This window comes from Gobio gobio, assembly GCF_949357685.1.
Source record: "Gobio gobio genome assembly, chromosome: 1".
Taxonomy (NCBI): domain Eukaryota; kingdom Metazoa; phylum Chordata; class Actinopteri; order Cypriniformes; family Gobionidae; genus Gobio; species Gobio gobio.
Window position 1 is genome coordinate 34628373 of NC_137097.1, and position 114369 is coordinate 34742741.

General features: G+C 40.8%; 3 protein-coding genes across 6 annotated transcripts in view; 2 read left to right on the forward strand and 1 right to left on the reverse strand.

Moving 5' to 3' along the window:
- The window catches only part of LOC307121109 (uncharacterized protein), a gene marked incomplete at its 3' end in the record, with an annotated part of 16594 nt that extends 4394 nt beyond the window's left edge, over window positions 1–12200 (reverse strand). The window contains exons 1-4 of the mRNA XM_079808541.1: window positions 12084–12200; window positions 10971–11080; window positions 1084–1185; window positions 654–824 (exon numbers count right to left, since the gene is read on the reverse strand). Coding sequence (XP_079664667.1) covers window positions 654–824; window positions 1084–1185; window positions 10971–11080; window positions 12084–12159 — 459 coding nt within the window. The 5' untranslated portion in view covers window positions 12160–12200. The remainder of the gene's footprint in view (window positions 1–653; window positions 825–1083; window positions 1186–10970; window positions 11081–12083) is intronic.
- A 2305-nt stretch (window positions 12201–14505) lies between these two features.
- On the forward strand, window positions 14506–47413 carry xylt2 (xylosyltransferase II). 2 transcript variants are annotated; one of them, XM_079832954.1, is made up of 11 exons: window positions 14506–14691; window positions 32121–32643; window positions 32735–32910; window positions 34995–35197; window positions 36220–36300; window positions 39016–39232; window positions 39938–40114; window positions 41650–41906; window positions 42110–42305; window positions 42745–43078; window positions 43374–47413. In XM_079832954.1, the coding sequence occupies exons 1-11, from the start codon at window positions 14560–14562 to the stop codon at window positions 43691–43693; spliced, it is 2616 nt and encodes an 871-aa protein (XP_079689080.1). In that variant the 5' UTR covers window positions 14506–14559; the 3' UTR covers window positions 43694–47413. The 2 variants fall into 2 exon arrangements, with proteins under 2 accessions (XP_079689080.1, XP_079689079.1); XM_079832953.1 differs by having other exon boundaries at window positions 14538–14691; window positions 43371–47413.
- A 488-nt stretch (window positions 47414–47901) lies between these two features.
- Window positions 47902–108594, forward strand: LOC307136416 (ras-related protein Rab-37). Of its 3 annotated transcripts, none has more exons than XM_079833411.1 (9): window positions 47902–47925; window positions 69294–69404; window positions 88737–88778; window positions 89032–89098; window positions 92260–92312; window positions 92477–92542; window positions 103695–103751; window positions 103839–103915; window positions 107545–108594. In XM_079833411.1, exons 1-9 carry the CDS (start codon window positions 47917–47919, stop codon window positions 107651–107653), a joined length of 591 nt encoding a protein of 196 aa, XP_079689537.1. In that variant the 5' UTR covers window positions 47902–47916; the 3' UTR covers window positions 107654–108594. The 3 variants fall into 3 exon arrangements, with proteins under 3 accessions (XP_079689537.1, XP_079689535.1, XP_079689536.1); XM_079833409.1 differs by lacking the exon at window positions 47902–47925 and adding an exon at window positions 65292–65920; XM_079833410.1 differs by lacking the exons at window positions 47902–47925; window positions 69294–69404 and adding an exon at window positions 65465–65920.
- The last annotated feature ends 5775 nt before the right edge of the window (window positions 108595–114369 follow it).

Consider the following 114369-nt stretch of genomic DNA (forward strand, 5'->3'; position numbering starts at 1 on the left):
CGCTTTAACTCTTTTTCAAAAGACACCTCAAGCAAGCATAAAAACTTTTTTGCGAATTAAGGGATTTCCCCCCCAAAAACGTTTCCATCACTCGTTTCTGATACGATACTTCAAAATGCGCATAAAAACAGGGTGATGGAAATTCAAATTCACGCCTCTACAGTAGATACAATACATGGGAAAGTTAAAGCCGCAGTCTTTAACTTTTTGCACTCTAGCGGTTAATAAACAGAGCTGCATGCGTCTTGAGGAAGAACATTGCAGCCGGAGCTACTTCTCTCTGTTTATGTCTATAGCGAGTCACGCAGGGACTGTGCTCCTCCGCAGCAGTGCCGGTCTAAAATAGTCCCAATATAAACACTTATTATAAGTGTACCATAATGATTCAGGGTAAGACAAAAACACGGTTTGGAAAATGGATTCATGTTGTACATTCTCATTATATATTTTTGTAAATCTTCAACACAAAAAAAGTTACAGACAGCAGCTTTAAGTAACTTGCATTACTTTTTTGAAAAAGTAACTCAGGTATTTATTGTAAATTTAAAAGCAATGCGCTACTTTACTAGTTACTTGAAAAAAGTAATCCGATTACGTAGCTCAGGTTACTTTTACCCAACACTGAATGTGATTACTATGGCTAAAAGAGTCACCTCAGTCACAATAGGTCCGCTGAGGCCGAAGCGGTCGGCTATCATCATGTGGATCTGCCGTTGTCTGTCTTTCTTGCGCACGCTCTCGTACGAGGGCAGACGAGGAAGAGGAGGCTCCAGTGAGGACAGGTAATAGCTGCTGGGCACACCGATGAGGAACAAAGAGCCCGACTGACAGACACAAGCACAAACAAAATATAAACTGATGATATGGGGCGTATCAAATTAATCTCTTTCACCCTAATGTTGTTCCAAACCTGTATTAATTTCTTTCTTCTGCACAAGACAATACGTACAAACAAAAGTGAGTATCTTTCCATTCAGGAAAAGTATTTTGGTGCCTATTGGTCATACAGGTTTGTAAAGACATGACGGTGAGTAAATGACGAACTACTGTGCGGAAGGATGCGGGTTCTTTCATAGCGCTTACCTGTGCACTGACGTTATCATGACCCGTGTCGTGTGTTTGCTCAACGTCAGATGAAGCAACTAGAGTCTGTCTGCTGTTGTAGTACTGAGGAGGAGGAGCTTCCTGTTCAACAAGAAATCACAAGCCTCTGTTAATACACTGTAAAAAAAATTAACAAAATACTTTTAAATTTGAAGTGTCACACAGGGAATTCTGGGCATTTTACAGTTTTTCACTGTAAATTATAATTTGCTTAACTGTTTTAACTTCTAAAAACTGTGTATTTAATTGTGTTTTACTGTAAAAAAAATTACATGAAATGTCTGGCTAGATCCTTTACTGTTTTCCCTGTATATAATATACTTATTTAATCTATTACCAGTTGTTTTTAGCATTTTACAATATTATACAGTAAAAATTACACACATTTTTACAGTGTATGACATTTCTGAAATCTACCGTTCAAAAGTTTGGGTATGATTTTTTAAATGTTTTTAGAAATAACTCTCTTCTGCTCACCAAGACTGCATTTGATATTTGATCAAAAATACAGTAAAAATAGTAATGCTGTGAAATACTCGTACAATTTATACAATTTCTGTTTTTACGTGAATATACAGTAAAATGTTATGTATTCCTGTGATCAAAGCTGAACTTTCAGCATCATTACTCCAGTCTTCAGTGTCACATGATCCTTCAGAAACCATTCTGACATGATGTTTATTATCAATGCTGAAAACAGTTGTGCTGCTTCATAGTTTTAGCTTCATCTCCATTTCCGGAGCTCAGCCACCAGCATAGCGGTTACAATGTTTTCAATGTTGAGTCAAACCATCACCAATCTTGATTTAAAGTCTCACACCCCCGTCTTTGTCTTCCGCAATGTCTCTCCTCCTCTTCCTACTTCTGCAATGTAAAATCAGGCCTCTGGATGGTCGTAAATTACGCCGCTAAAGAGAAGACCACCAAGCAACTTCCTCCATGGCTCCCTCCCCTCCCATCCACCACTAGATTAGGCAGGCGGGCCCTGCGTGAGGCAGAGGAATTCCTCCAGCCCAGCCGGACACTCAGTGATTACCCCACACCTAAATAGAAGCCTTTGTGTCCCGGGACAATACAGTGTCTTACTGCGTCATCAGGGTGCTGAGTAACAATCCCCACAGTGGCGTTTTAAAGGTCTGCCTCTGTTTTGCACCCTTGTTTCTGTGGCAGGTACTATTAAACGAGCGCACTCCGTTTTACAGGCCCATATGTCACCCGGACAAGTCAGTCATTAGTGCACTAGTTGGCCCAAATGTGCAGAGAAGGGTCAGAAATTAACCAGGCCTTGAGGTAAAATACAATGAAAATTAGTATCAGTTATTTATATTTCATTTCTGGGAGAATTTCACGTCAAAAATTTTAAGAAAAAATAAGAAATTATATTTTGGACGAAGAGAATGAAACCTTTTTAAGACATTATTTTCTTTATTTAAAAAAAAAAAAAAACACTTTGGGTGACATTTCTACCATAACTGTGTGTGGACAGTTTCATATTGTCAATATATTATTATTATTTCATTAAATTCTGTAATTACATTTTAAAATACATTTTTAAAGGCAGTACAACATATTCTACCATAAATACTTTACCAATCAAATAATGTCACAATGGCAAAAATATGCATGTTTAAAAAATAGGACATGATATGTAAAATATAATTTCTTGTAAATTTGGGTCAAAACATGATATCTTGAGATTCACCCTTGTGTAAGACGTATAAAATGGTTATTTTGCAATAATACATTGCTGACTGTACCAAAAAGTGTATTTTCTAATACTGTCAAATGTTTTAATAATGACTTTGATGTGTTGACTAACATACTAAAGTCCTTATCATTTTAACTATAGTGTGTTATTCAATATTACATTTAACGTCAATATATTTTAATATATTTGTATTTCAAAGACGAGAAGAAATTATGAAATTTCTACTTAAGTGGGTCAAAAATGCACTCAAAAGTTCAGCTATTTGCATTAAATGTAAATATAAACTATTATACATTTTCATTTAATTGCAATTAACATGCATTTAAGTGTCTGAAAACATTACATTCAGTTCAAACTTAAGTATATTCTTTTAAATGAACAACATGCTTTTTATTTTTATATTGTTAGAAAAAAAGTTCCCTCTCAAAGGTACAAAAAAATGCCTGTCAATCAATTTTTCAGTAGGCAAATATCGTCCCCTAATAGAAACTGGGCCCTAATCTGAGACACTGCTGATGTCTTGGACTCCTGACAGCTCTGACATCACTCACGGTGACGTATTTTGACCTTTCCCATCACCCCTCTCATTCGGGACTCTGAGAGACACGTTTAGTAAATGTGAGATCAGAGGTCACCTTCCCTCACTGGTTTTCACGCTCAACAGTCTCGGAGTCCCCCCAGTAAGAGAGACGTTCTTTTGTTTGCTCCTCTGATTCAGGCAGTGTGAAAAAGCAAAAGCGTGTAAAATCAGTCCTGAAGTCGGGGGAGGACCTCTTCAGCGGTGTGCCTTTTTGAGTGCCTGACCTAAAGTAAAACCTTTGTCTCCTGTGATCCCCCCCACCAAAACACTGAACCTAACGATCAAACGCCTCAATAAGAAGACATATATGTCTCAAAATGAGTCAAGTTTCTATTGGAGAGACGATGAAAGAGTTTCATTTGCATTGGCCTGTTGTTTAGTAGTAGTTTAGTAACTTCCTGCTGACAACTCCAGCATAGACCAGCATGAATTCCATGTTGGTCCAGGATAGTTTATGCTGGTCCACAGTATGCAAACATACAGTACCTTATGCTGGATTTTTCAGCAGGGCTTGTATTATGCAAGTCATAAAGTTTAAGAAACGCCAAGCAACATTAGAGATTTACCATGCTAAAGACAGATTTCTTCTTCATTGATCTAAGTATCGGATTGTTTTACCCATAATAGTGGATAATTATCCACAAGGTGAAAAATGTACTACTACAATAATTTTGTCCGCTTAAACCCCGCCCCTTTCTTACAATCAACCGCAAACTCGCATTCAGCCGATCTGCCTCCTTCCAATCAGCATCCAGTGGATTGAATCAAGTCCCGCCCTTTTTTCTTTTTCAATAATCCATTTCACTCTAATGTACTTCACATACGGAAGAAAAGAGCTGACTTCTGTTTCATTGCGACTTTTACGAGCATAAACAAATCTATAGAGAGCAATTTACAAACAACTGACAACTCATAATATGCCACTAGTTGTTAAAATGTATTTAAATAGGCCATACTATACACATTTTGTCTTTAGGCTAGAATAAGTTTTCATGCTTAAATGTAAAAAAAAAAAAAAAACTCAAAAAAACATTATTTTTCCCATATTCTCCATTGTTGCATTGTTTGTACTTAAAGGTGCAGTAAGCGATTTCTGAGAAACGATGTTGACTGAGCACCAAAACACACTTTTAGCCAATCAGCAGCAAGAGGCGTGTCCACTAATGATGTGGGAGGAGAGAGAGTGAGCCAATTAGCAGTAAGAGGCGTGTCCACTCATGATGGCTGACGCGTGCGTGTGTCCGTTAAGTCCATGATACCTTAGGGTGTTCCATTTGTCATTTTAGGTCTCAGAAGGGTGCTCGCAAGTGCTCCCTTTGCGATTGATATGCGCACTTTTGCAGAGCCCGCACTGATGCAAGCTCCGCAGCAGACTTCTACCCGATAGTCAAAGCAACGTTATGTCACAAAAGTGCGGACTCTTAGGGAGACCGCGAGTGTTCCAACCAGAGCAAGTGTTTTTAGGTGAGGAAGAGGAAATATACTGTACATGCTGAAGGAGATGTGGTACAGTCGTATAAATAGCATGCATGAGAGGAAAATGCGAGTCTCTACAAGTTTTCTGCTGACATTTTGGAAAACTGGGGTTTTAAATGCTTTGTTTAACACCACAACTCATATGATTGCAGTTGAGCGCTGCAGGGATGATGTATTTCTGTAGGCCAAAACCAGGAAACGAGTTGCATTTTAGCACTTCCAGTTCCATCGCCTCGAAGTCAATGGGTTTTTTGAATGGGTCTGTGGTGAACACAAATTCTACAGCACAAAAAATCATCAGTAATTTTTTTAAAGCTTTTACTTGTCTTTAAAGGGGGGGGGGAAACACTCAGTTTCAGTCAGTCTCATGTCAATCTTGAGTACCTAGAGAGTAGCACTGCATCCTGCATATCTCCGAAAAGTCTTTATTTTTATTATAATTATAAAAGGAAGATGCGCTGTTCCGAGTCTTTCCGGAAAAAGCCGTGCGGCTGGGGGCGTATCGTGTGGGCGGAGCTAAAGAATGTCGAGCGCGCGCCGCTGTTACTGTGTTGAGTGCGTCTGAAAGCTGCGTCATCCCTAAAAACTTTATTCAACATAAAAAATGGCTTTTAATCAGATACAGCCATACATCTATGATCCGGAATCAGACCCAGAGGCTGAAGTTGAACAGGAGCAGCAGCAAAAACGACTAGAGCAGGACGTCGACTATGTGGTAGGCCTATAAGTTACACTAACTATATAATATGTTTAGCGGCTTGTGTTATTTAGAACACCATGTCAAGCGCGAGTGTTACAATGTGTGTGTGTGTGTGTGTGTGTGTGTGTGTGTGTGTGTGTGTATGTGTGTGTGTGTTTACGCGTGGTTTGTGAAGACATGATTTGTAGTAAGCGGACTGGTTTTGCGCGTCAGGCTAGTGTTTACATAGAAAGACATGGAATAGTAGCGCATTTGAATGAAGAACCGCGCTTATTTAGTTCAACATATTTCCCCATTCTTTGTGTATTGTTGTTTGGAGTGCTTTTACAATACACAAACATACACATATAGTGGCCAGCTAAACAAATGTACACACACTATACATCGCATGCTCCATTGATCAATACGTGATCATGTTTGGGCTACTTGATGGGCATAGGCAAAAACAGACATTTGAAGCAGTCAAACCTGCGGTTCCAACGTTGGGACCTTTATCGTTGGGACCGCTCCATCCTTCAGTATTAGGCGATCTGAAAATCCGGCGTCGAACTGGGCCTTGTTTATAAAACAATCGGCACCGAAATGCAGGGAACAGACATAAATATTTGCGCAACTCAGTTGTTGATCCGGAAAAGCAAATTCCATCTGTACGAGCCAGCGCTCTGATGGGCGTAGCCTATTGCTTTCACGCTCTCTCTCTCTCTCTGCGCGCGCTCTTCCGGTAGAATTGTCCGTACGGCCCATACAAGGAAATTCCGCCCTGTTGACGTCAAGCGGACCCATGATCGAAAAAAACTTTCCGAAACTTATGACTAACAGGAAGTACTAATTTTGGCAAAGAAATACTCCCATTAAACGTCCACCTTAGCTTATGAAACGGTGTCCATGTTTAGCATGGGAATCCAAGTCTTTAACAGTGCCAAAAGATCAGTATGCATGAAACAGCATTTCACCCCCCCTTTAAAAAGGCAGTTGCTATCAAGTGTCTAAACGTGACTACAGAGGTAACTCCAACTTTCAAGCTTAATAATGGCATTGAAGTCATGTGACAATAGTGTAGTTCATATCCTAGTTTAGTTTTTTACTTCTGCTGTAACCATGTCTTAGACATGGCGGGTTAGTCTTATTGGTTATTTAAAGGAATTACATTATTAAATGATTAAAAGGGATTTAAGGAAATAAAGAAAAATAAATGAGAACGGTAAACGTTCCAGTTCTATTGTAGTTATGAATAATATTTTAAATCATTTTTTTAACATGCACACATTCACTCTGATTTTCTTCTGCCTAATATGTAAAAAACATTTCTTGTCACGTCAAATTCAGTTATGATTTACATAAATAATATCATATTTTCGATTCAAAGCGGTGCAATTTCATAAAAATGTCAAGTAGTTTGCATCACTCGGTATTACTGTTGGTCGCTGAACGTTTTTATAGTAAAACAGTTGTCAAATTGAAATGTTTAGCTGCTTACATCTTACGACGCACTCTTTCACTCCTATAACAAAAGTGTCGCGTTGGAATTCGCATTGACAGTAAGCTCCGCCTTCTTTGATTTGATTGGCCATCTCACTCATTGTGACAAGCGCTGTTCGACCGCTGAGGCAGATCAACCTAAAAATGTAACATTTGACTTTTGTCATCCTATAGCAACAAACAGAGCGGTGTGTAATGGAGTACAGCAGAGCAGCATCAAGCATATCAAATATTGGGGGGGGACAATCTGTCCATTTCTAATTATTTGGGGGGACTTGTCCCCCTCAATGTCTATGTAAAAAACGAAAAAGTTGCTGCCTTAAATTTTTTATCAACTTGGATGTTTAAGTCATTTGAACTTAAATTACATTATCTGACTCTTGTATTACTTTGGAAATGTTTGATGAGTTTTGAAAAGAACTGCTACTTTTACATGGTGTAAATAGAATATATCACTATTTTCACTTATAAATAGCATCTACAGCTATTTGCACTTACTGTAAATATCATCTATCGCTAAGAAAATTTGCTATTTTCACTGAGTGTAAATAGCCGCTGCCTTAAAAAATGTCCTGGCTCTTCCAATCTTTATAATGGCAGAGAATGGCTGTTTCTGTTTTGAAGTCCATAAAAGTGTTTCAAAATCTAAAATGTAAATATAAATATGGATATTTTTCTTACACAAACGCTTCGCTTCTGAAAGCCTTTATTAACCCCCTGGAGCCGTGTGGAGTACTTTTATAATGGATGGATGCACTTTTATGGACTTCAAAACCGACACAGCCATTCTTTGCCATTATAATCTTTGAAGAGCCAGGTCATTTTTTAATATAACTACGATTGTATTCGTCTGAAAGAAGAATGTCATAGACACCTATAGCAGTGTGTGAGGGTGGGTAAATCATGGGCTAATTTTAATTTTTGGGTGAACTATTCCTTTAAAGCTATGTAAAAACAAATGTTGTCATAATGTATCATATCATGTAATTTTTTTACATTGTGGTCTTCTTGCTTTGCCAGGTTACTGGTTTGCATGAAAGCAGGTAGAACAGGTAATTTCAATGAGTTGATAGGATTAAACAAAATATGGTAATATCTGTGTACACGGTGTGCCTCTTACTCATTTAACCTGGACCTCATGTCTGTCTTCATCACTGTTTAACTTAGCAGACATGCTTTTGCATTTCCTCTTTGTGGGGGGCAGCGGAGGCAGTTTCCATGTGTTACTAAGATAAGGTTAAAGTTCTCTCCGGGGGGGCGATTAGGGCTGAAAGTGAACAGGAAAAGGAAAAGCTGAGGATGAGGTATGACTTCAGGCTATGTCACAAAGTGTGAGCAGAGCAGATAAACGCTGCACTCTCTCTGTCTAATCTAACATCTGCTCTCACGACCCATGTCCTGAGGACCTGACGCAGTACAGGAGAGAAGATCTGACATGAGCTGAGCTTTCACAGCCCACATGGAAGGTCCCTGCACTTTTAAAAAACGCCACTGAATTTTTTTTTTTTTTTTTTTTTGCCCAATTCAATCATATTTTCAGCTACCTCAGTTTTGAACTTTCACACTTGAATTAAAACGTGTTTTAAAATGTTCAGACCCTAGTAATCTCTCTGTTAGAAAAGACCTCACACCTCACAATTTTTTTCATGGTTTGTTATCACAACTTCTTATATTTTGTCAAAGCAACTTAAAGGGATGGTTCACCCAAAAATGAATATGAGCCCATGATTTACTCACCCTCAAGTCATCCTAGGTGTATAAGACATTGTTCTTTCAGACGAATACAATCAGAGTTATATAAAAAAATGTCCTGGCTCTTCCAAGCTTTATAATGGCAGTGAAAGGCAGCCCAAAATTTGAAGTTCAAAAAAATGCATCCATCCATTATAAAAGTGCTCCACACGGCTCCAGGGGTTAATAAAGGCCTTCTGAAGTGAATCCATGGGTTTGTGTAAGAAAAATATCCATATTTAACACATTATAAAGTAAAATATCCAGCTTCTGCCAGAGCGCCTTCTGTATTCAACAAAAAAAGTTTTAAATCCTTTCCCAACGTTCCATGTGGGCCGGATCTGGGTCGACACTATGTTGCTGTCTGGGTTAATTATTCAGTTTCATTACCACCACCAATGAAGAGTAATCCCTTATTTTACCTTTTTAAGGGAAAAGTCATAGGCGGAGTTTGGGGGGGGGGGGGGGGGGGTTGAGGGGGGCACTAGACCAGAGTCAATGATTTTGTCTACGCTATGAATAAAAAAAGAAATTATAATAATTATATAATTAAACTTTTCTTATTTTATTTGTCTTATCCTTTTAGTGTAGAATGAGTAAGCTGATTGCTTTTAGGATGACAAAAATTTTAGGCTGATTCTTTTTTTAGACTGCTCTACCTCAGTGGTCTAACAGCGTTCGTCAATGTCAAAATAATCGAGATGGCCAATTAAATTAAAGATGACCGGGCTTACTGTCATACTGTCACTGTGACAACGCAACAAGAGTTTGTGGAAAGATTTAAATAGATGCAAGTATGAGGCAACTGTTTTATGATAGAAATGTTCAGCTAGCGACAGTAATAGATCTAGTGATACAAACTGCTCAACTTTTTATGGCAAAAAGTGTTTGCATTTTCTACATATTAGACATACGAATAAGAGTGAACTTCATTAGCCTTACTACATTTAGACCTAGAACCTATTCTTGTGTATTTATTCCCTTAAATACCCTAATTAAAATTCTTTAATTATTCAATTCCTTTACTATTATTATTATTAATAATAATATAAATTATACCCCAAGGTGTCCCCCCAAGCACAAAAGTGAAACTCTGCCTGCGGGAAAAGTAATTCAATTACAGTAGCACTCAGTAATGAGTTACACCCAACACTGAAAGTTAATTTATTTTAAATGTCCTAAATTGCAACTTCATTGTTACAAATGTGTAATTACAAATATATTTAAATACATGACATGGTTGCCATTCAGCAGTAACTTTAACCATATTAAACATATTTCAAAGACAATAGGCCTATAATTATAAAATGACATATAAAGATGTGCTTAAGTGGGTCAGAAACACTCTAAAGTTCAACAATAAATTTATAAAATAAATCTATAAATTTAAACTATAATACATTTTCATTTCATTGCAATTAACATTACACTTAAGTATATTATAAGTGCTCTTTTTAAAAGTGCACGAGGGAAGACATCTTTTGCCCTGGAGCTTTACTCCTCCACTCAGTTAAAGATCTGATTACTGTGTAACTTTTCTAGGGCACTTGTAGCCGTGATAGTCAAGGGAACGGTCATGCTGTCTTGTGCTCCTCACTAACAGAACGGCTTGTTTACACGCTGACTCACGTGAACCTGGACAGATTGTGCTTTTCACTCTCAAATCTTTGACTTGAGCGTTCTTGCTTACGTTGCTTAAGTTTGTTTTGCTTGATGTCGCAGCTGACGATAACAATGTGTCACAGTGTTTGCTAAAGCACATGGTGGAGCTCTTGAAAGTTTAGAGATAATATGTAATCTCTGATTGTGTGTCAGTGTACTGAACAGTGGGAGACGTTCTTCATTCGCAAAAAATATCAAACTGGGTCAGCTGTAACTCTTTAACTACATTTGATACTTTCATTCGACTAAACTGTCCAGCATTGAACGGCTGATTTCATTTGGAAAGGAAAATGACAAATTACCTCTCATTAATATCTCACGTCTCCTCTAAAGTTTCAGAAGAAATCTCAGCAATGTCTCAGACTGTGCTCAGAGAAAGCTAGAGATGTCAATATGACCATTTCCCATTAAACTCTACCAAGACCAAACTGTATGGGCTGCATTAATTCCCAAGCCTTAAACACCCAAGGCACGTAATGAAACCAAAACTGAGAAGGTATGAAAGCTTTGATGAATGAGATTTTGCTCACCATGTCAGCACGAGATTCGCGATAAACCCTCATTTTGCAGCAGTGGGGAACCTTCCGGTACAGGATCAACAGCAGCACCACGATCATAAAGAAAAACACCAGACAACAGACTGAAAAAAGACAACACACACCGCAAACATCAGTCAGTCTGTTACCCTTCAGAAACACTTTGGCTGCTTTTTCTGTCAACTCATCCATTAAAATGTACAATTCGGTTAATTGGTTAAAGACGGGCACAATTTATGCAATTTAAAACATTTAAGCATAAAAAACACAAGTCTTTACAATCTTGGCAAGTATAATTTCTACCTAATAAGGTCTTAAGAACTCATGTTATATCCGCACACAGACACACACACACATATATTCAATAACATTCAATATTATATATATTTGTGTGTGTGTATACTATACTATACACACACACACACATGCACGCACATACATATTATATTTTTAAATAAATAAATATATAAGTGTGTGTGTCTCAATGTTGGGTGTAATTAATTACTAAGTAATCTACTGTCATTTACAGCAATTAAATTACTTTTCCTTTGAACAAGTTAGGGATTACTCTTAATTTTTCCTGTAATTTACAGTTACTTCTGATGTAATTGCATTAAATGCTGCATAGCACGATGATTTCACATCTAATTCGATTTTTTTTTTTAAATATATGTTTTAATGTAACCTTATCTCTTTAAATACTTTGGCCAGTTCGAGAATAGTGTATGCAATAATATGTATATTATTTATTGTAAAGAATTAAAAGCACAGTTTCATGTCTATTTTGTTCAACTGGTCCGAGGTTTATGTGAGATTTAGAAAGGAAGTAATAAGTAATGCAATAATTTATAGAGAGAGTAATTAGTACAGTAATTTAATTACACTGTTGAAGATGAAATTAGTAGGCTAGCTAGTAATTAATTATTTTTTTTAACTTACCCAACACTGATATAAACAGTAAAACAACCTTTAAGATTTGAGACTCAACCATTTTTAAAATAGTTAATACTACTTTTAAACAATTAATAATAGCCCAATTAAGACATGTAACATTGTAACGAATACAATATTTATATGGATAAAACATCTGATGATATTCCGACTCACATGCACCCACGACGATTGTCCGCTGGTCCGCCGAGAGGCTCGTGGAGGGGACCGTAGGGGACACAGTGGTGAACATCTCTGACAAATACAACTCTCCTAACAAGCGACCCAAGCTGTCTCATAGTAAGTCACCAGAAGAGCCCTCTTTCTTTCTCCCCAGCTTCATCTCAGAGAAGTTCAGTTGAGTGAACTGAGCGTCAGTCACGACTCACATCCTAGTCCTCACGAAGCAACGGATACATTGTTGCCATCAGTGAATGGACAGAGAGTCTTACTATGGTGAAGGCTTATACCAACAACGGTCGTGACTGGACGCTGATAGGGAAGTTGCTAAGCAACGGTTGCAAAGACTAATTAATATTCATGCGCTCAGCCTTCACCATAGTAGGATTCGTTCATTTCGGGGTGAGGAGCGTGTGAAAAAGACACAAATAAAGTAGTGAATTTGTTTATGTCCTATCATAGAAATACCGAAATGAAAGTTATCTTTAAAAAATATTAATAATTAATTCTATGCCATGCTCAATCTCACCGTTTGCCTCAAATCGCTCAAGCTGAAACATTCCTTGAACGTTTACCGGTTGTCTTGGAGATAAGCAGGACTTTGCGCTTATAGAGCGCCACCTAACGTTAGCATTCAACTTTTATGTCATTTTATTGAACGTATCAGAACGAAAATATACATCTACAAAGGCATTGATTAATACACATAAACAGGTATTAAACAAGGCACGTATTAGTTAAATATACACTGCAATAAATGCTTTTCTTACTTAGTATTTTTGTCTTTCTAGTCCAAATATCTAAAAATTCTTACATTAAGAAACATTTACTAGACAAGGAAAAATAATTGTCTTGTTTTGGGAAAAAAACACTCAAAATCGTGTTTCTGTTTGAATTAAGATTATTTTGCTTATTTTAAGCAAATGCTCACTTAATTTTGAGTTATTTTCCCCCAAAACAAGACAATAATTTTTACTTGTCTAGTAAAGACTTCTTGTTTTAAGAATTTTTAGATGTTTGGACTAGAAACAAGACAAAATACTAAGTAAGAAACGCATTTTTTTTTGTAGTGTAGCCTACAGATAATAATTAAAGAAAATGACATACATTTGAAGAAAATAAAGAAAATAAATAAAAACAAGAAGGGGTCTCTTCATTCCTCTTCTAAGAGACCAAGGGTCTCTTATTATTCCAACAAATTTCTGGGCCTTTTTTAATTTTCATACAATCCAATATTTGAAAGTAATTACACATAAAGTCTTGGGTTTTTTTAGCATTAAACTTCTGCATGTTTATAGAGCTATAGCATTATTTATATTTTTTCATACGAATGCTTTGATTATTTATTTCGAAACAAACATTTAATATATTATTAGGAGGAGAGGTTGAAGAATGCATACATTAAAATGTTTATTTAAATATATAATCGTCGTGAATTTGTGAATTGTAGCCTACTCTTAATTATTATTTTCACATCCAACCTCGGCATCTCCTCTCTGAATATTGATTCAGATCAGTCTGATTCAGTTGAATAAGAATCATTTGGTTAAAAATGAAAATTACTCCATGGTTACTCACCCTCAAGCATTCGTAGGTGTATATGACATTCTTCTTTCAAACGAACACAATATCCTGGCTCTTCCAAGCTTTATAATAGCAGTGAATGGATGTTTCTGTTTGAAGTCCATAAAAGTGCATCTGTCCATTATAACATTTCTCCACACGGCTCCAGGTGGTTAATAAAGGTCTTCTGAAGCGAAGCGTTTGTGTTAGAAAATATCCATAATTTAAATGTTACAAACTGTAATCTCTAGCTTTCGCTAACTGTCATACGTACGTTAACGAGAGACTGGCGTTCCAGCGTATGACATAGGATGCTCCTCTGGTGAGAATATGATAGTTCTCATTGGAACCAGTTAGAACATTTTTCTCTATCTTCTGTGCTTCTGCGTTCGTCACCTGAACTTAGTTACGCTACACCTACGTCCAACGTCAAATGCTGGAACGCCAATCTCTCGTGAACGCACGTACATACAACAGTTAGCGGAAGTTAGAGATAACAATGTTTTAAATATGGATATTTCTTATACAAACGCATCGCTTCACCTCAGAAGGTTTTTATCAACCCCCCGGAGCCGTGTGGAGCAGTTATATAATGGACAGATGCACTTTTATGGACTTCAAAACAGAAAACGCCATTCACTGTCATTATAAAGCTTGGATGAGCCAGGATATTTTTTATATAACTCTGATTGTATTCGTCTGAAAGAAGAATGTCATATACACCAAGGATGACTTGAGGGTGAGTAAATCATGGGGTCATTTGCATTTTTGAGTGAACTATCCCTTTAAAAAACCCTGAACCACATTTATTTGACCGGTTCACAGTCTGATTCAATGAGTCGACTCCTTCCAGACTAGTGTGAATCGCGGCTGATATGACTCGCTGCTGTCTGCGAATCACAGGGGAAAGATGGTCGCGAGCACCCGTGTACAGAAGCTCCTTAGACGGTATAAACTCGCAATCGCGGCCGGTTTAACGATCCTGCTCATCCAGGGGCTGGTGGTATGGAGCCTGCGGAGTCTGGAGGAGGGAGAGGCTGAGGTAGGTGCTCTTTCATCCGGGTAAATCTGTCCTCCGTGCCTCAGTTACGCCGTTTGATCTGAAGGTTTACGATAGCATGCTAAGCTAAGCTAAAACCGTCAGTCCAGTCTCATGAGCTGAAATGTAACTCCAGTAATAGCGACATAGAGTGTAAACAAACACGTTTATTGCATTACCAGAAGAAGTCGTAGTATATATATGAAACAAATGTGCAGTTGTTATGATCAAGTGTCATTTAGAGTGGTTTGTTTTGACCGGCGTCAGGTTTAAATGACTGGACTGACTTCACACATAACAACTCTATGGCTGTACAAACTTAGTGAGACATTTTTTTGGTCTTCGAAGTCTTAACCTAGATGAGACTAGACATCATGGTGTTATATTCCCAGTATGCTGCTTTCATACACAGGATTTTTGGGCTTCACTGTTGTTTATTGAGCCTCATACCTATTAATCTACATCATCAGAGATGAGCTGCAAGAGGGAGGGGAGGTTATTTTGACGAAAAATTATGATGCACATGAATTATGAGAAATTATGTTCATGCAAAAATCCTTTATAATAAATATTGCAATAAATGACTTTTACGTCACTATAGTGCAGGGGTGGGGAACGTTGATCCTGGAGTGCCACTGCCCTGCAAGAGTTTAGCTCCAACCCTGAAAAAAAACCACCTTCCTGTAACTTTAGTAATCCTGAAGACCTTGATTAGCTTGTTCAGGTGTGTTTGATTAGGGTTGGAGCTGAACTTTGCAGGGCAGTGGCTCTCCAGGATCAATGTTCCCCACCCCTGCACTAGTGCAACGTTCGATAAAAATTCTGCGCTCATGGGAGTCACTTCAAAGATTTCGTATTTCTCCCCTTCTGGTCTATGGTCCTGCCTTTTTTTTCTTTTTTGTTTTAAAACATTGCAGAGTAAAACACTGCAACATGACAATATACAAAACAATAAAATCAGAAATGGACACTAACTCTCCCGCTTAATGATCCCCTAGGATTTCACGCGCCTCAATCCAGCGTTTATTTCAGAGTGACAGTATGAGATTAATACAGTGTTTCTGATCAAAACTCACTCTATTGGGACCTAATCCAGATATTATACACTGAACAAAATTATAAGCGCAACACTTTTGTTTTTGCCCCCATTTTTCATGAGCTGAACTCAAAGATCTAAGACTTGTACACAAAAGGCCTATTTATCTCAAATATTTGTCAAATCTGTCTAAATATGTGTTAGTGAGCACTTCTCCTTTGTCGAGATAATCCATCCACCTCACAGGTGTGGCATATCAAGATGCTGATTAGACATGATTATTGCACAGGTGTGCCTTAGGCTGGCCACAATAAACAGACTCATAATGTATTATGAGACAGAACACAAAAGTTTACCGTCACCGTAAGGTGGGAATTATTACGCAATATTGACTGTTGGATCGGCAGAGAAACGTCTTTCTGCGATCATCAATAAATTGTGGTTCTATTCTATGTAAAGAAATATGAGGTAAACGTGTGAATATATTTCTCCAAATGTGCGCACTTTTTGGACTATCTTATGTTGTGCACCGAAGCACTGCGATTTAAAGAAAGGGAGCAAACACGATTGATTATGTACAGGTTTGTGTCTCTTATTCCATTCAAAATATCAATAACTACCGATTGATTTTGCATTATTATCAAAACTTAAGAATTATGTGTCATAAATAGTGTTCAAATATTCAATACTTCAAAGATCAACGTTAAATCAGAAATGTTTCTGTAACAGCTTTTTTTAAGAAAAAATATTATGCATACTAAGCATTTTCACTTACGATTGCCGTTAGAAACAAACATACTCTTTTCATATTTAATTGTAGCTCTACATGAGCAAATGAAAACTTAAAGCCTGTTAACCGTACTCAAAAATGAGTTAAAATCCAACTAAAGTTACAAAAATGGAGCTGTAGACACAAGAAATTCACATTAAACATATTTACAGCTTCTATGGGCTGTAAGAAACACATTAGGCACAGTAAGCGTGTTCATTTACAATACGCCTTTCTTTTCTTTTTTAAATTCAGCTCATGAGAATCGATATAATCGAGAATCGAAAAATTGACCTTAAGATACCGGTTTAACCACGCCCACCACCGCTTTAAAAAGGCAAGCACTCATATAAGGCAGATATTACAACCTGAGGTCCACCAATCAGAGAGGTTCCCGAATTGCAATAGATGTTTTGGTTAACATTTAATGGAGAATATCCAGTTTTTTTTCTCGGTGCTGGACCCTTTCCATGGGGGCTTGAGCCCCCGAGCACCCACGGAATCGGCGCCTATGGCATACACGGTGCTGCTCCATATTTAGAGCACTAGAGTGTATGAAATATGTTCATAAAAAACTTGAAACGCGCTGGCTCTGGTCTGTATCTGATCTATATGATTGTGAGCATTGTTAAACTCGCTGCGGCGTTCCGCACAGAAACCGCTCTCATGCGCGCGCCACGTGTTTTTGAATTCTCCACTGTAATGCGATCTCATGCGTAATACAGCGCAGTGATTGGGTTAAAAGAGTTAATACTCATGAATAAATGCAGGGGGCCGGCTGACGTAGAATCGTGCCCGCAGCCAGTCACACAGTCCGAAGGCACGCTTCTACCTCACACTTTGTGACGTTGCTTCGACTTTGTTTTTCAACTCTGAAGAACGAAATTGCTCAGAAAAACGCAAAAATAACAAATTTCCACTTATTGGTAAAATGTATGAGTGCTTTTAGTGTTTTCAGCGATGTACAGATCTGTGCACGTGTTTCAGGGTTTCTTGACCCTTTAAAAGTAGGGACACACCAAACTGACGCCAAAGAACTAGCGCTGATGAAAGCCGACTGTGTTGTCGCCTCACGTCACCTGCGTCAGGGTAAAAAAAACAGTACCTGAACACACAAAAAGGACTACAGGCGACTGTCAACTAGCCTGCATGTAAAGAAGATAACTGTCTATTTAAGCACATATATCGCCTATATTCGTTAGAGCTGCACGATTGTGGATAAATTGAGAATCACGATTTCTTTGTTTAAAATTGAGATTGTGATTCTCCCATGATTCTGAAGAAAAAAAACATTAGGCAACTAAATAAAATAATACTTAATTTGTTAGAGGTTCTGACAAAATGTTCATTGCTACAGTCTTTTTTTAAAATACATTGATTAGAACGAAATAATTAAAAAATAATTTGTTTCATTATTGGATGAATCAGTGTTTGCGAATGAATCTCTTGAATAAATGATTCAATGACAAGCATTTTTTTTAAACTATCTCTTGTCGCCACCTCCTGGCATTATAAGTGATGTCTTGTATTTAGGGCTGGGCGGTATATCGAGTTTGTACATCGATACATTTTTAGAAACTTATGGAATGAGGCAATACCGTTTATATCGATATAGTAGATTGATACGAACGCATCTGAAAAATAGCGGAGCAGAATGAGCTGATGCAGGGAAAGTGCTTGATACAATTTGTCCTAAACCTGACACATGCTTTATATTAAGGGCTTCAAAATAACTGGTAATATATAGTTAACATGTATAGGTTGAAGCAGCTTGTGCTCTAAGAAATAGGCTACTTGTGCTGACGGTGTTTAATGCGTTTGAATTGTGGTGCTTTCCTCAGTGCGTAACTTACATTTCACAGGTATATTCTCCATCTGTAAAATGTTAGAAAGTCATACAAATATGTCCATTTTGCTGTCCGGAGAGGATGAGCCTTCTGCAAGTGAATCTCCGCTGAAACTCAGGCTTCCGTGAATGAGCGCCGCCGCGTGCATTCGCGCCAAACAGACCGAGCTCAATAGAATACGAACGCAATAATTCAGACTAAATTATTAATATTTCTAAAATATTTGTTGTTGGACAATAAATGTGCCATATATGGGGAATTTTAAACCTACACATATTTTTATTAAAATGACCATTAGAATGTTATAATCAAATATAGGCTAATATGCTTTTTGTTTTTATTTTCATTTTTAGTTTAGTGAATTAAAAAACTAAATTATTAATTTAGTTTTTAGATTGTAAACCCCCTTTTTTGCACATAATATATTGCATAGCCTACATTACATTCACCGTATTTGTTTAAAGTCTTCAATATCAAAATTGTTTTTAGGACATCATTGGGCAGGATGTGAAATAAAATTATTAAAATAAATTAGGGGTGCACCGATCCGATATTAGGATCGGATATCGGCCGCGATACTGACAAAATAGCTGGATCGGGGATCGGAAAAATTAACAGATCCACAAGCCGATCCAGGTGTTTTTTTCCGTCGCAGCAGAACCTACGTCATTCGTCAGCTTCACGTGTGTCGCATGCTAGAAGGGAGCGAGCCAGAGAGTCGGCTGTGTGGAGGAGATATTTCACGCTTGCCACGCCAACTAGTTCGTCGCTGTTTCGAGGGTATTACTGCAAAGTCAGGGTCTTTCCTGCATTGACATTTTTTTGACGGCCAAAGCCTAATTTGATGAGTTATTGTGATTTACGAGTGATGTAGAACAGATGCTGCGCTTGTGACTGAGTGACAGAGAGACCGATCTGAGAGCTCCTCTCCCGTGCGCGCTCTCTGGGTCTTCAAAATAATCAGTGTTCGCTCTCATATTTCACATATTAATCCAAATCAAAAGCTCGGAAGACCGAAACCATGTTGCACGTGACACATTCGGACAATTTTGTCCTTGAATTATCACTGGGTGTGAATTGCGCTCAAAAAACATTGACTCTTCTCTGACCAGCTGACATAAAGCATACTTTCAATAAGCGGGAGACAAATTATATCCAGTTATGAAGTGTTTTCTGTGTGTTGACATCTTTCGCGATGTTCTAACAGACGGGATTCGCACACAACGCGTCTGCTAATGTCCGATTCGTGACCTAATGACTCCTTTGAACCGAATCATTTTAACGACTGGCCAGAACAACTGATCTGTCCAACACTGAACTCATGAACTCAGTTTATTAATTTACTCAGAACGCAACTGAAATGAGAACACAAGTGTGCTTACCCAATTTAGCAAGAGTGGGTAGTAAGAATTATTTTTAATTATCAACAGTATTTCATCTTATTTCTGTTGACAATGTGTAGTAAAATAAATAGGCCTAGCCTACAATCATTTAATCTGGAGTGAGGTGAAACCAGAACAAAGTTGTTATTAGCTAGCTGAAAATTTTTATTAAATTGCATATGGTAGAAAATTAGACTATTTGTTAATTTGTAATGCTACTTTTTAATATTGATATGATTATATACCAAAACAATGATCTGTAGTGTAAAAAATGTTTGGTAACTGTCAGATTACTATTGTATGTTTGACCAATACACTGTTTTTTGTTTCCACTGCTACATTTTATTTATTTAAAGAAGTTAGATTACATTCTATTTTAGATTTGAATGCACAATTGTTTTTTAAATAAATAAGAATTCAACACCTTACATACATCTGTTATTTTGTCTTAGTTATGTTTAGTTAGTAAAGTCTGGTGCCTTTAGTCTCTTCAAGGAAGGTATAAGGTGGAAGATATACAGTTTATTATTAATTCAACAATATATCGGATCGGTATCGGGTATCAACAGATACACAAAGCCCAGGCATCGGTATCGGTATCGGGACTGAAAAAGTCAGATCGGTGCACCCCTAAAATAAATACAGATTTTTTTTTTTAATCCAAATAGAAAAACGTAGAAAATACCGGGATATATGCAGTGTATCGCCATTCAACCAAAAAATACTGAGATATGATTTTTTTGGCCATATCGCCCAGCCCTGCTTATACACACAAGTGTCAATCACTTTCAAAAAGGTGATTTGCTCTATTTTGATCGCTAGATATCAATGTTCATACCCAAACTATAAACTTTTATCCCAGTACACATTTGTCCCCTGCTTTTTGAATGTTTGTAACACATAACTGACAAAATGTGTGGTTGAAAAGACTGAAGCTGCTATCTATTTTTTAAATGGATGTCTTAGATATTATTGTGAACAATTGTCCGTGCATATGAGGTGTCGATTTCGTATGAATTCATACAAAGTGATGCATATAAAAATTAATGCTTTTTAGAAAAGGGTCCACCCCTAAACCTAACTCTCAGTGGCGCATAAGCAGATCATACAAATTCATACAAATTAGCCTCCAAATCTTGGCCACTTGGAACATGAAAGAAAAGATCGCTTCTTCTCTTTCATCACGACTCTAAGATGTGCTTTATTTCTGTTGCCTCAGACAGGGTTTATAAAACTGCTGTCAATCAAATGAACCATGTGCGACCGTTTTGCGGCTCTCGGATGACTGCAGCTAATAATGGGGTGTGGTGTTTAAACACCCAAGCAGTTCAAACCCCAACAGGGTTGATTCAGGAATGATAATCTTTGTGCTCTTGATCAAAACACTTTACCTCAGGTTAGTCCAGACCACAACTGATCCTGTAATAAATCAACTGTAACTGCAAGTAAACGTAACAGAAGCCTGCATTGCTAATTAGTAAATGTTTAACCGTCTGCTCTTCTAGGGCCCTAGAGTAATGTGTGAATACATTTGGGAAAGGAGGTTACGAGTTGTGACGGGTATCAGGAATGTGCTCTCGTGTCTGGATTCCTGCTCCATCTGCACTTCACTGTCTTCCTGCATCGAATAGATTCCCTACGGGATCAATGAATGTGAGAGTCTTGAGCAAAACTAGATGTTCTTCAGTAGTCAAAAGTAAACTCGGTACATGCACATTTTTCAGAAAAATACTTTCGTATCGCATCGGAATTTGTATGCGCACACAACTTTCACACAGCGCACACGTACTGAATCAAGTTCCCTTTTGAGTCTTCTTGCAAAGTTGCAAAGTGGCCCAATTTAAATCGACCAGGCTTAAAAATACATGCAAAAGATAAACTTTTGTGAAGATGCAGCACTGGCCCAATCGCTTCCGGGCTGCCCTTATTGTCGAGCCCTGCAATTCATAAATATTACATAATCTTTACATGATTAAAAATACATACTGAGTGACCGAATCTCCCGTTTTCTTCACATTGAGTTGACAGTTTGAACCCTCTTGTTGGCTATAAAGGTATGATATTCAAGCTCACATTAAATTATTTTATTATTAAAAAATAAAGCACATAATCATCAGGTATGATTATCATTGTAAACGTACTTTTCTATGTTGTTGTTCCAGCTGTGACGTCGCAGCAATAGAAACTGTTTCTATAATAAAAATGTTGCGCATCGCCTTCACAAATGTTAGGACAAAAACTGGATACCTTTACCAGATTCTGTCGGGTTAGGACACATTTTATTTGGGATTCTTTGATGAAAAGAACGTTTTGCTGTCACTTTTGATCAGTTGAATGCATCTTTGCTGAATAAAAGTAGGAATTACTTTTAAAAATATCTTTCTGACCCCAAACTTTTGGACAGGAGTTTATATTTGTTAAACATTAAATGTTCTTAACTGATAGCACTGACTTTTTATTTGTAATTTGTTACCAATTTTAACTCATTCTCACGAGTCCTCATCCATTTTAACCGACTACATCTCGAGTGGATGCCCAATACATTGGCCAATAACGGGCCACGTCGAGATGCTTACATATGCACAAGACAAGAAATGTTGGTTTGAAGATGTGGTTGAGATGATAGCGGACTGTTTGAATGGAGCGCTCCCACCCTGAGAAGATTCCAAAGTTTCCGTCATGGGATGTTTCACATGTTTGCGTGAATGCTTTGCTGCAGCCTCTCTCCTAATTGGCCCTCATGGGAATGCTACCTACCATGTGTCTCTTTGTCAATACTGCTTCCTGTAGTGGGCCTTGAGGAATGGACACCTACTGCAGATATTACAGCCATACTGTTGCAGTATGAATCCGTATTCTCCAATTTTCTTCTCTGAACAATGCATGTTTGATTAAGAAGTATGATGTGCCATTCAGCCCCAAGGTATCTGCAGTGGTCGTCCTTGTTTAAACAGGAATCAGCCTGCCGAATCTAAAGCTCACAACAGCATTTACAGGGATAGTTCACCCAGAAATGCAAATTAGCCCATGATTTACTCAGCCTCAAGTAGAGATGCACCGATGTATCGGACGCCGATATTCTTTGGCTGATTTTTTTATCAATTTACAACCATCGACGGCTATAGTTTGAAGAAATATTTACAAACGATATAACAAACTGATGGTTTATTAATTAACTGAAGGCACTGAGCTGTATAATGTCTGCTGCATAATCCAAGATTATAATGTAATATTCCTGCTGCGTTGCTGTCTGCGTCTTAATGTTAATCAAACAACAACAAAACAAAATCTCTCACTACTCTTGACTAAATAACCGTCATAAGGATTCATTTCCGCGATGCGGAAAATGCAGACGGAATCCAGTCATAAAAACAGAATTTACTGCATAGCGGAATAAATAAAATGTTGGTCTGTACACTTAAATCAAATCGCGATATATATACTAGTGTCTGTGAATATTAAGCTGCAAAAAGCTTTAAATTTGAATCCTGCAAGTTTCTGTGTGAATGAATGGTGCAGAAGCGCGGTTTCATTTACCTCACACACACACACACACACACACACACACTTCAGATCACAGCTTAGATTGGGCCCAAAAAAATCAAGCCGACCCTACCCGTGCACATTGTGTCCGAGCCCGGCCCGACACCTTTACTAATTATGAGCCCGATTTACACCCGACCATTTTTTTAATACGTGGCCGTTCTGATGAGAATGAGCCTGTAATGAGCGAAGCAGCGAAGCTCAATTCGTGCCGTAGAATGTCTATTCGCATCTTTCCATTGATTTAACGTGTAAATCACTCGTGCGAAACGCTTAATTCGCGTCTTATGTGAACGCACCATTATAGGCACATTTTGCATTGTTTCACTGAACAGGAAGTGCAAAAAAGACAATTTTTTAAAAACTTTTTATCAGCTGTTACTGAAAACAAATGACTACTTGCTGCTTTGTTTGACAAATTGTTGTTTTTGTGAACCCATTGACTGTCAGCACGCTGAACCCCCTCTGAATGACTCTATATTCAGCCCTTTTACAGCACCACCACTAAAAAGTAATGAAGAAGCTTTACGCACTGGCCGACTAACTGATTGTTTGAGGACGAGTCAAGCGTCCTGGCTGATCCCTACACAAGAAGTTGTCCTTATTCCAAGCACAGCACATCCACAGGCTTCTGTGACCTCTGTCTCTCTCTGTAGCGACTCTGTGTGATGAATGAGGCCATTGAGTTTGCAGCCTTTGGTCTCTAAGACGGGAAGAATGAATTACTGCAGGTCGTGTGACCTGTGCTGTGTGCTGTGCTGTGACCTGTGAACTTAACGATTCTGGGTTTCTCTTAAACGATTCCACTTCTGTAATGGCTCCTTTAACGATTCTATTAGTACTTTCGAGAAAGATTTCTTCTCATTTTCATTGCATTTACGGCCCTCGGCAGACTGTTGCCAAGTGATGCACATTTGAGATTTCAGCAGCGCAAGTGTTACTTTCAGAACAATATGTTTAGCTCATTATCAGTAAAAATATTGACAGCCAATCAGAATCCATCCTGCTTTAAAGAGCTCAAACATTTAAAGCGGCAAACGACAAAAGTGTGCACTCTTAATAGACAGAGCGTTATTGTCCATTTGTGTGGGTGTTAATATAGTTATCATTATAGTTATCATTCTTTACGGCCTTTAGTCTTGTGTTCTGTCCACACTGGCATTCAAATGCACATTCGAGAATCGTTTAACAAACCAGTGCTTCTAGGCTCTGAATAAGATCCATTTATTGGTTCCAACCTCTATACTTGATGTGTAGGTTGCACCCAGTGTAGGCGCATTTAACAACAACTCAAGCATTCCTGTTTTGTGGGTTGTTTTAAAGGTTATGAAGTAAACTTTGGCGAGAGGAAGTTTGCAGACAGCTGTCGTCTGACTGTCAGCTATGAGAGGATGTTGTGTAATGTTGCCCATTCTGCTGTAAGACTTGCAATCTTCTGTTTAGAAAATGCATAACACAAGCTGTTGCTAAGCTAACAGCCCAATACTCTGCACAACACACACAAATATTGGGTAAAATGGACAATTGCAGCTATATTATATTATTTTCATAGTATTTTTCTGAATTGAATGACATCCATCCATCTGCTGTTTTTAAGGTTTTGTATCCGTCCGTCCATCCACCCACCCATCCACTTCCATATGCTTTTTTTTAAGGATTTGTTTCAATCCATCCACATCCATGTGCTGTTTTTAAGGATTTGTTTCAATCCATCCACTTCCATATGCTGTTTTTAAGGATTTGTTTCAATCCATCCACTTCCATATGCTGTTTTTAAGGATTTGTTTCAATCCATCCACATCCATGTGCTGTTTTTAAGGATTTGTTTCAATCCATCCACTTCCATATGCTGTTTTTAAGGATTTGTTTCAATCCATCCACTTCCATATGCTGTTTTTAAGGATTTGTTTCAATCCATCCACTTCCATATGCTGTTTTTAAGGATTTGTTTCAATCCATCCACTTCCATATGCTGTTTTTAAGGATTTGTTTCAATCCATCCACTTCCATGTGCTGTTTTTAAGGATTTGTTTCAATCCATCCACTTCCATGTGCTGTTTTTAAGGATTTGTTTCAATCCATCCACATCCATGTGCTGTTTTTAAGGATTTGTTTCAATCCATCCACTTCCATATGCTGTTTTTAAGGATTTGTTTCAATCCATCCACATCCATCTGCTGTTTTTAAAGGTCCCGTTTTTCGTGTTTTTTTTAAGCTTTGATTGTGTTTACAGTGTGCAATATAACGTGTTCATGTTTCATGTGTAAAAAAACACAGTATTTTTCACACAATTTACAATTTCACTGTTCTCAAAACGGCCTGAGAATTTCCTCGTTCTATGAAATCCCTCCTTCAGAAATACGTAACGTGTTCTGATTGTGCCAGCGGTTCCCGTGTTGTGATTCGACAGCAGCTTAGGGCACGTTGCCCGGAAAGGTCCCGCCTCTTACCATAACGGGAGATGAACGCGCTCAAACTACAGCCCCTGAAGGCCAAACAAAGGTGATTTGACTTCGGGATGAAAATAACAGCGTCTGAACGACATGGCGACAAACGCAACCGAACCAAACCGAACTGAACGCAACACTTCCTCTTCTCCACGAGGGAGCAACAAGACCACGCCCCCTTTTTCGCGTATTCTTGTGGGCGGAGGTTAGTCGACAAACTGTTCTACTGACGTAATTAAAGCAGGATGTACATGGATGTAGTCCAAACCGGCCGTTCGCTGTAGGCTTTGAAAGGGAACTTCTGTTAAATAAAATGTCTCGCTTGGCATTGAACTTTGAGCTTTATAATTTTACAGGTATTATTTATGCTCTAACAGCAACATTACACACTAACTAAAGTTTGAAAAATGGGATCACGAAGAACAGGACCTTTTAAGGATTTGTTTAAATCCATCCACATCCATATGTTGTTTTTAAGAATTTGTTTCAATCCATCCACATCCATATGCTGTTTTTAAGGATTTGTTTCAATCCATCCACTCACCCATCCATCCATGTGATGTTTTTAAGGATTTTTTTCAATCCATCCACTTCCATCTGCTGTTTTTGAGGATTTGTTTCATCCACTTCCATCTGCTTTTTTTAAGGATTTGTTTCAATCCATCCACATCCATATGCTGTTTTTAAGGATTTGTTTCAATCCATCCACCCATCCATCCATGTGCTGTTTTTAAAGGTCCTGTTCGTCGTGATCCCATTTTTCAAACTTTAGTTAGTGTGTAATGTTGCTGTTAGAGCATAAATAATACCTGTAAAATTATAAAGCTCAATCCATCCACCCATCCATGTGCTGTTTTTAAGAATTCGTTTCAATCCATCTGCTGTTTTTAAGGATTTGTTTCAATCCATCCACATCCCTGTGCTGTTTTTAAGGATTTGTTTCAATCCATCCACATCCATATGCTGTTTTTAAGGATTTGTTTCAATCCATCCACCCCACCCATCCATCCATATGCTGTTTATACGGATTTGTTTCAATCCATCCACTTCCATATGTTGTTTTTAAGGATTTGTTTCATCCACTTCCATCTGCTTTTTTTAAGGAGTTGTTTCAATCCATCCACTTCCATCTGCTGTTTTTAAGGATTTGTTTCATCCACTTCCATCTGCTTTTTTAAGGATTTGTTTCATCCACTTCCATGAGCTGTTTTTAAGGATTTGTTTCAAACCATCCACTTCCATATGTTGTTTTTAAGGATTCGTTTCAATCCATCCACATCCATATGCTGTTTTTAAGGATTTGTTTCAATCCATCCACATCCATATGCTGTTTTTAAGGATTTGTTTCAATCCATCCACTTCCATATGTTGTTTTTAAGGAGTTGTTTCATCCACTTCCATCTGCTTTTTTTAAGGATTTGTTTCAATCCATCCACTTCCATGAGCTGTTTTTAAGGATTTGTTTCATCCACTTCCATCTGCTTTTTTTAAGGATTTGTTTCAATCCATCCACTTCCATCTGCTGTTTTTAAGAATTTGTTTCAATCCATCCACTTCCATATGTTGTTTTTAAGGATTTGTTTCAATCCATCCACTTCCATGAGCTGTTTTTAAGGATTTGTTTCATCCACTTCCATCTGCTTTTTTTAAGGATTTGTTTCAATCCATTCACTTCCATCTGCTGTTTTTAAGAATTTGTTTCAATCCATCCACTTCCATATGTTGTTTTTAAGGATTCGTTTCAATCCATCCACATCCATATGCTGTTTTTAAGGATTTGTTTCAATCCATCCACTTCCATATGTTGTTTTTAAGGAGTTGTTTCATCCACTTCCATCTGCTTTTTTTAAGGATTTGTTTCAATCCATCCACTTCCATGAGCTGTTTTTAAGGATTTGTTTCATCCACTTCCATCTGCTTTTTTTAAGGATTTGTTTCAATCCATTCACTTCCATCTGCTGTTTTTAAGAATTTGTTTCAATCCATCCACTTCCATATGTTGTTTTTAAGGATTTGTTTCAATCCATCCACTTCCATGAGCTGTTTTTAAGGATTTGTTTCATCCACTTCCATCTGCTTTTTTTAAGGATTTGTTTCAATCCATTCACTTCCATCTGCTGTTTTTAAGAATTTGTTTCAATCCATCCACTTCCATATGTTGTTTTTAAGGATTTGTTTCAATCCATCCACTTCCATGAGCTGTTTTTAAGGATTTGTTTCATCCACTTCCATCTGCTTTTTTTAAGGATTTGTTTCAATCCATCCACTTCCATCTGCTTTTTTTAAGGATTTGTTTCAATCCATCCACTTCCATATGTGGTTTTTAAGGATTTGTTTCAATCCATCCACATCCATCTGCTGTTTTTAAGGATTTGTTTCAATCCATCTGCTGTTTTTAAGGATTTGTTTCAATCCATCCACTTCCATATGTTGTTTTTAAGGATTTGTTTCAATCCATCCACTTCCATGAGCTGTTTTTAAGGATTTGTTTCATCCACTTCCATTTGCTTTTTTTTAAGGATTTGTTTCAATCCATTCACTTCCATCTGCTGTTTTTAAGAATTTGTTTCAATCCATCCACTTCCATATGTTGTTTTTAAGGAGTTGTTTCATCCACTTCCATCTGCTTTTTTTAAGGATTTGTTTCAATCCATCCACATCCATCTGCTGTTTTTAAGGATTATTTCAATCCATCCACTTCCATATGTGGTTTTTAAGGATTTGTTTCAATCCATCCACATCCATCTGCTGTTTTTAAGGATTCGTTTCAATCCATCTGCTGTTTTTAAGGATTTGTTTCAATCCATCCACTTCCATCTGCTGTTTAAGAATTTGTTTCAATCCATCCACATCCCTGTGCTGTTTTTAAGGATTCGTTTCAATCCATCTGCTGTTTTTAAGGATTCGTTTCAATCCATTCACTTCCATCTGCTGTTTTTAAGAATTTGTTTCAATCCATCCACTTCCATATGTTGTTTTTAAGGAGTTGTTTCATCCACTTCCATCTGCTTTTTTTTAAGGATTTGTTTCAATCCATCCACTTCCATGAGCTGTTTTTAAGGATTTGTTTCATCCACTTCCATCTGCTTTTTTTAAGGATTTGTTTCAATCCATCCACTTCCATCTGCTGTTTAAGAATTTGTTTCAATCCATCCACATCCCTGTGCTGTTTTTAAGGATTTGTTTCAATCCATCCACTTCCATGAGCTGTTTTTAAGGATTTGTTTTAATCCATCCACCCACCCATCCATCCATATACTGTTTTAAAGGATTTGTTTCAATCCATCCACATCCCTGTGCTGTTTTTAAGGATTTGTTTCAAACCATCCACTTCCATATGTTGTTTTTAAGGATTTGTTTCAATCCATCCACATCCATCTGCTGTTTTTAAGGATTCGTTTCAATCCATTCACTTCCATCTGCTGTTTTTAAGAATTTGTTTCAATCCATCCACTTCCATATGTTGTTTTTAAGGATTTGTTTCAATCCATCCACTTCCATGAGCTGTTTTTAAGGATTTGTTTCATCCACTTCCATCTGCTTTTTTTAAGGATTTGTTTCAATCCATCCACTTCCATGAGCTGTTTTTAAGGATTTGTTTCATCCACTTCCATCTGCTTTTTTTAAGGATTTGTTTCAATCCATTCACTTCCATCTGCTGTTTTTAAGAATTTGTTTCAATCCATCCACTTCCATATGTTGTTTTTAAGGATTTGTTTCAATCCATCCACTTCCATGAGCTGTTTTTAAGGATTTGTTTCATCCACTTCCATCTGCTTTTTTTAAGGATTTGTTTCAATCCATCCACTTCCATCTGCTGTTTAAGAATTTGTTTCAATCCATCCACATCCCTGTGCTGTTTTTAAGGATTTGTTTCAATCCATCCACTTCCATGAGCTGTTTTTAAGGATTTGTTTTAATCCATCCACCCACCCATCCATCCATATACTGTTTTAAAGGATTTGTTTCAATCCATCCACATCCCTGTGCTGTTTTTAAGGATTTGTTTCAAACCATCCACTTCCATATGTTGTTTTTAAGGATTTGTTTCAATCCATCCACATCCATCTGCTGTTTTTAAGGATTCGTTTCAATCCATTCACTTCCATCTGCTGTTTTTAAGAATTTGTTTCAATCCATCCACTTCCATATGTTGTTTTTAAGGATTTGTTTCAATCCATCCACTTCCATGAGCTGTTTTTAAGGATTTGTTTCATCCACTTCCATCTGCTTTTTTTAAGGATTTGTTTCAATCTATTCACTTCCATCTGCTGTTTTTAAGAATTTGTTTCAATCCATCCACATCCATGAGCTGTTTTTAAGGAGTTGTTTTAATCCATCCACCCACCCATCCATCCATATACTGTTTTAAAGGATTTGTTTCAATCCATCCACATCCATATGCTGTTTTTAAGGATTTGTTTTAATCCATCCACCCACCCATCCATCCATATACTGTTTTAAAGGATTTGTTTCAATCCATCCACATCCCTGTGCTGTTTTTAAGGATTTGTTTCAAACCATCCACTTCCATATGTTGTTTTTAAGGATTTGTTTCAATCCATCCACATCCATCTGCTGTTTTTAAGGATTATTTCAATCCATCCACTTCCATATGTGGTTTTTAAGGATTTGTTTCAATCCATCCACATCCATCTGCTGTTTTTAAGGATTTGTTTCAATCCATCCACTTCCATATGCTGTTTTTAAGGATTTGTTTCAATCCATCCACTTTCATGAGCTGTTTTTAAGGATTTGTTTCAATCCATCCACATCCATCTGCTGTTTTTAAGGATTTGTATCACTGACTGCAGTGTATTCTGGGATCACCTTCATGAAGAACACACACAATGCTGCTGTCCTTGTGAAACAGCTTTCAGCTTTGGTAACTCATGTTTTGAAAAAAAGCTGTTGGTTCACTTCGAAATGCCTGAGCTTGAAAGTCCAAACCGTTCCTGATAATGAGGTCCACTGGTGCTGTATCGTTTGACATTGGTCTAGGGCTGCTGTCCCACAATCCATTGTGTGGGCAGCAGATGTGTGGCATAGACCCAGACTTGCTGTGTAATGATCCCACATTGCAGGAAGTGGTGGGAAATGCTTGTTATTTCTCTCTCTCCCGTTACATACTTCCAGCACCACATTGGCATGCCATGCGCCGTTGTGGTTAGCTTTTTTTTTCTTAACAAAGGACTAGTTTGTTTGCACACATTCTTCTTTTTGCAACATTGGAAGCTAGTGGTTGACCGATATAATATTTTTTGATGGCCGATATAAGCCGTAAAGCCGACATAAATAACAATTTTGTGAATATATGTCGGTTCTGTGTGTGTGCTGGAAAAAAAAACAATAAATGTTTGGACATCCTTTCTGTGTAAAAAAGAAACATAGTGGATCAGGCCAAGCACCACAACACTTTTGTAGCCAATCAGCAGTAGGGGGCAGAGAGAGTGTGAGCAAGTGGGACATTTGTAGAAAGACTGTAGAATGAGAGGTAGCAGAGATTACAGATTAAAGAGGAAAAGGTCAGAGGAATATCACTGGAAAAAGAAGGGTTATGATTGTGAAGCGTATTTCAGAGTTACCCATTTTGGACGATCAACTTTTTCAGTGAGAGCTGTTAATAACTGGAATAATTAACCAATCCACATTAGACAGTGTCTACGTTTGCACAATTTAAGCGACACTTGAATATATAGCTAAAGATGAGTCAAGCTTATGATCATTGAATATTTTTAATGGTCTTTGTAATGGTAATATAATTTGGGGAGTTCTGATTTTTTATTTTAGATTTAATAATCATTATAGGGTGGTTTTGTAGTAGTTATTAGGGGATGTTTTGTTGTATTTTTTTGTATTGTGTATTATCTTGGGGTGGGGGGTAAATGTATGTTATTTTGATGGATAGTTAATTAATGACAATTTTCATTTTTGGGTGAACTAACCCTTTAATGTTAACTACTGTAGCTAAGTAATGTTCACAAATAAAACCTTATTGTAAAGTGTTACAATTTCTTTTTTAATTATAAACATGTAATTTGGTGAGATTCAGCCTTGCACCCCTGTAGATGCTGTAAGATAATGCCACTGAGTGTGTTTCTGCGCCGGCCGAGCTCTTACCCAAACCACCTCCTGTGAGTCAGTATCCTCATTATGAATCTCTGCTTCCCGCCACTAAACAAGGCTAAAAATAGCCCCGACTAGAGACAGGGAACAACAAACGGGAAACAAAGCAAACATGCTGTGCCTCTGGGCTCCCTGAAACGTCAGCAAGTTTGTTGTTGGAAAGTGAATCATCCATTTACTCCTTTTGGGAATAAAGTTTTGATCGGGTTTTCTCTTTTGTGCTGATGTGGAGGCATTCGGTATCACATCTCTTATTTATTTACTGATTTGTTTTTTTCTCAGCGGAAGCACAGACGGTCGAAGTTGCCCGACCACAATGGGCAGGAGCAGAAGATGGACCCTGTGGCCTTTGACAGGCAAAACGCCCTGTCTGGGGCGAACCACGTCCAGTGGAGGCAGCGTCAGGATCAGGCCGCCGTGACCACCATCATCAGGAAGGTGTCTAGACGGAGAAGCAAGCCCTCATTGAAGGACAAGAACCTTGGCGGGCCAGAAGATGGAGTGGGGGTTGAAAAAGTTGGGCATTACGATCCCTCGAGCAGCCGTAACTTCAGCGAGACTCGGGCAGGGGAAATGGCCAAAATCCATCTAGTGGCACCAGGAGAGCCAGGCAGCGTTGAGGGTGCTCCTCAAGTCCCGAACAGTGACTTTGTGCCCAAATGCGAGATCTCGGGCAAGGACGCCCTGTCTGCCCTCCACCGTGCGGGTTCACGGCAGTGCAGACAGGAGATCGCCAACATCGTCTGCCAGCACCAATCAGGGCAGCTCATTCCTCAGTCTCTGCCTCAGTTTTGCCCACAGCATGGTAACTGCACTCTTTCATCTGTCATATCCACACCCGGTCCAATGTTAATTGGCATGTATAGTTAGTTTGTTTTCTCCCTGTCCATCTTTAGTGATCTCCAGTGCCGTCCAGCATGCAGATTTTTCTGACACTGACCTCTCCAAGGTGGAGAACCCGGTCAGGGTGGTTTTTGTGCTGGTGGTTCATGGACGAGCAGTCCGACAGTTGAAACGTCTCCTCAAAGCCATCTATCACAAAGACCACTTTTATTACATCCATGTGGACAAGGTAAGTTACTTAGAACCCAACCGGATTTTTTCACCCAATTGAAACGACATTTAAAACAAAAATTTGCTCAGAATTTATGTGCATCTGAAAACAGCCTCATGAACCATAAATACAACAACAAGAAAAAGGGTCTCGTTCTGAGTCGGGTATGACGGGCCATCTACCGTCATTCAGCAAATTTGCATAGAAATCCACACAATTGGGAATTTCACGTCAGGGCGAAAGATATTTTCCCACACAAATTTCACAACGATTTAAAGTTGTTCACTCGGTTTTGCCACGTTGACAATTAGAAAACTGCTTGGTTTGAAAGGGACTGCTGTGCTTCGTACATTGGTTGACTTTTAAATTTAGCCAAAGTTTTGCTACACCGTAAACCCAAATATGTTGGCAATACTCAAACAATTTGAGGTAATCAGTTACATTTTTATTTGGTACTCATACATTTTAATTTCTCTTAACTTGAAATATTTGAATAAGCTAATTTAAACATCTAACTTAAAATTGTGATCTCAACTTAAATATTTTTAGTAGTAGAAACTAGGCTAACTTTAACTAGCTAATTCAATAAATGCTACCTTGCTCATTGGTAGCACAGTGCTTTGATAGCATCAGCTTAGCATAGCACTTGTTGAATGGACACAGCAAAATAAAAACATTTAACATATCTGTTCTCAAACTCGTTCATGATCCACTCGTCAACATGATGGTATCCCTCCAAAAAAACCATCATTAGAGAAACTCTTCTAAATTAGCATAACACAACCCTACTAAATCTCCCACTTAACATTAATGTTGTACCAAAAAATATTACATACACTTAATTTTAGCATTTACTGTTCCTTTGGAGTGTCATGGCAAAGCATGCTGGGAAATAGAAATCTCAGTTAAATTTAAATTTGTCTAAATTAAAAGAAACAAGTTCATAAGACTCAAAACAATGAAACAATTCAGATTTAATTAAAGTGTGTCTTTGCTGTGAACTCAAAAGAAAAAAAGTTCCAAATACTCATAAAAGCTAATTTGTTTGAGTTGGCTCTACTCAAACCAATTCATTATTTTGAGTGTTAGGTTTTACAGTGTAATGTGAACGCATCCTGTAATTTATTGCATCATTTCAAATCGATACTTGTGAGTTCAAGACTGGTTTGTGAGTCTCTTTTAAAAGAGTCAATGAAAAGCTGACTCATAGGAGTGGGACTTGCTTGCGCTGTTTGTTGGTGTGTTGAACCAATAAGTACAATGTAGTAGATGTGTTGTATTTGTTGAGTTTTGTAAACATGTAAACAATATTTTAACAATTTAAAATGGTTGGAGCCTGTATGTTATTGTGAAGTAACGCCAATTAAAGAGAAGTTGCGTTATCATTTATAATAAAAAAGTAACAACAGTATAATTTTAAAGGCTATCACAAAAGCTATTTTAAAATTAGCATTGGTTTCACCTTTTGGCACCGCCTGTCCACATTTTTTGGTTGCTGTATACATTTTTTATTTGAATGCATTGCTAGTTTCAAACTAACTGCAAACCACGCCACGTTCAAACAATCTGTAGTCCAAACTGCCTTTTCAAGCTGTTCTGGCGGAGTTCAGAAAGTCACTTTGACCCTAAAAGAACGAAATCAGACATCAAATGGCTGTCTCTGTTCCACGCCAAAAGCTTTAGTGCCCTTAAAGACAGCCCTGTGGGTTGGATTCTTGATTGAAACTTGAGTGTTAAAGATACTCTGTGGCCGTCAGCTCACATGCTGGAGAACAAAGATGTGTGTGTAGAGCTGAGGTTTGTCAGAACTTGTGGTGAACTAGGTCTTTTGCTGGAGGAATGCTTTTCTCACACCTTGATACGATTTGGCATAACATCTGCTCTGTCTCTGCCTGTCTAGTGTTTCATTTGAAGGTATTTCAGGTTTTAGCTCCTAAGAACTTTACTTTTAAGAGGCTAAGCTAAATTCCTGACAAGAAATCTTCCCTCTCCCAGCAAGAGAAGATCAGCTCTACTGCAGTAACATGCTTGAAATATTAAAGAAATTGTTCACCCAAAATCATATACTCATCTTTAAGCCCGTTATATATTTTCCCTTAAAGCGCTCAAACTACATGCATCGGGAAGTGCAGCAGATGGCGGAGATCTACCCCAACATGAGAGCCACGCCCTGGCGCATGGTCACCATCTGGGGCGGGGCCAGTCTTCTGAAGGCCTACCTGCGCAGCATGCATGATCTGCTGTCCATGTTGGACTGGAAGTGGGACTTCTTCATCAACCTCAGTGCCACCGACTTCCCCACCAGGTCAGCATTGCTTTAGGTCAGGGGTGGCCAATCCTGTTCCTGGAGATTTACCTTCCTGCAAAGTTCAGCTCCAACCCAGATCAAGCACAACTGAACCAGCTAATTAAGATCTTCAGGAGCACTTGATGATTAGAGACAGGTGTGTTGGATCAGGGGTATATCTGAACTCTGCAGATAGGTAGATCTCCAGGAATGGGATTATTGTAACCAGCATTTATTGGGCGTGGAATATACATATTCTTGATGTCGGCAAATGGGATCTATGCTGCTGCTGATCAAATATGAGGATTTGTTCAGCTTAGTTAAAATAACATGCGTAATAAGGAAACATGCTCCTGCAAGAAAATTAGAGAAGACCCCTAGCAGATCTATACAGGTGGAGCTGGGGAGGAAGACTGTAAAACATATTTTTTTACATATCAGGTTTTCATATCACGCTGCTGAATGATCGCCGGCTAGGGAATGGTAATAAATGGATACGTGGATTAGGAAGTATATCTGACTATAAGTATATCTATATACTTCAACAGGTTTAGAAGAACCAATCCTAAACCAAAACCAGACCTCTAATTCCAAGCGATAAAGAGAACGATGCCTTCAGTGCTATCTTACTCTGGCGAAGGCAATCCCAAAATGCACTGCAATGAGCTCAGTGAAAAAATCTGAGATAGTTTGATACTGATTTAAGAGAGCTGCTCTCATTGTGTGCAAGCGCGATGATGCTGGCAAATTTGTGTCTTTCTCTGCAATCTGTTTCGGGAGGATTTCTCGCATCAGAGCCTTACAAATTTCACAATCCCTCCAGCTGTTGATGCTTTTTTCTAAAGTAAGCTAAATAAGCTAAATCAGTGTTTGTGGCTTGATGCCCATGTAGACGTTGAAACCGACCAAATCCTGTCAGCAACAGCTAATTCCTTCCAGATGAAGATTTCACCCACGCCACCCTGCAGTCAGTGCTGGGTTTCTGACATAATCCCTCGTTTTTATCTCTCTTCTCCTCTCTTACTATCACTCGAACACAGGACCAACGATGAGCTTGTGGCTTTTCTCTCCCAGAACCGTGACAAGAACTTCCTGAAGTCTCACGGCAGAGAGAACGCAAGGTAAACTCATTTTAGATTCCACTCTGAGGTTACTCCAGGTAGGGTTAGTAGTTCTGATATACTGTCCACATCTAGTGAGGCTCTGAAATGCACCACAGATGATCTACTTCTTTCTTACTGTTTGTGGGTGGGGATTATGTGACTTCATTCATTGACATGAACAGTTTGACATAATTCATAGAAAGAATCTGACTTGCCAACTCTTGCACCGACTTTGCTGTTGAATTTTAAATCAGAACCTTGACAAAAAAATCAGTTTCCACAAAAATATGAAGCAGCACAACTGTTTTTAACATTGATATTAATAAGAAATCTTTCTTGAGCATCAAATCTGCATATTAGAATGATCTCCGAAGGTTCATGTGACCTTAAAGACTGGAGTAATGATGCTGAAATTGTTTGTTTCGTTTTGAAGGTCTGAAATCATTGACATTTAATCAGCGCATGGTGCATTTTAACTGTTCAGCTTCTATTTTGTGCACAAAATATGGATAAGCTACAACAGTTAAACATATCAGCTGTGTGGAGTCTTGGGATAGGTTGACAATATCGATTTCTCAATTTTAAAAGCCTGAAACAAAGCCTGCCATAAGCTTTGTGCTTTGATACTTTTAGTATGAAACAATGAACCGTTCATCTCCTCTTTACTACTAGTTACAGCGTGAAATAAACATGAATGAACAGCAGAAGGTGTGTTGAAAGATACACTATATTTCCAATAGTTTTGGGACGCCTGCCTTTACATGCACCTGAACTTTAATGACACCCCATTCTTAGTCCGTAGGGTTTAATATGGAGTTGGCCCACCCTTTGCAGCTATAACAGCTTCAACTCTTCTGGGAAGGCTTTCCACAAGGTTTTAGGAGTGTGTTTATGGGAATTTTTGACCATTCTTCTAGAAGCGCATTTGTGAGGTCAGGCACTGATGTTGGACGAGAAGGCCTGGCTCTCAGTCTCCACTCTAATTCATCCCAAAGCTGTTCTATCAGGTTGAGGTCAGGACTCAAGTCAACTCGAGTCAAGTTTCTCCACACCAAACTCGCTCATCCATGTCTTTATGGACCTTGCTTTGTGCACTGGTGCACAGTCATGTTGAAACGGGAAGAGGCCATCCTTAAACTGTTCCCACAAAGTTGGGAGCATGAAATTGTCCAAAATGTCTTGGTATGCTGAAGCGTTAGGAGTTCCTTTCACTGGAACTAAGGGGCGAAGCCCAACCCCTGAAAAACAACTCTAAACTTTACACTTGGCACAATGCAGTCAGGCAACCATTCTCCTGGCAACCGCCAAACCCAGACTCGTCCATCAGATTGCCAGACAGAGAAGTGTGATTGGTCACTCCAGAGAACACGTCTCCACCGCTCTAGAGTCCAGTGGCGGTGTGCTTTACACCACTGCATCCCACGCTTTGCGTTGCACTTGATTTAAGGCTTGGATGAGCTGTTCGGCCATGGAAACCCGTTCCATGAAGCTCTCCATGCACTGTTCTTGAGATAATCTGACGGCCACACAAAGTTTGGAGGTCTGTAGCCATTGACTCTGCAGAAAGTTGCAGCATGTGCTGACCCGCTCTGTGATTTTTACGGGGCCTACCACTTCTAGGCTGAGTTGCTGTTGTTCCCAATTGCTTCCACTTTGTTATAATACCACTAACAGTTGACCGTGGAATATTTAGTAGTGAGGAAATTTCACGAATGGACTTAATGCACAGGTGTCAGCCTATCACCTATCTTGAATTCACTGAGCTCCTGAGAGCGACCCATTCTTTAACAAATGTTTCACAAATGTCTGCATGCCTAGTGCTTGATTTTATACACCTGTGGCCATGAAAGTGATTGGAACACCTGAATTCAATTATTTGGAGGGGCGTCCCAATACTTTTGGAAATATAGTGTACATTTACAACCTACCAAAATTAATCCTGTCTCATGTAATCGCTCAATCGTCACATGTCACATTTACATCAGAAAAGCCATTCAATGACCATAAACCCGATAGTCAGCTAGAAAAATGAACTCTAGAGCAGCATTTTGTTAAATGTATGCACTGTATTACATATTCATTGTATTTTTACTTTACCTGTTAGTGGTGTCTTCATTGCTGTGTTTGAATAAATCCGTCTTAAAAACAAATGATCACAGCCATAGTTTAAATGTTTATACTTCAGCCAAGTGCATCCAGAAATTTTGGTTTCGCATAAAAAAATCCAGCTTTAATCACATGAATAACTAGAATAGAAAAGTTATTTTAAACTGTAATATTTCACAATATTACTGTTTTTACTGTATTTTTGATCAAATAAATGTAACCTTGGTTAGCAGAAGAGACTTTTTTTCAAAAACAATCTTACCAACCCCAAACTAAACCAAGTAAATAATCTTTAAAATACTGATCATTTACCCACTGGTGTACAAGGGTCATCTGTGACATTAATTTCCTGTTTGTGTGTTGATTTATGACATTGACTTGGATTTGGAGGTCATAATAAAAAAGCAGTCAAATATCTTGAGAAATGCTAATAAAAGTCTTTTTTTCTTTTACTCACGAATGTCAGCCTTTTAATGAGACTCCTGCTGTCATTCATTATGATTTCAGGATATTTATACTGCCTTGACACTTTTGACATGCCTCACTCACATAAATAACGCAACCTAACTAGCAGTGATGGTGTTTATCATGGCATCAGTCATCATCCTGCTCTCTCCTGTCACGCAGGTTCATTAAGAAGCAGGGTTTGGACCGCCTGTTCCACGAATGTGACAACCACATGTGGCGTCTGGGCGAGCGTAGCATCCCTGAGGGGCTGGAGGTGTCAGGAGGCTCGGACTGGTTCTCCCTCACGCGGAAGTTTGTGGAGTATGTGGTGAACTCGAAGGACGAGCTGGTGACGGGTCTCAAGTTGTTTTACACCTACGCTCTTCTGCCTGCTGAGGTACTGCCTTTGGACATGTTTACATCTTCTGGTTGTGCCGACACTGTACTAAAAAACCCAAGATATACTTATGCATAAAGAAAATGAAGACCATTTTAGACTATTAAAATTTAATGTACATTTTTTTTTAATTAGTATCAGAAAGTAAGTAATTTACTTTAAGGTACAGTACCAAAAACAGTACTACAGACTTTAAAAATGATAGTTTAGAGTTTAGAGAATATGTTTGAGATAGTGAATATGAGGCAGATGCTGAATGTACTGAAATGAGCTCTGACGAGGACAGTGATGATGGTATAAAAATCTGCTCAAACTGAACCCTTCCAAGCTACAAAAGATAACAAAATATGCTTTATTTGATTATTCTGTCATTGTTACTCTAATATCAGGAGAGTTTTATGTTATCACAACAGGTAGAGGTCCATTTGTGTTAGATATAAATCCGAGTCGCTAAAGACCTAAATATATATAATGAGTGGTGAAACAGTCCTGTATTTAAGGGTTAAACAAGCAGCTTGTATCATACCCTGCACATCTGGCCACTGTTATTGTTGTGTATTTAATCTGAATCATACATTCATAAGACTGATGATGAGATTCTCCATGTTAGCTAGTTTTATTTAATTGGCACAGCAGTGAGCAATAAACATTAAGCGCTGTGTCCCTGAGGGTATATTATATGATTCCTCTCTGTCTGGTTTTCAGTCTTTCTTTCACACGGTGCTGGGAAACAGCCGCATGTGCGATACTTTGGTAGACAATAACCTGCGTGTGACCAACTGGAACCGGAAGTTGGGCTGCAAGTGCCAGTATAAGCACATAGTGGACTGGTGTGGCTGTTCACCAAATGACTTCAAACCCTCGGACCTCATCAGAATACAGGTCCGTGAACTGTTATGTGATCCCTTCAGATATATCAAAGGCATCACAGTATTTAAAGGATCACAGTGGGTCTTGTTCACTAAGCGCATGTACATGCAAACTTGAGTGTGAAATCGGTGTACAAAAGTTTTCATGATTCATGAAATGTTTTCATTGATAACATACTCTGGGCGAATGAAGTTTTACACCGATATCTTATCATAAATATGGCAACAAGTCACTGTCTTTCTCACTGAATCATTCATTCAATCGATTCGTTCAAAACGGCTGATTAATTCAGGAACGAATCAAGTGACTGGCTGCATCTGAAATCGCATACTTCCCTACAATATAGTAGGCGACAAACAGTACAGGCACAGTATGTGACGAGTAGTATGTCTGAGTTCACAGTACTGATAAAAGAGTAGGCAAAAGGTACCCGGATGACCATCTACTTCCGGCGAGATTCTGAAGTATACATACGATGGACACTTGACTATCCCATGAGGCCACGGGAGAGGATTTGTGAGTGGCAGTGAAGCGACACAACTGATGCCGTAGGTCACATGATAATGACAGCATGGCGAATGTCGTACGTCCTGATTACATTCATACTATACACATTCATACTGTACTTTTTTAGCAGTCTGAAAGTAATTACATACTCAAAATAAGTACCTACTTGAGTGTGATTTCGGGTGCAGCCACTTTCTTTATAAATGAGTCATTGAATCATTGACTCGCACGATTCGTTACAAAAACGCAAATACATTCATCAACAAAAAAACGCGGTGTTTGCTCATAGATGTGCAGTGGCCACCGAAGTTACCCGGAACAATTTGTCCCAGGAACTCTTTGTTTTTTTTGTTTTTTTGTTTGTTTTCTTTCCCCCAGACCTGTTGCTGTCTACGTTTTCCATCACCGTCTAAAGTATTGTGAAGATTAGTCCGAAGATTAGTGACATAGTACTGCGTGCAACTTTCCAGAGCCCACTGGATTTAGTCCTCCGCATATAAGCTTTTTAACAAAGCCTGAACCTCGTCGTCGGATAATCAGTCGTATTTTTTAAACTCCATTGTTGATTCGAATTGTAAACGTCTCTTACTGCACTCACCGCAACATAAAGGTTGAAAACTCCCACCCCCGAAAGTTCCTGAACTTTGAAAAAATACTACCTCGCGAGCAGGGCCGTTTTGAGGGGGAAATTTTTACCGGGAACTTTATTTAGACCCTGGTTCTTGCGGTCGAAACACACCAAGTACCACCCCAAAGTCCCTAGTTCCTGAGGAAAGTTCCCGCGGTTGAAAGCGGCTTTTGTTTACAACCTTTTTCATTGATGAAATAGTCCAAATCAGATAATATTGTGTCTAAAATGTATGTCACTTAAAGTGTAACTTCGCCGATTTTGAACCCTCTCTGCATTGTTGTGAATTGGGAAGATTTTTTTTTTGGAAATACGAATCATCCACTCAATTAGTGAACGAGACCCATTGTCTGTCTTAGCGAATTGTCCTTACATTTGGCACCAATTCAACCCCACTTTTCTCCCACAACAGCAACTAACGCGGCCTACATTCTTCGCCCGCAAGTTTGAGTCCACTGTGAATCAAGAGGCTATTGAGATCCTGGACAATCATCTATATGGGCAGTACCCGCCAGGCACGGTGGCACTGAAAGCGTACTGGGAGAGCCTTTTCGAGCTGGCTGATGGGGTCTCATCCCTCAATGATGTGGCCCTCACGGCGTACTCCTCCTTCTTTAGACTGGGCCTCAATAGGCAGGAGACCACTCAAAGCAGTTCTGAGGCCTGCAGGTGACAGTCCAATCCAATTGCATTTGTCCATTTCAGTCAATCCAGTCCTCAAATCTGTCCAATCCATTTATCCCATCCAAATCCCCTCTCTCCCTCCCTCCCTCCAAATTCCATTCTTCTATCCATCCAAATCCCATCCATCCATCGTCAATCCCATCCCAATTATCAGATAATTAATTGAATGAATTGTTTTTTACCCACAGGTTTGAAGCCATTGGTTACCCCGTTTCGGTGCACCTGTATTTTTATGATGACCGATTCCAGGGATACCTAGTCAGGCAGGAGGTCCAGAATGTGGCGACCAAATCCCGTGAGATTCTGGAGGTGTGGGCTGTTCCTCAAGCAACACTGCAGCTGGAACACAACCTTCATGAGTTTGAGCGCCTCAAACACCTTGAGGTGAGAGGAACAGGGATACGCATTGGATTTGGCACACTTCAAAGCGACAGATCATTTCTTCTGTATAGTGACACGGTAGTGAAACGGATTATTGAAAAAGAAAAAAGGATTGTTGGCAGATCTGAATGGGAGCTTGCGGTCAGTTTTAAGAATGGGGCAGGTTTAAGTGGACGAAATGATTGGCGAAGTTCTGCATATGTCACCAGAGAGAAGTTGTTTCACTGAAGATCCATTTATGAGAACTTTACAGGGTCAAAAAAACAGATTGATTGGATGAATCATTCACAATAAGATCAATAACATGCGTTTAGAAAATAGAAAAGGTGAATTTCCATTTCATGCCAAAGTCAATGTTCGGAACTCATTCTGCATTATTATTTAATTTATTCTGTAATTCTTCTTTTTCACTGTATTTTTTGTTCATGTTGTTTTGTACTAGGTCGGAACTGAGTGGGACCCAAAGGAGCGAATCTTCCGTAACTTTGGTGGTGTGATGGGACCTCTAGACGAGCCGGTGGCAGTCCAGAAGTGGGCTCGTGGGCCCAACCTGACAGCCACTATAGTGTGGATTGATCCAGCACACATAGTAGCAGCCTCCTATGACATCAGCATAGATGTTGAGGCAGAGTTCACGCAATACAAGCCACCCCTTCAGCGCCCCCTCAGGCCTGGAGTGTGGACGGTACGTGTGCTGCGGTTGTGGGAGCGTGTAGCAGAAGCTCGCTTTCTGGTCATGCCTCTGGCCTTCAAGGGACGTGAGCCCCTGCGCACAGGTGAGAGAGACAATAATCATTATTAATGTGTTTTACTTGCATCAAATATTTTGTACCTACTTGGTAACAATGACTGTTGTTGGTTCATATATACAATTTTAGAATAAATGCATAAATATTATATGTCTTGAGTATGATCAAGGTTATTGCTTCCTGTTTTATTCTGAATGCAAATAAATATTCATAGGCTACTGACCTTTATCTGAATATATACGTATCTCTCCCTTCCCTTTCCTCCCTTCCATTCCCTTATCTCTCCCCTTCCTCCCATTGCCTTTTCCCTTCCCTTCAGAAGACCATGGCTGGGTACACGCAGGTCCACCAGGTAACGTGTACTTGGAGCAAAGCTTCCAGCAGCTCGCCCATGTGTTGAAGCTGCCGCCCAGCGAGCCCGCCCTGCAGGAGGCGCAGAAGAAGACTTCCCTGGTGGGGAAGCCGTTGGAGGCCTGGGTGGACAACTCTGTGGGGGCTTTCTGGGTCACTGGAGAAATTTGCTCTGAGCAGACCTCCTCCTGTCCCTCCATTGGACTCTGCACCAAGACCTCTTGGAGCTCCTTGTCTCCTGACCCCAAATCAGAACTGGGGCCAGTCAAAATGAACGGTCGCATTAGGTAGCCTTACAAGCTCGAATAAATGGAGTAGAGGGGCGAAGGCCCTGAAGAACAGTCTGCAAGAGTGATGTTTACGAGTCGTGGTCTTTGAGATTATCCCATTACTAGTTGAGGCACCTCCTATTGAGAGTGGAAACTGGTTGTGGGTGAATCTACAAGAGAAAACGTTTAAATTTGCACAAGAAGACTGCCAGACGTGGACATGTACGAGTCTTGCTTTTATAAATCAATGTTCAGATGTCACCTAAATACGTTGTTACAAGGTTCGGAGTCTTAGCACATAGTTTACGGTGTGGGTTTATGATACAAAAACCCAAATCTCAACAATTTTACATTTGTATTCTTTGTTAAAAGAAAATGGAAAAACTGTGCACATTATTTTCACCTCTCTAAAACAGTGGCCAAAATTCGTATTTGAAGCTGTTGGAGGTAAGCTGCTGGAAACCTCTGGCTGTATCGCTATGCTTATTTTGAAGCATTACTATCTAAACTTCAGAAGCAGATTGAAGAAGTGCACTTTACTGTAAGACGGAGCTCCCTTCTGATTGGCTGAATCTCGGCTGAGGAGGCGGAGCTTGTAGGATCTTCATGGATTTCCGCCAACAGATCAATACGTTTGCTCACTTAATGTTTTTCAGATGCAGCGTTGCATGGAATCATTGTATACAGCAACAAAACGAACACTAACGAAAGCCGTCTGTCAGGAAACAAGAATCTGAGTTTTGTAATACTGTGACTTTGTCTTCATGTTGATTGTCCTTTCTAAAGGAGGGCTTGCTTCGTCCGTTACTGCAAAGTTTGCTCCGCCGCACACAGATTGCAATGTGCGAGGATGTGGATATAATTATTTGAGACTGCCTGAACTGACCCTGCTGAAGATCAGTCTGTTATCTGTCACTCACTGGTCTTGTTACAGTATTTCACACTTAATTCTGGTCTTCCACCAGTTTGGTTCTCAACTATGAATAATTTTTTACTCTTATTTCTTGAACTGCAATTGGTGTAGAACAACACAAGAGCTGGAGACTTAAGTTACACTAGCTGCTGTTTTGTACCCCTAATGTAAATCTCTGACTTTCTTCTTTGGGACACAAAAAGAACACCTTACAAATAATGGTCACATTGGTGAATGAACAAAAAAAATTACATGTGTGCAGTATTTCAAGTCTTGAGAAACAAAGTGGTAATTTGCTGAAAATCTCCCCTTCCTACATATCTGCAAAATTGCATTTGCACTTGTACATATTCAAAGGTACTGCATTACGTTTAGTTACGTGATGCGAGAAACAAAGGCATGTGGTGTCATTGGATGGGATCCCAGCAAAACTTTCCCTTTTAAGCACATTTTTTTCACACACCAGCTGTTTCCATTGAGGTTTTTGAAATTTGCATTAAAATGGTTGGATGGAAACCCAGCAGTCTATGTCAGATTTCATTTCAGTTTTGACGGAGGGAAGTTCTTCGGTTAGCCAATTATAAAGGGGTTAGTTCACCCAAAAATGAAAATTGTGTCAATATTTACTCACCGTCATGTTATTTCAAACCCATTAGACCTTTGTTCATCTTTGAAACACAAATGTTGCAGCGCCTCTCTTTCCAGTCTGTCAGTAACACTCTGTTTAGTTCCTGTCTCTATGAAGCCCCTCCCTCTGAAAAGCACATTGTGCTCTGATTGGTCGGCTGGATCAGTGTGTTGTGATTGGAAATGTCCTTTCCCTTACCATAACCGTGAGTTTTAACACACTACTAAATAACTCAACCAGGCCTCGCCCCTTTATTTAGCGTATGCCTTGGCCAGGAATTATTTAAATTACGAATATTGTGATGTGTTCGTTCCCTGGAGAAAACTCCAGACTACAATGGAGGCGTTTCAGGGAGTTCAGAAACAGTGTCACTGATATAGGGAATAACTCCCGCTGGAGGGACTTTGCAGAGCTATTTCACGCTCAAACAGCAACATTACACAATAGTCCTCTTTAATGAAACCCTAAAGATTTCTGTTCCTCCATTGAAGGTACATTCAACCCAAATCAAAACCACTTTGTTCGCAAGAGAAATGCACTCTTACACACTCACACCAATTTCCTCCAGCTCTGGTATCCAGGAATTTCACACTTTGGTACAATTAAAAAAAAACTAAGACCTAAAGCTTCCGGGACTGTATCATGAGGTGTACGGTGCTCTTGTGAACGCGCATAGGAGATCTATGGGGAAGTAAAAATACTTTGTGATTTAAAACTCACACAAAGCATTCGCATCACATAAAATGGGGATTAAACCACTGGAGTCGCATGGATTACTTTTACAATGCCGTAGTGACATTTTTGATGTTTGAACATTTTGACCGAATGGACTTTTTAATGGAGGTTTCATCAACTCATCCTTCCCTCGGGTCATTTTGACCCGAAATTCATTTTTAAAATTATGTTAAAAAATTGAGTGTTCATCGGAGTGATCCAAGACCTTAAGACCTTTGACGATCTCTTGGACCACGAATACACAAAAAAATGACTGGATTCCAGAAGTTTATGTGGTTGTTATAAAAAAGAAACAAATCCTTCCCTCACGGTTCAATTTGGCCCCATGAGGAATGCAAGGAATGCTTCAGTACACAAAGAAAAACCTAAAAATGCTAAAACTTTACCAAAGAAATATTTTATATCTACATGTGATGATCTGAATGCACACTGAAGTTAACTAACTTTAGGACCTAGCAGAACAGGTCATTTGAGCTATAAGGCCATTTAGTGGCAAGAGTCATGAAATATCATGTTATTATATAAAAAGAATTTCCACAAGAGGTCGGCAAAGACACTCAAGTTGTTTCAAAGATGAATGAAAGCCTTTGGAACAACATGAGGCCTGAATTTTCATTTTTAGATGGACTAACCCTTTAAATTCCAGTCTGTGTCTCACACATGCTATTGCTTCTGAAGATTTGAAATGCAGTGCACGAGTCACATGAACTGAACGGGGTCTTATTGTGTTTTTTGGAGCCTGAGAGCACCAGGAGGTAAAACATCAGCTTATACACACTCTGCTTCCTTTGCGTTCCACAGAAGAAAGTCTTTTTTGGTTTGGAACATGAGACTGAGTAAATGACAGCACAATTAACGTTTTGGGAGAACCGTCCCTTTAAACAACAAATGCATTTGGAATTGGAAAAGATCAGTTTCCGTTGAAATGTGTCATGGCTGGTTGCCACTTTTTTTAACCATCCACATTGTCGATTTCCTTTTATGTGCGCTATTTTGCTTTCTTGCCTTCTAATGCAGACATCACTAAGAAACAAATGTGTCTTGAGCGAAATGCTGCTTTTATTTGACAATGTCATGTTTCATTCACAATAGATTTGAAGTGCCCCGTGTTTCAAAGGGGTTCTTTCAGGTTTTGATTTACTGATCAGAAAACTCTTCTTTGTTGAGGTTTTAAAGTGTCCTTTTTCTCATTGTGTACATGCTTCGTGTGAAGCTTTTCTGGCATTAAAAGAAACAAGTGGAATGAGGATGTAAGGAATGAACGAATGCTATTTTTGTATTTAAAGTCTGTTACAGTTTGAGAATGCTTTTGTTTTACCTTCATCATCATCAGTCTCACTGGCTCTCTGTGGGACGCAAACACCAGTCCTAAACTGAACGTTCGGGACACATTGAACCAGAGCCTTATTTTAGGGCTGATGGGCAGCAACAGATGACACATGATGGCACAATAAAGATGTGAAATCAAGTCAGTCGTGTCTTATTTATGTGTGTGTCTGAGTTTGAGCAGAGCACACAGAGCATGTAGCCTACTTTCCTAACAGTACAACACAAGCAGATTCATTTTTAAACAGCAGGAAACGACCCAGCACAGTTTTGTACCACGTCCTGTACTGCGCTCCTCAGGAAGCACTTCTGTTAAATATTTATCAACGTAAACTTCATCGGGTTATAAGAATCTCTGGCATGAGTCACACATCAGAGACGGGACCAGATAAGAGACGCCGGGACATCGCTGAGACGAGTGAGCAAGGAGAAGTTCCTCACGATGACTGTCAAAGATCTGCTGTTGAGAAGCTCCTCACACATGGAGTTGATGATGGAGAGCACTTCAGAGCTGGAGACGGTGGAGCAGGGAGAGCCGGCTGATCCTGACAGCGCATACGGCTCCTCTCCAGTGGACACGGACACAGAGGAGGGACAGACACTCTCCAGCAGCTCACTCATCCTCACATACAATGAGGAGCTCATGCATAAGGTGACCACTACCATCCTCATGTCTGTCTGTCTGCCAGCCTGCCTGTCTGTCTGTTTGTTTGTTTATCTGTCTGTCTGTCTTGTTGCCTGTCTGTCTGTCTGTCTTCTTGCCTGTCTGTTTGTTTGTCTGTCTGTCTGTCTTCTTGCCTGTCTGTCTGTTTGTTTATCTGTCTGTCTGTCTGTCTTGTTGCCTGTCTGTTTGTTTGTCTGTCTGTCTTCTTGCCTGTCTGTCTGTTTGTCTATCTACACTATATTGCCAAAGGTTTTGGGTCGCCTGCTTTTACATGCACATGAACTTTAATGACATTCCATTCTTAATCTGTAGGGTTTAATATGGAGTTGGCCCAGTCTATAACAGCTTCAACTCTTCTGGGAAGGCTTTCCACAAGGTTTAGGAGTGTGTTGATGGGGATTTATGACCATTCTTCTAGAAGCGCATTTGTGAGGTCAGGCACTGATGTTGGACGAGAAGGCCTGGCTCACAGTCTCCGCTCTAATTCATCCCAAAGGTGTTCTATCAGGTTGAGGTCAGGACTCTGTGTAGGCCAGTCAAGTTCCTCCACACCAAACTCGCTCATCCATGTCTTTATGGACCTTGCTTTGTGCACTGGTGTGCAGTCATGTTGGAACAGGAAGGGGCCATCCCCAAACTGTTCCTGCAAAGTTGGGAGCATACAATTGTCCAAAATATCGTTATGCTGAATCATTAAGAGTTCCTTTCACTGGAACTAAGGGGCCAAGCCCAACCCCTGAAAAACAACCCCACACCATAATTCGCCCTCCACCAAACTTTACACTTGGGACAATGCAGTCAGGCAAGTACCGTTCTCCTGGCAACCGCCAAACCCAGACTCGTCCATCTGATTGCCAGACAGAGAAGCGTGATTGGTCACTCCAGAGAACACGTCTCCACCGCTCTAGAGTCCAGAGGCGGCATCCTTTACCCCACGCTTTGCATTGCACTTGGTGATGTAAGGCTTGGATGAGCTGCTCGGCCATGGAAACCCATTCCATGAAGCTCTCTACACACTGTTCTTGAGCTCATCTGATGACCACACAAAGTTTGGTGGTTTGTAGCTATTGACAGAAAGTTGATGACTTCTGCTCACTGTGCATCTGAGCATGCGCTGACCCCAGTCTGTGATTTTACGTGGCCTACCACTTTGTGGCTGAGTTGCTGTTGTTCCCAATTTTGTTATAAAACCACTAACCGTTGACCGTGGAATATTTAGTAGTGAGGAAATTTCACGAATGGACTTATTGTACAGGTGGCAACCTATCACGGTACCACGCTTGAATTCACTGAGCTCCTGAGAGCGACCCATTCTTTCACAAATGTTTGTAGAAGCGTCTGCAAGCCGAGTGCTTGATTTTATACACCTGTGGCCATGGAAGTGATTGGAACACCAGAAATCAATGATTTGGAGGGGTAACCCAATACTTTTGGCAATGTAGTGTATCTTTCTGTCTGCCTGTTCTGCTAGTTTCTATTAAAAGCTGAATTAGCTGTGATTATGGCTCGCAGGCAGGAAGTCGCACACCCACCCTCTCACAGTCAGTGCCAGAGATCTGCAGGAATTAGCCAGTACAACACTGGCCCTGACTGCATGAATTACACACCCACCTTTGGTCCATGGAGCCATTCATTCATTTGGCATCGTGAGTAAGGTTGTGTTGTATTGACCGATGCCTTGACCAAGTGACAATCTGTGCGATCAATTTATTGGTAATCTGTCACTCACACTGAGATCACAAACCAGCTACATGTACTTATACCCTTAGAAAGATTCCAGTTAGATCCTAAACCAGGTTTTACAGTCTGATGTGACAGAAAAACCTTTTGAAGTTACTTAAAGGGATAGTTCACCCAAAAATGAAAATTTTGTCATAATTTACTCACCCTCAAGTTGTTCCAAACCTGTATAGGTTTCTTTCTTCTGCTGAACACAAGAGAAGATATTTTAAAGAATGTTGACAGCACCCACTGACTTATAAAAAAAATACTATGGAAGTCAATGGGTGCTGTCATCTCATACAAACTCACACAGGTTTGGAACAATTTGAGGGTGAGTAAGTTGACAATTTTTGGGTGAACTATCCCTTTAAAGAACTTTTTATTCTCTCTAAATAGAAACCAGTTAACTGGTCTGAAGAACCTATAATGCAATATCAGTAATGTTTTAGATCTCCAATTGATCATATTATTCAACACAAGAACCAAGTTCAGGTTCTTGTTAAGAAGATTGCAAACAAACCAAATAACCACTTTCAAGAATATACAGTACACCATATACTGGGCTATTGTACTTTAAATCAGTGTGTGTGGAATAGTGTTTACTACATAGCCAACTACACATTTTGCAGATGATTTGTTAATTTTTTTCAGCATTTAGATGTGGTGAGGGAGTATGACAGGAAATTAGTTTATTAAAGAAACATTAGATGTGAAACACATCAGTTGCTCTGAGTGAGGGCGTTGACTCTCTTTCTCTGTTTTTGTTTGCCATTATTGAAACGCTACAGGGCAAAACGTTCACGGATTCTGTCAAGTCAGTTGTGACACTCGGTTAAGAACTGCTTAGAAATTTTTTTTGTGTATTTATTTAATTAAACAACAAAGTACACTGCAGTGAGATTATTTTAGCTGATATTAAATTCCCATTATAGCATAAATTACAATGTTTTAGAACAATTATATTTAGGTAAATATTGCTGTTTATTCTTATGTATTATATTGATGAATATAAATAAAAATGATTAAATATTATTTATTCATTTAGTGGAAAACATGCCCTGGTTATTTTGTGTTTATTACTACATAATCAAAAGCTGTGCATTTTCATTAAATAGGTATATTGATAAGCAAATTCATTAAGTGCCAATCATTAAGTGCCATACACCGATCAGGCATAACATTATGACCGGTGAAGTAAATAACACTGATTATCTCTTCATCACGGCACCTTTTAGTGGGTGGGATATATTAGGCAGAAGGAAACATTTTGTTCTCAAAACTGATGTGAGAAGCAGGAAAAATGGGCATTTAAGCGAGTTTGACAAGGGCAAGATTGTGATGGCTAGACGACTGGGTCAGAGCATCTCCAAAACTGCAGCTCTTGTTGGGTATTCTCGGTTTGCAGTGGTCAGTGTCTATCAAAAGTGCTCCAAGGAAGGAGCAGTGGTGAACCGGTGACAGGGTCATGGACGGCCAAGGCTCATTGATGCACATGGGGAGCGAAGACTGGCCCGTGTGGTCTGATCAAACAGATGAGCTACACATGGCACCGGATGCACTATGGGAAGAAGGCAAGCCGGCAGAGGCAGTGTTGATGCTTTGGGCAATGTTCTGCTGGGACACTTTGGGTCCTGCCATCCATGTGGATGTTACTTTGACACGTACCACCTACCTAAGCATTGTTGCGGACCATGTTCACCCTTTCATGGAAACGGTATTCCCTGGTGGCTGTGGCTCTTTCAGCAGATAATGCTCCAACATAAAGCAAAAATGGTTCCTGAATGGTTTGAGGAGCACAACAATAAATTTGAGGTGTTGACTTGGCCTCCAAATTCCCCAGATTTCAATCCAGTCGAGCATCTGTGGAATGTGCAAAACAAACATGTCCGATCCATGGAGGCCCCACCTCACAACTTACAGGACTTAAAAGATCTGCTGCTAACATCTTGGTGCCAGATACCACAGCACACCTTCAGGGGTCTAGTGGAGTCTGTTTTGGCAGTAAAAGGGGGACCAACACAATATTAGGTTATAATGTTATGCCTGATCGGTGTACAATCTTTTAGTCCCTGACAGGTAAATTGAAGTAAATAGCTGAATCCCATGAAACCTGTTAAGAGTCCTGGTCTTTTTGACCTCAACATAAAAAAGAAATTATATTTTGCATAAGCATAAATTATATTTATGACATGTGATACTTTTGAAGTCGGATACACTCATATTTCAAGCTTTTTAGGCCGTGTCACATTGTAATAATGAAGTATCTCCTCGGCATCTACTGAAGGAGAGACTTTGGTGCTTTGGTTGCGGAAATGCATGTGTTGCCATGGTAATGGCATTCCGTGTGCCCGTCACGTGCCTCATGTGGTTTGTTCCATTGTGTTCTCCCTTAATCAAGCATTTCAAAGCTGAATGAGTAATGAGGGATTTAAGGAATATCAAACATGGATGAGGTTCGCATGAAATAATAATAGAGTTTGAAAGCCTGTGGGCTCTGTGTTCGACACGATTCATCTCCTGAAATCATCCCACAGGTATTTGTTTGTTTAGCCGTGTAAAACAATGCCATGTGACTCTCAATGCGTTTTATTGTTTCGTGAAACGTCCTACATTCTAAACGATCACATTGTTTCTAAAACAATCATCAACACAGAGGGAGTCACCGGATGTAATATTGCACCTGCGGCATGATGTACTCACTGCAGGGATTGGAGGAGGGCAACATAGTGAGACATTAGATGAAACTGAGAGGAGTACAGCCACCCATCTGCCCTCCAGCTGATAAATGTCGTCGAACACTGCATGTGCTTTTGCAGCCTCTGGCCGGATGTGATAACCATGGCAACCAGTACAGGATGACGCCCACGTCCTCAGTCAGTCCCCACAGAGATGTGGCACGCTGCCCTGGGCAAGTGTGAGACATAGGGTGAATACCAAACTGTGCTTTTTTCCCCCCCCGAACCCTTGAAGGGCACTTCAAGAAGAGGACGCCATTTGAAGGGACGTTCCAAACGAAAGTGAACAACTGAATCCCTTCACGAAGGGCCCTTCCACAAGCCCGTAAGCAAAGGGAACATGAGATAGTCACGTTTACATCGTTTACGGTCACGTGACCTAGGGTGACAAGTGCTTGTGATTCATTTTAAAGCTAGATATGCTGTGATTTATTACACACATTTTCATCATGCATTTCATATTGAAATTTCATATTAAAAGTTCCATAGATAAGAAATGTTTAATGTGTTAAAGGAACACGCCGACTTTTTGGGACTTTAGCTTATTCACTCAGTTAGATAAGTCCATACATACCATTCTCATCTCCGTGCGTGCCAAAACTCTGTCTGACGCACCCACCGCTAGCCTAGCTTAGCACAAAGACTGGAGGTAAATGGCTCCAGCTAGCCTACTGCTCAATAAGTGACAAAATAACGCCAACATTTTCCTATTTACATGTTGTGATGTGTAAAGTTACATCGTGTACTAAGACCAACGGAAAATGAAAAGTTGCCATTTTCTAGACCGATATGGCTAGGAACTATACTCTCATTCCCGCGTAATAATCCAGGTACTTTGTGCCGTACCACTTTGAATTTAGCCTATTTTCGGGCACTGCATAATATCATTGCGCCACTGCACCCATGGTATGGCACAAAGTTCCTTATATAAAGCATATTTGTATTATATCAAGAGCAATAATAAGATATTCCTGTTGCTGCGGCCTAGCTTTGTCGTGGTAACATTCCAGGTGAAGCTAATGAGGAAATTACGTGGTCTTTCATTGCTCCCTTCGGCAAGTGCGATCCAAACGGCTTCATTATGACACACAAGTGCCCTGCTCCCTCCAAAGTCCCCACTTCAAGGGCTCTGCCCTTTAGAGTGAGTAGGGCCTAGGGATGCTCACTTCCCAAAGAGGGGGTGTTTTCATAACAGTGCATTTTGAACGCTGTACAAAGCTAATGAGGAGTGTCACAGTAATCACAGTAATTTACCGTAAAATTAGGCTACTAGAATGACTTTACCGGTAAATACACAAATGTGCTGTTCACACAAGCGATGGCGTTCTGGCTTTTTACCGTTAAGAGACCATTCACACATCAGCACCAAAATTTGGTTGGAGGTTGGAGTTAAAAAACAGACTGAAGGATAGAGGGAGAGTCTGGTATATCTGCTGCAGGTCAGTCACATTACATTATACAGAGATGATCGCATCAGCCAAGCTTTTTTTTACAGCGGTAGTTTGACATCTTTTCCCACAAATTCTTAGAGAGATTAAACTTCCTTAGAATGCATCTAGATATGCATGCTTGGTGTAGGGCCATCAGTAACAGTTCAGCAATAAAAATGAGTTAAATGTGGATAGACCATGGCACCCAAGCATTTTAAAGGGGGGAAGAAAAAAAAAAAGATTCAAAAGTGGAAGGAGGATATTTCAAGTGAAACGAAGGGGGTTGGTTCTATAGCAACCTGCCGAGGGGTGGCTAGTACCATCTATAATGTTCTTCAAGACACATAGCTTGCAGGCCTATGACATTGATGATTTGATGATGTCGGTGATGTCAATCATCAGACATTATCTTTAAACACTGCGCCATTGTCTTCATTCAGCCTTCTTTGACGTCTGAGTGACAAGCGTAAGGGGATGATCAAACAGACAGTGTTTTAAGTGCTCTTAAAAACACGAGACACATTAAAGTACATCCAACTGCAGAGCCGCAGCACAGAAGAAGGAAAAAGAAGGCACAGTCTTGAGCGCGACACGCTGAAAAAGCGGTCAAAGATGTTCATCTAGCTCATATTTATATAGAAAAGCTATTAAAAAGATGCAGGGCTTTCTGTAAACAGGGCGGAGTAATGGTGTCATCTCCATAAGAACTTTATACTTGGCCCAAATCAGACTTCTTACATCAGCGCGTTTGGACCTTGTGCATTCTCATACCGCTAATCTTCATTACTTCTTTGGGGGGTTGCTAAGGTGTTCTACTGTTTATACGATAGGTATTTTGTAGGGTTTTGGATTTGGTTGCTAAAGCATTTCTAAGAGGTGGCTTTGACTAAATGGTTGCCTGGGCATTGCAGATGTTAAGGTGCTCTAAATGTTGCTAGGTCATTTCTAGGTGGTTGCTATAGCCTTAATGGTGGTTGCTAGGTTGTTCAGAGGGGTTTTATAGTCATTGCTATGCAATTGTAAATGTCTTCTGATTGTAAAGGTTTTCTGGTCTTCTGGAGAGCCAGCGTGAAGGAGTTTGCTCATCAGTTCCTGTTTGTAGCGGAGGGACTCAAGGACATTTTCAACAACAGCCTTAATGAGCCCGTCTGTGCCTGTGAGATGGGGATGCTGACATTCTGGCAGTTTGTGGGGAATGTTTACAACCGTGGAGAAGAAGAAGTTTGCCCTTCCTCCTCTTGGCCCTCTTCCTCCCCAGTCCTCCAATGACTTCCGTGGTCCCAAGTTTGGTGGTCCAGGAGGTCCTGATACCAGTGTTTCCACAGCTCCTGGTTATGGCCATGAAGACTGTCCGTGCGCGGCCCGCTGTTCCAGTCTGTCCTGTTGCGGTTGAAAAGGCTGCCCTCTCTCTGTACGCTGACGCTGTTACGTGTGTCTGGGCTGCCCTGTTAGCTTCCTCGGCTTCTGTCTCTCCTGAACCACCTGCTCTGTCAGTCACTGCTATGGAGACTGTTCCAGAGTCACCCGTTTCCCCCGTCAGTCCTACCATGGCCAAGAGGGCAGTTATCACCTTCTACACCATGGTTGTCCTGCATGCCTGGGCAGCACACAGGCTGTCCCAGAACCCCTAACCGACACAGACACCATCCATGGTTATCACTAAGCCCTGGAACTATTCCACGACTCTTGTCCCCATCCTTAAGGCTGGCCAAACCCGTGCCCACTACACTGCCAAAACTTTCCAGAACATTTGGAGGGAACTTGCTAAGGTCTACAGTGTCTTGTTTCTTGCCATGTTATGATGCAGTATCTAGATGTTTTGGTTTGTTGCCAGGGTGTCTCCAAGTGTTCTGGAAAGTTCCCAGCGTGTTGCTATGCAGTTTCTAAAGTGCTTGATACTGGCCCAAGTCAAAAAAGCCCACTCTCAGGTCACACGATCGATGATATTCCTGTCTGTAAATATGACACAGGTCCTTTTTAAAAGTCTGTGTGTATGTTTTTTCACCCATTTTGTTATCATCCAGCTGATCAGGGTTATAGTACACCGTTCCTTCCTGAAAGAGCTGCATGATTTCATAAGTTAAACCCCACATATGAGCAACAGGCTATAGCAGTGGGGACGCTTTCCTTTGAAAACACCACCATTTAACAAACACCCTGACTGATCTCTTGATGAGAAAGCTGTGAGAGTGTGCAGAGCCGCTTTCTGTCTTGTTGACGCCAATAGCAGGTGTCAACATGTAAGTGACTAATCTGTCTTTTCAACACTAGCTAGGATCATCTCTCCCATCCTAAAGCTGAGGCTCGTTTTTTCTTCACATTTTAGCTGTGCGTCAGAAATCAAGGTAGCACTTTATTTTACAGCCCTGTTCTGCACTATGTGCATACGTACATAATACGTACTTATTATAGTTATTACAATAACTGTGTAATAATTAGGTATACTCTAAACCTAACCTTAACACATGTAGTTACCTTATATTACCCAGTACTTTCTTTTAGGGAAGTACACGACAACCGCAAAAGTGTCCCAATAATACCTTTATCTTCATGTTGACCATCCATCTATTGATGTCTGTCTGTTGCAGACTATACTAGTTGGAGACAGTGGAGTGGGGAAGACGTCTCTGCTAGTGCAGTTTGACCAGGGTAAATTCATCACTGGATCCTTCTCTGCTACTGTGGGCATTGGCTTCACGGTGAGTCTCTATGCAGAGTCACAGCTGCTGTTTTCTCCGATTAGACACTCAGATGACATCACTTCACACTGCAAAATACAGTTTTTTTTATTCGCTTTGGTACTATTTTCACAAGCAAGGTGTACATTTTCGAAACTCATAGTGCTAACATCACAACAGATCATCAAAAGTGCGCTTTTTTCAAACATTTCAGCATATTTTCAATTGTGTTAGTACAATACACAAAACCACAAAGTATACTTTTCCCTACACAAAATAAATGTTTCATCTTTATAAATGTTTCATTCACAGTAACTGCCTTTCATAAAGCTCTTACTATCAAACTTTTGATTTGCATCTCTTCTCGTTCAGTTTAATACATTTGTCTTTTATTTAATCCAACTGATCTTAATGGTTAATCAATGAATCATTTGGTACACCAATAGATTTCTATATATATTGATTATATAAACATAGTTTCTACTTTGTTTGCAATTTCCAAAATGGATAACCATATGAAATTAATTATTTTTAAATTTTCTGCGATTTACCTTAGATTATAAGGTGTGTTTGTGGTCTGGTAAACTCTACATTATGGGGACAAAAAGACAGCAATATCCTAAATCCTTTTCCTTGCAGGGACATTTTTTGGTCAAGCTTATAAATCATAGAGAATGAGTTTTTTTGAAAATGTGAAAATGCAGAAATGTTTCTTTGATGTGTAGTGTAAGGGGAAAGAATATAGATTTCGAACAGTATAAAAATCATAATGTCTATGGAGAGTGGGACAGAAATATTTTCAATTTGTGAATAGAGCAGAATAGAGTATAAGGGAGTGGAAATAGTCAATGACGGTGTAACATCAGATTGATCAGAAATCAGAAGAAGGGAGACAGATGGTATCAAATATAGAATTTTACATTACAGTATGTATGCCATGTGATACTGTAAACAGATTACCATGGTAGAGATTGCCACATTACTGTAACTCACCCTTATAAAGCTCAACTACAGTAGATTCAGTCATATGGTACAGTGAGAACATGTAAGTGAGAACATGTATGGGCAGCAAACTCTGTTATAGCACAGAACCTCATGGCTGTGTCATAACTTTATCACACCTTTTTGATAACACACTGAATACTATTACAAACATCATTGGATTCAATTACATAAGTTAGGTAATGCAAGTGTATTTTCTAATGAGGAATATGTAGCCTGTGTTACTGTAGATACTGTAGATAATTCAGCAACGAGGGAGATTTGAAACATGTATATTGCATTGTTTGCTGTTGGATGAACTGATTGGTTAAAGTACTAAATTGAAAGAAGATCACACTGTTGTGTTTTGGTGATTAAACCAAATGTTCTCATTACATATTACAATAATCTTGTGTTTGAAACAGTGATTATGTGGACTGAAAATATGTGCAAGTGAATGAAAGCATTACATCAGGTTTTGAAAGAATGACTTGTTGTGTTACAAGTGTGATCAGTTTGGATTTTTGTACGATGAGTTTTGAAAATGTACACCTTACTTGTGAAAATAGTACCAAAGCGAATAAAAAAAACTGTAAATAAACATCCTTAACCTCGTGGGTGCCACTGTCCTCGTATGAGGACATCATATTTTAGTGAATTTCTCTGACACCGTCCATGTCAGTTTTAGGTCTTTTTGGAGCCATGTATATGGCCATTTTGCACACATGAAGTAAAATTGTAAATCAATTCATTCTGTTATATCTTTCATAACTTAGTTGAGAAAATTTTTTAAACATAAATCCTGAAACCTAAAAATGTATTGGTGAATGAAAAAAAATCCAATTGTTTTTGCCTATTCATGTTACTAAATGTCATTGTATTTTTTTAAACAACTAAGTCCTAGTGTTCACTACAGAGAGCATAGTATAACATATGAATAAAATATACTTTTTCAAAGAACGTTTTTTCCCCCATTTGTTTCTTATGTTGTATCATTCCCTGGATTTAATGAGGTTAAAACAAGATAAGTTTACTTGACATTTAAAATTAAAACTTCACATCACTACATTTTTATGCTTTAAACAAGACAACGTTTGAAATCAACTATATATAACACAATTTTCAAAAAATTATATTTAAAATGTATTTTAATTTTATGGAATTTATTTTAGGTACAAAAAAAAAAAATTTAAGTACATACTTTTTTGGGGACACGATGCCATAGAAGAACTATTTTGGGTTCCCCAAAGAATTAACCTTTTAGTGAGCAGTTATTAAAAGAACCACTTATTTATCAGTGCAAAGAACATTTTAATAAACTAAAAAAAACTTTTTCCCACTATAAAGAATCTTTTTTGGGATGGAAAGATTCAGTGGATGTTAAAGGTTCTTCATAGAAACATAGATGCCAATAAAAAACCTGTAATAAGTCTGTCTTTTAGATTTCATTCTTTGACTGATCTGAGTGAACTAAACTGTTAAATAGACCTCTTTTTTAGACAAATATTATAACAGAACTGCTGGGAAAGTAAAAAGGGAGCAGGGTACAAAGTGGTTTTCCTCAAATGAAATAATGACAGGTGAAGTCAATAACACTGATTATCTCTTCATCACGGCTCCTGTTAGTGGGTGGGATATATTAGTCTGCAAGTGAACATTTTGTCCTCAAAGTTGATGTGTTAGAAGCAGGAAAAATGGGCAAGAGTAAGGATTTGAGCGAGTTTGACAAGGGCCAGATTGTGATGGCTAGACGACTGGGTCAGAGAATCTCCAAAACTGCAGCTCTTGTGGGCTGTTCCCGGTCTGCAGTGGTCAGTGTCTATCAAAAGTGCTCCAAGGAAGGAACAGTGGTGAACCAGTGACAGGGTCATGGGTGGTCAAGGCTCATTGATGCACATGGGGAGCGATGACTGGCCCGTGTGGTCTGATCAAACAGACGAGCTACTGTAGCTGTGGAGGCAGTGGGATGCTTTGGGCAATGTTCTGCTGGGAAACCTTGGGTCCTGCCATTCATGTGGATGTTACTTTGACACGACCTAAGCATTGTTGCAGACCATGTACACCCTTTCATGGAAACGGTATTCCCTGGTGGCTGTGGCTCTTTCAGCAGGATAATGCGCCCCGCCACAAAGCAAAAATGGTTCAGGAATGGTTTGAGGAGCACAACAACGAGCAAACGGATGCTAGATTGGATTGGGATTCCAATTCCCCAGATCTCAATCCAATCTTGCATCTGTTTGCTGAACAAATTAGTCCGATCCATGGAGGCCCCACCTCGCAACTTACAGGACTTAAAGGATCTGCTGCTAACATCTTGGTGCAAGATACCACAGCACACCTTCAGGGGTCTAGTGGAGTCCATGCCTCGACGGGTCAGGGCTGTTTTGGCAGCAAAAGGGGGACCAACACAATATTAGTGATAATGTTATGCGGTGTATAATATTATATATTATTATATTATATATAAATGTTACTTTTAATAGTAAACACACATATGTGTTTCCCCCATCTTTCCCTTCTCTTTGAAAACGTTGATTGGCACACAAATATCAATAGCTTCCATGTTGGCTTTGCCTGCTGGATTTGCTTCTACTATCTGCTGTCATAACTCCGCTGGGGTTGCTCGGCACAGAGCGTCTGATTACAATAATATGATAATGATCATTTTACTGTGGGCTCTGATTATAATTACACAGGGATCTGGCTGGTCTCGGTTGGATCATCACTGTTTGTTGTTTTTCTTCATATTTTGTAATTAGTCTCAGTGTTGTGTGTGTGTGTGTGTGTGTGTGTGTGCGTGTGCGTGTGCGCGTGCGCGTGTGTGCGTGTGTGTGAAACAGGGTGTTTAATATGTGTACATAACACACTCTGGAAATATAAGATGAAATAGCCTATTTAGACAAATAGTACAGTATGTTATCATAATCATACTGTTAAAAACATCATCGATTATTAAAGCAAGTGCTGCGTGTTTACCAAAATATGTATTTTTATTAAGCCTATAACTTTGCTGTTTTATGCATAGATGTCATTCCACTCGATTGTCAGTAGGGGACGCACTAAACACACGCTTTTTAACTGGTTTCACAGACGGGGCTTATTTTAAGCCAAGACTAAGCCTTAGTTAATTTGAGGCATTTAAGTAGCTTGAATATGCTTTGGAGAAAAAAAAAGAAAATTACTGATGTACATCTTGAGACAAAACAATGACACTGACATGCTTTAAGATATGCAAGTGCAAGTTGCTTCAGTTAAAACAGCTCAAACATACAGTTTAGGCTTAAACCTTGTCTTTGAAACCGGGGGGAAGTTGTGGAAGTTGTAAAACACACCATCGGAATCATTAATAATATTAGGGTAGTTGACACATAAGCAGTAAAAAAACATTTTTTTTGTGTGTGTATGTAATCTTTTGAAAAAAAACCTCATATTGTTATGTAGTGTAAAGTCTGATGTTTGAGAAAATATAAGGGGTCACTAACTTTGTCAATTCTTTCACTGTTTTTTGAAAAAAAATTACTGAATTGTGTCCTATGGTGTAACATAGAAATAATTATATAGGGGTGTGGGTGTCGCACCAAAAGGACAACAGAAATTAAAAAAGTGAAATATTTAAACAATTCTGAGACCAAATCTTATCATGTGCACATGCCATGGGCTTCACAGTAACACGGGGTGCGTCTCAATCAGCTCCCTAGTTCAGTAGTCAGAGCACTGACCAGAGAGTCAGCCCATTGACTGAATCCCTGATCAGTGCCCTGACTACTGAACTGGGGAGCTGATTTAGACGCACCCATGACCTTGAATGGGGTTCTTCGAACAAATTAAACTTGTCAGTTGAATTGACCGATTTAAAATCAGGATATGGTGTTACACCGGAGGACAAGTTCCTAAGCTTTTAGAAATATATGGATGAAAAAAATGATTGTCATTTACTAAAACAGACACCAAATATGCCTGAGGTATTTATTAACATGTATGCTTTTCTTTATAATTTATAAAAGTTGTAATTTATTGAACCATGCTTGAGACAGTCACACACCATAAGAAAATTTTGAGATTTGACTCAAAAATGTAAAAAATCTAAAGAGAAAGTTTTTATATCACCCGGTCCATGTCAGAGAAAGACATGTTTAACCATAGGCTACTGCATTTGATGACAATACTAATTATATTTATTTTTATCTTGCGTGACAGGGAAAATACCATGTCACGTCAACAAGCCATTTATTTAAAGGATTTAATGAATGAAACCGCAAAGAGGCGTTCATATTTCAGGTAAATTATATTAGGCTGGTTATTCAAAACTACAGCTTATAGATATTACCATGGGCTGCAATTTGTCAAACCTCATCTACATTGGCCTCAGGCGTCGCGGAAAAAAAAACAGAAATAATCGGCGAAACTCTCTCACAGAAACAGATAAAATGGCAGAATGGCCGTTGAGATTAAACAAAATTATGAAGTGGGCGGGGCTTTGAATGTGGATTTTACTCTGATTGGTCAGGTGGGATGTTTCCGAACAATAAATGTTATATTTTAACCGCTTGAGATGTTTTTATTTTCAATTCACAAAAGGTTATTAAAGGCTCTCGGTATCATTATTCAGTCAAATGATTAATACCATACAAAGACACTGTTGTCACATGGTACGTTATACTTTTCACAGCGCTGTTTAGGATGGACCAATCACAGTCGTTTGTGAGGGCGCTTTTTTTTAGGGATTGCTAGGGTGGATTTTCGCTTGTATGTCAGTTTTCAATGTCTATGGCAAGCCGTTTTAACATTTAATCTTTAAAACGAACTATCTATTTTCATCCTGCCATGGGCATCGGAACCACTATGTGGGTGGGACAAGACACAGCCACTTTTTAAGACCAAAACATTGACATTTTGACATAATTGTGTTTTTGACCTTTCAAGCACAAAAATACACGAAAGAGAGCTAACTTTAGTTTTTTTTAAAACATCTATATAGTTTTTATAGTTTTGTATTTCTGTTTTAGTTAGTATATCAGGTTAAGCTAAAGTTTCAAATAAGTTTAAGTTTATTTATTTTTTTCATTTCAGTTAATGAATATTTTTATTGGTTTTAGTTAACTATTATAACCTTGATACTTTATTGAATAATATGTGTCAAATAATATTCTTAGTCTTTCCTTCTGACTATGAATTAAATGGGAATGAAATTAAATACAGTTAATTGTGTGACCAAAAATGTATATATAGTGCGTGACTTTTAATTATAAACAAGCTCGAAATACACTGGGAGTCTTATTTTGAAATGCTTGTGCCTTACTATTGCAGTTGCAGCTGCTCATTCAAGTTCAGATGAGGGAGATAAAATATGCACTGTTACAACTGTCTAAACCATATTACCATATAAACATCGTAAAGTAAACAGTGTCATTATTCCTCAGCATTAATTCATAAACAATTACCTGGCATAAATGTGTGGTATTCATTGATTGTGAAGCAGTGTCGCGTGAGCCTGTAGAAGCACAACAGCGCATGTTTTCCCATGGTTAGATCAGCACATTACAACTCAAAAAATTACAACGCATCTATTACACTGGACATCAGTACTGACGGGGTCTCGTTTTTATTCATTGACGAAAATGACAGTAGATTTTTGTCATAGTTTTTGTCATAGCCTACAAAACTGGTTTTTATTTAGTTATCGTCTCGTTTTCGTCAGTGAAAAAAGGTCGTTGACGAATAATTAACACTGCACACGTTAGACGCTTAATTCCACTTTTAGAATATTTTCTTTAATATTTTTTTATATTATGCCTTTCCAATCTGATTTGTGATGGGAAAAGGGAGTAGAGCGAGTTTGGCAAAAGTCGGATTCGAACCTAGGGTTGATTTTCGTCAAAATGTTCTGCCATGTGCTTTACCCTTAATTTTATGGAGCGACAAGAATACTTTTTTGCAAAAAAAAAAGTTGCAACAAAGAAGACTTTATGCAACAATTTCTTCTTGTCTGTGTCAGTATCCTATGAAGTTTACGTTATTACCGCAAGTGGTTTGCTTCCTAGTTCTACATCAGAACAACAGCTCACCATTGGCTAACTCCTGGCTAACAGCATCAGCCAATGGGGAGTCGGCAACTGACGTAGAACTAGGAAGCTTTGCACTGCGGTAACAACATAGCCTAAACTGCGTAGGACACTGACGAGAAGAAATTGTTGCATAAAGTCGTTATTTTTGTTTGTTTTTTGCACACAAAAAGTATTATCGTCGCTTCATAAAATTAAGGTTGAACCACTGTAGTCACATGGACTATTTTAACTAAAAAATATCTTAATTTGTGTTCCGAAGATGAGCGAAGGTCTTACGGGTTTGGAGCGACATGAGGGTCAGTCATTAATGACAGAATTTTCATTTTTGGGTGAACTAACCATTTAATGTAAATGACATCTACTAAAATTTTTCTGGGGGAGGACCCAGCCACACTTTTTTTGCTTTTTTTTCCCAACGCCCCTGCTACTAGTACTTATTTTTGTAGATACTGGTATCTATTCCATTAAGTAAGCTACTAGTGCTTATGCTGCGTTCCAGGCAGGTTTTTGAGCCAGTGCCTGAGCGCAAGGAATTTCGGTAGCTAGATGTAAACAAAGCATGATGGACTTCACGGTGCTTATGCTTATTTTCAATCATTTCTGTCGCCAAAGATGCTTACTCCTAGCTTATTTGAGGGAAACGGAGGAGAAAAAACGGCGCATAAGGCAAGAAAAGCTGTTATACCTTTCATTTTACGTTATTTGTAAAATAATGTATATGATTTCCATAAACACCGCATCCATAGGGGCTGGCATTGCTGTTTCGCGGGCTATGTGATGTCAGAGCTCGTAACTGGGAGTAGCCTACATGGATCTAGTACGAGTTCACAGGTGGGAAGTCACGGGTTTGACTGCCGTTCCAGTGCACTTTCACGGGTAGAAGGTTGGAAAAACACGGGTTACGGGTTAACTGGAACGCAGCATTAAGGCCTGTTCACACCGGGACGATTTTCGCACGCGTTTATCGCCGACGTTTAACGCCTCGGGACTAAACAATGGGCGCCAATGTGAGTGTTCACACCGACGCGCAAAACGCCAGGCGTAAAAGCGTCATTTTTAAAAAAACGCCTCGGGTTCGTTTTTTTATTTTGACGCGGCGCGTAAAAAACTGTCCGACCAATGAGATCGGCGCTTTTGTTCACGTGCCTGGAGCTGCTGAAGTGACAGTAAAACACGACTTGGTGGCGCCCAAGCACAAAACGGTCTTGCCGAGCACACATTGATACGACGAAGAAGTAGTAGTAAGTAGACAAAGAAGAAGATGAACTGCTAATGCTGCTTGCCAGTTAGCAAAAAGTGTGTGAATGGTTTTGTCCATATACATAATATGTCTATGGTTTTGGCAAGCACGTAAATACTGTCTCTCTTCTCCTTCTGTGTGACAAGCGAGTGTCAGAGGCTTAAAGTGCCGCAGCACCATCTTGTGTACCGGGAGCGCATCGACTGAATTTGCACGTTCACTCGGCGCAGCGCCAGTGAAAATCGTTTGGGTGTGAACACTCAAGACGCACCGAAAAACGGCACGAAAAACGCTGGCGATAAGCGCGCGCGATATTCGTCCCGGTGTGTACAGGCCTTTATTCATTAACTATCTATACTAGTATCTAAAAAACAAGTACTAGTATAATGAAAATAGATACTAGTATGTGTTAAGGATAAAATGACAAAACGGCTTGCCATACAAATCCCCTGCGATTTGAATAAAGCTGAAGGGAGGATTTGGCTTTCGGAGCGTTTGAGCGCCTCCTGCAGAAAGAACAGGTTTATGTCACACAAAAAAACGCGTCGGGCAGCGTTTGCCCCTCAACAGACGCGACGCGACAAAACCACAACGCTCGCGGCACTGGCAGCTCGCAGCTTGGGCGCGTCTAGTTTTGACGCGTCGCTTGAACGGGTGTCATTGGTCGGTCTCCTCCTCTCAATCAGTGTGATCTAGCACCTGTGTGTGTGAGAGAGAGAGTGTGTGTGACCCACGGGAGCCTGTTGCTCATGTGTGTTTTGGAGCGATCTGCCTCTTTGCTGTGCGTGATTATGCGCGTAACTGCACGATAACGAGCATGTTTTGCGTCTTTGCGCGTTAATGATTATGAAGAGGACGCTTTTCGAATAGATGCATGTTTTTGTGTTTCTTCACGCTCACATCCTCCTCCAGCATCTGATGAAGTTTGTGCGCGTTTTTAGATGCACTATGTGATGCATTCGTGATCTAGTCACCGGAGAAGAACATCGAAAGCAAAACATCCTCGCTATTTGTTTCCGCGATGTCAATCAAAAAAGCAACATTGATGGAGAATGGGGTAAAAAACGGAACATCGAGAAATATGCTGGAGCGATGCGCCTCGGTCAATGAGTATTTTGATGTTGCCTTCAAGGTGTGAGTTATTTTTTATTGTCTAGTTCATTTGTTGTTATCACGATTGTTGTGTCTGAAACATTGCCCTGTATTAGTTGGCACCTGTGGCGCGCGCGCGTGCGTCTTCTACTCTGAAACCACTTAGTTTTTCAACAATGCAAAGGCATGTTCACCACCATGCAACTATCAGAATTCACTTTAATGGATGCGAACATCGGGGATAGTAGTTCACTGTGTAATACAATATAGCAGCGGTTCCTTCAACTAGTTTTTCTTTTGGACCAAAGTTTTGACCAAAAGCAGTTCAATTATTGTACATATTGCAATTACAATCAACTGCACAAAATTATCGACATAAACGAGTTTCCCCCCTCCCTTTTAAAAGTTAAGCCTATTGCTTTTTTTTTTTTACAATGTGTGATTAAATTGTCACCGTCAGTTGTATTATTTGTATTATAGATCTAACAGTTTTTTTTCTTCTCCTTTGGGTTGCGACACTTCACAACCACTGCTATATACAGTATATCACCCCCTTTTGTGCTAATGCATGCTGTCTAATATTTGAGTAATGTTCATATTTGACTTTTCCTCACTGGTGGATAAATATTGACCCAAGGAGGGTGTCATTTCTACGCATTTGAAAAGCTATCAATATAGAGACTCCATGATAAAGGCTAAAACATCACGTCTCTGGGGTTCCTGAATTGTGTGTTTTAGTCCAATAAGAGGAGCTGTTTTTGTAGTAAGGCAAGTGCATGGATGAAAAATGATAAGCAATTTGCAATGTTGTTGAGCAATAGTGGTTTCTAAAGAGAGTATTATGCAATACCAGTATAACACAATTGGGTAAACATGCATTTCACACTGTCAGTTTCCTGGCCATGCATTTTCTCCTTTTAAAGGGATAGTTCACCCAAAAATGAAAATGATACCATGATTTATTCACCCTCAAGCCAGGTGTATATGACTTTCTTCTTTCAGTCGAACACAATCAGAGTGATATTAAAAAATATCCTGGCTCTTCCAAGCTTTATAATGGCAGTGAATGGAGGATTAGATTTTGAAGCCCAAAAAAGTGCACCCATCCATTATAAAAGTCTTCCACACGGCTCCAGGGGTTAATAAAGGCCTTCAGGAGTGAAATTATGTGTATGTGTAAGAAACATATCCATATTTATAACTTTATAAACTATAATCACTGGCTTACGGTAACGGCTGAACACGAGTCGGTTCCGGTGGAAGACCCGATGCATCAGAAGTCTAAAACGAGAATTTTTAAAGAGAAATGTGGGAGGAGCTTGAGTTGGTTGGCCAGCTCTATTTATTTGAAGCGGGAGAGCCGTCTACTCTCACCTGAGCTTACGCTACTCCTACATCCTACGTCATGCGTAGGGTCAGAGGTCACTCTCCCGCCAGAACTAGAATTTTGTATGCCTGTTACCGGATAAATAAGGATATTTTTCTTACTCAAATGCATGGCTTTGCTTAAGAAGGCCTTTTTTGACCCCCTGGAGTACGTTTATGATGGAGCGATGCACTTTTTTGGCTTCAAAATCTAAGGTACCATTCACAAGCCAAGCTTCCAAGCTTGGAAGAGCCAGGATATTTTTTAATATAACTCAGATTGTGAAAGAAGAATGTCACACACACCTAGGATGGCTTGAGGGTGAGTAAATCATGAGGTAATTTTCATTTTGGAGTGAACTATCCCTTTAAAACAACTGCATTTTTGTGTTAAAGTCAACATGAAGGCAGAAATGACCCTATTTACTTGTTCCTGGTTTTAATGTGCATGAATTGTCACTAGCTGTATTTACATGAATAATCGAATTGTAATCATACTAGTATCACAGTCAGAATACAAAAGTCGCATGTAATCACGTCAATCGGAATGAATTGGCCAGATCCAAATCCTTTTCTAATCCGTTCGAGAGGACACTTGTAAACACTTGATCGCATGACTCGTGCTGAGCTGTTGTTGTTGAATAAAGTGTCATAAATGACTGTCGTGCTATATAGCGCTTTTCTCTGCACTCAAAGCTCTTTACATATGAAAAGGGAATCTCCTCAATCACCACCAATCTGCAGCATCCACCTGAATGATGCGACGGCAGCCATATTGTGCCAGAATGCCCACCACACACAACCTTATAGTAGAGAGGATATGGGGATGATTAGAAGGCCATGATGATGGACAGAGGCCAATGGGCAAATTTGACCAGGATGCCACCCCTATTTTTTTTATGACCACAGAGAGTCAGGACCTCAGTTGAATGTCTCATCCGAAGGACGGTGCTTGTTACAGTATAGTGTCCCCATCACTATACTGCGGTGTTAGGACCCACACAGACCACAGGGTGAGCTAACACCTCTACCAGCAGTTACATAGTTTTCCCAGGAGGTTTCCCATCCAGGTACTAACCAATCTCAACCCTGCTTAGCTTCAGTGGGAAACCAACCTTTCACATGCTCGTCATCTCCTGATTAGGACCTGAAATGGATAAATATCTAGTCTGTTCTCTAAAACAAAGAAAAGAAGCAATGTTGGAGAATAGTTAGCATGCGCAAACAGCGGGAAACTGTTTATTCGTGCAGTGTGTGCACGTCAAATAATCAGTTCCGAGTTAAAGGGATGGTTGAAAATTAAAAAACGAACTTTTACCCCATGATTTACTCACCCTTAAGTCATCCTGGTGTATATGACTTATGGAAGACGCTCTGGCGGAAGCTAGATATTTCACTTTATAATGTTAAATATTGATATTTTTCTTACACAAACGGATTCACTTCATAAGGCCTTTATTAACCCCTGGAGTCGTGTGGAGCACTTTTATAATGGATGGATGCACTTCTTTAGGCTTCAAATTTTGGGCTGTCATTCACTGCCATTATAAAGCTTGGAAGAGCCAGGACATTTTTTAATATAACACTGATTGTGTTCGTCTGAAAGAAGAATGTCATATACACCTAGCATGACTTGAGGGTGAGTAAATCATGGGTTCATTTTCATTTTTGGGTTAACTATCCCTTTAAAGCTTATGACATTTAAACGCGCACATCAACCAGATCACTTTATTTAGCGTTCATGTAAATACTACATTCAGATTCTGAATGAATTCATTCCGATTGAAACAAAAGGTGTCCATGTAAATGCAGCTTCTATTCTCGATCATTTGATCCCACCAGCTCTCTTCAAAAACCTGCTAGAGACACTTTTCATCATTCTCGATGGATGAAACCGCTCAGAAACGTATCATTTTCTGCAAGTAAAGTGGGTTGTGAATGTCATTCCCGTTGACTTTAACATGGTGCTGGCGAACGGTTAGCGCTCAGGATGTGTGTAATGAAAGGGTTGTGGGCCTAACAGCTGTCTCTGACCCCAATGCCTTCAGGTGATGCTGCTGGGAGACTCGGCAGTGGGGAAGACCTGCGTCCTGGTGCGCTTTAAAGATGGTGCCTTTCTGGGAGGCAACTTCATTGCCACAGTGGGGATAGACTTTAGGGTGAGCCAGCAGTGGATTGAGATGGTTTGCGTCCCTTTTTCCAACATGTTTATATATTGTTTAAAGGGGTCATATCATGATCAATCAAGTGGTTTTGATACCTGAAATAAGTGTTGTAAGTGTCAGAGCTCTCAAAGCTCTTCTCTAGTCCAAAAATATTATTTATTGAAGCTGAAAAACTTTCTGAAATCATTGTATTCAAGACCTGATGTTCACATCGATTGCCCTCATTTTCAAGTAAATGACACCTTTACAGTTACAGCAAGCAGATTAAACCCATTCACACCAATAACGATAACTATATTAGTCCACACCAATGTGTAATAGCGTTCTGTTTATTCTCTGTTTTGTCGTCTGTCACTTTAAATGCTTGAGCTCGTTGAAACAGGATGGATTATGATTGGCTGACAAGGAATCAGCAGGAAAACAATAGTTCTGAAAGTGATTTCCTTGATATCCTCTGTTGCTTTAGTTGTGGTGTGGATGAATGTATAACTAATGTCTTCACATAATCGAAACCTTATGGGAACATTACTTTCGAATGTTCTGAAACAAGTAGTTACATAAAAACAAAAAAAACATTCGATGAATGTCCAAATAAAAAGTTCCACGGACAATGCATGCTAACATTTTGAGAGCATTGAACGAGCGTTCTATTAATGCTACTTCACTGCAAAAAAATATTTTCATGATGTCATCACAACTTTTTATCATTTGTCAAATAGATAATCAACTTAGATAGATAATGTGGTTAGGATAACATAATATTTTGAGTTTATATTTATTAAACCAATCTCATTTGTTGAATTAACTAAAATTTTTAATTTCAATGAACTCACTGAAGTTGTGAATAGCAACTATCCACCGCTTACTGCTCCCTTTCGAAGCACATAGAGAAGCTACGGTGGCCGACACAGGACAAAGATGTAATCTGAGAGTAGCTAGTGCTCTGTAGAGAAGTTTATCCGTTTAGGGCTACTGCAGAAACATGGCGGGACAAAATGGCGACTTCACTGTACACTGAAAAAAATTATTCGTCGAATTTACTAAAATTTTCTATCGTAAGTGGTCGCAATCAATTTATTTTATCTCAATTTAAACAAAAACACATGCAATTCCCATAAAACCAATTAATTTTTTTTAAAGTAAAATCAAAAAACTAAATTTAAATTATTTAAACGAGCACAAATTAATTGTGCTTAATTTAATCGGGCCATAATATTTTTTTTCAGTGTAAGGGGACTCGCGGTGTATGAAGATAGAAATGGCTCATTCTAAGGTAATAAAAACATAACGGTTCATTATGTAAGGTCTTTATACTCCACTGAAAACATAGTTATGTATATTATATTGCATTTCTGTCAACAGATCCTCATAAATACTGCACACTGCACCTTTAAACCAACAACATTTTTTTTACAGTGTTGAAGAACGTTTGTTCCCTTGCCAGAATGTGTAATCAATGTTCTTACAACGTTTCCTGTTCTCATAGAATTAGAACGATTATTAGAACTTTAAAGTTTTATAGACATCTTTATAGACATTGTTACATTTATAGTTATCGTCCTTGGCATGAACAGGCCTTTGATTTGTATTTAACTAGTATCCTTTCCTTAATGTTAAGAAAGAGCAGCTGAATTTTATTTTTCAACAGTGTCCACAGTTGTTTCAGTCTGATCCTAACAGTTTGAGTTGCACATTTTAGTGCAGATTGTTTTATGAATCACACAAATGTCATAATAAAATGCAGCTTTGCCAAAAGGGTGTTATTGAAGGATGAGAGTGCAAAAGATATTAGACCCGAAAGCAAAGCCGCTGCTCACAGCAATGCACTGTTGATCATTTCTTATGAATTATTCCAAAGACTAAACCCTCTGGTGCTCCTCGCGTGCCAGTCAAAAATGTATTTCAGTGAAATTAATGTACTATATTTTAGTTTGATAATGGTTTTTTATTTTGTATTTTTAGTGGATCTTATGGTCCTAATTTATACACTGCCCGGCCAAAAAATAGTCACTGTTTGAATTTAAATTGGCAAATTCTTAAGAGTGTGATTGGAACATTATTGCTGTGATTTTTATGGTTCTAGCATGTGATGTTTGTCAACAGTTCCAAAAGTTCCTCTTGATGGAAATAACATCACATTTATTTTCATCAAGAGGTGCATTCATTTTTGGTCAAGATCATGTATTGACAATGCAAGAGTCCATCACTCTGTCAAGTCTCCTCCAGCACATCCCAAAGACTCTCAATGAATTTAATGTCTGGACTCAAGAGGAGCTTCTTCATTCTTTCGCAGTTTGAGCCTGATCTTGACATTGTCATCCTGGAATATATCCATGATGTGTCTTCCTTCATGGTTGTTTAAGAAATGAAAAGCTACACAATCCATCAGTTAGGGTTAGAAGAACTGTTGCCAAACATATCACATGCTAGAAACGCAACAATCACTGCAATAATGACCCAACCACTTTTTGAGCTTCGACCTGAAAATGAAACTTAAACTGTTAAATCTTGAATGCTTTGGAGCACAGACTTGGGTTTGTAAAGACAACACATGGCAGATTATTGCTGAATTAGAAAAAGGAAAAGTTTACCTAACAAAAAGTTATAGAATTTTACGTTTATTGTTACGAAAATACAATTTAAATTTATGACACCTGTATTTTCCAAAACACATTTTACTCTAAAACTGCGACAAAATCAAAGCCATAAATCGAATTAAATTGTGTTCCAAATGTGAGGTTGATATCTCAATAAATGAGCGCTCAGTCAGATTTTGTTTGGGCCCAGTACCAAACGTTTCCACTTGATGAAATTCGTCTCCCATTAATTTGCCATGCCACTCTCTTTTTCAGGACCATTTAACCTTTTCAAATCATGTCCATGCATTTTTGTGTGTGTGTTCACAAAACCTTTACAAAGTTCCATACCATTCCAATGAAGTAAAAAATCCTAAAATTTTCTGTCAAAAATGACGAAAAGCACCAGAGGCTTAAAGAGACAGTTCACCCAAAATGTAATTTATTCACTGTCATGTCATATCAAACCTGAATGATTTCTTTATCCAACTTTAAAAGAAGTATTTTTGAGAAATGTCTGTTTTTGTCCATTCAACGGAAGTCAATGGGCACCAAAACGGTTTGGTCACCAACATCCTTCAAAATATTATCTTTTATGCTCCAAAAATGGCTCTTTCAATCTTCAGGGTCAGTGAAATATTCATCAAAATCTAATATTACAAGTGGACCTCGGAGGCGAAATATTATTAAAATATGATGCTTGAAAAATATATGACCCATTTAACACTGACCCAATAAGCTGTTCAGACACTTTATCATTCAAAGGTTGTGTGTGTGTGTGTGTGTGTGTGTGTGTGTGTGTGTGTGTGTGTGTGTGTGTGTGTGTGTGTGACTGTATTCACTGTCCATTGGCATTTAACTGTGCAAATCTCTGGTTTTCTGAAGAGCTGTTGGTGCAGTCCACCAGCCTCTCTGATAGATCGATCTGTGAAGTCTCTGTACCACTCCAGACGTCTTGGAGTGTTTGGATATAACAGGCCAATCTGATGCTCATTCACATTTCAGTCTGGCTAAATGATTAACCCATCACCCCGTGACACTTTGGGTCTTGAGCTGCACCCATCAGCCCTTGTTGGGGAGGAAACAAGCTGTTTTTTTGTGGGGGGGTTAACTTACCTGGGGTGTTTTCAAAGTTTGCATGAAATGAAAATTCACCATATCTATTTTCTAAATGCATATTATTAATCTTATTGTGAAATATTCATCCAGCCATGTGTTAGTTTTTTGATCTTCCTGTGAAACGTCAGACTTCTCTCTGCTGACGTATCTTTCGAATACATGCTTGCATTCATTTTTGAGAGCTAAGTCGCATTTCAAAAAAGTCTAATCACAACCGATGCATAGAACTGAGTCCCGCCCTACGTTTTCCAATAATCAGTTACTCTTATCAGATGTACGTCACAATTCAGAAGAAAGGATCTGTTGCTACTTCCATTTCACTGCGACTTTAAAGACCCCATGAAACCGTTTGCAAAGGGCCAATCCCATTTAACCCCTTAACTGTCACCGTCCCCGCCTTTTTTCATATTACATATTTTAGCAATCATCATAAATTGGGTATCAATATAAAGCTTAAGAACTCATCCCGTGAAAACCGTTTTGAAATTGGATGTTGCGTTACCATGGAAACGGTACTCTAGTTTCTTTTAGCAGGCTCCTCCCCTAGCGGGCGGTGTCAGGTTTCATAATACAACATTTATTTTAACTACTTTATAATCAAAACCTTTTCTAATCTGGACAAAACTCATATCGTCGGAAATGTCTGAGTCTCAAGGTTCCATATTTTGTGATAGAAGTGCTATTTGGACAGAAATGTATCACCTGCTGGCTACTTTTGGTACAGCGCCTAAATAAAATCTCATGGGAACTTTGATTCCCTTTCAGTCGGTCACGTTCGACGTACGTCGGAACTGACCGACGAATTGGGATCTGATCTCAGAGACCAATCTACTTCGAGTGTATTAAAAACGAGCCAATGGAGATTGGCATGCGATCCACGCATTCCACGCACCGCCCCGCAGCGCGGGTATAAATAAGGAAGTGGAATGCTTGATCATTGCTTTCTACTTCGGAGCCGAACAGTGAATGTTTCCTGTTTCCTGTTTCTACGAAGAGTGTTTGACGAGTCTCGTGAGAGGATCTGCTTCCAGTGCGGGTGTGACAGCGCGTCAGCGAGTGCCGCTTCAGACGGAGATCAGCTGTTGGTTCGCTGGGCGTTTCCTATTTCTGAGTGCACACACAGGCTTGCACCTTTGTACTGTGTGGTGCCGCGGTCATCTCCCTGAGTGCTTCAGCACGTAAAAAGAGCAGTTTCCTTTCTAAAAGAGCAACACGGTTTGACCCTGCGTCTTTTTCAAGATGTCATTCAAACCGTGTGTTTCTGGATGCGGTCGATATCTGTCCCCAGCTGACGGTCACGTTCGTTGTCTCACGTGTTTGGGCGTTCAGCACGCTGAGGCTGCGTTCGTGAATGACTCATGTTCCCATTGCGGGAACATGACCATCGCAGTTTTACGGTCCAGACTCCATTACCTCGAAAGAGGCGGAGCACCATTGCGCATCCCCCGATCTAGTGGTCCTCCCGCTGCAAAGCAGAGGGCTGCTACTTTGGCTGATGGCCTTGGTGGGGACCTGAGGGTTACTGTGAGGGCTTCCCCGACGGGTCAAACGGCTCCTCGGGCCCCTCCCCCCTCCGCTGCGGCGGTGGAGCTTCCAGAAGAGCGCGCTGGCCTCCCCCGGGAGGTCCCAGGCGTTTCTTTTGGGGCTCCGGCTGAGGACATGCTGTCGATTGCAGCATCGGGGGACGAGCTAATGGGCTCTGAGGATGAAGATTCGGCTGCGCTGCCCCCTTCGGGTGTGACAGCGTTGCCCGAGTCCGACCCAGAGCTTACGGCTATGCTTTCCCGGGCCGCCGCGAGTGTCGGGCTCGAGTGGAACCCTCCACCGTGTCCCGAACCCTCGCGGTTGGACGATTGGTTTCTCGGGACGGCCCGTGCTGGTTCTCAGCGCCCCGCCCCGGTTCCTTTCTTCCCGGAAGTGCATCAGGAGATCACGAAATCGTGGGTAGCGCCTTACAACGCTCGCTCACGGTCGACTGACTCCTCCGTCCTCACTACTCTCGATGGTGGTGCGGCTAAGGGCTACGTGGGAATCCCCCCAGTCGAGTGGTCTGTGGCGATGCAACTGTGTCCCAAGACCGCTGCGGACTGGCGGGGTGCCCCGCGTCTCCCCTCCCGGGCGTGTAAGTTCTCGTCCGGTCTCACGGGCAGGGCTTTAACCGCCTGCGGGGAAGCCGCATCATCTTTGCATGCCATGGCGCTCCTGCAGGTCCACCAGGCTAAAGGAATTGCACGAGGGTAGTTCCGACCAGGGTGTTATGCAGGAACTGCGTGCGGCGACTGACCTCGCTCTCCGGGCGACGAAAGTCACTGCACGCTCCCTGGGTCGGGCGATGTCCACACTAGTGGTCCAGGAACGCCACCTGTGGCTGAACCTGGCAGACATGCGTGATTCCGACAAGGTTCGGTTTCTCAACGCCCCTGTCTGTCAGGCCGGCCTCTTCGGCGACGCCATCGAGAGCTTCGCCCAGCAGTTCTCGGTGGCCCAGAAGCAGACGGAGGCCATCAAAAACATCCTGCCCCGACGACCCGCTGCTGCCTCCACCCAGTCGTCGTCGGCAGCACCTCCGCCTGCTCGTCGCCGAGGGCGTCCCCCTGCGTCCGCCTCCGCCCCTGCGAAACCCAAGCAGCAGCCTCCACCGGGAAAGCAGGGTGCCGGACGTAAGGGAGGCGCCCAACCCGCTCAGGGCTCCGCTAAACCAGCCGGCAAGCGCAAGGGGAAGCGGCCCTGAGACGGGCAGCCCAGGGAAGACGGGAGCTGCTCTGAGGGAGATGATGTCCGCATCCTTCTCCCACCCCCCGGAGGAGGACCGGGGGGACCCGACTGGTGTTACATCTCTGCCGCTGGCTCTCCGGAGTCCAGCGGCACCCACATTCTCAATAAAAGAGCAGTTTCTATTTTCCCTGGGCCCCAAGAGGGCCAGGTTGGCAGTGCGCGACGCCCCCGGGCCTTGCCACTCCTTTCCTCCCCTCTCCCCCTCGCCAGGGGGCAGCAGTGTGGGCACCGAGAACGCCCCCGGGCCTTCTCACCCACAATATGCCCCACCCTGGAATATTCGGACAACACTCCGGGCCGCCTCCGGGCCTCCCGAGTCGGGTCTGTCTATTCCACTTCGCTGCCCCACCCCGGGTACGTCTGTGGTGCCGTTGGTCCCGCTTGTACGGTCTCTGGAGGCTTGGCTTCAGCTCCCCAGGCCGTCTCGCTGGCTCATCCGTACCATCAGACTCGGCTACGCGATTCAGTTCGCTCGCCGGCCTCCCAAGTACAGGGGCATCCTCTTCACCTCCGTGCGGAGCAGCGATGCCCAGGTCTTGCGGTCAGAGATCGATGTCCTGCTGGCGAAGGACGCGATCGAGCCGGTTCCTCCAGCCGATATGAAGGCGGGGTTCTACAGCCCCTACTTCATTGTACCCAAGAAAGGGGGTGGGTTACGGCCAATCTTGGACCTGCGTATCCTGAATCGGGCCCTGCACAAGCTCCCGTTCCGGATGCTAACGCAGAAACGCATTTTCGAATGCATCCGTCCCCAAGATTGGTTTGCAGCGATCGACCTGAAGGACGCGTACTTTCATGTCTCTATCCTTCCTCGACACAGACCGTTCCTACGTTTTGCGTTCGAGGGGAAGGCATATCAGTACAAAGTCTTGCCCTTCGGGCTGTCCCTGTCGCCTCGCGTCTTCACGAAAGTCGCAGAGGCAGCCATTGTTCCGCTCAGAGAACGCGGCGTTCGCGTTCTCAACTATCTCGACGACTGGCTTATACTCGCCCAGTCTCGGGAGCAGTTGTGCGAACACAGGGACATGGTGCTCAGTCACCTCAGCCTGTTGGGCCTTCGGGTCAACCGAGAGAAGAGCAAACTCTGTCCCACGCAGAGGATCTCTTATCTCGGTATGGAGCTGGATTCGGTCAGCCAGACTGCGCGCCTCACGGAAGAGCGGGTCCGGTCGGTGTTGAACTGCTTGAATTCGTTCAAGAACAGGACGGCGGTCCCACTGAAATTTTTTCAGAGGCTCCTGGGGCATATGGCATCTGCAGCCGCGGTAACGCCGCTCGGATTGCTTCATATGAGACCGCTTCAACACTGGCTCCATGGCCGAGTCCCGAGGTGGGCGTGGCAGAGCGGCCAGTACTGGGTCCCAGTGACTCCTTACTGCCGCCAAACTTTCAGCCCATGGTCCGACGCTTCGTTTCTCCGGGCCGGAGTGCCCTTAGAACAAGTGTCCAGGCATGCTGTGCTCTTCACGGATGCCTCCTCCACGGGCTGGGGGGCCACGTACAACGGGCATGCAGTTTCAGGTCTGTGGACGGGACCTCAATTGCATTGGCATATCAATTGCCTCGAGTTGTTAGCGGTACACTTGGCACTGCGCCGCCTCAAGGGGCCGCTACGTGGCAAGCATGTACTGGTCCGTACGGACAGCACTGCGGCCGTTGCGTACATCAACCGTCAGGGTGGTCTACGCTCCCGTTGCATGTTCCAACTCACCCGCCACCTCCTCCTTTGGAGTCAGAAGCATCTGAGGTCGCTTCGTGCCATTCACATCCCAGGTGCGCTGAACCAGACAGCCGACGAGCTCTCTCGCCAGTCGACACCTCCGGGGGAGTGGCGACTCCATCCCCAGGCGGTCCAGCTGATATGGGACCTCTTCGGAGCCGCACAGGTAGACCTGTTTGCCTCTCCGGACTCGACCCATTGCCAGTGGTACTATTCCCTGACCGGGGGCACCCTCGGCACGGATGCACTGGCGCACAGCTGGCCCCGGGACCTGCGCAAATATGCGTTTCCCCCAGTGAGCCTTCTTGCACAGACCCTGTGCAAGGTCAGGGAGGACGAGGAGCAGGTCTTGTTAGTTGCGCCCTACTGGCCCAACCGGACCTGGTTCCCAGAACTATCTCTCCTCGCGACAGCCCCTCCTTGGCCGATCCCCCTGAGGAGGGACCTTCTTTCTCAGGGACGGGGCACTCTATGGCACCCGCGTCCAGACCTCTGGAAACTCCATGTCTGGTCCCTGGACGGGACGCGGAGGTTCTAGGTGGTCTACCACAGGCAGTGGTAGACACCATCTCTTCTGCTAGAGCCCCCTCTACGAGGCGCCTCTACGCTTTGAAGTGGAACCTGTTCGTTGAATGGTGCTCTTCCCACCGGGAAGACCCCCGAAGGTGTTCGATTAGTGTCGTGCTTTCTTTCCTGCAAGATGGGCTGGAGCGAAGGCTGTCTCCCTCCACCCTCAAAGTGTACGTCGCAGCAATAGCGGCGTATCACGACGCAGTCGAAGGTAAGTCCGTAGGAAAGCACGACTTAATCGTCAGGTTCCTCAGAGGTGCGAGGAGGCTAAATCCTCCTCGTCCAAACTCGTTACCCTCTTGGGACTTAGCTCTAGTGCTCAGAGCACTTCAGAGCCCTCCCTTTGAGCCTTTGCAGTCTGTGGAGCTTAAAATCCTGTCAATGAAGACAATGCTTCTGATGGCATTGGCCTCCATCAAGAGGGTAGGGGACCTGCATGCACTTTCGGTCAACGAATCGTGCCTAGAATTCGGGCCGGCCAACTCTCACGTTGTCCTGAGACCCCGGCCTGGATACGTGCCCAAGGTTCCTACCACTCCCTTCCGGGACCAGGTAGTGAACCTGCAAGCGCTGCCTTCGGAGGAGGCAGACCCAGCCCAGGCTTTGTTATGTCCCGTCCGCGCTCTCCGCGCTTACGTCGACCGGACTCAAAGCTTTCGGACCTCAGAGCAACTCTTCGTCTGTTACGGAGGCCAGCAGAAGGGAAAGGCTGTCTCCAAGCAGAGGTTGGCCCACTGGATAGTGGATGCTATCGTCTTGGCTTACCAGTCCCAAGACGTGCCTTGCCCGTTCGGGTTGCGAGCACACTCAACAAGGAGTGTTGCTTCTTCCTGGGCGCTGGCTCAAGGCGCCTCGCTGACAGATATATGTAGAGCTGCGGGCTGGGCGACACCTAACACGTTCGCTAGATTCTATAGCCTCCGTGTAGAGCCGGTATCTTCCCGCATCCTCGCCCCCAGTGGCCAGTAGCGCTAAGTGCCCGTTCTAAGTGTCGGCTTGCAAACGCCACTCCCGCCCTCTGGGCCGGATACGTGCGTCTATTTTCTCCAGTTGTGTTCCCCGGAAACGGCTAACCCTGTCGAGCTCCTCCGTCACCCCTGCGGTGCCAGACGTTGCGGCCGTCTGGCGCCAGGCCTGCACCCGTATGCTTGTGAAACGTGTGTGTAGGCTGGGTTCCATATGTAGCGGTCCCCTCACGGCTACCCCATATGTGTATTCTTCCACGGTACCAGCTACCCTACTCGGCTAGCCCCGTGTCTTTCCCTTGACAGAGCCCGCTCTGTCGTCTCTGGGCGTGTTCTTTCCCCCCTGGGACCAGGCTGGAACCACCCCAGAGACTGCCATATGTTGCACTACCCTGCCAGGTTAGTCCTTATGTGTATTCTGCCACCTAGCCTTCTACTGAAGGACGTGGCTCCGCAGCGTACCATCTCCCGAGACGGGCACGCTTTCCCAGCGTTATCCAATAGTCACACTGAGTGGGTCTTGCAGAAACAGCAGTGACTGACCTCCCTGCTTGGAGCCCTGACTTCCGTACCATCTAAGACGGTCCAGTGCGCTCAAGCAGGACGCTGGAAGGGCCAGCGCCCTGGCGTTTTGGTAGGGATCCCAATTCGTCGGTCAGTTCCGACGTACGTCGAACGTGACCGACTGAAAGGGAACGTCTCGGTTACGTATGTAACCCTCGTTCCCTGAAGGAGGGAACGGAGACGTACGTCCCGTCGCCAGGTGCTGTGCTTCCGCTAGGGGGCCGAGTCACTAGTTCGGCTCCTCAGCAGAAAAAAGCAATGATCAAGCATTCCACTTCCTTATTTATACCCGCGCTGCGGGGCGGTGCGTGGAATGCGTGGATCGCATGCCAATCTCCATTGGCTCGTTTTTAATACACTCGAAGTAGATTGGTCTCTGAGATCAGATCCCAATTCGTCGGTCAGTTCCGACGTACGTCTCCGTTCCCTCCTTCAGGGAACGAGGGTTACATACGTAACCGAGACGTTTTTGTGATATCAACTTTAAATTTGGAGCACAACATGATTAGACACATGGGTTTGATTTTATTGTAATTTTACAGTTAAAAAATGCTTTCGTAAAATTGATATTGATATAAAATAAAAAATATTAAGTACAGTAAATTTCATTTGCAGTAAATTTAAACTTCCATCACTTTTTCATACTATAATTTTTTTAAGTGATTCCACTTAAGCGTTAATCTGAAAGTCTTCTTTAAAACAAGACCAAACTTGGGTCTATATTCCAAAGCATTCTTGAATTACAGCCGTTTAAGTTTGGATAGTGTCTAAAATGGCGGTGACAGTTATGGGGTTAATAATAATAATAATAATAATAATAATAATAATAATAATAAAAATATAACCAGTTGGATTTTGTTTACATCACTGCCAGGAACCATATTTTGCTAGTTGTTATTGTTAGGGCCATTCTCATTGTAGAGAACATCTGATTGGACAAAAAAAAAGTGTACGCCCCTAAGTGCAAGATGAGTCATCCATATATTTTGTTTATTTTCTCAGAGAAAGTCTGTGTTTTAACTATATCAATGCTGTGTGGCGAAGTTCTGGTGGCTTTTTTTGTGTTTGTTTTTTTTGGGTCATCAAGGTAAATACACCAACCTGGTAAATACACCAACCTATGTTATTTCAAAAGGCTGTTGTCAGTTGGCGTGTTTTATTGGAGAAAAATAAAGTTTGTCATGCGCCACAAATAGATGTTTGCCCTCAAGCCAAGACAGTCAGTTTGGTTTCACAGTATGTGTTTTTGCAAGGAAGTGAAGGTTGGCTAAAGACCTTGAAATAGTCATGGTTTTGCATGTGGCGTGGACCAGATCTAGTGTCAGAATCAAGTAGAAAGTGTCATGCTTTGAGACAGATGTCTTTAGGAAGTTTAAAGACACTTTTTAAACCCTCATTCTTTGATTGCCTGCCAACAACGACTAAAATTAGTCTGAAATGAAGCATCTTATCTGCCGTGGCTCAGGAAAACAGTGAAGCGTTTCTGTGCTGGTATTTTTTTTGAATGGCACAGCGGCAGCACTATAGCCTGTGTCTATTTTGGGCTCTTCCTTGTAGCACTTGCTCAGCATGAGGGGGTGTGTGGGAGCCAGAGCGGAGCAAGTCTGATGCCAGAGAAATTGAAAGCCATTACAACAAATTGATGGCTATGGTTGATTTGTGCTGGCTAGGCAGAGGCCATGAAAGATGTATGTTTTTCATAAATTAATATACTTTCCAGTGTCAAAAGGTCCTTGACATTGATACAGGTACAGGTCATTTATTGTTCCATTTCTCAAATATTAGGTTAAGACTTTGATAGATTAACTAGAGCAACTGTCTAATGAATATCCTATAGTCATATATCATCATCACTATAGGAATGGAAACGGTAAAGAATTGTAATGATCCTGGCTTTGATCCCGGTCTCTTAACATTTCCATTATTGATTCTTTTAGTGCTTTCGAAGAAGTGCCTGTCGATATTTGTTCCTGACTGACACTGATTTAAAGGGATAGTTCACAGAAAAATAAAGATTCTGTAATTTTCTCACCCTCAAGTTGCTCCTCTTTAATGCAGTGGAAAAACCCACTCTAAAAGGAGCACAATTATCTCTACTATATTCCAAGACTTACAAAGTCATATAACAGCTTTGTGTGAGGAACAGACCAAAAATTAAGTTGTTATTCACTGAAAATATTGGTCACCATTCTGTTTTATGTTGTATGGAAGAGCAGCAATCTACCTCTACCAAAGACTTCATATACACAAAGACGATGCACTCATATTACTATGAATTGGAGAAAGTGCAATGTGTAATATGGCAGAATAAGTCCCGCCTTCTAAATAAAAGAGCCAATCGCCAGTTGGTAAAGTCATTGCAGCTGCCGTTAGAAGCTCCGGCATGCTGTAAAAACTGGCTGTGTCCCCATTCAAAGGCTGCATCCTTCGAAGCCCGTGAAGGTCAGACTGAGTGTTGTAAAACGGGACGTCTAGCCTACGGAGGGCTGTTCTTGTCGCCTAGCAACTGTGGCAGCTGCCATTGACAAGCTGCAGTAAAGGTTGATTTATACTTCTGCATCGGACTTACGCCGTATCCTACGCCCCAAGTTACGCGTTGGTTTTCATTTATACTTCTGCGTTGTTGTCCGCGTCAATGTGCAATTACACATGCAGACCGCTTGTAGGCAGTCTCCACAGGCATGTTGATGGTAACCCACAGTATCAAGGCAAAAGCCGAAGAAGACGCTGCTTGTTTGTGTACATTGTCGGAGTAGCAACAGTGATGGTGGCAGATAGATAGCGACTTTTCTTGCAGCTTAAGTTGTTGCATCTTATACAAATTAAGTTCTCTAGTTGATTAGTAGAGGTAAATAAGAGGCGATCTGGCGCTGGAATGTGTTTTTGAAATCATGCCGAGAGCTTGTGGCGCTGTTTTCAGTATCGGTGGTTCATGCACAGACGAGAGCTTCAATCGATTGCTGTTGCGGAGACTTTATTCATTCCGTTGAAATCACAAAACGAAATGCTCCCAAATGTGTCCATGTTTTTGATATACAATCACTGATTAACATCTTAGGTTTTAATGAGAGAAAAAAATAAACTATGTATGTATTCACTAACACAAAGAATCTCTGGACCACAAAATATTGTGTTATATAGCAGATTTAAGGATGAAATTATCATCCCATTTCTGGACACACACTCCTATCGCATATTTATTTATTTATTTATTGACCTGAGGGAGGGGTTCTGGCAGACCAATCACAGCGCTTGCGGTCCGCGTAGAATTGAGGTGTTGTTACACTCAGCCTATGACGTAGCTACGGCGTACACTCGACACTGTAATAAATTGGGCTTAACGTGGACTTATTTTGAAAGTTATATTCAACTGCCTGAAAACAAAATAGGGTTCACAAGTCTAAATATGTTCACTGTGCTGCATTTATGTACATAATAAAGAGTAGAAACTAGGGCTGCGCCCTAATAGTTGACTAACCGTTAGTCCACTAGAAGAGGCTTGGTCGACCAAATTGTATTAGTCGGTTATTCGCAGAAAAAAAAAACCTCCACAAGAAGTGGTGAAATCACGCAGGCTGGGACGGACAGATCACTAATTCCAGGAAATCCAAACATTCGCCCATCGTTCATCGACCTCAAATATTGATTATCACTTAAAACATGCATGTAGTAGCAACTTTACAAGTCAGCTCGCTCTAACGTTAACCTAATGTGCGCTATTATTAGGCGCATATCCAAGGTTCTACTTTTATTTCTGTAAACTCACAATGACAACAAAATGTTGTGCTTTTGTAAAATAATGAAAACATTTTATGGCTTTCTGCTGTCTCGGTCTCAGTGAACATGTTGCAAAAAAGAACCGAAACTCAGCTAATACTTGCCTCACAGACATGAGAAATATATTTATAGAAAGCTTGAAATGTCTACTTTTTAAACGAACCAATTCAAGTGGAAAACAAATATTCTCGGATTATGTCATCCATATGAAAGATTTCGTTAAGGCACGTCCACTGCAGAGATGACAAATCAGCGTCGCCATTTGGAGGCCGAATTTGAAGGAGCCTTCAAATTGTGACAGCTTTTATCGCACAGTGGCCTTCGAAAGATAGCACCTGTGTTCTGAGACGGACTCCTCCAGGTCTAAATAAGTACATTCTCACCTAAAAAAACCCTGTTAAAACTACTTTCCGTAACACAACAACAGTAGTATTTGTAAAAATGAATACTATTTGTATTTGTAAAACATGGTGGGCTTGCTTGTCCACCGTGACCCTTGCTGTGAGAAATGTTGCTAGCGAAGTGATACAAACAATGAAAACGGTTCCTGTGCTGATACTGGTATGATATCGCATGATTGGAAAAGGCTCTCAGCCAATTAGATTAGAGAACCAGAACGAACTGTTGTATACGATTTTTTTTAACACTATTGGAAACAATGTTTGTGTGACAGCTGTTGTCAGATTGGTGATTTCAAAAATGAAATGTGATGTTTCCCCATGCAAAGAGATAGGAGTTGCACTTGCATATTTGAAATGGATGCCTAAAGATGAAATGACTTGCCTTAAAGGGACTATACTTCTACCTTTGCATTTTGTGGAACAAAGAACAACATGAGAATGAATAAATGAAGACTATAGTTTTTTTATTATAATGTTATGTTTTAAACATAATAAACCAGTAACTCATAAGTCTAAAAGAGTGGAAGAATGTATACAATCAAGAACTGCTAACAGAACATTATGGCTGGAACATTCCAGCTATTTTTTTGTTTTGTTTGTTTAATTGAAACGTTCTGAAAAAGAACCAGTTTTCAATTCCCCAACCTAATCATCACTACCATTTTTGTCAGTGGATTTCAGTTTATCTTATTCTGCCGCTTGTGATGGTTTTGCCCTCAGAGAAAGAATGAGACATCTGAGCTCGGCTGAACGCAGTTCTGTCAAGAAAAAGAATCATGTTTTCATTCAAGTCAGATATACATTAGTGATTGAAGGAACAATAGAAACATACCTGCGCTCCGATTGAACCAGTTAATGTTCTTCTCAAATTGCTTTGTGCTCTGCTCTGATTTCATTTTTTTATGCTGAACTTCCTGGAAGGCGTTTTAAGTAGCCGAAGCATGCATTTGTGATTGTTGGTCAACCACGAAAACAGTTTTGTCGTCATTTACTTCCCTGTTGCTCCAAACCTGTGGGAATTTTTTTTCTCACAAAAGGTGAAATTTAGCAGAATATGATTTTTTTTTTTCACTTTAGTTATCAAATCTCATTTTAATTTTCTTATATATTCAGCTATTCAAGACTCATTGTGCCAGGTTTGACTTAAGTGATGATTTAATATGCAGAAGTTTTTCAATATTGTGTTTATTAATTTTTTTGTCTATTATTGAATTTATTAATAATTTAAATTAGCTTTTATCTTTATTTATATATATATATTATATATTATATAACTTATGTTACTTGCACATGCATTACCCCCAATTACCACTGGTAATAACGACTGCAATCTTTTATTATTCCTAAGTAAATTCCTACAACTCCTATGGAAGTTGGGAGTCGAATTTCCGAAAAAAATGGAAATTAACCCCACTAAATTTTTGTACTTTAACTTAAAATTATAATTTTTAGTTGCAAAGACAAATTTTAATTGTTCCTTTAACCCTTAAATGCATAAATGTTTCGGCAATCATTATTACATATTCGGGTCTTTATCGACCCGGGTCTATATCTAACACACGGATTGATCTCTATAATCGAGTGACAGTGACAGTAATATTTTTCTTCCTGCGGTAACTATGGGCCCTATTTTGACGACCGAATCCACTTTTGCTTGTTTAACGATGGAAAAAACGGTCGGCACGCCAGGCACATGGTCCAAAAGGGTTGTACCTATTCTTTTAATGAGTCATGGGTGTGTTTTAGGCGTAACGTGCAATAAACCAATCAGAGCCTTATCTCCCATTCCTTTTAAAAGCCAGTTGCACAATTTACAATTGTAATCCTTTTATTTTCAATATTTAAAAATGTTTGTGCTGATGCGCGTCCCTGCGTGTTTACACGCGTTGTGCTCCCGCCTATAGGCACATATTACTAACACACTCTTTAAATAACAAAACAAAAATACTGCGCTATTGACTTTAGACCAGGTTTTTGTTGGTCAATGTCACAGTTGTTTTCAGTTCCTCAAAATAGCAACGCGTCAACAATGCGCCTGAACACACCTGGTTTTCAGACCAGCACGCCCATGGGTGAACAGATGTGCGCGAGTGCAGTTGCTATTTAAACAATGTGGAGCTAGACGTGAAAATGAGAACTGCGTTGTGCTAAAACTAGCGGAAAAAAACTAGTTAGCGACCCTATACAATTTTTTACAAACAATGAATGGGAAAACAGGCATTCGTTTATAATTTAAATAAAATAATGTTAAATAAAAAAATGAATGAGGAGGAGGGTAGTGAATGATGTCTCGGGTCACTAAAGACCCGGGTTGAGTTTATTTAAATTGGTTTTGGTAATTGAAAAAAAGCTGAAATAAAATATAGTTTTCGTTAACCTAAAAGGGCAGTGTTGTTATTGTTATCATATGAGTTGTGAAGACACAAGTCATATGGACCTCTATTTACTGTGCTTTGACAGCATCCCCTTTACCCTTCAGTCTTGTATGTAAATGAACAGCCTGAACAGTCTTCAAAAGTTCTCCTTTTGTGTTCCATGGAAGGATGTAGCATCTCTATTTAAAGGGGTCATAGAATGGTACATGCACTTTTACAAGTTGATTATACGGAAATGTGTGTTGGCAGTGCCTGTACACAACCATCCTATATTGATAAAAATACATCCAGTGTTTTGTTTTAATCTCCTTATATATTTTCCCCTGTCTCAAATCGAGCCGTCCGACCGTGTGACGTTACACGGTGTACGCCCCTCCTAAGATTGTTGATTGACAGCAGCGTTTCAACACAGACCCGCCCTGAGCGAGCTGTCATCAGTCCGCCATTGTTGATACGCTGGAGCAGAATGGCGTCTAAGTGATTGTGGTGTTGTGTTGTTGGGTGTAATAACGAACACAGCAGTCATTTTGATGTTCCTAAATCCGAACCGCTGAAGACCCAGTGGCTGCAGTGCTGAGTTTTGTTTTAGAAGGGAATATTCCCCCGATCAACATCAATGTTTGCGCAATCATTTCTCAGCAGACTGCTTTATAAACGAGCGTCAGTATAAAGCAGGTTTTGATAATAAGCTGCTCTTGAAAAAAGGATCGTGTTCCTGCTGCACCTCAGGAAGATCGAAGATGTGAGTGTAACGTTTTATTAACCTTTATATTAATCTTTGCAAATCGCTTGCACGCTTCACGATGAATGAGGCTAAAGTTTACAGGGTAAGTTACATTACGGCATGCTTTCTGTTTATGACGTTCTCAATATAATTCATAATCCCACGTTTATAATGAACAACGCGTTATGTTTGTTATTACAAACTGTGTACTCGGGTGATAAAGTTAACGTGGTAACACTACACTAAGCTTACTTTTGTACATGGTTTATAACGGTGTCTGTTACTGATTAAGAAGTAATGTAAAAAAAAAAAATCTTATAACATAACATCAATCTGTTAATGAACTAACACATCAGTAAACACATAGCAACTACGCTACTCTGCCAGTACAAAGATAGATCAAAGTGACATGACGTTAACCAACCATTCAGAAACGTCCTGTTCGAACTTCGATGGGTTCGTCATCTGTTCCTGGTCCGACTCCGGTTCAAAATGATAAGGTTGCTCAGATGTGTCTTCAGAGACTCCCGTTGCCATTATTTCTCGAAAATATACCCTCAAATGTTGTCAAGGCAACACTCCACGTGTGTTGTGGTGTTTTGTCGGGTCGAACCAAACGCCCCACAGAGCAGAGGGGGCGGGGTCAGCAAAGCTCATTATCATTTAAAGTCACATACACTGAAATGACTTGCTAAAAACTGAGCTGGTTTTGACCAGGTAAATTGAGTGTTTTCTTACAATACTAATGAGAATTTTTAATTAAAGTATATTACAAACTTTTCATTTAGACACTAAAGAATCATATTAACTTGCACAAAAATGTCATTCTATGACCCCTTTAATAGATGAGGAATGCTCCAGCATTTCATTGGTGTTCAAACATTGTTATTAGTTTTGTCTGAGAACTGTTCGATTATGGAAATTAAAGGGTGATTTATGGTAACGTTAAGTCAAACATGTTCTATGCACCTACAATCAACATACTTTCAGTTGTGTCTACATATCAAGCCTAGAAGGGAGAAAGTAAGAAAACAAATGACACTCTTCAGCTTCAAACCCCTACGCTTTTCAATCCGTCAGCATTAACTGCGCTGAATGATTGGTCGGGCCTAAATGGTTTCCTGTAGATGTATGTGAATGTCTGCGGATGATAATTACTCATCTCTGAAAATCTCACTTCCATTTGTGTGACTGACATCTCTGATTGCACTACCATTTGGTGCACGAAAACATCTGATAAGTCCGGTCCTCTCAGTGCAGAAGGTGCGATTTTTAAAACGCTTTGCTCACAAAGGAAGTAACAACTGACGTCAACAGGAAATTAAGCAGGGAGCTGGTCTGTTATTTCATCTTCGCTATATAATTAAGTCTTTGTGGAAAGCCTGGCCACACAAAAGCAGAATTGCACAGTTAGAGATCTCACTTTAGTAGTAGCTAAATTGTTTTTCTGATTGTGTGTGTGTGTGTGTGTGTGTGTGTGTGTGTGTGTGTGTGTGTGTGTGTGTGTGTGTGTGTGTGTGTGTGTGTGTGTGTGTGTGTGTGTGTGTGTGTGTGTGTGTGTGTGTGTGTGTGTGTGTGTGTGTGTGTGTGTGTGTGTGTGTGTGTGTGTGTGTGTGTGTGTGTGTGTGTGTGTGTGTGTGTGTGTGTGTGTGTGTGTGTGTGTGAGAGATTTCCTTGAATAACAAAGTATTCACTGTTCAATATTTTGTCTTTCAGAAACAGTGTGTTGGGGTTTTAATGGGTGTTTCTTCTTCCTGTAGAATAAGGTGGTGACAGTGGATAACATGAAGGTCAAACTCCAGGTAAGCATTCATCTAATTACATATTTATACCTCCTAGTTAGTGTTGTTTGCTGAGAGGAGCATCAGTATGTGAGTACTGGATTGAACTCGTCCTGATTGGCGTCTCAAATCATGTGACTTGAACAGACGTCTGCTGTTACTTTAGGTTATTCTTAATGCATTTTTCAGGTGTCCCTCTTTGCCACATTTGAGATGTGATTCATGTTGATGTACAGTAAATGAAGGCTCACCTGTTAACGCTGCTCTCCCGCAGATTTGGGATACGGCCGGTCAGGAGCGGTTCCGCAGCGTTACTCACGCGTACTACAGAGACGCTCAGGGTAAATATTGACGCCTTCACTAAGAAATCTGACACATCATAGTGGCGTGTCTCATTAAAGCAGTATGTCACGAGAGGCCATGCATCACCATGATTTTACCATGAGTCACGGCTGTTCTTGTGCTGAAACAGTCAAATCAAACATGTTCAGCCTCGAGTGACTTGTTAATTTTTTTAAAATGGTGTTGACAACAATGTAATAAAATATTTAGTCATTCAATAAATATATTAATGTTATTTATGGTCATTTCTTTCTTTTTTTTTTCTTTTTTTTTCTTGTTTTGTGTTTTGCTTTTAGTGTTTTTCTTTGCTTTTGTTCATTAGTTTTTTTGCTTTGCTTCAATGTTTTTGCTTTTTGTGTTTTTTATCTTTGCTTTAAGTGAACTGAATAATGAAAAATAAATATTGCTTAAAATAAATGTTGTGTATATATACATTTTGTGTGTGTGTGTATATGTGTATATATATATATACATACATACACACTCACCTAAAGGATTATTAGGAACACCTGTTCAATTTCTCATTAATGCAACTATCTAATCAACCAACCACATGGCAGTTGCTGAACTCCAAACTGAATGTCAGAATGGGAAAGGAAGGTGATTTAAGCAATTTTGAGCGTGGCATGGTTGTTGGTGCCAGACGGGCCGGTCTGAGTATTTCACAATCTGCTCAGTTACTGGGATTTTCATCTCATCTACTACAAATAGGAAAAAGAGGCTACAATTTGCACAAGCTCACCAAAATTGGACAGTTGAAGACTGGAAAAATGTTGCCTGGTCTGATGAGTCTCGATTTCTGTTGAGACATTCAGATGGTAGAGTCAGAATTTGGCGTAAACAGAAGGAGAACATGGATCCATCATGCCTTGTTACCACTGTGCAGGCTGGTGGTAGTGGTGTAATGGTGTGGGGGATGTTTTCTTGGCACACTTTAGGCCCCTAGTGCCAATTGGGCATCGTTTAAATGCCACGGCCTACCTGAGCATTGTTTCTGACCATGTCCATCCCTTTATGACCACCATGTACCCATCCTCTGATGGCTACTTCCAGCAGGATAATGCACCATGTCACAAAGCTCGAATAATTTCAAATTGGTTTCTTGAACATGACAATGAGTTCAATGTACTAAAATGACCCCCACAGTCACCAGATCTCAACCCAATAGAGCATCTTTGGGATGTGGTGGAACGGGAGCTTCGTGCCCTGGATGTGCATCCCACAAATCTCCATCAACTGCAAGATGCTATCCTATCAATATGGGCCAACATTTCTAAAGAATGCTTTCAGCACCTTGTTGAATCAATGCCACGTAGAATTAAGGCAGTTCTGAAGGCGAAAGGGGGTCAAACACAGTATTAGTATGGGGTTCCTAATAATCTTTTAGGTGAGTGTATATGTGTATATATATATATATATAATATAATATAATATAACAATATAATATAACAATATAATATAATATAATATAATATATATTTCACACACATATACACACTAAATTTTTCAACTAAACATCGAAATAAATCTAATTAATAAACTAAATTAACCATTTAAACTAAATTACTGATCAAATTATTGATCTAAAGCCCACACTGTCACTGGATGATAATTGAAATGAACTGATGACATCAGCGTTTTTTCCAGAATGGCTATACAGCTGAATTAAATTATGCTCTATTATTTTCCTGTTTAACACTGTAAAGCTGCTTTGAAACAATCTACATTGTTAAAAGCGCTATATAAATAAAGTTGACTTGACTTGACACATACATACATGCATACATACATACACACACGCACACGCACGCACAGTAATAATAAGCCACTCTGTTAGTGTTTCTTCAAATGATACAAAGAGGAGTAAACTGGTAAAAGGTCAAATCAATCCAATATTGACTTAATGCTTTTATTAAAAAAAAAAATATGTTTAATACCAATGTTCAGTAAATATAAAAATATGAAATGTGACCCTGGACCACAAAACCATATATTAAGCTTTGCATTGATGTATGGTTTGTTAGGAAAATATTTGGCTGAGATACAACTATTGGAAAATCTGGAATCTGAGGGTGCAAAAAAATCTAAATATTGAGAAAATCGTCTTTAAAGTTGTCCAAATGAAGTCCTTAGCAGTGCATATTACTAGTACTATTAATTTTTGATATATATAGGGTTGGAAATTTACAAAATATCTTAATGGAACATGATCTTTACTTAATATCCTAATGATTTTTGGCATAAAAGAAAAATTGATAATTTTGACTCATACAATGTATTGTTGGCTATTGCCACAAATATACCCATGAGACGCATGACTGGTATGACTCATGATGGTAATTTCCAGTTTAATTAAAAAAAAAAGAATAATAATTCAGTAAATATTTCCAAAAATGCATGTTCATTGCATTTAAGCCATTTTTTGTGCACATATTTCTGTTGTTAAATTATGTATTTATATTCACGAGCCACTTTATTAGGTACGCCTTGCTAGTGTGGACCCACTTTTGCCTTCAGAACTACCTTAATTCTTCATGGCATGGATTCAACATGGTGCTGGAACATTTCGCTCACTGGATATTTTCACTTTTTCAGCCCATCCTTTGCAAACCCTAGAGATGGTTGTCTGTGAAATTCCCAGTAGATCAGCAGTTTCTGAAACACTCGGATCGGCCCGTCTGGCACCAATCATGCCACGTTCAAAGCCACTTTAATCACCTTTCTTCCCCATTCTGATGCACAGCTTCAGCAGATCGATGTGATTGGCTGATTAGATATGTGCATTAACGAGCAGTTAAATCCTAATATAGTGTACCTAATATAGTGTACCTAATATAATAAAGTGGCAGTGAGTGTATATTGGCATTATATCAGTCCGCATTAGCTCTGCTCTCTAGTTATTGGCATTTCTTCGATCAATGAAAACCTCATGTTGGTCAACCACCGGTCTGAACTCGGTTAGAACAAATCTTTAACACAAGACAGTTTGAGTGTTTCATTTTAATCTCAGTCTCTGTGCAAAACGTTCAGTTCTGCAGTGACATTTGTACTGTCACAAATCCTGACGAACACGGCAGACTTGAGTCAGAGTTTAATTGCTAATAAAGCTCAGCTCTGAATCATACGGCATGACTTGAACGTACTGTCCTTTCCATTACAGCTCTGCTGCTGCTGTACGACATCACGAGAAAGACCTCCTTTGACAACATTAGAGTAAGACAAACAGACATTTAGACATTTAAAAATGCATTTATTTGATCTTATTTCCTCGCTGTTGTTAGCGTGGGTTGTCAAATGACATTCATTTCTACTGAAAATGTGTTTCTTGTCCTTCAAAGTGTTTTTTTTGTTGTTGTTGCATGTCTATTGCTATGCAGGCCTGGCTGACTGAAATCTATGAGTACGCACAGAAGGATGTGGTCATCATGTTGCTTGGCAACAAGGTAAGTGGGACTTCCTGAAAGGAGTGAACCGAGATAAGCAGACCCTCTTGAAAGGGTGCAAATAATGTTTTAATGCATATACGCACACACACACACAGCCGCAAATCTGTGTTGTTTTCTGATGTCGTTTATACTTTTCTACCTTTTATCCATCAATGTGTCATTTTAGCAAGTAATTCATTTTAGGCACAGTCATTTTTACCACACGCCCCAGGTCATCTTTCATCTTTAGATGTGCGGTTAGGGTGTGTTCTGGTGGAACTGCACTAACCGGTTTTTACGCTGGATTAGGTAGCGCCCCCTCATGGACTGACTGAGACTGAAAGCCTTTTTTGATATTAAAGGAATCTTCCTGGGTTCAACACAAGTTGTATCAAAAAATCTACTTGTCCATCAAGCAAAAAATCAGGAGGGAAGGATAAAAAAGGACTAGAAGGAGGGAAGTATGTAAGGCAGAGGCTATTTGCACTAGTGATAATTACACAAAAGCCCTATTCGGACGGTAATTGTTTCTCACGTGGAAGTGCGTTAAAATAAATGTGCATGCTATCTCACTGTTAAAACTCGTGCATAACTAAATGTATATTTAATTTAATAATAGGAAAATAATATCCGAATTATTATTTAATTATTTAAATCTATTTAAAAAAGGAAGATATATATAGTTAAAATGGTCTTGTATTTTATCACAAAATAAAGGATGTAATTTTAGTTCACATGGAAATGAGCGGATAATACAGCCTCTTATTTACATGAGGTATACATAATGCTGCTTGGTTATTTTAACAGATATAATTGCTGCCATAATAACGGCCCATTTCAAATTTTTACGTGCTTTTCTTCTTTCTTTTTTTTTTTGAGCGATAATGAAATAAATTGCTCTTGTAAATACTTGCTAGCATTTCAGTATTAAAAATGTTGATCTTTAAAAATGCATCCAAATTATAGCGAAGCGCAACTGTACGTCAAAAAGGATATAAACAGTGAATTTTGAAGTGATATATTCTAGTTCAGTAGGTGTCCCCCAAGGGTCAATTTTGGGCCCTACTGTTCTCACTTTATGTCAATGAGTTACCTAATATATGCAAAAATGCAGACACTATTATGTATGCTGATGATACAGTAATTTTTGCATATGCAAAAAATCCATGTGAAGCAGCCAAACGACTCTCAAAAGCTCTAGATGATCTACAGAACTGGTTAATTGATTCTTGTCTTTGCTTGAATGTTAAAAAGACTGTATCCATGTTCTTCTCTAAATCAACAACATCATTAGCTCCAGCAAAGGTGGGAGGACAAGAACTGAAAAATGTTGAAGTATTTAAATACCGTGGGGTATATTTAGATTCAAAACTGTCCTTTCAAAGCATGCTCAAAACATTGTAAAAATAACTAACTTTAATATAATGAATTTTAAACATATTATAGCATCTTTGACAGACAGAGCAGCAATCACTTTCCTGCACTCAATGGTTCTGTCTCAGATTGAGTACTGGATTACCAGCTGGTCATACGCTGGTTCTTCTGTTATTAGACCTGTTGAATCGTGCTACAAAAAGGCCTTGAAAGTTTTGGATAAGAAGCCTTTTTCTTACCATCACTGTAACATCCTTGATAAATATAGTTCCCTTTCGTTCAGTCACTACGACGTAACGTTAGTGACTAACGAATGGGGGTTTCGCTTAGAAGCCTATCAACTTCGAGTTTTGAGAAAACGCCCAATGGCGTGCCAATGCCATGGGGCATGCGGAATTTGCATACGTAGCTCCGCCTCACTGCGTGAGTATATAAGGAAGTACGAGGCAATATCGCATTATGTTTCTGCTTTCGGAGCCAAGAGTACCTACCTCTTCACTCCTACAGCCTTCTGAGACTCTGTCAGCTTCTTCGAGACGAGCAGCTTTCCAGTCGGTGTTGGTGTGACGGCGCGTTCCAGTGATCGCATACTTCCTGCCTGCTGATCTGTGCAGTGGTCCGCCTGACAGCTGGTGTGTGTTTCCCTGGGCGCTTCGGCATCGACTGCAAGGTTTTCCTCTCACAAAAAGAGCTTGCGCGTGGCACGTCTTTTTCAAGACGGCTCGCCCGTGCACTTCCGGGTGCGATCGATTTTCCGCTGCTGTCTGAGGACGCATTCACTGCTCGAGCGTGTTTGGGCTTCAGCGCGCACGGGCAGTGTTTGCGGATGTGTCACGTTTCCATTACGGGGGCGTGACCATCGCGATGTCACGGTCGAGACTCAATGATCTCCGTGAGGAGAGAGAGTCCCCTCTGCCACACCCCAATCTACCGTCCCCGAGTGAGATGGTACTTTGGCTGGTGGCCAGGGTGACCTGAGGGCGGTGCTGTGGTATTAAGAACCCCGACGTTCATTCCTCGGGCCACACCCCCCTCTTATACATCGCTTCCGCGAGTGTTGGATTGAATCTACGGCCCGTCTCTGACGCCCCGTTCGTTCAGTTCACGCTCCGGATAGCAGTGAGATGTCGATCGCCGCATCCCAAGGTGGGCTGGAGTCCTTTGGGGATGACGATTAGGTTGTGCTCCGCCTCCGGGTGTGTCAGCACTGCCTGATCTGACCTAAAGTTGACAGCCATGTTATCTCGGGCAGCCGCGAGTCTCGCGCTGGTGTGGAACTCCGCCCAGTCGTGGGTGCTCGTGGTTGCGCGATTGGTTTTTGGGGGCGGCACCCGACAGCTGTTGGGCCCCGCCCCCAATGCCTTTCGCTCCCGGGGTGCATGAGGAGATCACGCGGTCCCGGAAGTCCCCGTGCTTCTCGCGACCGTTTGGTGGCCTCCTCCGCCTTCTCTGCCCTTGATGGGGCCGCGGCCTAGGGTACACTGGGGCCCCCTCCCCCCCCACTGTTGAACTCTCTGTTGCGCACTACGGTGTCCACAGAGGGCTTTGACGTGGTGTGGTGTGGCTGTCCTAAGCACCCCCCCCAAAGCCTGTGGGCTCGTCTACTTCGGTGGCGTGGTCCCGCAGTGCTACGGGCAGGCCGCCGCCCCTTTGCACATGCACAAGGGTGGAGCCGACCCAGGGCTCTTCATTGAGCTGCGTGCCGCAACTGACCCCGCCCCCGGGCGGTGAAGGTGGCCACACGCTCCCTGGGTCGGGCGATGTCCACAGCTGTGGTCCGGGAGAACACCAGGCCTTACCTGGTGATGTGGAGGACGTTGAGCGGGCCCGCCTCCTCAACTCACCCATATCCCAGGCTGGCCTCTTCGGCGGCGCGGCTGAGAACTGCGCCCAACAGTTCTCGGCCGCCCCAGAGCAGACTGAGGCTGCAACACGTACTGCCCCGGCGGCCAGCTGCTGCACCAGCCGCCGGCCCAGTCGCCTCAGTCCGCTCGCCGCCGAGGGCGCCCTCCCTCTTCCCGCCCGGCCCCAGCAGCAGCCTTCACCTGGGCCGCGCCGTGGAGGTGGTTGAGGATGTCGCCCAGTCCGCTCCCCAGACTGGTTAAACGCCAGGATGGAGGTGGACAACTCAGAGATGGGTTCCAGTTCTTCCCAGGGGATGGTCGCAGGGCCTCTCCTTCCCCCGGTGGAGGGCCGGGGGAAAATCCTTCCGCTGCTGGCCCCCGGGCTAGCAGCGCTTGGGAAGAACTCATGTTCCTGTCTCTGAGCACCCAGAGACCGGTGATGACAGTGCGCGCCACCCTCGGGTCTCGCCACTCGCATCCCTCTCTGTCGCCAGCCCCCTGGCAGAGCAGACCCAAGTGGAACGCGAGTCCTTCCCTGGTCTCCTCTGTCAGGGCGCAGCCGTTAACCGTGCTCCGACCCGGGGACGCCCAACAGCCTCCCCTGTCCGCGCCGGTAACGCTGCCTCGCTGCCCCACCCAGGGTACGTCTGTCGTCCGGATGACCCCGTTGGTGCAGTCTCTGGAAGCCTGGCTTCAGCTTCCGGGGCTGTCCCGCTGGGCTGCCCGGACCATCAGGCTCGGCTACGCGATTCAGTTCGCGCAGGCTCCTCCCCGTTACAGGGGAGTCCGCTATACCATGACCGGGGCCCATGCCCCCGTCATGCGTGCGGAGATTGCCACTCTACTGGCGAAGGGTGCGATCGAGCCTGTCCCTCCAGCCGAAATGAGGTCGGGGTTCTACAGCCCCTACTTCATTGTACCCAAGAAAACCGGTGGGTTACGGCCAATCCTGGACCTTCGCATCTTGAACCGATCCCTTCACCGGCTTCCGTTCGAGTTGTTGACTGCGAAACGCCTTTTCGAATGCGTTCGTCCGTACGATTGGTTTGCAGCGATTGACCTGAAGGACGCCTACTTCCATGTCTCCATCCTTCCTCGACACAGACCGTTCCTACGGTTTGCTTTCGAGGGGCGGGCATACCAGTACGCAGTTCTCCCATTCGGGTTATCTCTGTCCCCTCGCGTCTTCACGAAGATCGCCGAGGCAGCCCTTGCGCCCCTTTGGCAGCACGGGGTCCGCATCCTGAACTACCTCGACGACTGGCTCATACTAGGCCACTCTCGAGAGCAGGTTTGCGGACACAGAGATCTGGTTCTCCACCACTTAACCCGTCTGGGCCTTCGGGTCAACTGGGAGAAGAGCAAACTTTGCCCCGTGCAGAGGATCTCTTTTCTCGGTATGGAGATCGACTCGGTCGCCATGTACGCGCAGCTTTCGAGCGAGCGCGCGCAGTCTCTGCTGACTTGCCTCCGACAAATCGAGAGCAAGAATGCGGTTCCACTGAAACTTTTTCAGAGGCTCCTGGGGCATATGGCATCTGCAGCCGCGGTAACGCCGCTCGGATTGCTTCATATGAGACCGCTTCAGCACTGGCTTCGCGATCGAGTCCCGAGATGGGCATGGCAGTCTGGCACGCTCCGGGTCCAAGTGACTCGGGCCTGCTTACAGACACTCACCCCGTGGTCGAACCTCAGCTTTCTACGGGCCGGTGTGCCCTTAGAACGAGTTTCCAGGCATGTTGTCGTATCGACGGATGCCTCTGCCACGGGCTGGGGTGCCATGTGCAATGGACAAGCAGCCGCGGGCTCCTGGACAGGACCCCAGCGTCTCCTGCATGTCAATTGCCTCGAGTTGCTGGCAGTACGGTTCGCCCTGCACCGCTTCCGAGCGTTGCTGAAGGGTCAACATGTGCTTGTCCGGACAGACAACACGGCCGTAGTAGCGTACATCAACCACCAGGGCGGTCTACGCTCCCGCCGCATGTCTCAACTCGCCCGCCATCTCGTCTTATGGAGTCAGAAGCGCCTGAGGTCCCTTCGTGCTGTCCATATTCCGGGAGTCCTGAACCACGCAGCCGACGAGCTCTCGCGGTTTCAGCCTCTCCCGGGAGAATGGAGACTCCATCCCCGGACGGTTCAGCTGATTTGGGAACAGTTCGGCGACGCACAGGTAGACCTGTTTGCCTCCCACGACTCTTCCCACTGCAGCCTGTATTATTCCCTGACCGAGGGCACGCTCGGCACGGATGCACTGGCGCACAGCTGGCCGCGGGGCCTACGCAAATATGCGTTTCCCCCAGTGAGCCTACTCGCACAGCTTCTGTGCAAAATCAGGGAGGACAAGGAGCAGGTCCTTTTGGTCGCCCCGTACTGGCACGGCCGGACCTGGTTCCCCGAACTCATTCTCCTTGCGACAGCCCCTCCCTGGCCTATTCCTCTGAGACCGGACCTCCTTACTCAGAGACGGGGCACCCATTGGCACCCGCGTCCCGACCTTTGGAACCTCCACGTGTGGCTCCTAGACGGGACCCGGCAGGTTTGAGTGGCCTACCACCTACGGTGGTCGCCACCATCACTTCCGCTAGGGCAGAGTCCACTCGGCATGCCTATGCGTTGAAGTGGAACCTCTTCGTCACCTGGTGCTCTTCCCGCCAAGAAGACCCCTGGAAATGTCCGATCGGGTCCGTGCTTCAGTTTCTCCAAGAGGGGCTGGAGCGAAGACTGTCTCCCTCCACCCTCAAGGTATATGTGGCCGCAATATCTGCCCACCACGATCTCTTGGAGAACAAAAAGGTAAGTCAGCACGACCTGGTCATCAGGTTCCTGAGGGGAGCTAGGAGACTGAATCCTCCTCGCTCTCCTCTCGTACCCTCTTGGGACCTCGCAGTAGTGTTAACTGCTCTGCAGAGACCTCCCTTTGAGCCTTTGCGGTCGGTCGATATTAAGTTTCTGTCTATGAAGACGGCTCTGCTGACCGCATTGGCCTCAGTCAAGAGGGTCGGGGACCTGCAGGCATTTTCGGTTGACGAAGCGTGCCTGGAGTTCGGGCCGGCTAACTCTCACGTGATCCTGAGACCCCGGCCTGGATATGTGCCCAAGGTTCCCACCACTCCGTTCAAGGACCAGGTGGTGAACCTGCAAGCGCTGCCTTTGGAGGAGGCAGACCCAGCCTTGGCATTGCTCTGTCCAGTACGCGCTCTCCGCGCCTACGTAGACATGACGCAGTGTTTCAGGACCTCAGACCAGCTCTTTGTCTGTTATGGTGGAGAGCGGAAGGGAAGTGCTCTCTCAAAGCAAAGGCTGTCTCACTGGATAGTGGACACCATTGCTTTGGCTTACCAGCAGCAAGGCCGACCATGTCCCCTTGGTGTGAGGGCACACTCCACCCGGAGTGTGGCTTCCTCTTGGGCTCTAGCGCATGGCGCCTCGCTAGCAGACATCTGCAGAGCTGCAGGCTGGGCGACACCCAACACATTCGCCAGATTCTATAATCTCCGAGTGGAGCCAGTGTCCGACTATGTACTCGCTCCCCCGAGGGGCCGGTAAGGACCAGGTTCAGGTGTCTTCGCTTGCTCGCCACTCCACTCCACGGACTGGATACGTGCGATATTTCCTCAGGTGAGTTCCCCGAGAGCCCTGAGCTCCTCCAGCACTGTCGACGCCGACATCAGTTCAGTCTGCCCTCTCGAGCCCAGACCCTCATGTCCGGCCAGGTGCCCCATGTGCATGGTTCCCTCTGGCGACCCCCACATGTGTATTTCACCGTAAGTCTCCGCAGTGAGCGGGTTTCTTCCCTTGGCGTGTCCCCGCCACCCCTAGGGTTAAAAATCCACCTTCGGCTGGTACCCTAGAGATCTCCCATATGCAACCCTCTCCGGGTCATATGTGTCTCTTAAGTCCTCCCCACGGGTAGGCATCTTGGCATTCCCTCACTGGGATATGCTTCCCAGTGTACCTTGGTAATCCTGTGTTAAGTGGGAGTCCTTCGTCCGTACTAGTCTTACGACAGGGTACTCACACTTACGCAGGGCGCTGGAAGACAGCTGAGTGGCGGGATTATATTGGGACCCCCATTCGTTAGTCACTAACGTTACGTCGTAGTGACTGAACGAAAGGGAACGTCTCGGTTACGGATGTAACCCTCGTTCCCTGAGGAGGGAACGGAGACGTAACGTCCCCTTGCCACATCAGCTGTGTTGCCTGGAACGCAGGAGTTCAGTCTTGGCTCCTCAAGCAGGTAACATAATGCGATATTGCCTCGTACTTCCTTATATACTCACGCAGTGAGGCGGAGCTACGTATGCAAATTCCGCATGCCCCATGGCATTGGCACGCCATTGGGCGTTTTCTCAAAACTCGAAGTTGATAGGCTTCTAAGCGAAACCCCCATTCGTTAGTCACTAACGTTACGTCTCCGTTCCCTCCTCAGGGAACGAGGGTTACATCCGTAACCGAGACGTTTTTTAAGTCTCTCAAATTTTTAAATATTTAAATCTGCTTGTCTGACTTATAAAGTTATTAACAATTTGGCTCCTCCCCCATTGAATGAGTTTATCAAACAGAAATCTCTTAATGGCTCTGGTTTACGAGTAACGCGAGCCACCGTTAGAGGTGACTGTGAGCCCCCATTTAGACGTACATCCTTTTCTCAAAACAATCTGTCATTTCAGGGCTCAAGGTTTTGGAACAGCATCCCACTTTCAGTGAGGGAATGTACAACTTTTCTTACCTTTAAAATACAACTGAAACGGTGGTTGAGAGAGACCCAAACATGCGATCATATGTGAACTGTATTATAATTAGTTACGTTTGTAAGATGGACCTGTGCAATATCCATATTTTTATCACTTTTCTATCTCTCTTCGTGCAATACAGATGAACTGTAAATGATTTCTTTCTTTTTCTCTAATTAACTTGTCACTGTTCTGTTGTGTATTTTAATATTGACTGTTGTATTAGTGTGTCTGTCTCTGTCTTATTGTGTTATATATATATAGTTTTTCTTTTCTTTCTTTTTATGTGTAACATCTACCTGCCAGGGGGTCTGCAGATGGAAATTAGCCTAAGGCTATAATCTGGCATATTTACATTAGTCTTAATGTTCATTAATATGCATTGTTCCCCCTTTCTTCTTAAAAAAATAAAATGAAAATGAAATGAAAGAAAACTCAGAGATGTGAATTCGGACGGCAATAAAATGACCACACATGACATTGGTGTTTGTCGAAAAATAGTAGGTGATTCGGCCGGGGAGTTTTTACGCGGGTGGTGGGAGAAAAACACTGACATTCTGGATTCAGATGGCAATAAAATCACAGACTAGCCCCTGACAATGATGAAAATACCTTATGACCCCACAAGAAATCATTACCATCCGAATAGGGCTTAAGCTTAACCTCTTAACTATCACCGCCCTTTTTGAGAATAGACGTGATAATGCACCATCCAAACTTAAATAGCTGTAATTCAAGAATGCTTAGGAATATATCACTTTAAAAAAAATGAAATTATGAAAAGTGATGGAAATTTAAATTTACTGTAAATGAAATGTACTAAATATTTTTCTTTAATATAAAATATATATTTTTCAAAAATAATATAGTCTAATATAACCATATGTCTAATCATGTCGTGTTCCAAATTTGAAGTTGATATCACAAAACATTTACATTCATCCACATTCCATTTATTTATTTTTTTCTCCTGTAAAAAAATTAATACATTTCTGTCCAAATATCACTTCTATCCCAAAACAGTCACCAAATATGGAAACTTGAGATTTGAGACCATTACGACGAAATGCTTTTTGTCAAGATTAGAAAAGATTTTGATTATATAGTAGTTAAAATGTAATATGAAACCTGACACCACTGGCCCTTTATTTCCACTTTGAATATTTCTTCATTTTAATTCATTTATATTGAAAATAAATGCCTTTCCGATCTGATTCGAGTTCGGCAAAAGGCGGATGATTGTGATAGTTTAGTTAAAGGTATATACACTATGTAATTTGGCCCTCTTGCTAGTTTTGGTTATGCTTCAGCTCTGTGTGTCTGTGCGGATGAATATGGTTCGCAGCAATTGTGAACACATGGAAATCCAAAAAAGATGTCATCTGAGAACGCAAGTGCCATATTTTATACTGTAGTTTGGAATCATTGGAAACGCTGATGTTTTTAAATGAATGACGTTACAAATGATTGCTAGTCTGATAAGGTCAAACGTATTTATTTTTTGTAACTGATATTAACATTAACAGAGGTTAAAAATGCTGTAAAAACCATATTGCTCACTGTTTGTTCAAGTTAATGCGTTGATATTAACAAATGCGACCTTATTGCAAAGTTACCATATAAACACTTATAATACCTTTTGTTGATTAAGACAACAACACGGTTTGGATTTATGCGCTCACTAATTTAAATTGTATTAATTTTGAACAAAAAAAGGGTGTACCTTTTAAAGTGATTGTATCCATATTCGTTTAATGAATACTGGAATACACTACACGACTTTTGAAATCAGAACAGATTGAACAAATATTACTTGAGAATGTTTTATGAGAAAATGTAAGTATTTCAGACTTTTCTAGGCCCTGATATTAAGATGCGTTTTGGTCGATCGAATCACAAGATGACGCTAAACACGGGTGTAAACGGGTCTAAAGCGTTTTGAGCTTGTCCACTTTCGACCACTTCCAGAGATAAAACACAGTCAACCGGATTGCTTTCATAGTGTAAACACTCATGTGGTCAAATGTGTCCCAACAGCCACTAAAAGACCGTCTGCTCTCCGCCTACTGACCTAATGCATAAACATTATGGGAAACGTGCCAGATGGCATTTAAACTTATTTGGCTAGACACCCAAGTTTGTTTTGAAGATGAAAAACGTCCCAAGCTCAATGTTCTCTCTACATTCCTGAGTTCTAACACACACTCACAGCGTTCGCCTGGTCTTGCGGATGTCAGAGCAGAAATGAAAGCTGATGTTCTCCCTGTGTTTTTCCATCATCTCCGGGCGTGTTCATATGCAAATTGCGAGAGCTTATTTTGTCTATTAGATTGAAAGATCTGAAGAAGCCCAGATCTTTTAAAATTTGTTTGTGGTAACTGCATGCCCCAAATGCTGATAGGGCTTAACCCTAGGCAGCCTACCGCTTCATATTTCATATGCAAAGTTCAAAGGCCTTAAAACAAACATTTTCCAATATTTGCTGAAAATATTTGTCATCTGATTTGTTAGTTTATACTTTTTTAGCAAGTAAAAGGCCTTTTATCATGTTCAGATGTCACTATTAAATATAATCAGGCTTTTGAGGATGATCTCTCAATCATCACTGTATCGTATTGCTTTATATGTTTTAAAACTACAGAGCTTTGATCATAAAACGAAGCATTTAAAAATCATCTTACCAATTGGCAGATATAGAGCGATGACTGATATTTATATGCATTTTATGTAAGTAGTCACTATACTGTTATATAAAGATCTAATTGATTTACATTACAAGCATCAGAATTGTATCGTTTTGATCATATAAATATCAGCAACAGCACCAAACTGTAAAAGAATAAAATGTAGGTGTTTTTTCCTCCTTGAGTTTGAGCTTTTTATTCTCACTAAATCAGAGTCAGACTGTATGAGCCATAAAAGCCTGATGTATCAAATGCAAACATGCTTTTAAATCGTCTAAATAGTTGTTTAAACTGGTCTTTCTCACTCTTGTTTCATATGTCAGACTTTACAAGGTTAACTTGTATTTATCCCAGAATGTTTCTTTAATAAAATCATTAAAGCTTATTAAAAACTGGCCCTCTATTCACACTATTGTTGTTTAGTTTGTCTTTGTAGGATAACAAGATCATGCATTTGTGGGTCAATTCACTTTGAGTCTTTCAAAAGCACAAATGTAAAGGCATTCATGTTTGATGTGTGTTTGTGTTTCTCCAGTCAGACATGACTGCTGAGAGGGTCATCACGCATGAAGAAGGGGAGAAGCTGGCCAAGGTATGAGTGGACATACCTGCTGTTACAAATGATCAGTGTATAGTTATTTTTAATAAACTTCAACACTTTTCTTTTTCTTTACTAAAGCAATATGGAGTCCCTTTCATGGAGACAAGTGCCAAGACCGGTGTCAACGTGGAACTCGCTTTCCATGCCATAGCAAGGTCTGTCTGAGACTTTCTTTATATATTATACAGAGGCGGACAATAGTGAAGTGTTTTTACTTTCTACTCAAGTACATTTTTCAAGTATATGTACTTTATCACAGTTTTTCTTTGGAAAACTTTTACTTCACTTCATTCCAAAGCATAATGTTGAACTTTTTACTGCACTACGTTTCATAAATAAAAGTTTTTTACCTTTAATACTTAATTACATAAAAAATTTAGTACTTTCTTTATTGTTCTCAATTAAAACTTTGAATTACTTTTACTGGAGTAAAAGAAAGAAAGTAAATTTTTTATGTAATTAAGTATTAAATGATATTCAATATGAAACGTAGTATTATGCATTATGCATTATGCTTTGGAATGTTGTGAAGTAAAAGTTTTCCCAAGAAGAACACTGATAAAGTATATATACTTGAAATATGTACTTGAGTAACAATACTTCAATATTAAAGCTGCAGTCCGTAACTTTTTTTGGTTAAAAATGATCCCAAATTAATTTTTGATCAAGTACATAACCAGCAGCGTTCAAAGCGATATCCTTGCCTTAGCCCGATTCATACCGGTAAGCTTTTAATAATGTGTTTTAATTTGAGTGGTACTGGTGGATTACCGCGGGAAATTCGAAACATGTCATTATGTCACATCTGTATAAAGGAGGATAGTATACCGGCTTGTAGTAGTATCGCGTGTGAGGATGCTGCAGGTGGTGGATCATTTATAGCCTTTTCTCACAGCGGCTGGAATAATTAAACGTATCATTTTGATGGCGGATTGTAATCCAGAAAGGTCCAAACGACAATCATCAGTGACAACAATTCATCAAAAGCAAAAGATTAGACTGTACGGAAACTGAAATCTACAGGTAATGCTAATACACAGTAAATACACGCATTCACGCAATGTTCTCAAATTGTTAATGTTAACATCAGCAAAGTATAACGGTAATAATAATTTGCACGGTTTGATGTGATATGAGCTAAACGATTGTTAGATTTAATCACCGTTGGTAGCGCGATTTATTGTAATGTTTTTTTTTCTCTCAGCTGGTCAAAAAAAAAAGTGGCAGACTTGTTACTTACTTGTTCAGAAAATTCTTATGTTGGTCATAATTCCAAGACGTAGAGTTTGTGATTTGAAGTACAGTATCCACACCGGTGGGGTGAATGAATGACAGCCACACAAACTCCTAAAAACATTAGATTCATCCGCGCTGAGGAGCCGCAGATGCACAACCCACGTAAAGATGATCATTCAGCAAATAACTGCAATTGCAGGTTTCAAACAGAGATGGTGACAAAGAGGCAAAACGTACTGCAGCTTTAAGTGAATTTGAACTTTTAAACAAGTGTAACTATTACTATTTATCGTATGTACAGTTAGGGATTGAAACAAATATTAAAGTTGAGCTGGTCTATTATTCTCTATTGTGACGTACAGTCATGTGAAAAAGTAAGTACCCCTTTTGAAATCTACGGTTTTATGTATCAGGACATCATAAAAAATCATCTGGACTTTAGCAGGTCTTAATTAGGTAAATACAACCTCAGATGAACAACAACTCATGACATATTACACAGTGTTATTATTTAACAAAAATGAAGCCATGTGTGAAAAACTAAGTACACCCTATGATTTAATTGCTTTTAGCAGCAATAAGTTGAAGTATTGGTTTTCTGTATGGCAGTCTCACATTGTTCTGGAGGAATTTTGTCCTGCTCTTCTTGACAATTTTGCTTCAGTTCATTGAGGTTTGTGGGCATTTGTTTATGCACCGCTCTCTTAAGGTCCCGCTGCAACATTTCAGTCTGGTTGAGGTCTGGACTTCGACTGGGCCATTGGAAGACCTTGATTATTTTCGTTTTCAGCCCTTCTGGTGTAGATTTGCTGGTGTGCTTGTGATCATTCATGACCCAATTTCAGCCAAGCTTTAGCTGTTGGGCAGATGGCCTCACATTCGACTCTAGAATACTTTGGTACACAGAGGAGTTCATGGTCGACTCAGTGAATGTGAGGTGTCCAGGTCCTGTGGCTACAAAACAAGCCAAAAATCAGCACGACGGACTGTTGGTATGAGGTGTTTGTGCTGATATGCTGTGTTTGGTTTTCTGTGCATTATGGCCAAACATCTCCACTTTGGTCTCGTCTGTCCAAAGGATATTGTCCTAGTCTTGAGGTTTGTTCAGATGCACCTTTGCAAACCTAAGCCGTGCTGCCATGTTCTTTTTAGAGAGAAGAGCCTTCTTCCTGACAACCTTTCCAAACATGCCATACTTGTTCAGTCTTTTTCTAATTGTACTGTCATGAACTTTAACATTTAACATGTTAACTGAGGCCTGAGATATAACTCTTGGGTTTTTGCAGTTTCTCTGAGCATTGCACGGTCTGCTCTTGAGGTGAATTTGTTGGGATGTCCACTCCTGGGAAGATTGGCAACTGTCTTGAATGTCTTCCACTTGTGAATAATCTTCCTCACTGTAAAATGATGGACTTCAAATTGTTTGGAAATGGCCATATTACCCTTCTCAGATTGATGGCAGCAACAACTGCTTCTCTAAGATCATTCTTTTCCTTTTGGCATTGTGTTAACACCTGAATGCACAAGACCAGCAAACTTTTGCTTTTATAGAGTTGGTCACGCTTGCTGATTATCATTTAATCAAAGACATTTGATTAGCAGTGCCTGACTATTACTTACCCTCTTAATCCCTATGGAAACAGTAGAGTACTTCGATTGTCACCCATGGCTTTTCCATTTTGGCCTAGCTTTTGTTAAATAAATAATGAAATTGCGTGATATGCCATGTGGTGTTGTATTTACCTAATTTTAAGACCTGCCAAGGACCAGATGATTTTTTAAATTATGTCCTGATACGTAAAACAATACATCCAAAGACAATGCATAATACAATCCAAAGAGGGTGTACTTTACTTCTTGTAATGGCTTCTGGAAGAAGAACAAAAGTAGGGGCTTGATTTTGTCCAAGAGGAATTGATTGGATGGTTGTGGTTTGCTATTGGTGGATCTCATGTGAGTGACAGGTTGCCCCGCCCTCACACCAGTAAAAACGTCATTTATTTATATTAAATGCATTTAAGCTGAATTTAGGATTTAAGTACATCTTCATATGTAATTTCATATGTACTGCTATTGTCTATGAAATATGGTTAAAGTTACAGCTGAATAAACTGACAAGCATTTATGATAAAACTAAAATATACTTTAAAGTAATTTCTATTGAAACTTGTATATCATGTATTTAAATGTTTGTAATCACACATATGATTAACTAGCTATGTAAAATCAAATAATCCAATTTTTTATTTTATTTATTATAACATGACTATAACATGATTTGAAATGTACTTTAAAACCTTTTTAATTTGACATCACCAAGTTTTAATGTTACGAAACAGTCATGAAAGTGTCTCTCTTTAAGTGCACTTAAGTTAAATAACATTGTACTATTTGCAAGTAGAGTTTTATATAAAATATAAGATTTGAAGTACACTACAAGTGGACTTCTTTTTCATAAGGGCTTCAAGGTGTTTTAAGGCTTTGTCACACCAACATTCAAAGTTTGCATCACGCTCTTTTAAAATGTCACTCTGTAATCTCCACACAGAGAACTGAAGCAGAGAAATCTCCAGCAGCCCCACGAGCCCAAGTTCAAGATCCACGATTACATCGAGTCACAGAAGCAGAAGTCCAGCTGTTGCGGCAGCCTCGTGTGACGGCCGAGATATTTCTATACTAAGACTAAGTGTGTGTGTGTGTGTATGTGTGTGAACGTTGTTTTGATGTGTCCGACGATCCCCCAGACCCCTGTTTGCTTTCTAGTCAGGAATATACAGCCAAATACTGCTGAGGTACATCAGAGTAATAAGCTTCTGGAAGTGGTTTCTGCTTTATGAACTGCATTAATCCAGGTGTGTACAGTTTCCAGGTACGTTTGTCTGTGTAACATGGTTTTTCCATGGCTATATCCTCTGTCTACACGCAGTATAAAATATATTGGTATTAAATTACATTATACGCCACGCAAATGTGCTCTAATTGGGCAGTGAGCTTTTGTCTGTAGTGTTTTTTTTATATATATCTAAAAAATCCTGTATATTTGAGCATCTTGCAGAGTCAAAATATCAGCTTCTGTTAAGTATTATGTTTACAATCAGTGTATATATTAACTTGAGAACAATCATAGCACAGCTTGACAGAGTCAGGCCTGATCATGGGTTTCATTTCGCATGTCACGCTCATACATAGAGGTTGATGTGAATATGTATTGTAAAATTCATTTTTTTCACAGTGGTCACAAAGTGCCATGAGAAAGTCCACTGTAACCACATACACAGGCTTTTTGTTTTCTTCTCAGTGCTTTGTTTGGGTGTTTTCCATGGTTTCATTTGTTAATATATAAAGCCACAGGGGGGCGGTGTTACACACCGAGAACTATGAATAACTAATAAGCTTATCGATTTAATTGTTGCCTTACCTTTCGAGTTTATATGTGTCCTGTACTTTTAAATAAAGTGAATCACGTGACCGTCAGGTTGACCTATGGGTCTCAGAGAAGATGAGCGTCTTATTTGAATGAGCAAATGCTTGTGTTGTACTATGTAAGTTGTTTTGCATAAAACCACCTGCCAAATTAATAAATGTAAACGTTATTTGATCTTGGCGAGACATTGGTCTGTAGAGTGCTATTGGTTATTTTGTGACATCATGAGTCATGTGACCTCACTGACTGCACCTCTTTGCTAAATATTTGGCCCATTAGCAAAGTGTTCATGCAAAGGACATCATATCTGTTGATTTCATATGTGACTATGTTTTAAGCTTTCCTCCTGCAGAATCAGTCTCAGTAAAGAAGGCTGCTTTTCTTACACTGTAAACCTGACATTCAATTTAAGATGATCATTTGGTAGATCGTTTGGAACCTGAGGCATCGACGTGGGAGAAAAGCAGTTTAACATTGGGATAATATTATTATATTCATATTAATGCAGTGTGTGGTGTTAAAGGATTAGTTCACCCAAAAATGAAAATTCTGTCATTAATTACTTACCCTCATGTTTTTCGACACCCGTAAGACGTCCGTTCATCTTCGGAACACAAATTAAGATATTTTAGCTGAAATCCGATGGCTCGGAAAGGCCTCCATTGGCACAATGCACTTTACACTCTCAAGACCTATAAAAGGTACTAAAGACGTCATTACAATCCATCTCACTACAGTGCAGGTTCTACAATAGCTTTATAAAGCGGCGAGAATAGTTTTTGTGCGCAAAAAAACCCTAAATAACGACTTAGTGATGACCGATTTCAAAATAATGCATCATGAAGCTTCAAAGCGTTAAGAATCAGTGAGTCGATTCAGCTAAAATATCTTCATTTCTGTTCCGAAGATGAACGGAGGTCGCGGGTGTCGAACGACATGAGGGTAAGTAATTAATGACAGAATTTTCATTTTTGGGTGAACTAACCCTTTAAGATTATTCTTTAAAGCAGCCTTTAACACGATACCCGTACAACATGAAATGCCCAGATTGTTCACCCAAAAATAAAAAGAAAGAAGAAATTGTGGCCTGTTTATAGTCTGAAATTTAAATATGAATGAAGTGATAATTTATTTACCCTGGTGTTGTTCTAAAGCCGTATGCCCTTCTTTCCTTTATGGACCACAAAAAAAGAATAAAAAAAAAATGCTCGTCCATATAATGGCAGTGAACAGCGAGCAATTACACTTATTAAAAAAGACACAAAAGTAGCTATCACATGGTTCCAAGCTACACGTGTCGTAAAAGCCACGTGTTCTTGGGGTATGCGATAGGTTTTAGTGAAAAACAAACCGAGATTCAATGTATCATTTGGGTCCCTTGTCAAAAAATCCTAAAGAATCTCTCTCTCTCTCGCTCGCTCGCTCTCTCTCTCTCTCTCTCTCTCTCTCTCTCTCTCTCTCTCTCTCTCTCTCTCTCTCTCTCTCTCTCTCTCTCTCTCTCTCTCTCTCTCTCTCTCTCTCACACACACACACACACACACACACACACACACACACACACACACACACACAATATGTTACTCTGAAAAAGTTATTTATTTATTTATTATAATAAAAAAGATGGGGCCATGGGGTCATTCCTGGGATCCGCTGCTTTTTGGCCATCAAAAATGTAGACATAACAGAGTGGGTAAAAAAAAAACTGATAATAACAGGGTGGAGTGGTATAAAGAGATGGATGGACAGATGATTTTCTGTTGCTCATGTACATCCATTTACAATTTTACTTTATTTTAAACTGAATTTAGTTGGGAAACGATGTATAAAATATTGTCAGTGAATTTTAAATGTACTACTTTAAACATAAATTACTTTCAGAATCATATGCACACTCTCAGTGTCCACTCTGGTATAGCTCTTCTTCAGATTTATAACAGGGTGGACATTCTGATCTAAAATCAGTCTGAACGAAAACAAGCTAACATAGAAGGTTTATTAAATAAATAACTGCAAGGTCTTTAAAACTGTAATTTTAAAAATAGGATTTTTTCTACTAACATTTTCCATATTTCCCGTTTCGTTTGACCACATCAAATTTGAAAGAAAAAATAGGTAAAAAATAGACAGTTCAAATAATCCAGGATCTCACTCACTTGCCCAAGTTGTTTTCCCTCCAAAGAAGTGATGACTGCTTTATGATATGTCATTTAATTTTTCAAAATTTCATTCAAAGGGAAAGTAGTCCAAAATTACACAGAGAGAGAGAGAGAGAGAGAGAGAGAGAGAGAGAGAGAGAGAGAGAGAGAGAGAGAGAGAGAGAGAGAGAGAATCATTACTGACAATGAAAAAAATAAATAAAATAAAATTATGTATGTATAGTAGGCTGTGTTGTATTAATGAAAGTGGGTTACACAGGCCTGGGGACATAAACATTGTGAAAATGGTGATAAGCGGTGGTTTAAAATGCTGTAAAATTAAAAAATTCAATTTTTCAATCAACTTCAATGTGCTTAGAGTTCAAACGGTGTTATTTATGACTAAGATAAAAAAGAAAGAAGAGCATAGTATTAGAACAACACCAGGATGAGTAAATAATGATTTAATTCTCATTGTAGGGTGAACTATCCCTTTAAGTAGGCAAATTAACAAAATATTTTTTTAGTGGCCTTTTATTGTGGCCAGCCTAAGGCACACCTGTGCAATAATCATGCTGTCTAATCTCAGCATCTTGATATGCCACACCTGTGAGGTGGATGGATTATCTCGACAAAGGAGAAGTGCTCACTAACACAGATTTAGACAGATTTGTCAACAATATTTGAGAGAAATATGCCTTTTGTGTACAAGTCTTAGATCTTTGAGTTCAGCTCATGAAAAATGGGGGCAAAAAATAATTTTAACAAAATAAGATCATACAAAATGCATGTTATGTTTTATTTAGTTCTGTCCTGAATTAGATATTTTACATAAAAGATGTTAACATATAGTCCACAAGACAAAAAATTGCTGAATTTATAAAAATGACCCTGTTCAAAAGTTTATAAATCATTGATGCTCAATACTGTGTGTCGTTCTCTAGATGATCCACGGCTGTTTTTCTGTTTTGTGATTGTTTGTCTTGTCTCGAGCAGTTAAACTGCCCAATGTTCTTCAGAAAATCCTCCAGGTCCTGCACATTCTTCAGTTTTCCAGTATCTTTTGCACATTTGAACCCTCTCCAGCAATGACTGTATGATTTTGAGAATCCATCTTTTCACACTGAGGGCAATTGAGGGACTCAAACACAACTACTAAAAGGTTCAAACATTCACTGATGCTCCAGAAGGAAACACAATGCATTAAGAGCCAGGGGTGAGTATCTTCTGCATTTAGATACGGATATTTTTCTTACACAAGCACTTCAGAAGGCCTTTATTAAAGGGGTCATAACACAAACAGTTTCTTGCCAGTCCCATGTTAATCTTGAGTACGTGAAGAGTAGTATTACATCCTTCATATCTCCGATGAGTCTTTAGTTTTATCAGATTTATAATAGCACAGATACACTGTACCGATTCTTTCCGAAGAAAAGCCGAAGTGGAGGCGTGCAGTGGGCAGAGCTAAAGAGTCATGAGCACACACACACACACACACACACACACACACACACACACACACACACACACACACACACACACAAATATATCATGGAATTATCCCTAGATAACTTTCGATTCCATATACGTTCGTGTTGTTTTCATTATATGCACTTGCCTGCCGATTGCTAACAAAGCACAGACGTTTGATGCAGTTTCACTCACCGCCTGCGGTCTCGACTCATGACCGTGAACAAACAAACAGACTTGCAGAACTCTGATCTGGAAATATAAACTGCATCCACTGTCAAGTTTAGCAGTAGAATCCAACGCTTTAATAGTGTAAATACATCAGAATGCATGAAATAGCATTAGATCCCCTTTTAACCTCCTGAAACCGTATGGATTACTTTTGTGATGATGGATGCACTTTTTTTACCTTCAGAATCTCATTTTCCATTCACTGCCATTATAAAGCTTAGAAGAGCCAGGGCATTTTTTAAATATAACTCTGATTGTATTCATCTAAAAAAAAAAAAGAATGTCATGGAAGGCTTGAGGGTGAGTAAATCATGGGGTCATTTTCATTTTTGGGTGAACTATCCAAGTCAGAAGTGAAGTGACAAATGAAAATATTTGTTAAAACAATGACAAGCTATAATATAAAATAAGCTAATTGGCTGATTATAAGTCAAACGATACTATTATGTGTTAATACTTCATGCGTTTTTTCAGCATGAAGATTCAACAGTAAGCCTATCTGAGTAGCTAAGATTTATCTTAGAAAGGTCTGACATCACTGTCGAGTATGATATTGTAGATTTTACAAGAATCTAAAGCTAAAGACACATCTATTTAATTTGTATTTTGAATAATGTGGCTATATAAGACCTGTGCTTGTATTGTGTATGTGGGTGTGTAAATGTACTATGTGGGTGGGCAAATGTACTGTCTAACACTTTGTAAAGCAGCCTTGAGCTATGGAAAGGCTCTATATAAATACAACTTCTTCTTCTTCTTCTTCTTCTTCTTCTTCTTCTTCTTCTTCTTCTTCTTCTTCTTCTTCTTCTTCTTCTTCTATACAAGTCCTACTGTGGAATTACTGTAAAAGTCATGCAGTTATTAACCTGGAATATACTGTAATTTCACACATACATTTTAACAGTAGCTAGGCTTTGTAAGTCGTCCTACATATACTACTGTAAAATAAAGTGCAATATATATATATATATATATATATATATATATATATATATATATATATATATATATATATATATATATATATATATATATATAAAAATATACATACACTCACCTAAAGGATTATTAGGAACACTATACTAATACTGTGTTTGACCCCCTTTCACCTTCAGAACTGCCTTAATTCTACGTGGCATTGATTCAACAAGGTGCTGAAAGCATTCTTTAGAAATGTTGGCCCATATTGATAGGATAGCATCTTGCAGTTGATGGAGATTTGTGGGATGCACATCCAGGGCACGAAGCTCCCGTTCCATCACATCCCAAAGATGCTCTATTGGGTTGAGATCTGGTGACTGTGGGGGCCATTTTAGTACAGTGAACTCATTGTCATGTTCAAGAAACCAATTTGAAATGATTCAAGCTTTGTGACATGGTGCATTATCCTGCTGGAAGTAGCCATCAGAGGATGGGTACATGGTGGTCATAAAGGGATGGACATGGTCAGAAACAATGCTCAGGTAGGCCGTGGCATTTAAACCATGCCCAATTGGCACTAGGGGCCTAAAGTGTGCCAAGAAAACATCCCCCACACCATTACACCACTACCACCAGCCTGCACAGTGGTAACAAGGCATGATGGATCCATGTTGTCATTCTGTTTACGCCAAATTCTGACTCTACCATCTGAATGTCTCAACAGAAATCGAGACTCATCAGACCAGGCAACATTTTTCCAGTCTTTGGTGAGCTTGTAGCCTCTTTTTTCTATTTGTAGTGGAGATGAGAGGTACCCGGTGGGGTCTTCTGCTGTTGTAGCCCATCCGCCTCAAGGTTGTGCGTGTTGTGGCTTCACAAATGCTTTGCTGCATACCTCGGTTGTAACGAGTGGTTATTTCAGTCAAAGTTGCTCTTCTATCAGCTTGAATCAGTCGGCCCATTCTCCTCTGACCTCTAGCATCAACAAGGCATTTTCGCCCACAGGACTGCCTCATACTGGATGTTTTTCCCTTTTCACACCATTCTTTGTAAACCCTAGAAATGGTTGTGCGTGAAAATCCCAGTAACTGAGCAGATTGTGAAATACTCAGACCGGCCCGTCTGGCACCAACAACCATGCCACGCTCAAAATTGCTTAAATCACCTTTCTTTCCCATTCCGACATTCAGTT

Coding starts and splice junctions, on each gene's coding strand:
- xylt2 (XM_079832953.1), top strand. CDS start 14,560: ATGGTCGCGAGCACCCGTGTACAGAAGCTCCTTAGACGGTATAAACTC. Junction 14,692..32,120: donor TGGAGGAGGGAGAGGCTGAG/GTAGGTGCTCTT, acceptor TTTTTTTCTCAG/CGGAAGCACAGACGGTCGAA. Junction 36,301..39,015: donor CACGGCAGAGAGAACGCAAG/GTAAACTCATTT, acceptor CCTGTCACGCAG/GTTCATTAAGAAGCAGGGTT.
- LOC307136416 (XM_079833409.1), top strand. CDS start 65,810: ATGTCAATCAAAAAAGCAACATTGATGGAGAATGGGGTAAAAAACGGA. Junction 65,921..69,293: donor ATTTTGATGTTGCCTTCAAG/GTGTGAGTTATT, acceptor CAATGCCTTCAG/GTGATGCTGCTGGGAGACTC. Junction 103,752..103,838: donor AAGGGGAGAAGCTGGCCAAG/GTATGAGTGGAC, acceptor TCTTTACTAAAG/CAATATGGAGTCCCTTTCAT.